Below are 144,179 nucleotides of genomic sequence, written 5' to 3' on the forward strand. Positions count from 1 at the left end.
AAAGGTAGATGCTTAACTGACTGAAGCCATCCAACCCTGCCCATTTTTAATGAAAGGGTGGAATCTGAAAACAAAAACAAAAACATGAAACTACATTTATCCAAAGCCAAAAATCTACTTACAAACTGGGCATTTGTGCAAAAAAAATTTTTAAACTGCTCTATGTAGTTAAAACACCACTGTTTGTTTTATTTTCAACCCATAACATATCCCGAATTCCTTGTGTTCGTTATTTGTTCCTATAAGATGCATTTTATTCATTTAAGAGAACCACCTGTTCAAATTATGAACTGACAAGCCATATCAATTCCAGTCTGTGTGATTTTCAGAAGATAAGACCATGCTGCTTCTACAAATCAGTGTGTATCAGCAACGGCTTCCAGAACTTTATTCTGGAACTTTATTCTGGAGTGCATGTGAAGGCATTTTTACACTCGTCCCTCACATTGTCAGCACCACTGTTCAGTAGTGGCTGAAATTCCTCTGGCCTATTTGGATAGTGGCAATATCTAATAAAGATAGGATCTAAAAATGCATGTGTCTAAAATTCATGCCTATTCACAGAAGCAGGAAATGAGAGATGTCTTGGAAAAAGACAAAAGGAGCAAAGAACCATTCTTTAAAAGCACCAGGAATAGGGAGAGGGCAGAGGAAAATATTTCTGTTTTTTTGGATGAGAATAATGACAGCTCTTGAAAAATCACTCTTCTTCAATAAGCCATGTGAAATTCAGGCAAACAGGCCGGATACCAGCCTGAGCCACCCACCTGTTGCGAGAGACCCTCCCGATAACTAACAGTTAAATGATATAACTATATCCTGTGGTTAAGGGTACTAAAGATGCCGGCAAAATTCCACCCGCTCCCATTGCAAAAATGGTTTATGGAATCAGGTCATGCCATCTACTGCCTCTGTTATCTTGAACCAGATACTCAAGTTTTCTATGCTTCAGTGTCCTCCTCTGTAAATGGAGAGAACAATGGTACCTACCTCACACTTGTTAGGATGATTAAGTTAAAAAAAAATGCATATAAAGTGTTTAACCAGAACATGTTAAATGTTCAATAAATGGTAGGCCACTGTGCGAATAATATTATTTAGTTACTATCATGAACTTGTTGAAAAGAGCAGGGAAGCAGAGGACAAGGCAGCTTGGTGGCACTGTCTTGAAAAGCTCCTACCCACCACCCTGGAATTTTCCATTAGGTATTTAGCTTCAGTCGTAGTTCTCTCTAGATGTCAGCAGTCTTTCGAGAAATGACTTACAAGGATTAGCAAAGAGACTCAGAAAGGGCAGAAAGGTAGAGAAAGAAGCACAGTGGAGGGCTGGGGCCGAGGGGGGCACCTACAAGATCCCCCTCTTCTGGTTGGAGAGGGCTGCCTCCCAGAGATGGGCAGTCAGCTCCCCTGTCCCATGGGGGGCACACTAGGAAGCAGAGATTTCAGCATCGAGCAGAAGGCAAGAGCTCATTAAACTTGGTGTTGCCAATGTGAAGGACCATTGAACATTGAAATAGCTATTGGGTGTTTTAGAAACAGAATTTAGGGGCGCCTGGGTGGCTCAGTGGGTTAAACCCTCTGCCTTCGGCTCAGGTCATGATCCCAGGGTCCTGGGATTGAGCCCAGCAGGGAGCCTGCTTCCCTTCCTCTCTCTCTGCCTACTTGTGATCTCTGTCTGTCAAATAAATAAATAAAATCTTTAGAAAAAACAAACAAACAAACATAATTTAACTCCCTCTTCTTCTCATCGAGGACTTTCTTGAGTTTCATATGTGGATATGCATCTCGCCTGAGCTTTGTATCCCTCTTTTCTGCTTTTTCTTCTTAGCAATTAGCACACTGTGACATACTCTTATTACTAGATTATCATGTTCATTGCATAGCTCTCCAGCAGACACAAACTCACAGGAGAGAGCAGGCTGTTTTACTTTCGTGGTTGTGATTGTTCACTGCCATCTCTCCAAGGCCTAGCACAGTGCTTGATAAATATCACAGCAGAAGTTCAATAAATATTTGCTGGATGAGAAGAGAAAGGACAAATTCCACTTATCTTAAGGTGTTTATCGTGTATGAACAGATGACCTCAGGAAGCATGTTGGAAGATTCTGTGATTGCCTGATTATGCATAAGAAAGAAAGTGCCATTAAGAACTCGATTTTAGGGACACCCCGGTGGCTCAGTCGGTTAAGTGTCTGTTTTCGGCTCAGGTCATGTTCCCAGGGTCCAGGATCAAATCCTGTATCAGGCTCCCTGTTGAGTGGGGAGCCCGCTTCTCGCTCTGCCTTCTGCTTCCCCTGCTCATGCTCTCTCTCTCTCTTTCTCTCTGACAAATAAAGAAATAAAATCTTAAAAAAAAAAAGGAGGAAATTGATTTTAAAATTTCTATATCTTTGGGATGACTGGCTGGTTCAGTTGGTAGAGCATGTGACTCTCGGATCTCAGGGTTGTGGGTTGGAGCCCATGGTGGGGGTAGAGATTACTTTTAAGAAATTTTAGAACTTTTAAAACTGTTGAGACAATAAACACATGACATTAGAATCCTACGTATGATGTATAAGCTTGTATGACTTTATTCAGTCAGAATTTGGGCAATGACAGATCTTCTCAAATTATGAAATTTAACACTTGTTATTCAAAGAGACAATAGTGGTGGAGGAAAAAAACTCCAGAAGGCAAAAGTCCAAAAGAGGTCTGACTATTAATAGCCACTATGTAATGAGCCATCTACTATATTTCAAGGACTTTACAGCTTTTTTTTTTTTAAACAAAATCCTTCCAAGATAGATATTATTATACCTATCTTCCAGAAGGGACGATCAGGGCCACATCCTTGCAATTAAATGGAGATAAGATTTCAATCTTTCTTTGTCTTAGTTCAAATTGACACTTTCTCCAAAATTTCAGATTGCCTTTGGGTAGAGGCCTCAACCCATTCCCTCCAGAACTGGGCAGGAGATCTGTTATTTTGGAGAGAGGGCAAGTTAGCACTCTCCGTTCTCTGCTTTATAACTGAAACGTTTGCAACCCCCGCGCTGGGCAGGTGTGCTGAGCTGCAGTTAGACGCTGTGATGTTTGCGCCCGAACTGAAGATCCCTATCAAGGCAACGAGTCAAATATGAATGTGAGAAGAAGCCGTGATGGCCTTCTTCTTCTTCTTCCTCTTTTCTCAACAACCCAGCGTTTCTGCATCAGAGTGAAGGTTGCACCTTTCACAGGGGTCCCCTGGGAGTTTAATGCACTTGACCCCAACACGCTGCTCTGACCTCATGTCTCATGCTCTTCTGGCTTTACTTTGAGCCCGAGGCACATTCTTTGACCTCTCTTCAAGGAGATAGCCCATCTTTGTCGTTTTCGGGAGGATGTGATTTGGAGAGACAGCCCTTCGGAACTTCATCCAGTGACCAAGGTGGGTGACCAAGCCAGATGATGTTTGGAGTCAAGAACACGTTGCAAACAGAGTGTAGTGATTCTGGGTTTCTTCTGTGGTTTACTAAACCGGGTCAGAGGGATATTATACAAAGGTTCTCGAAGCGCTGTGCTAATGCCTGCAGGGGCGGAAAAATGGTCCAGCTGCTAAGGGACTGCTTTGAAAGGGCAATGGTCATCTGACCAAATGAGCTCTATTCTGATGGTTAAAAAAAGAAAAAAAACCATAACTTTCGAGCCACCGCTTGTAGGACGACTTTGGGTGCTCTCATCTTCTGCTAGGAGGGCCTGCGTTGCTGTGAACGATGGTTCTGCAATAAAAAGAACCAGGATGTCAATGTTTGCTAGAGACACACAATTGACACAGAGCACACAAACCCGGATAAAAATGGCAGTTGAGAATTCTGAGAACCTCCCAGTCGCTCAAACAAAAGGCAGCGTGTTGCATTAAAACAGTCAAAGAGAAGATAGAGGAGCGGAGCGGCGGGGGAAGCGATGGTTCTGACAGCAAGCGGGAGGCAAGGAGATGTTTGAAATGATATTCTTATCGGCTGAGGGCGGCTGTTGTTTATAATGAGTTAAAACGCGTCAGGAAGAAATTGGGCATGTGATGTCTAGCCCTACGGCCTTTCTAAGATAGCTTAATATTCAGAATTTTAAATGGCGTTTTACATGAATGTATTTTGCACCGACGTATCATACAGTAGGATTAAGCTCTTTCTCTTACAAAGGGCTAACATTTTGCAATCCCCATCATGAAATCTCTTGATCAGAAGGAATGTGTGTTTTGGCTTAATACAGTTATCACGCAGCAGGGAGCTGGGTAAGCATAATTACAGTATGACTAATGCCCTGGGTTTTGAAGCATTCAGACAAGGTTTTAGTACATATTTTCCATCTTCAGAACCCACTGCGATATTTTATCTTATTAGGTGGTATATCACAGATGGGGGTCTGTGTAAACTTTAAAAGTTACCCGCTAAATCTAAATCATTTCAGTTAATATGTTAATAGTACGAAGAAGGGGGAGGCATCTTACTAACCCAGGGGAGAAATAATTTAGCAAATGATTGATATTAATCGCAAGGTTCCCAAGACCTTACTGTTGGTTATGATTACCATAGTTATTAAGAGTTCTCTTTGGAATAAATGGCAAGATGTTTTTACAATGGGCGAGAATACCACTTCTGCATGAGTCCCGGGTGCACAGACAGTTTTCTTATTATTTACATAAAAATCCTCAGTACGGAAGGTCCTTGTTCTTAGGAGACTGTTAAAGAGAAAATAAACCGCATTTCTGCCATAGCAAAGGGCATTTCAAACGAAGGTGTTTTTAGAAAGCAAATCCTGGCTTTGTGTTTGGATTGTGTTTGCCTGGGAATCTCAGAGGAGGGGCACCCTGGACACAGAAAATAGACTGGTGGCCCCAGGGGGGCTCTGGCCGCGCCCTCCCTCCCCACCGTGGCCCAGCTCGCCCCATTGGGAGACAGTGGCATGAAGAACCAGGACAGCCGGATGGGGTAAATCTTAGTTCTGCTTTTCATAGGTCATAGAGTTTCAGTCAACCCACTGAGGTCTCTTTGGTCGTAGAGCATGTTTTAAAATGTTTACCACATAGAGCTATGGCCAGCCTTAGACGAGAGAACCAATCTGTCGTTCAGCAAATGGTTCTCGTGTGACTGACTAGTCAATGCCAAGAGACGCCAGTGAGCAGGGCTAGGCCTGGGGCTCATGGGCCTTGTAACTGGGCTTCACGAGGCTGTTTGGGGGTGTGTGTCTGTGGCAGGGTCAACATGGCTAGTGTGGGAGCTCATGGAAGATGAGTTCCCAGAATGTGGCTTTTAACAAGGGTCAGTTCCCTATTAGGAACCCCATACCCATAGCTTCCTTCCCGCCTGTCACTCTGAATTCCCCAGGATTTCCCCCCACCTCGGTCTCAAGGCCAGATTATGTGGCCTAAGAACGACACCCCGAGAGGTTTGGGTGTGTGTGTGTGTCTGTGAGCATGTGATGTATACATGTATTTTAAAGCATTTGCTTTTGTCCCTCAGCACGACCCCTGTCTATTAACAGAATGAGGGGGCAAAAGCAAGAGAGATAGAGATGGCAACAGAGAGAGAGAGAGAGAGAGAGCAGGAGAGAGAGAGATTGGTAGAGAACCAAAAAGAGAGATTTCCAGAAAAGGAAGGAAGTTAGGTTGCTGTCCCCAACCTGCTCCCACCCCCAGCAAGAAAACCCCCTCTGGGATTGAACTGTGTGTGAAAGGTAGTTGTGTGGAAGAGGCAATAGGAGAGACAGTCTCAAGTCAGGAGCAGGAGGAAGCACGAGGTCTACAGGAGAACACCCGAAACGATAATCACGTACGCAGAATGAGCCAGGCCACCAGAAGAAGAGGGGTCAGCCAGGAGCCATGAGGCAAAGGGGAATGTTGGGAGTGCTTAGACCTCTGGACACACCCCACCTAGCCTGACCCAAGGAGTACGTGTGCCTTTTTGTGGAGACAAGGCACAAGGCCTGAGGCCTCCTCCTTGTAGCCCCTCTTGCTTTGTGTCACAAAGGACAGAGCCTTGCCTCACCTTCTACAGCAGGTGGAGGGGTCTGTCCACACAGGCCGCTGTCCCTGATGCCTCCCCTGCTCTCTCAAGAGATGCTGGGACACAGAAAACCCCTGAGTCTTTTGCTGGAAGTATGACCAATTTTGAACCCTTTGCCGCCCCCAATCTTTCAGAAGCATGGATGAGAAAACTCTTCCAGCCCCCATTTTCTGAAGAAAATCTGAACTTGATCTTCATCTCTGCATTAAATTGGTCCCTCACAGCAGCATGAAGGGTAACATTCCTTGTATTAACTACCACCTCCGGCACACAGTCCCCTACTTGCCCCCCGCCCCCCCCACCCCCCGGGTTGCTTTTAGTCAACTCTTTCGGGAGATGAAATCAGCCTACACTGAGAAACAAGGCAACGGACCACTGCACAAAACTTGTCGCTGGCTGGGTAAAGACAGTGTTTCATTTCAGCCATGATGTCCTCTCTTTGAGAAGCCAGGGGCCAAGTTCCTTTCTAGTCTCAGCATCTGGAACAATGATACAGTTATTTTACTGAGGGGGCATTCAACTTTTGATGTTTCATATGGTGGCTTAAAGGCTTAGCACCACATGACACATCTTTTCTGTATCAACCTCACCCCTGGTTTTAGAACTTCTGTCTTCATTTCTCTAGATGTCATCTTTTCATTTCGCATTTTTAATTGGTTTGCTCTCGCTAAGGTGTGTATATTTTTACAAGCCACCCTAAATCTTTTGATGAACAAAGCCAGAAGTAAATAACTAAAGGATCCACAAGCCCTGTGTTCAGCTTATCTAATAATATCATGATGGTGATCTGGCTTTCCACAGGGAATTTTCTAGAAGGAGATAATGTACTAGTCTGAGAGCTCAAGGATCTCACCTGGCAGTTTGAATTCTTCCTGCCCATTAACAATTTGACACTTGGGTTCCTGTAAGAGTCTCTTGTGGGCTTAGTGAGTGTGTGCCCCTCCCTGAGAAGGCTGTTCTTCCGCCCTTTAGGCCCGCCATAGCTGCACTCTAGACATAGTAATCCTCTTCCAATCCCTTGAGTATGGCAAACTCCTTTCTGACTCAGGGACTTTGCATATACAACTGCCTCTGCTTGGAGGGCCCTTCTTCCTGCTCTCTCCAGGCCTCTCTTTCTCGTTAGTAGAGCAGTAGCTGTAGGGGCACATTAGAATGATTGGGTTGGGGGGTTGGGGGGAGGAGAGTGTATTAATACCCAGGCTCCAACCCAGACAGATTAAACTAGGGGCAGAGCCTTGGTACTGGTATTTTTTTTTTTTTTTAAAGCTTCTCAAATGATTCTAATTTTTAGCCAGGGCTGAGAATCACAGATCTCAGCTTAAATGTTAGCTTCTTAAGAGGCCTCCTTGGGCTACCTCCAGGACACAGATACCCTCTTGCTGTCCACCTCAGCTTCTTCTCTGGTTCCTTTGTCATAATCACTACCATTTGTAATTAGTGCATTCATTTGAATGGTTCTGTTTGTTCCCCCCTCCCTCCACCCAACTAGGACATAGGTGAGGTGACGACAGGAAATCTCTCTGTCTCAGTCTTTGTGCTTCTCTTCAGTACACAGTGTGAGGTGCATAACAGGATTCTAAGTCTACAATGATGAGGATGGTCCTCAAATGATGCTACTGCTCTGAGGGGCTTCTGGGAAGCCACTGAGTCTCCCTGAAATATTCCAAGAGAATCCATGTCAAGGCTCAGTGGCTATTTTAACTGGTAAAATGGTTGTGCACACTTTCCTTTTACCTGACTCCTGTGTCCCAGGATTTTTCCAGTGAGATCTGTAATGAATCCTGATTTGGAGTATCTCCTTTATGTGCATGTCCTTCTCCTTCACTTGATTTTAACCATTCTGAGTGAGGGAGTCCATCTTGTTTATCTTTGTGTTCCCGCCCTACTCCAGCACCCCGCACAGAATCTTACACAGAGTACGGGCTCTAGAGATGATTGTTGACTTGATTGGAGTTTCTTTTGTCTCTATGACACATAGATATTTTGACAAAGATTTCACCCTGGACAGTAGCATTTGTCATTATTCAGGGCTTGGAGGCACGGGGAACAGTGAACATGTCATAAAAGTTCAATTTGTTGGTCTAGGCAACCTCACCATAACCTAGATACAGATGGTCTCTACACCTGGAATGCACAGAAGGAAAAAAAAAGAGTAATTTGTGTTTGGAGGCAAATAATGAAACTGTGAGGAGTCTGAAAACAACTCAGTCACCTACCTCACAACACAGGTGTTGGTCCAAAAAAGGGTGAATTCATGGTGGGGCTGCTTGAGCTCTCGCTCTGGCTGAGTCAGTTCTTTCTAAATTATTATGTGAGAGTTATTAATAAATCAAAGAAAAACAAACCACCGACCTACTGTTTTCCTTCCACAGTTAGTATGTTCACCAAGTTGACGTGTATGTTCTAAGGTGTTTTTTTCCCCCTAAACTTAAATTAACTAAGACCAGTTAGAGGAGTGGACATGTTTTCTTTCTTTCTTTTCTTTTCTTTTCTTTTTTTTTTCTGTTTTATTTCACTTCCTTAAGGAATCATCCGTGTTTTTCACTCTTCCTTTCCTCAGTTTTACACAGGTTATTTGTTGGTGGGAAATGGAGAGGCCTCTTCTCTGGGGAAGTTTTCATATTGTCACGGAGAGAAATGCACGTGCGCGTGCACACACACACACACACACACACACATGGGTAAACCCACACAAATGAGATCCCCTCTTCAGAGAAGCCAGCTACAGGAAATTGACTTATACACAGGAACTTGCTAATCTCTATCGTCACATTCCGATTGTTCCTGCCACCTCAGTCACAGCGCACATGAAACCCGACTGTCTGGGGTTGGATTCTCTACCAGCTCAACTTTTACATTTTTGTTCTTCCAATGCGAATCAGTTATATTCTTGGGGAGGAAGGAAACGATGATCCCAGAAGGAAATCGGAACGGTGAAAGGGCTCGGGCAGATTTTTTTTCTGCTTACCTGCCCTGAACAGATTAACTTCCGGAGTCAGTCATTTTGGTGTCAAGAAATTTCTTCGGCATCTACAACAGGTAAGACTCTGGCTTCTTTAAAAATATTTCCTCGGTGTCACAAGAAATCTCTCCAATTTAAGTAGCTTTTACTTTAGGCTAGACACAATAATGATCTTGCTCTACCTGTTGTAAAGTGTGAAACCATTTTATGAGGGAAAGGGCAGTTGCTCTGGTACCCAACTCCACCTCCCACGCCCCCCACCATCCTGACAAGATGCTTGTAGTTTTTGAAATGTTACAAGTTATAATAGTTGGCTTTTGTTTTTTCAGATATTTTCCTAGAGAATTCAAGCCCTTGTGATTGACTGTGACTGAGTTCAAATATTGGGTAGTTTAAATATCACCCTATGTTTGATAAGTAAATATAAAGATCCTCTCAGTTGTACAAATAAGAATTTTTTTAAAGATTTATTTATTTGTCAGAGAGAGAGAGAGAGAGAACACGAACAGGGGGAGCGGCAGCGGGCAGAGGGAGAAGCAGGCTCTCTGTTGAGCAGGGAGCCCGACATGGGACTTGACCCCAGGACCCCGGGATCATGAGCTGAGCTGAAGGCAGATGTTTAACTGACTGAGCCACCCAGGTGTCCCTGTACAAATAAGAGTTTTAAACTTTTCTAAATTAGAAAAGAAACCAACCAAGATCCTGATGATAAGGATTTGGATCTGGAATTCCCAGCTTGTTGGTTTCACCTATTGTCAATGCTCAAGTCCTCTTTCTACAAGTGGCATATGATGTCCAGGTATTTATTTTTAAATTGAATTAAATTAAATTTAGTTTTTGAGGTGGTTGGATTTGGAGACGTGCTGTGAGGTACCATCAATAGCCTGGGTTGTAGCTAAATAAAACTAGGAAAATCGCTAGTTTTAGGTGTTTCCCTAAACTAGAACTGCCATTAAAATATTCAGGCAAGGAATAAATAGTCAATAATCACTTAATGATTCCAAGCTGGTGTGGAGGACATAAGACACATATAAGGAATCCTCCACCCTAAGGAACTTATAATCTAGTAGTCGTGATGAGATGTGAAATTCAGGAAGCAGTACAAGGTGGGAATTGTGTGAATCCTGGGGTGATGTGGGCTGTAAGTTAGAGGAGTTCCAAGAAGGGGGTCTGAGGGTAAGCTAAAGCGGGTCTGGAAGACATGGCCTTGGAAAGATGTGAGATTTGAGTAGGTGGGAAAGGGGAGGTTAATTAGCATGGGAGCACCGTGTGAACAAAGACCCACAGGTGAGACTGATGAGATGAGCGGTTCAGTGGAGGAGACTGGCCCCCCAAAAGAAGAAAAGATTGTTTTATACATTGTCAGGAAATAAGCTTGGAAAACTCGGGTGTAGACAGGTTGCAGAGGACCCTGAGAGGCTGCTGGGTAGAACAGATGCCTTTCAATAGTGTTCTGGTCTTCTTAGGCCATCAGGCTCCTCTTCTCAGGTCTCACAGCTCTCACAGAATTCCAGGTGACAGGGAGCCCAAAGATCCTGGGCTCCTCATGTTGGGGCTGCTTTATGTGTCTCCACGTGTGTGACCTTCCACTTGCCTTCCTTCTGCTGGCTTCCCTTACTACACCATTGATGCTGAGAAAGGCTTGTATGGCTGGGGGTTCCTGTAAGACTTCCATCTCTGGGCCTTACATGTCCAGCATCCAGTATTAAAGTGGCATTCCTCTTGGAAGGATGACTTGTTTGACTGAGTGAGCCTCTAGTCTTCAACAACCAGTCCAAAAATTCCATGAAATCTGTGTTGCTTCCTTTGCATATCTGAATGAGATGTTATTGATGAGCTGGTACTTTTCCCCCAGTGATTCAGAGCACTTTTCTTTTTTCTGAACTGTGAAAAATTTGCATCCACCTAATAACAAAAATACAGTATGGTAAACAGTATGGTGAAGAATCCGGAGTTTGGAGCCAGATTACCTTGTGTTGAATCTTGTGCTTTGGCTTCCGAGCTGTAGCATCCTCAGACACACATTCTTTAATCCTCAGATTAAGAACAAGTATCTGTAAAGTAGCTCTAATAACTGAAAATACCTATTGAGATAAAAAATATGTAAAGCATTTAGCCTAGTGCTTGATATAAAATAAACTGTCAAGAAATGTAGCTATTACGGTTGTTATTAAGGACTTGGTGGGGACACGAGAATGAAGCCGATATGGTCCCCGGTTGGGAACAAAGTATCTGTAAGTAACTCTCTTAATGCCAGGGTTCCTTTCAAAGGAAAAGGGGGCTACTGGGTGAAAAACAGTAGTTTTTTTTTTGAGCACCAAGTATGGGATAGGCACAGGGTTAGGTATTTTATAGCAATAATATATGTGAAAAAAGGAAAACAAGATTAGAAATGGATTTTTTTGAGCCTCTCCATATCTGATTGTCAGACTTAGCAAAGAACTCTCCGAGGGACTGCTGTGTTATATATCATGTTATTGTTATTTATCTGGGGCTGATGTTGCCCTCTGAATGCTTCGGGTAGAATTTTAGAGGTGTTTTTGGCATTAGAGGAAGAGGCAGAGGCTGACTCTTTTTCCCCAGCCAGCTGAAATCAAATTATTTAATTTTATGGTATTTTAATATTAGTAATATTAGTAGCGAGGCATAGCCAAAAATCCATTTCTATTCATTGACCGTGTTGATGAGGAGCGCCCAAAGTGCCTATCTGGGTTCTAGATGCTGGGGTCTTGGGTGAGCCAAAATTGAAAAGCGTTCTGTTTTCCTGTTCCATTCTCCAAACTAGAGATTTTTGTGTGTGGGTGGGTGGGGGGGAGGGATAGTAAGCACCTTTTGGAAAAAAATGTAAATATGGCCATTATGTTCATTATACAGGGATGGCTCAATTATATGTGCAGATCACCTTAGTCAAATAGTAATATCGTTTTTCTTCTAGAACCCCACTCATAACAGAAGGGAGGCAAGAAGTGTGGGGCTTTGTGTATGCGAAGGGGTGAGTCCACGTCAGGATAGGGTGCCAAACTGGGGCATAACAGAAGGCAGCACGACAGTAGTGGGTGCTAGGGTGGGTAGTGCAGGCAAGGAGGGTATCCAAGATGGAGAGGGTGGATGGAGGCAGGGGGCTGGGCACTGGAAACAGTCGCCTTCTCTGTGGCTGTTTGGTCCTTTGACTCAAGCAGCTGCTTGAGGCCCCAAACAACCTCTTGGTGCTTTGTGTAAGAAGACATACTGTTCCCTGGATGTGGACAGTTGCTCAAAGATGATTTGATTTGTTCAGTTTTGGCCTGGAATCATAATTCCTAAAGTTGGCTGGACATCAAGACCACTTGGGGAATTTTTAAAAACTAGCATTTCTCATGTATCGCCTCGCAGCCCTGGGGTTTGATCCAGGAATCTGTGTGATCATCAGTGCAAACCCTGGCCCCCAGGTGACTTGGAGGCGGTTGATCTATAGATGAGCATCTGAGAGCCATTAATCCAGAACTATTCGAACGGGGCCCCAAGCACCAAGATGGTAAGTTGAGTTAAGCGCTGAAATGAGGCCAAATGGTCTTCTCTTTGTTGTGATTCATATCGACATACAAAAGTATTTTCCTTTGTTTTCAATTGATTTCTTAGGTGAATTCCTGGGGGTGGGATGACTTGAGTTAAAGGTGGGAACGTGTTTAGAGTTTTCATCAACCACATTTACATTTTAACACTCGAGTGGTAAGGCGCCGCTTTAAAAAGACCGTGTATACACGGAGAGGCTGTTTGTTATTACTCAGGGAAAGCCCAGAGAACGGAATTTGCTTTCAAGGGAGAAAGTGCCAAATCACCCTTCCATTTCTCTTTTCCAGTAAAACAGAATACTAATGAATTACCTTTGGAAGAAAATTTCAAAACATTGTAGAACATTCAACTGCTTCTTAGAGCCCAAGTTGGAGCCTTATCTCCACGCTTAGATTCTTGTAATACTGTAGTCAGCAGTGACCTCTTCCCCATTTCGTAGAAAAGAAAACCAAAGAAGAGAGTGGTTAAGTAACAGGCAGTATGGTTCTAATCACATTTGCTGTGAGAACTGCGCGCGAACTGGCACTCAGTCATTGCTTGAGTTAATTAATAATTGGGTGGTTGTTATAGGTGACCCCATGAAAAAGACACTAGTGGGTAAGTGCATGAAGAGACTACTGTCCAAATTGGGAGAGGGTGGGTGGAATTAATTGGCCCAGATAGACCTCCTGCTCTATTTTTTTTCATTATTCCTTATTCATTATATATTTGCATAACTTGCTAACCTAAAAGCATGGTTATTGTTTGTGACAGCAGATGGGAATAGGGTGACTTTTCAATGGCTTCAGTTAAAAAAAAAAAAAGACGTGCTCTTGCAAAATATTCATGTGAGATATTTGTAGTGGGTGACGGAGCCTGCCTGTGCTTGTTTGCAAAAGCCAATTGTAATATTTTCAGAAATTTTGCAATTTTGTTAAGCACAGCTGCCGTTAAAGATGAAATTCTATAACTTACAGTTCAATAAGTTCTGTTATAAATAAAGGTAGGAAATGCTCAGAACACATTACTTCCTAGTTATTTACTACATTTTACTATTATCGATGCTCTTGAACTTATTTCAACTTAGCTGTTTGATAAAAACATCATATAATAATATGTTACTGAGTGTCTCTTTCCAACTCTGTATTCAAGTTTGTAGCTCGATCCTGGACATGGTAGGAGCGTTTACACCATGGAAATTGGCAAACACCATAAATCAGGCTCCCCGCACTTGTTTTGAGGGGAGGCGGTTAAACATCTTATCAGCATACCATCAATGAACTCTGGAAAGTACAAATATGGCAACTTGGCAATATGTGTTAAGAACTGTTAAAATGCTCAGACATTTTGATCCTTAATTCTATCCCTGGGAATTTATTCGAAATAAATAATTCAAAGAAGGAAGCGATAACATGCAGGAACGTAGTCACTCATAACCTGACTAAGGAATAATGATTCTGAGCATTAATTCCATGGAATACTTTGTAGTCATTCAAGGTAATGACTTTGTGGTAGTTATGAAAATATATTTGGTATGGTGTTAGATTAGAAAAACAGGTTTAGGGGCACCTGGGTGGCTCAGTGGGTTAAAGCCTCTGCCTTCGGCTCGAGTCATGATCCCAGGGTCCTGGGATTGAGCCCCGCATCGGGCTCTCTGCTCAGCGGGGAGCCTGCTTCCTGCTCTCTCTCTCTGCCTGCCTCTCCGCCTACTGTGATCTCTGTCTGTCAAATAAACAAATAAAATCTTAAAAAAAAAAAAAGAAAAACAGCTTTAAAATTTTAACTTATATTCTGATTTTGTTATGAAGGAAGATTAAATGTGGGGTGAAACTATATAAGCATTTAGTGGGTTAGTATGGTGAAATGAGAGAATTTTGTTTTTATTTCATTTATTGGAGTAGTATGTGTGCATTTAAAAAATATGGAGAGGGCCTGTAAATAAGTGATCTTAAGCAGTTTTAACATTTGACTGGGAAGACTGTGAGTTTTGTGGTCCAGATGTGGTTTGCCTTTGACATACAGGTATGTGACTCTCTGGGCTAAGTGTTATAAAGGGAGTTTATACCCAGGCAGTCTGGAGTGGTGGATAATAAGAGGGTCCCTTTCTTTCTTTTCTTTTCCTTCCTTCCCTCCTTCCTTTCTTCCTTCTGAGATCATGACCTGAGCTGAAACCAAAGAGTCCGAAGTTTAACCGACTAAACCACCCAGGTGCCCCATAAGGGGGTTTCTTTAGGGCAGCTCAGGAAGGAGAAAGGAGTGACTGGCTGGGTATTGAAGATTTGCTAATGTAGACTGCAGAGGCTGGGAAAGAGCCCAGAGAAAATCAACTGGCAAGGCCCAGAGAGAGGAGAGAACATTTCTTCGGAAAAGACAGGGAAATGCTCACCTCAGAGATGAGTAAAATGGATGTGAAAGAAGTTGAATCTAGATCTGAAAACAATAGGTCTCAAACAAGAGGGGAAACGATTCTTCCAAATCAGGGGTTCTCAAATTTTAGTGCATTTAAGGGTCATCTGGTTGGATGGGGGTCATGTTAACAAATGCAGACTTCTAGGCTCATCTTCGTGGATTCTGTTTCAGTTGTTGGGGGTGGGGGGCGTTGTTTGGCTGGAATATGCATTTTTAACAAGTCTTCCCACTCCATAAAGTTTTTTGATACAAATGGTCTGCAGATCATACTTTGAGAAACACTGCCAGATTAAGGGTAATGGTTTGGATGGGCTGAGGGCATGTATATCAGTGTGTGTGTGTGTGTGTGTGTGTGTGTGTGTGTTGGGGGTGAGGCTGTTACCTCAAGGCTTAGGATCTAAGGGCTTATGATGTAAAGGGGTATGACAACAGAGAAGCCCAGAAGGGACAAGTCACTGTGTGGAGTCTATTGAGACCAACTAAAAACAGGAGGCCGTCCTTATGCCACTCCTTAACTAAATAGAGTTTGTACCACCAAATTCCCTTCCACCAGGAAGCGACTTTTGTGAGGCATTTGGACCAACTGGAAGCAGCTGTGAAGGAGGGAACTACAAGGAGGTAGCACAGAGAGGAGGTCAGAGGAGGAGTCTAGGACCCATCAACATTCTATCTCTGACCACTGGGAGGTGGTCATTGAGAAGAAACGTGAATAGAATAAGGGGTGCTATGTCCAGAAAACTCTTTGGGCCTCTGTGTGTGATAACATTACATTAAAGAAGCAAACAAAGTCAATTTTTCAGTGAAATACAGTACTTTCTATATAGAATTGTAGCACTCAAAATAGTAATAACACCAGAAATATGCCATAACAGCAGCATATCACAATACGAACATATGAAAGTAAATGATCTTGCGGTAACAAGAACCATGGCATTGAAATTCTTTGCTTCACCTGGCTTTAGAGGAAATTTGGTGATTGTAATAAGTTCTCAAATAGCCTTTCATATCTTGGGTTCTTCCAGCTTCATCCTGAAGATGAATCTTGGACTTTAAAACAGTTTCCCATTCGCTATCATCAGGGTCACTAGTCTCTTGGGACATGGTGTGAGAAATCAAGAAGAAATCACAACCCTTAGCACCAGAGGCACCACTCAGGGTCTGGTGGGTGTGTAAGGATACACCTCTTGACTATCCTACTTATGAAATACCCACTTAAAAGGGTTTTTCGTGTACTGATTGGCTTATACTTCAGAGCAGTGTTACCTAATCACTTTTTTTTTGGGGGGGGGGCTCATAAATTCCTTTAAGAATCTGTTGAGAACCAAAAATATTCTTGAGAAAAAGCCACAGGATTGTAGGAACATGCACCATGCACATACAACTTTAGGGGGCCTGGGGGCCCTCTGAAGCCCATCCATGACTTCCCACGAGTCCAGAGTCTTTATATTAAAAACCCCTGCTCAGAGGCTGTCTGCACAAAAAAGTTCTGATTTTTTGCTGAGGCTGGATTTAGCTGCCAAAGAGAAATGCTGACTTTCCAGGGAATGGTTAAAATGAAGACAAGATGGCAGATGCACATATAGTTTTCTTGTACTGGATCCTTAACTTGAGTAAACACAAAAGTGGACGTGTGGGGCGGAGTTGGTTTTTAGAGTATCTGTGACTCATGCTCTAAGTCCTTGATTCTGAATTCTCTTCTGTGAAGCCAGAGTTAGTTCCCATCTGGGAATGCAATTTTTCAAAATTCTACTTCAATGTCTGATTTATGGACATTTTGTATGTTCGTTTTGGAAATGCAGGCAGGTTGTAAATACTGATACGGCCAACTCCAGAGTATAGTGACGGGTGTGGGGCCAACTGTCACCCCTCAGTGAATACTGGATACTCATTCAGGCTGCTTTTGGGGGTAAAAGGCCATAGCTTCTGCATAACGTGCTTGGGTCTGCGTGTAAAACGTAGGTTTTCCTATCTGAAGCTGAACATCTGTTTAGGCCCTGATAACTCTAGAGATAAGTCCTTTTCCTCTGTAGCCTTAAACCACAGAAGCCCAGTTGGGTCATCTTTTGTGAGTGGGTACCTGACTTGCAGTTTGGAGAACTTGGTGTTTTTGGGGTAGGAAGGTCACGTCTTTGTTAATCTCCTATCTGCTTGGACTGTGATAGGGGCTTGGGCAGGGTCTGGAGATTTACCCGAAACCCAACTGTTTAAATTAGCCAATTCTGTTAAAAGTGATAAGACCATGTTATCGTGTCATGTTAGCAGAGCAGGCAGATAGGTACAGGATGGGGACTGAAAATGCACTGCATCTTCAACCTTCCAGAGAAAAAAATATGTGCATTTGGCTAAATGAATTATGAAATAAGAGTCAGGTTTTCCTTGGTCTTGAATAGCATAAGGGTTATACATCTTTTTCTTTTTTGTTTTTTTTTTTGTTTTGTTTTGTTTTGTTTTTTTAAAGATTTTATTTATTTATTTGAGAGAGAGAGAGACAGTGAGAGAGAGCATGAGCGAGGAGAAGGTCAGAGAGAGAAGCAGACTCCCCGTGGAGCTGGGAGCCCGATGCGGGACTCGATCCCAGCACTCCGGGATCATGACCTGAGCCAAAGGCAGTCGTCCAACCAACTGAGCCACCCAGGCGTCCCCATCTTTTTCTTTTTTAAAGATCTGTTTATTTATTTGAGAGAGAGAGGAACGCACAGAGGGAGAGGGGGAGGCAGACTCTCCGCTGAGCAGAGAGCCTGAAGCAGGGCTTGATCGCATGACTGAGATCATGACCTGAGCCAAAGGTGGAGGCTTAACTGACTGAGCCACTGGGGCGCCCCAGGATTATACATCTTTTTCAAGGTAGAAAAAGAAAATCTATGACAAATATATTCAAGTAATTAGTGCAGCTCAACTTCTACAACCAGTTTCATTATGGTACGCCCAAGATTGGGTCTCCTGCCAATTTCAGTTCCATGTATTCAATACAGTCAATTTGTTTTAATATGTTCAATGCATTTTAAGAATAATACTGCATCATAGAATTCTCAGTTACAGCCCACAAAACAGAAATAGTCCATGTATACTAAAGGCCAATAGCGAAGGGTCCACCCCTCTTGTTTCCTAGACATTGCCCTCCCTGCTGTGTCCTTAACTCTGGGCCACCTACTTGCCAATGGGGGGAACTGACTGCATGTATCTCTTCCTTAATGCTTTTGCATTCTTTCAGAAGATCCTTTCTTTGAGACACGACCCTACTTTTCCTTTCCTTTCCCCACTGCCCTTCCAGCTGATGCTTTCTTAAGCTCTTCTGAACACACAAATCTGAACCTGAACCTTCTTCTCAGTTGCTACAAAATTGTTTTCCTGTTGTTCCAACTGAAATGTTCCAACTTGTTCCAATTGAAAATGATCTCAGCCATGATTGAGAAGTGTGAGAATGCCTGTGACGATTCCTTCCAACAAGGAAAAAGAAAGCCATATATTTCAATTCAAATTTAAATGATGTAAAGCCACTGCCATCAACTACAAAAACCCTTAAAGGATTTAGACATCCCCTTTGGTATACTTTCTTAGGATAAAACTAGGTTTTCCTTAAGCTCCAATAACTTTGGGCAGTAACTTGCCAAAATTTGTATCAGTAGTCTCTCTCTCTCTCCTTCTGGTTGTGATAAGGAAGGGAGTAGTGGAGGGTGTTGGACATACATACAGGAAATAGGAGGGGAAAGGCAGAAAAATCTCACTTCTTGACAATACCACAATTTCCTACATCTGCTGAAATAATATTGTCACTATATTCTTCTACACAGATGATCTGGTAATATCAGAGAAATATCTGTAATAATGTGGACTTTCACAATGTAATAGTAATACATGTTCACCATAGCAAATGTGACACATAATTTTTAATTTAAATATAGGTGTATATATTTTATTTGTAAGTATTTAATGAAGTTTTTACATATTTAAAGCATCATTGTGCTAGTGCTTTCCCTCCAAAATGCCCAGAATATATAGAAAGAAGCTCAGAGGAAACATTGCTTACTAATGGAATTGGGGGGTGGGTATAGGTGATGTTTTAATGGATCACTTGAATTAATGAAGGGCTGGAAACTATGGTGTCTTTGTTGAGTCCTATCGCTACCTTTTCTTTCTTTTCATCCTCTCTGTGTCAGGAAGAGCAGCTTCTAAACGTGGATGGAAGCAATGTTTCTACTCAATTCTAGAGCCCTAAGAACACATGGACATCAGGGGAGAGAGTTCTATGGGAGACCTGGATCAAAATTTCAAAAATCTAAACCAGTAGTTCTGGATTTCCCCCAGGGCAACCCATTTGACATGTCATCCAGGAAAGACCCGACACCCAGATATGTGGAAAGAAAAATAAAAGTTTCTCTTCCAACAGGGCTAGACCCTTGGGGTTTTCAGCATAGAAACTAGATTGTGCAATTGTACTCATGAGAAAAAATCATCAGCACTTTCAGCTTTAGCTTATGCTCAATTTTGTTTTCGACCTGGGACCAGCTGAACGTACAAAGTTATATGATTTTAAAGCTTCCTCTGCCTAGCTGGTCCTTCCTTTAGAGCTTGTAATGATCATAATTTAAAATTTTCCTACATTCATTTACAGTCCTTGGAATTTAAATGTTAGTGTTCCCCCCATTACATATCTGGTGATGACTGGTTTTGTTTCTCAACAGGTATGTAGCTCATTATTTTAATCTGTCAATCGTAATTACTTTTCTTTTTCCCACCAATTTTGAGAGTGCTTAACAATTCTTAAATACTAGGTATTTAACAAATTAATTACTAGGATTAAAGTGCAGGATAAATAACAAAATGAATCCAATTGCCTTCACAGTCTTTCAGAGTTTGATCAGGAACTTTTAAATTATTATCAAGTTTTTCCTTTTCCTATAAAATATTGGCCAAAGTATGATTTATAAACAATATCACCAGCCAGTCAGGGAAAAAGAGTCGAATGATCCTTTCTTCTCACTACTTAGTAGGCTGTTCTAAATTATGATTTTGAGTTATTTGAGATGGCTGTAGAAAGGCCTCTTTTTAGAAAAAAATGCAAGGAGCTGGGCAGTAGGAATGAATAACCTTAAGATGTTTATAGCCTTTGACTCTTTCTAACAGTTTTTCATAAGAAAACAGAAGTATTTTATTGTAATATAAAGCTTTTAGCACAAAATTTTTTTATAATAAAGAAACCTAAAAATCAACTAAAATGTCCAACAAAAAGTATGATTAAATAAATGATCTTTAAGCCTATTAAATATTTATTAAAATATTTTTTGAGGGATGTTTAATGACAAGTAAAAAGTTACAGTGTAAAATTATATATTTTTGCTTAAAAAGGCCTACTTAGGTTTTTTATATATGACTTCAGAATGTGAAAGTAAATGAATATATTAAAAATTATCATCTAGTGTGTGGTAAGATTACATATAATTTTAAAATGTTTTTGATTTTTCTTGTAGTTCCTGTAATTAGCATGTATTATTTATAAAAAGGCCAAAACTCCTTATTTTTTTTAAAGATTTTTATTTATTTAGCCAAAATCCTTATTAAAATTAAGTCAGTTTGTGGTGTTATGCTAACAATGAAACTAGTAAAATGATTTTGATATGAGAATTATTTTGACATTTTGAAGGCAGCCCTTTGAGAGGTTGCTTTGAGAGCCCTGAACCTATAATTAAATTTTATCTTTCAAGATTTAAAGAGATCTCAAGTCTCTTATATTTTGAAACCTGATAAGCCTTCAAAAATCACTTCTAATGGGAGATGTTGAAGTTATTAAATAGGTTTGTGAGTAGTGTATGTTTTTAAAATAAGGGAGAATTAGCTTTAGTTGTAATAAGAATTTAAGCAAAGTATAGAACACGCAACTGATGAATATAGATGACAATTTAAAAATTTTTATGTGAAGAGTTTCCCAAAGGTATCTGTTAAGAGGCACATTTTCCTGATGCATCTAAATATTTAACTCAGAAATAATTGACTTTTAAATATTTTGAAAGACAATACCTACTAGGCAAATCCTAAGTGAATTCATTCTGGCGTAATGTAAGAAAATTACCTTGTAGCCTTCCACGGCCATTTTTCTACACAATAATAAATACAAAAGTCTATTAGTTTTAAATGCCGAATATTAGTTGGAATCTTTTAAAATCATTTCAAAGTTGGTTAGTTTAGCAAAGCAGAGAGTTTTCCTTTTAAGCATAAGTGCGATTTCGTGTTTGACTTGTGTAGTATTCTTGATTACATGTTTTGTTTTTGTGTGTGATTGTCTCTGGCTTTGGTTTAACAATAGCTCACGATCTCATCAGGACAGCTCTGATCTGTGAGACATATCATCTAGGTTCGTAATGATTTCAGCTGCAAGTTATACCATACTTGACTAACAGTAACTTACAAAAATCCTGATTAATTTCTCCCATCTAACAAGAGGTCTCTGTCTCTGTCACTGGTTCAATGGCTCATTGGCTCAGTGATACTGTCTGTGCAGTTCTCTGGTCTTTCATCGTGGTGGCAAGATGGTGGTTGCAGCCTTGAGGCCTGTGGATTCATCATCTATCCAGAGGCATAGGGCTGGGTGGTTACGGAGGGAGGCGAAGTTGGCTGGGGCTCTCTCTTTTCCTAGGAAAGCAGAACGTTCCCCAGACACCTCTCGAACAGGCAGCAGCTTCGATGTTGCTGCAAGATCTGGATTACATGGCAGCCCAGCTTCGAGGCCCATGGAGAAATAGAAGATAGAGTTGTTATAATTGCCTTGGATTAGGCGTTCATGATGGGGAGGGAGGGACAGGGCTGGGGTGGGTCAGGGATAGTGTGGTGCTTTGATATCATCCCTAAGGGAAGCTAGAGTTTTTTAGTGGAGAAAAGAGGCAGAAAAAAAATCTTACTCTTTTTATGTACGAAGATACACAGATACATACAGATATACATATTATATATAAATGGACATATATACTGTATTAAAATTTCATGGGTGGGGCAATTAGGGAAAAAAATGTCTAAAAATGCCCTTGGGGATGATCATGAAAAAAGGTTGAGGGGCACCTGGGTGGCTCTGTTGGTGAAGTGTCTGACTTTGGTGCAGGTCATGATGCCAGGGTTCTTGGACTGAACTCCACAGTGGACTCCTTGCTCAGAGGGAAGCCTGCTTCTCTTTCCTCCTCTGCCCCTCCACCCTGCTTATGTGCTCTCGCTCTCTCTCTCTCAAATAAATAAATAAAATCTTAAAAAAAATTTTTTTTTCTGAGAAATACTTGCCTATGCCTCGTGTGATCCTTTCCTGAGGCTTTGCACATAGACTTACAAGTAAAATTGGATTTTATTACTAATGACAAAGGGAGGCATAGATACTGAATAGGAAACTAACAGTGCCTGCCACAATGTCATAAATTAAATTAATGAGCAGCTTACATGATCTTGTAATAGGCGATCTTCTCTTATTGAACTATGAATTTCTTAAGCATAGGAACTGTGTCTGAGTCATCTTTGTATCTTAGTACACCAGGCCCTCTCTCTATATATGTATATAATATATGCGTATTATATATATTTTTTGTAGATTGAATGGAGCCTAATGTATGTTTCACAGCTGGATCAGTTACCCCCAAACATTAATTTGAACTTATCTCCCCGTCCAAAAGCCTTCGGCAGCTCCCTGTTCCCTCCAGGAACAAGGTCCACCTTGTCGTTCTTGTTTCCTGCCACTTCTGTGCCTGAGAGCTGGGGTCCCCGCACACTGATCTGCTTGGTCCCTAAACATGTCCTTGGTCTGGGTCATTGGTGCTTTTGCCCGTGCACTTCACTCCCTTGTTAATCAGACTCCTTTTCCCTCGAGAGTCTATTCGAAGTCCTTCCTCTGGGAGTCCTGAGGTGGTTCCGCTTGCCTGGGAGTCCTTTTCCTTCCTCTCCAGCTCTTTCAAACGCTTCCCTGCACGGTCTGGTTTAAGTCCGGCTTCCTCCTGGAGTTCTTGACAGCGCTCCAGCCTGCAGGCGTCCCCCTCCTCTTTAAACCCTACTGTGTTTCTACTCTGTGTCATTCTTGGATGTGCCTCATTAGATAACCCAGTGTAGGTAAAGTCTTGTGGCCCGACTCAGGCATCTGTATCTAGTCTCCACAATAGGCTAAATTCCAAGAGAACAAAGCAGCCCCTACGGCCCCCGGTGTTGTGCTGCATGTCCCGGAAACAGTCAGTCAGACTTGGTTAAATGATAGATATGATGGATAAATAACAATAAATAAAATGAAAGCCAATGAGTACTTGGTGATTCTGTTTTCTCCAGTTCCAAACCCCACTGTATTTGTGTTTCAACATGAACACATCTGGCATCATCAGGATGCATTTGCAAGAGAAAAATCTCTAACGGTCTTACTGAGGAGCTAGAAGCTGGCGCTCGCTCTGTTCTGCCTACCCATTCCAGATGCTCTCTGCATAAGAGAATCAGAGGTGTGGAAATGTGGGGTAAAGCTCAGGGCTTTGAAGTTAACCAGACACAAGTTATTTAATTTCTCTGGACCTCAGTCATCATATCTATGAAATGGGGCTAATATGATTTCCCATATGGGATTGTTGTGAGGATAAAACGAGGTCATACATGAATGCGCGTGGCTTCAGGAACTGATCCCCGTAGGCACTGAACGACTGGTGCTGTGGATAGTTTGGCTTGGCAGCCCGTTTTTTTGGGGGGAGAGCAATGTGTTTTTGCTTCACTGAATTTCCCTCTCGATAGTCCCTTGAAAAGAGGTGTACTTTTTAAAACGGTATTTCTATCTGAGGAATGGGCATAAGAGTAGTAGCCACATTTCATAGCATTTTGAGCCGGAACAAAACCCTCTTGTGTTATGGATGATGAAAGAAACACTTCAAGACAGTGAGCAGCTTGCTTCTCCTTACAAGGCCAAGTGGCAGAGATGAAATCGAACCCAGATATCCTGATCATGTTTGGAGCTTTTTCTCCTTATCTAGGGTTTCCAATCTGGCAAACAAAAAAGACTGGAATGCCAGTTAGATTTTGAATGTCAGATAAAGAACTTTTTCGGATAAGTTATATTCCATGAGTTTTATTCTCATGGAATGGAATGGAATGGAATGGATAAGTTATATTCCATCAGTTAAAGTTAAAAAAAAAAAAAAAAAACCAGACCAACAAACCACACCTATTTGGAGAACAAATGAGAAAAGAATAGTTGTGCAGCGGGTATCTGGTACATAGTTATGCTTCTTGCCAAGATTTTTAAAAGGCAGGGAGGCTTTGCCTTTGCAAGGGAAAAATGGCACTTTGGGGAAGTGAGAGTGTTGGTCTTTTTAAAAAGTTGTTTTATTAAAAAAATTCAAATACATCTGGGGCACCTGGGTGGCTCAGTTGGTTAAGCATCTGCCTCCGGTCATGATCTCGGGGTCCTGGATGGAGGCCCATGTTGGGCTCCCTGCTCAGGGGGCAGTCTGCTTCTCCCTCTCCCTCTGCTGCTGCCTCTGCTTGTGTCTGCTCTCTCAAATAGATAAATAATATCTTTAAAAAAATTAAATATATCTAAAAGTCCCCATGCCAATCACCCATATTCAGCAATTATCATGATATTGCCGTATTTGTTTCATCCTCTTTTATCCTTTTGCTGAAGTAGTTTAAAGTAAACCCCCAGACATCATGTCATTTTACCCTCCATGCTCTACATCTCTAAAATCAAGAATATTTCTTACACTACCATGCTGTCATTATCCCACCCAATAAAATTAGCAGTGATCCTTTCGAATTTTCAAATACCCATTCTATAATCATATTTCACTGACTGTCTCAAAAATGTCTTCTCACAATTGGTGTATTTAATTTGATATCCAAGCAGAGTCCATCCATTATGTAGGTGTTATGTCTCTTAAGTATCTTTGATATTTCTTATTTTTAGTGACAAAATGAACCGATGAAGAGAGACCCTGGTTGATGTGTTGGGGTAATTTTCTTAGGCTCAGAACAAGTTGCTCGATTGCTCTTCTACAGATGGCAAAACCGAAAGAGGTTTTGCAAACAGGGATGTTACAAATGATTGTGTATAAGGTGATCAATTCTGATGGTTCTATTATTTTGTTTAGAGTAGATGAAAAAGGAAGAAAAAGGAGAGAGATTTCATTTTGTCTTGTCTTTTGGGTTAATTGCTTTTTGTGTGTTGAAGCTGATTCACATGTAGTATGGGGAGAATAACATGATAACTCTTCCTTCCTAGACCGTAAGTTCAGATGAGAAGCCAGGTGTCTGGGGAAGCTGAGCTGGGCTGTGGAGCAGTGTTTCTCCAATCTGACTGCTTCTGTGTCATGTAACTCATTACAAATCATTTCTCTGGTTCTTCCCAGACCTACTGAGTGCAAATGTCCCCAAGATGGAAAACATTGAAAACAGCCTCTTAGGGTAATTGTGATGATGATCAAATATGGGGATCACTGACTTTGCCCTCCTTGCACCTTGATCGCTTTATTGGTAAATTGTGAATAGTGATACCTCTCGGGGCTAATGCCTCCTTAACACCTTGGTTATGATCAGGATTATGAGTCCAGGTGACTCTTGTCCAGATGCTGGACACTTGACTTTGGGATGGATTAGAATCCTTCAGCTTACATTTTCCCCTGTGTACCATCTAATATGGTACCCAGCACGTAGCTGGAGTGTAGTATGTACTAGAGAAATGAATACATGAATGATATTACTGAGAATTCAGATCAGCGACACTTCGAATTATCCATCCACAGACAATACGAAGAACTGGCAGGCCACCAGGGCTAATCTGACTTAGGAGGGGTCCAGACTTAGTTGGGAATGGCCTAGAGAATGGGATTGATGCCTAATAATATGCATCTTCCCATGTCCCACCTCTCTTTATATACATTTTGTGTTTTGTAAAACTTCCTCCTCATCCAATCAAAACGGGCTTTGAGGAAATAATAAGACAGGAAGCACATTCATATAAATGTGGCAATGGTAACAAGGCCTTTACCTTTCAAGGAGACTCACATTTGAAAAAAGCACCAAACCTCTAGGAATGCCTGGGTGGCTCAGTTGGTTAAATGTCCAAGTCTTGATTTCGGCTCCGGTCATGATCTCAGGGTTATGGGATCAAGCCCCATATCGGGCTTCCCGATCACTGGGGAGTTCTGCTTGAGATTCTTTCTGTCTGCCCTTTCCCTTCTCCCTATGTGCATCTCTCTCTCTCTCTCTCTCTAAATAAATTAATCTTAAAAAGCAAAGCAAAGCAAAGCAAAGCACCGAGCCTCTGGAGAAAGAGCTGCTTCAATGGTGGGAGAAATGTTCAGTAAGAAGAAAATTCTCATCACCCTTGATGTCACGCCATATAGATGGGTACATTTGGGTAAGACTGTTCCCTGAAGGAAACATGCTGGATGCCTCCTGTGCCAGCTGGTTGGAAACCTTGAGGTTCAAGACTTTCTTGCAGGGGATTCTTACCAGTAGGGATGACAGCTGCTGCTGGTAGATTAGGAAGCTACTTTCTTTACCATCTTCTTGTGGGAAAGATTCCCCAGAACTGGGTTTCTTGATTCTCCCAAATCAAGAATGGTGCTGTGGGATCCTACCTGATGCTTCTGAACTATAGTCCTTCTTCAAAATAGGGCGTCTAGAATACTCAGTTCTGTGCATGCATTAGCAGTGACACTGGAATTCAGTCAGGAGAATATCATTAAAGAGAGAAGATAGTATAACAGACTTTTCATGTGATTAGGAGATTATCTTCTGGGGCATTTCAGTTCACTTTGGGATTGTGGATTTAAGAAGGTTGACCAATGGTAATGTTCAGAATGGTTCTTTTCAGAGTCTTAACTATTGTCTTTTGAAAGTAATTTCAGGTGGGTTTGCACCACTAAGACAAGACCAGCATCCCCTAGTACATTAAGGTGACTAGAGAATCATCTCCAAAGAAGTTGAATTTATATGAAGAGATATTGATCAGAAAGAATGGCCGATCATCCATGGAAACATAACAAGTCTGAGAATTGTACTTCGGCAGTGACCATGCATACATTGTCAATAGAGAATCCCGGCTAATGGACTTACCGTATTTTGATCCCATTCACAAGACTACAGGAAGGAAGTGAACCTTAGGCTAAGCCTGTTCTTGACCATTCTGGTACTCTGTGATAAAAGGAAAGAAATTCCCGTAAATCCTAACAGTGGTACCCATCTCTATGACGCAAGAAACTTCTTTTCTTAGGATCTTAGTTTCCTTAGGAATTTTTCTAGCATATTGAGCAGGCTGGTCTAGGCACAGTTCAAATCCCTAGATTACTTCAGGCTTGTTTGTTTTAACCTGAGTGATGTTCTAGACTGAGTAAGAAAAGGACTTACAGACCCAGAGAGACTTGCTCATCTGACAAGTAAGGTGACAGGGTAGGGATGGTGGGGAGGGGAGTCTGAGAGTTTTCAGGGTCATTTCTTTTGTCCAAGGTTGATCCTGACCCAGGATGCAGGCCTCCTGTGTCACACTTTCTTAACTATCCAGGGGTACTAACAAATGCTACTTCTTCCCAGGAAGGAACTATAGGACACATTAATATTTTCTTTTACACAGGATCATGAGCTATTTTCGCACTTTTCTTTTCTTTCTTTTTTGGTTATAGAGGCAGAATATGCTTATGAAGGAAATTTGGAAACTGTAGATAAGCACATAAAAGAAAAAAAATCTATAATTGTACCAATAAGAATATTGTTAACATCTTGATATACTTACTCCTCTTTCTATTTTTATTGTAAAATAAGGGTCATGTTGCAAATAGTGTTTTGAAGTTGCTTTCTTTGTTTAATGTAACAATGTTGTTATATGCCGTTTTCCAGATTATTAAGTATTTTTCTAAACTAATAAGGAATTTGGGGTGCCTGGGGGCACAGTTGGTTAAGCGTCTGTCTTCAGCTCAGGTCATGATCCTAGGGTCCTGGGATCGAGCCCCCCATCAGACTTGCTCTTTGGCGGGAAGCCTGCTTCTCCCTCTCCTGCTTCCCCTGCTTGTGTTCTCTCTCTTGCTATGTCTCTCTCTGTCAAATAAATAAAATCTTAAAAAAAAAAAAACAACTAGTAAGGAATTCAACGATAAGAAGATGTGCCTTTTTACCCCTTTGACAAGTGATCCTGTGTGGCAAGTTGTCTTATATTTAAAGAGTAGAGACAAATGAGGGCAAAAATGAATAAAAATGGCAAGTCAATTCACAGGGAGTGTGTTTTCTGAAAGTCCCTGCTGCTAGGAAAAGATTCGGGATTATGCCTTATGGTTCAAACACACTGATGACAGCTGTGTGAAGATACGAGAGTTGGCATCAAGGGTGAACATCGAAGTCCAGGTAGGAGCTGTGGATAATGTAAAGAGAGCTCCCAGGCCCTTGCCAAGAGCGGTTGGTTTTCCAGCGTCTCTCCCCCTGCTCTAGGACCTGTACTAGTTGCTCCTCTGTGGATATCTGGTCCTCAATTTGTAGTTGTTTTAAGGTTGAGGGGAATGTTCTTAAAAGACTTGAGAACTTTTGCCCTTGATGTGAACATTTGGGAGGGAGAGTGATGTGTTTTTGTTTTGTTCAGGAAAGCCCCAAGGATAACTTAGAGAACTGCCGGGGCCTCCCTGATAATCACCTTTGGGCCCTTGGCCATGTAGTTGCTCTGCTTCCAAGGTCTGTAAATGGGCTCGGTGTTTTCTCCTATCAGTCTCTGAAAACTCTCTAAGGCACTAATTTTACAAGTTCTCTCTGTCACAAATTATTAGGCCAGTTAACTCCCCATTGTACTGGGACATGTTTCCAGGAAAAGAGGTCTAAATTTTGTTTGTATTTTGTGACAATCTAAGACAGCTACTGCTGAACACAGTCCTGAAATCAGAGGCCTGGGGCCCTTTATGCTTAGCTTGGCTCATGTGCCCTTGCTCAGGCCTTTTCAACATGCATGCCTCTGAGTCAAGTTTGGAGGGTGGAAGGGGAAGGACAAGCAAGGCAAGGCAAAAAGGAAAATCCTGGGAGTAGGGAAAGATCATCATGGCAGGAACTTTGAGCTATGCTTCTTACTTTCTTCTCTGTTAACATCTGCTCTCAAAGTCAAGTGTGTTATCAGTGTTTTTGTAGAAACATGAAATATCAGTACTGGAGAGGCCCATTGGAGTTCAGTGCCTAATTTTAGAGATGAGGCAGCTGAAGTCTGGAGAAGCCAACTGCTGTGAGCAAGGTCCTGTGATTAGTGGTAGAGCCAGGATTTGAGTCTGACTCACAGTCCGGGGCTCTGTACCCTGTACACTGCCTCTCCTTACAATATGGTAAGAAAAAGCCTAAAGTACCACATTGAGCCTCCATTTATATTTAGTCTTATATTCTCAGATTTATCCATAACTGAGAAGGAACTCCTTAGTCCTCTACTAAAGGAATTCGGAGTCAGGCAACTCAAAAATCTATTGATAAGGAAAAAATTTCATGATATATTATTGGGTAAGAAAAGCAGCTGAGAATATAGCAGGCTGTAATTTGCATATAAAAAAGAATGTGTGTGTGTATAGGATAATTACAAATACACGCTCATTCATGTACACAGGTGAATACCTATCGTAATGTAATAACTTCGGAAAAATGCATGAGGAACTTAATACATTGGTTGCCTCCAGGAAAATGGCCAGGAACCATGGACGGCAGGCATAACAGGGAGACATATTTTTCACTCTTATACTCTTTGTTTTATTTTTTAAATAAATTTATTTATTTATTTGAGAAAGAGAGAGAGAGACTGAGAGAGTGTGTGAGCAGGAGGAGAGGGACAAGCAGACTCCACACCCAGTGTGGACCCTGACGCTGGGTTTGATCTCATGACAGTGAGATCATGACCTGAGCTGAAATCAAGAGTTGGACACTCAGTTGACAGAGCCACCCAGGCAACCCACTCTTGTACTCCTTGAATCTTACTATAGGTATGTATTAGCTGTTTTTTAAAAAAGTAAATATATACACATTTCAAGATGACATGTGAGCTCAAATGAAGGGTAAAACTAATGCTTTCTGGAAGTTTCTCGAAGGCCTCATGGAGACGTGGCATTTGAGCTGGCCTCTGGGTCAGGCAGAATTTTGCCAGGAAAAGTCAGAGCAGGAAAGATCATATTTCAGGAGACGAGAACAGGATGCTTAATGTTATCGAAGCAGGAAATGCAGACAGAGTTTGGGGGATGCTGCGTAGTCTGGAGAAATTGCCGCAATGGCCAGGGACCTGGGGACAGTGAGAAAGGTAATGAGAGAGATGGCTGGATGGAGGTCATTTTATATTTAACGTGGAGTAAATTGGCCCCAGTGTTCCTTTCCCACCTCATCCTTCCTCCCCTGCTGTACTTCGGCCACAAAAGCCAGCCCTCTCTGCTTCAAATGCGCAGACCTTTCCCACTAGTGTACCTGGGCACTGGCCACTTCCTCTGTGTGGTTGCGGTCTTCCAATCCTATTTTCTTTGCCTCCTTCAAGACCATTTCAAATGTCACTCTTCTCCACTCTCTCCACCCCCAGCACCCCAGAGGATGTAAGCGCTCTGTCCTCAGTGTTCTCTTGGCATTTGGAATTTACCATTACTACAGCACTTGTCCACTTAAATTTTAATTTTTCTGGGGGCTGAAGCCGAGCACGAGGTCATTGGTGTGCAGAACATTGTTTCTTTTCTCTCTAATTTAGGATTTTATTCTCTAAGGTCCCAGCTTTATGGAACCTTATTATGATGAAGCGGAGTCATAGCTTTTTGTTTTCACATGGCTATCCCATTACCTCTCCATGAAGTCATTTCTCCTATAGAGGAAAAAAAAGTGAGGGCCAGAGACATTATTAACTAAGTAAGAAAAATGGTTTTTTTTTTAAAAACCTCTAGGCCTCGTCTAAACTATATTAACATTTTCTTTATTATCTTTGTCCCCAATAGGCTCTTTTAAAATAGCCTAGTTTAAAGCCAATTAAAGGCAGATAGCCTGTCGTTTTTTTTCAGACTTCTATGAATTTAGAACTTAATGTTAATAGAACATTTTATATGCATACATGATGAATTAAACAGTTAAAAACGAAAAGAATTTTGTTCTGGAGTATCCTGACAGGTTCAGGGTCATTATAGGCTTTTTTCTCCCAGTGTCTATAAGTCCTTGATGAGAACTTGAGCATCGAGGGAGATATTGTCCTTACTAGTATGTATTTTGTCTGCAATATAATCCATATAAAAGTACAGACATCTGTATTCCAAAAGGGGATTTCAACCCCTTAGGAAAAGCTGTACAAATGTGTGTTCTTAGGTTATTCCTCTCTCTTCATCTTTCTTTTAGACATTGAGGGAATAGCTGTGGTCCCCCCCATGACAGCTTTATCTACAGAGGGACGTGTAGAAGACACAGAACCTTGTCTCTGCCCAGACCAAGGCCCTTCTGAGCCTTCTGGGTATTCAGGAGCCCCAGAACAAGCTTGTACCTTTATTTCCCGGCATAAATGGGACCCTTGACCAAATTGTTCAACTGCTTATTTTTTTTTCAGTTGCTAATATATCATGGGCATCCTTCTTAGGAAGTACACTCCTTCTTGGGCCGTCTTACATAGGGGCTGACCGAATTCTTTTCAATGTTGTATTGGGTCACGCTGCATGGATATGGCAGAATTACTTTAACCACTGCCTTTTGATGGACCGTGCAGTTATTCCCAGTTCTTTTCTTGCTGTTATGGATAACGCAGCAATGCAAGTTCTTGCATATATATCTCGACTATGGGTGTAGGTACAGCAGGATAATGTGTTTAAAGAATTGGAATTGCCAGGTGGAAAGGTAGATGTATTTACAGTTTTGAAAGCTAGTGGGGGGGGGCATACCAAAGGTAAGAACTCTGTATTCCCGAGTTTAAATAGTAGCTTAGAAATAAAGAGCAATCGCCCATGATCATGGAGACTATGAAACAGCACTTGATTTGCTTCAGTAGTGTCATTTGATGTGGCCTCTCAGAGTTTTGTGTTGAAGTTTAAAGCAGTGCAGCAGAGTATAATGTTTTTGATCAATGAATCCAAGTATAAGTTCTTACATGAGACCTTTTGCGACATTTGAATAATTTGAAAATTGCAACATGTTTTTCTTTGCATTGTTATGTGTTTTAAAGCTAAACAATGGGCTGAGAAAATGCTGGTTCCTAACCCCTGATTACTGAAACTAATGTTGTCAGGCAGACTGGAGCGGTTACCAAGCGCCTAGCGCCAGGTGTCACATACAGGAAGTAGGCACTGGATTCTGGCATGTTGCCCTCTACAAAGATGTCACTCTTTGGCACATGTCCCAAGGGCGAGAGCGCCTGCTTCAGGGAGAAAACTTTCAAAGGTTGTTAGAAATCAGGAATGTCCTAAGAAAGAAGTCACCTACCTTCTGAAAAATGTCTTTCCAACAATTCTTCCTCCTCGCCCACCTTTATCTTCATCTGTTTAATTGGCTGTAATGATATACCATCGTATTTTATTTCTCTCAGTTTTGGAAAGTCTAAGATCCTAGTGGTAGCAAGTGTCTGGGGAGGTCCGGCTTCCTGGCTCACAGATGGCGCCTCCTCATTGTGTCCTCACGTGGCGGAAGGGGTGAGGGAGCTCTCTGGGGTCTCTTTTGTAAGGACACGAATCTCACTTGTGAAGGCCCCACCCTCATGACCTATTACCCTCAAAGTCCCTACTTCCTAAAACCGTCACTTTGGGGGTTAGATTTCAATGTATGAATTTTAGGGGGACAGAATATTCAGATCATAGCAGATTGCTTTGTTTCATCAAAGTTGCAAAGCTAGATAGGCTTTCCTACATGAGACAGTGGGAGGGGAGGTCGACACAGAACTATGAATGGGCTCAGAGGCCAGACTGCTGGGTTCAAACCCCTGCAGCTCTCCTGACTAGCTTGTCATCTTGGGAAAGTTCCTTTATTTCTCTGTGCCTTAGTTTCCCCAGCTGTAAAATATGACAGCAGTGGTATTGACCATATACTATCATTTAATGATTGTTGGGCTAATTTTCATAAAACACATCAAACAGCATCTGGCTTAGTAAGTACCACAGTGAGTGTTTATTTGTATGCTTTTCTACAAAGGGTCAGACACCCTACTAAGCATGGGAGATAGATTCTTTTTCATTGCCTTAAAAATCCTACGAACTATGCATCATTACCCACATTTTGTTGTTCTGGTTATATGACTGGCCCAAGGTTATACTGCTAATCAGCGATGGGCATGAGAATCTGAGACCCTGACTCCACAGTCTCACCTCTCTGTAAACAATCAAAAATTTGCCATTTCTTCTGTTGAACCTGAAACTACATCCTCTCACTTCATTCTGTGCTCTCAGTTATATATCCAGAACAAACTACCTTGACTTCTTTGATAATCGGAGCAATTTGTATGGTAAGAGTTTATCCTAATTCTAGAGGATGTCGAAAAGCTTAAGGATTGCCCCTAAAGAGACAGGATCTATCTCGAAGGAAGTTATGAGAAAGGGAACATCTGTTTGAAAAGTATTTTTATATTAAAACTGGGAGCTCAAAATGTTGAGTAAAAACTCACCAGTTCGGAACATCTATCTATAAGCTATCTATATGCATTTTGTACTTAAAATATTAAGGAAATTAAGTATGGGATGTAGAATGTAGACATCATAGATATTTGAAAAACTCCTGGGTAGATGGAAAGAGTGCTGACTCAGCTGATCCAGTTTCTGGGCCTCAAGTCAGCCCCCAGTAGCTAAACCACTGTTCTGAGCCTTGGCTTCCTTGTGGGGGAAATGAGTAGGTTGAACTAGGTGACCTTTCAGGGCATCAAATCATGCTAAGTTTCTTTACCCATCAGGGAACAAGCTGTTTTACATTTTGTTTAGTGGTTGCTCAATGGTGGGGGAGTACCTGGAATTTGGGGGAATTCCCAGAATACATGGGCAAAAAATAGATTTTTAAAAGTTTACAACACATTTATTTAAACAAAAAGGATTAGTATTTTAATCTCTAAAGAGATTTTAAGAAATGAAGAAATAATGCTAGAGAAGTTGATAAAACAGATGACTTACAGAAGAAGAATATAACTGGTTAGAAACAGATGAGAGAATGTTAATTTTCATCAGTTATCAATGAAATGCAAATGAGAACAAATCAAACTGGCAAATACTAAACCCAGTGACTGCTGGTAGTGTGATAAAGTAAATACTCTCATACACAGCTCATGGAGTAGAAGTTGGTCTAATTTTATATCTCTTTTGTTCCAGTAATCATGCTCATATCTATTTATACTAAAGAAATAATTGTATGTTTATACAAATTTATTTTTAGAATATTCACCCACTGTTATTACAGTAAAAATCAAATATCCAATAATAGGCAATTAATTAAATAAATAATGTTACAGTTACATAATAAAACATTATGAATTATTAAAACTATATTTGAAGAATCTTAATGATACAGGAAATATTAATGATGTAGGTGTTAAAAAAGGCAAGAAATCAAACTACATATAAAATATGGTATTAGTTTCAGAAAAAAAAAGATGTACTGAAAAAAAGAAACAGGAAAGGTACACTAATATCTTATAGCTTTTGGTTCAAGGTGGCAGTTAGCTTTCTCCTTTAGGTCCTTTAGATCATTTGGTATTTTGAAATGTTGTAGAACATGCATATACTACTTTTATAATCTGAAAAAAAAAAAAGGATATATAAAAAATGATCCAGAGAAAATGAGAAGTCAGCCAACGCGGGGTGGGGGGCATCTCTAGTCTGATTGGATCAGCAAAGAAAAAGGGAACTACTGGGGTGCCTGGGTGTCTCAGTCACTGAGAGTCAGTCTCTTGATTTTGGCTCAGGTCATGATCTCAGGGTTGTGAGATTGAGCCCTGCCCTGTGTAGGCTCCCTGCTCAGTGGGGAGTCAGCTTCCCCCTCTCTGTTTGCCCCTCTCCCCTCTTGCGGGCAGTCTCTCTCCCTCTCAAATAAATAAATAAATCTTAAAAAAAAAAAAAAGGGAACTGCTGTTCACCACCCATGGCTTGGGTATGTGTGTTGAATGTTGGTGGTGGTGGTATGGGCATGGGGGGCTGGGGAAACCCTGGGGTGTGATGGTGCTTTAGAACTAGGAGCTGGGCTTGGTGGAGGTCTATGCAGATGTCGGGCAGATACAGTTTCACAGTAAATAAACATCATCAGGTAGGGGGCTACTTTAGGTCAGAGGGGAAAACATAAAATCCTAAAGCAAACTTCCCATTGCTCCCTCACCTTTGCAGACAAAAAAGACCCCTAGGGTGGAACGTCTCCCTTATTCTCAGAGTTGCTTTGATTTGGGATCTGGTTTTGTTGGCGTAATACAGTTTCACTCTTGAGTTTCTTCTTTCTTTCTTTCTTTCTATTTTCATTATGACTTTTTTTGCTCTTTTGCAAAAAGCTAATTCTGCAGAATTGGGGCAGAGGGAGAAGGAAAGTCAGTGAATGTAATTATACTGGTAAAGTGCTCAGATAATCTCAAAGTACCTTCGAGTATCCTTTGACTGGAGTATTTTCTAGAAGTTTCCCTTACTTTCCCGGGACAGATGATGATGTCCTGTTGAGATGCAGGTAAAGATTGTACTTGAAGCTCATGTTTCTCTTTTTACGACTTGGCTGGGAATCCTAACCCAGAACCATGACTTTTCTTTCCCCAGATCCAACTCAAAGGGAGGTAGGCTCCAAGCCTTTGAACTGTCTACCCTATGTCACTTATTCCATACACCAGCATTCTTTCAAATACTTGAAAAAATCATCGTAGCATGAACTATACTTATCTTTTGGTGATCCTTTTTTGCATTTTCTGTATAACTAAAGATGAGGATAAAAACCACAGCTTGCCCAAAATGCTATAGAAAACCAAAGACCCACACCTTTTAAAACTTTCATCATAAAAGAATTTTGAACCTACAAAAAGCAGAGAGATCAGACTAACATACCCCTCATGGAACTGTCATTCAACATGACAGCAGCAGTTCTCAACATTTTCCCACTTTTCTTTTGTTATTATCCTTACTTCTTGTTTTTGCTGTCTTCTCTGGAATAATCTAAAATCCCAGGCAACATATTCAATTCTCCTGTCAGGACTTAAAAAAATATGTATGACCCAATATGATTATTGCCTAACAAAATTGGCAACAGTTTCTTAATGTCATCTAATATCCAGCCCATATGCAAACTCTCTTGAATATCTAAAAAACACACACACACACACACACGCAGAAAAAAAGACTTAAAAAACTCTCATGAGCAAGAAGAGAGATGAGCTTGAGACATTTATGGGAGGCGGCCGAATTATTCAGTTTTGCTTGTCTTCTTTCCTCAAAGGAATGGGAAGCCAGAGAGGGTGCTTCTAGGAATTTTCAACAATTTTAGCTGTCTAGATCTAGAAAAGTTTTGTCTTTGGACACTATTGGCGACTCACAGAAATCCTCTATAGCCTCAAAGGAACTCAGATCAGCCTTTTCTTTCCTTTCCGTGCAAACTTAAAAAAACAAAATGACACCTGGGTAGCTCAGTCGGTTGAACATCTGATTTTGACTCCGGTCATGATCTCAGGGTCATGAGATGGAGCGCCATGTTGGGCTCTGTGCTCAGTGGGGAGCCTTCCTGAGATTCTCTCTCCCTCCTCCTCTGCCCCTTTGCCCCCTGAGCTCTCTCTCTCTAAATACATCTTAAAACAACGACAACACATACAAAGCACTTAAAAATGGCTCAGTGCATGCACAGAAATATTTTAAAGAGCATGTAAACAAGGAGCAGAAAATGAGAATCACCTACAATCATAGGGACCGTAGACAATACAGGTTACTGTTGGTATGTAGTGCTCTGGGCTTTTTCAATCCTGTGGAATCATACTGTACCTATCCCTTTGAAACCTGCTTTTGCCCCAATGCAGCTTGTCGAGACTTGCCCCTGGTCAGTTAACATCCTTGTGCACTGTTACTTTAAAAGGATATTGATCATTAGAATAAACTAATGAATTTAACCAAGAACCACCTGTTCTTACATAATTCTCTCCCCGTTATAAACAACGTAGATAGAACATGTGTGTAAATAAAGATTTCAAGTCAAAGTTCGTGGAAGTGTAAGAACTATCCTTCTGCCAGCACTTCTTCCCTTCCCTCCTGTTCTTATCCCTCGTGCTGTGGCCACAGCCCCTCCCGGCTCATCAAGCGGGCAGCCCAATCTGAAACACCAAACTCTGCCTGGTCTCCTTCAGCATTTCCTGTTTGCCAATGGCTTCCTCCCAGGCCACTGGGGCCTCAGAATCGTCTCACGGAAGGGCTGGGTGTTAGTTCTACTTGAGGGTTGTTGCTGGGTCCGTCTGCTCCTTTCTAGCCCTGTCGCGCGCACTCCAGATAAAGCCCTCCTTGTTCCCACCTCTGTATTACTCCAGGAGCTCCCAAACGCACCCCTCTGGGCTTTCCCACTTGTGATCCCTCCGCACATACCACAGGAATGAACTTGCTGGAGCCCCGCCTGGTCTCCCACTCTGGACTCTCCCCGCCAGCCCAGCGGAGCTGCTTGCCAGCCTGGTGACACGTGCCCCAAGTTTCTCTTTCCCTTTCATCTCTGTGCTTCTCAACAATGTCCCGCACTCTACAAAGCCTTTCTTGGTTCCTGCCCACTGCAAGCAGCACTTCTTCCTTCGTTAGCCCTTTGCTTGTTCCTTCTTCAGACATGGTTGAGATTGACGGTTTGTGTTGCCTTTGGATTCTAAGTGTCCTGAGGGCGGGGGCTGTGTCTTCTTGAACCTGGACTCTGCTCCGTTTTATGGCATGATGCTTGGCACATAGTAGGTGCTCAAAACGTCTAGTGAATAGGAACTATTTGAGTAAAAAGAGAACGGACTTGTAGGAGTCTACGTGCAAAAGGCCCGAGGATTTGAGTTGGCCGTGGTGCTCATAGTATACGCTGTCGAAGCTGACAGCCCAGAAGCCATTTTGGATTATAAGAAAACAAGTACAGGGAGGCCTGGGTGGCTCAGTTGGTTGGACGACTGCCTTCGGCTCAGGTCATGATCCCGGGGTCCGGGGATCGAGTCCCGCATCGGGCTCCCGGCTCCATGGGGAGTCTGCTTCTCCCTCTGACCTTCTCCTCGCTCATGCTCTCTCTCACTGTCTCTCTCTCAAATAAATAAATAAAATCTTTGAAAAAAAAAAAAAAAAGAAAACAAGTACAGGCGCATTTCCCACAATTCCCTTTGCAGTCCTCTTCTCTCTCCCCACCCAGCAACCCCGCTGCAGACTCCCGGAACCACTTTCCACTTCCCAAACCAAACCTGTACTTTTATTTATTTATTTATTTGACACAGAGAGAGAGAGACAGCAAGAGAGGGAACACAAGCAGGGGCAGTGGGGGAGGGAGAAGCAGTCTTTCCGCTGAGCAGGGAGCCCAATGTGGGGCCCGATCCCAGGACCCGGAGATCATGACCCCAGCGGAAGGCAGACGCGCTTAACGACTGAACAACCCAGGCGCCCCCCCCAAACCTGTACTTTTATGCTGCTGGGCCTTTGCACATGCTTCCCTCCCTCCTTTGTTTGTCAAAATGTTGTTCATCCTACACACCCAATGTCACCTTTTGAATGTAGCAGTTTCCTCATCACCAGAGAATTAATTGCTCCCTTTCCCGGGGTTTAGAGGACTGTTTCATATCAACATCATCACAGCAGTAGCTCTTTGTCAAACATATAACTAGTTTATAATAATCTCACATCCACTCTCTAGGTAAATAATAATAACAGGAGATACCTCTGTAATAGTCACTCTGTGCCCCATACATTTTATGTACTTTACATTCACTATCCCATTAAATTCCATACCATAACCTTTGCAAGGAAAGCATGATCACTGTTTATTTAATTTGAAGAAACGAAGGCTTAGAGGAGTTAAAAGACCTTTCATGAGGTCACACAGCCAGTCGTTAGTAGAGTCAGAAGGCACTACAATTCCGGAATCCATATTCTTAACCATTAGGCTATATTGCCTCTATTGACAACGGAACTGAAGCTCAGAGAGGTTAGGTACTCTGCCCCAGGCCACACAGTAAGTGCCAGACGTTGGAGCCCAGCCCAAGCTTGTCCGAGCCCAGAGTCTGTCCTCTCTTTTCTTACTCTGAACTGTCTTTCTTTGTAGAAGGGGTTGTCAAACTTTTTCTGTAAAGGGCAGAATAGTAAATATTTTAGGTCTGGTGAACTCTAAGACCTCTGTTGCAACTTCACGTTGTAGCAAGAAAGCAGCCATAGCCAATACTAAACAAAAGAGCATGGCTTTGTTCCAATAAAGTGTTATTAATGGGCACTGAAATTTGAACTTTTTCCCATGTCATGAAATAAACTTTTGTTTTTTTTTCAGTCAGGAGGAAATGTAAAATGCTTAATTCATGGTCATACAAAAACATATGGTGGGTGTGGGCCTGTGGGTGAGCCATGGTTTGACAATCTTGTTTTACAGCAACACTATATCATAGAATGGTTAGATACGCGTGCCTCTTTGCTCTGTCTTTCCTGGAACAATTCAGCTTGGTGCCCAACTGAGAAAATAGGAGTCCCTTGGTAATATGGGTGCCCTACTAAGAAAATAGGAGTCCCTTGGTAAATGAAATTTACATTCCTTAAGAAGACGTTCAGAGAGCACGTGACCTTCTTTGAGCATGGCTCACATAGACCGCACCCCAGCTCCAAACAGTTTTTCAGAATATGCCTTCTATTACTCTGGGAAACACTATGGTAGCTACATTTGCCAGCCACCTTAGTTCTGAGATGAGGTTCTAGAGTTCCTTCATGGTGTTCTGGGCTGGCTGGCTGGCCTTGTTCCTTTCTTGCAGCAAGCTGGGAACTCTAGACCCCTCCTGATGATCTGATTATTGTTCTCCTGGGAATGGAAGGGACCAGTCTGGGCAGGGTGGCTGGAACAGAGGAGAGGAACCGTGCCATGCTCTCTGTTTGGCCTGTGGGTCAGAGGAACAGGGCTCCTGGCTCAGAGGCTTCAAGGCTCATGGCACTGAGATAACCGGAAGTCTCAATCTTTGGTGGTGCTCCATTTTAACTCCGTTATGACAGGATGAAATAGGGTTTATAATTAGGAATGCAAATATTGTTTAGAAACTTGACTCTGGAGAACACATATTAAAAGTTGTTATATGCAACTAATGAATCCTTGAACACTACATCAAAAACTAATGATGTACTATATGCTGGCTAAATTAATATAAGAAAAAATGTAAAATAGGGGCGCCTGGGTGGCTCAGTGGGTTAAGCCTCTGCATTCAGCTCAGGTCATGATCTCAGGGTCCTGGGATCGAGCCCTGCATCGGGCTCTCTGCTCAGCGGGGAGCCTGCTTCCCCTTCTCTCTCTGCCTGCCTATCTGCCTACTTGTGATCTTTCTCTCTGTCAAATAAATAGATAAAATCTTGAAAAAAAAAAAAGAAAGAAAAAAAGAAAGAAAAAATGTAAAATAAATAAATAAATAAAATCTTTATAGAAAATAAAATAAAAGTTGCAAACCAGCATCTTGGAAGCAAAGTTTCAGAACAAAAGCCATTTGAAACAGAAATTATCTTTCTATAAAATAAACTGGGGGGGGAATTGGGTGATGGGTATTAAGGAGGGCGTGTGATGTGATGAGCACTGGGTGTTATATGCCATTGATGAACCACTAAATTCTACCCTTGAAACTAATAATACAGTATATGTTAACTAAATTGAATTTGAATTAAAAAAAAAAAAAGAAAAGGAACTCAGGGGTCCCTGGTTGTTTTTGTTGGTGGAGCATGCGATTCTTGATCTCAGGGTTGTATGCTCGAGCTCCACGTTACGTGTAGGGAACACTTAAATACAAAATCTTAAAAAAAAAAAAAAGAATGAATTTCCTTCTTTGATTTTGAAGAGGGAATTTAATCATTATTTGTAGCAATGAGAAACACATTAAGGGGAATTACTAAAGCAGGGCTGAAAATTAGTGAAATGAACTCTCTTAAAATGAAACTCAAGATAAAATACTACTTGAAAAGGTGGCAACTGCCAAGGCAGTCACCCCAATTAAAGTGTCTTGAAACTGGGTATGCATAGGAAGCGTGGTTGTTTTTGAGATGTGAGGCCAGTGCCAGTGAGAGTTACAGGCTGAGGGGGACATGCGGGGCTGCTGGGGCTCTGGAGTCGGACAGGGGTAGGGCTCACTTTGCCTCTGCCATTTGCTTGCTGTATGGCTGCAGGCAAGACTTGCCACAGCCTCCAGTCTCTACGGCTGTGAAACAGTGATATCTCTACGCGTTTCTAGTATGCTCTCAGGACACGTTATGGTGCCCACCACACAGGAAGGCCTAAACAAATGTTTTTTTAAAATGAATAAAACAACTAATGAGTAATACAAAGCACTTGGTACAGACCCTGAAAGATGCTGAAAAATGTAAATAAAGATCGCAAAACAACCATGGACCCAGTAATGCCACATTTGTGACTATATCCCCCAAGAAATCATCATCCCATATAAAAGTAACTTACATATATAGACATACATATATATATATTTGCATAGGTATTTTTTATATGTAAAATAGCACAGTTGCTAATGATGGAGAAATCCTAGGGGATGAACTCAAAGACTTGGCTAACCATGGAGAACAGCTGGGCTCTTATGGATTGTTGAAGCAATGGAAAGCTATTTAGCTAAAACCTGGCAAGTGTGTAGACTGTTGAAAATCGACATTTTAAAAAAATTTGAGAAAATGTTGAGAAGATCTGTAGATGTGTATATTTATTAGAGAATAAAACTGAATTGTAATCTGGAGTGATAACATTTGGAGATAATGACATTTTTCTCTATTAAGTTGCTTAAGAGTTTTTGAATTGGGCCTCACTGGCCCCCCCCTCCCCAGCCAAAGAAAAGAAAGGAAAGGAAGCCCTCAACCCCGTTGCCAGATGGGGAGGTCTCCGTGGGCTCATCCATGCGGGGCAAGGCCTGGTCTCGCTGTGGTGTCCCTGCTAGGCTGTGGAGGGGGTCACTGAGGGAAGGTCCTGTTGGGAGATGGGGTCACTGAAGTACATGATGCTTTCTTAATCATCTAAGTGTGTTATATTCGTGGTAGAATCCATTTCTTAATGAATGAATTGGCTGCTGCTAGTGCAGGACCTCTGCCCAAAGCCCATTTGAGGAGGGTGCCTTCCAGATGTATCCTCTGTAATCGAGAGGCCATCCTTGGTTCATATTTTTTGAGAAAGATAGCTTAGGATTCCATTAGCATTTAGAAATAGGCCACCTCAATCAAAGGCCAGATAACCTAGAACTCGCAATAATAATTAGTGAATAATGATCATAATTGTTGCTTTGTTGGTATGATTGCTACCTGATCCTTACGTACTTCCTGCAAGGAAGGTGAGGCAATTCTTATTCCAGGTTTATAAAGGAGGGATAAGCCCAAGAGGGCAAACTATTCTATCAGGGCGTGATGATGGCTCCAGGATGGGTCTCTGGGAACAGATTATGACAACACAAGTTGGGTGACTGATCCAGACATGGCTCAGGTCATTAGAAAACATTCTCAAGAATGGGAGGTGGGGGGTTGGGGTGGGGCGGTGAGCGAAGGGAAAGGTCTTTGCAGGCAAATAAGGAAGCACAGAGTATATCCAAAGAAAGATCAGTAGGGAAGAACGGGGATCTGTTAGTTGGCATGGGACCCGAGGCCAGAATGAATCCTGGACTTCCTATTAGATGGCCCTCAGCTTTCCAGGAGATGAAATGGATGAGGGCGACTCATCCCTATGCCCTCCCTCTTGTCCGCCTCTGTCCTTCTGCTGCAGTGGAAGGAGGCTCCCGCCTCACCCTGTTGCCTTTGTGGGGATGAAGACTCGCTCCCATCTTCTCTCCATGTGCAACACATCTGGCCCCATTGAAGGTGTACTTTCCATGAAAACAGTGAAAAAAGGAATAAAGGGAGACAGAACTCAAGTTTCTGAGAACTGAGAGCTTCTGAGATTGAAGGTGCATTGATTCCAGTGTGACTGAAGCCCTCACAGGGTCATTTTAGTGGCCTCCCTCATGATTCCACTTGAATTCACTCTCAGTAACTCTTTTCTGCATTGAGAGACATATAATAGGGGCCCTCCTGCTGGTTACCCATTTGTGCAGTACCACGGAAAAACCGCGCCTGTTTTTCACCGACAGTCCCTTTTAGGGAGAATTTCTCATTGTAGGAGAAATTCCACTGAAAGCAAGCCCATCAGCCTTCCAGACTGACGATGGGACCCATAACGGCTCTTTTGTGGGTACATGTGACACACCAGCTGGAGATGATCTGTCATGTCTATATAGGGTAGTGCTCTAACCTGGACCGGAGGTTCCTTCCCCCACCTCCCAGCTCCATATTTAGCCATCTGCTGAAGGCTACGTGTGTCATCAAGGTTTATCATCTGTCTTTGCTGCTACAGAACAATACAGGGGTTTAGCTTCTTGTATTCATTGAGGCAGGTAATGAAGTTTTCTCCTTTGGCCTCAGTTTTAATAGAACCACAGAGAAAGTTAATATTGTCTAACTGCTTTACAATTTGAGAAACTGAGACCCTGAGAGCTGACCTGATGTGACTCTTAGTGCTAGAGCTGGCTGGGAATGAAGGTCATTGACTTTTGGAAGCTTGGTAGGTGGCAAGGCTCAAAATAGGAATTTCTTTGTTCACATTATATTTTCGTTTTCATGCTACAAGAAGAAATCCCCCTTTTCTGGTCATCATGGCTGGGTGTAAGACTTACAAGGCAGTCTTTGGCAGAGAGAACTCTATAGGGCTACTTCTAATTCCCCACTTACAATTAATCATTGTTTAGCATTGCATTTAGTGACTATTCTCTAACAATGACATTAATAATAAGGACTACTTACTTGTGTAAGTAGGACTTATTTATATTTGCTATGTGTTGACTGTGCACATATAGTATGTTTACATTACGCACTATGCTAGGGACTTTTTACATCTAAACATAGTTAATTGTCTCAGCAACCCGGTGATGTTGATGTTATTACACTGATATACAGAGGAGGAAACAGACTTAGGGAGGATAAGAAACTCTGCTAAGGTTGTTGCATAAGGGGTTGGTTCCGAGCCAAGATTCAGTTCCAGATCCACCCAGATTTAAAGTTGGTGTTCTTCTTGTTGCAGGTACCTACTCAGGAAATTTGGCCTTTGCTCAATCAATCTATTAGAAAGATTTTATTTAATAACCAAAAGTCTGACACATGCACATTTTCCCCTAGTTCCTGTCCTGCTCCATTAACATCAAACTGAAACTCAAAAGTGTCTTAAAATGTCTTGGCTCTGGACCAAGTAATGAGGGGGTCACAAACACATATATTTAAGCCATGTGTAGATCTAAAGAGCTAAAATCAGAGACCTGACAGAACCCCCCAAGGAGACCTCGCTCAAAGGTCTGGTGACAAAGAGGTAGGTATCTAGGACCATGGTGCGTGAAAGTAAACCATTGTGAGTCTCAAGACAGAGACTAGTCAAACATTTGACATCCTAGCCCCCATGCCATCAGCATTCAATATTTGGCATTTTATTTTATAGTTTTTTAGATAGAGAGAGAGTGCACACATGAGTGAGAGAGTGATGGGGGGAGGGACAGAGGGAGAACAAGAGAGAGAACCTTACTCCCTGCTGAGCACGGAGTCCTGCAGGGCTCTATCCCAGGACCCTGAGATCATGACCTGAGCTGAAATAGAGAGTCTGATGCTTAACTGACTCAGCCACCAGTTAAATTTTTATTTAAAATTTAGCATTTCATTTATTTATTTTTTAAAAGATTTTATTTATTTATTTGACAGAGAGAGACACAGCGAGAGAGGGAACATAAGCAGGGGGAGAGGGAGAGGGAGAAGTAGGCTTCTCACCAAGCATGGAGCCCGATGTGGGGCTCGATCCCGGGACCTTGGGACCAGGACCCGAGCCGAAGGCAGATGCTTACCAACTGAGCCACACAGCTGTCCCCTAAAATTTAGCATTTTAAATAAACAGTAGTGGAAATACATAACATGATGGTTCCCTGTAGGTCCCATGCACCAAGTTCTGTACTAAGACAGACTCTCCACATGCTGAATACTTAAAATAACTGCATGAAGAAACCAGAGCTCCCCAAGGTTAAGTAACTTGGCCAAAGCCACCAGCTCATGGGTCATTAAAAAATGAATCCGTGAAATTAGTGTGAATTATCTATTTGATTAACTCATTTGCAAAGCCTACTATTTAAAATTAAACAAACAGAAACTATAAGTTGGTAAGAATAAAGATTTCTTGGAAACGAATGGCAGGATTTAGAGGAGTCATTTTTAAAAGTGTTTTTTAAATATTTAAAAATTTAAAAAATATTTTAAATTTTTAAAAATTAAAAAAATTAAACTATTTTTTAATTTAAAATAATATTTTAAAAATTATGTTTTGAGGGATGCCTGGGTGGCTCAGTCAATTAAGCGGCCAGCTCTTGGTTTTGTCTCAGGTCATGATCTCAGGATCCTGGAATCGAGCCCTGCATGGGGCTCCATGCTCAGTGGGGAATCTGCTTGAGGATTCTCTCCTTCTCCCTCTGCCCCTACCTGCCCCCCCCCCTAAAATAAATAAATAAATCTTTTAAAAAATTGTTTTTCGAGGCAGACCTATACATTGCTTTACACGCGAGAAGTCGGAATATCACCAATCAGGGAGGTTATAAGCCCAGATTGTCCTAATAACCTTCATTCTGAATTTTGGTCTGAAAGACCTTTCCTTTGTCTGAGGCTGGGCTGGCCTGAGATGACGTCCTTCGGCACACGGGACACTGTCTTCAAGGCTGATCTCATTGTCTGGAGCTCTCACACCAGCAGTGAATGAGAATTTATTTGACCCTCTCAGGAATTTCAGATGCTATCATTTATCCAGCCCTATTTAAGGACACACACTGAGTAGCGTTGCTTTTAAGCAAGTGCTCAAACCGAGGTCATTGTCTCGGTTATAGAGCTTGATTTCAGAGGCAGAAAATGCCAAGGACAGTGCCGTTTATATTACATATATAGCCAGTTTTTGGCGAAACATCAAGAGAAAAACCACAGCCAATTTTTAGAGTTCCGGTGATTTCTTTTCTCTGACCTTAGCGCAAATTCCCACATAAACCGAGGACTGGCTGATTAATCAATACATTACGGGACATGCTTATATGGTCACTCATTATTCTTCTCTTTGTCACAGTTCCCAAAGTGGCTGGGATCCATTAGAAACTGAAGCTACTGTCTGAGCCTTCCCCACCTCGTGGACCAGAAGCCAACAGAGAGCTGTTTGAAAGCGAGCATTCACACATCAGGTTGCTACTGAGGTCTTTTTCATGTTGATATCAGAGCAGTTGCTGGTGTTTTTTTTTTAAATCACTGGGCTGATTTAGAGATAAAAACCAGCTTCTGCTTCTTGACTGGGTGGAGTTGTGGGTGTCTGGGCTGGGGTATGTGCACAGCTTTCCTGACCAAAGGGGAGAGTGATTGGACAGTGGGTTGGAGGGCTACACCGAGGGGAGCCCTGTGTTTAATTAGCATGCCAATGAGGAAGCTCCCCATCTTTAAAAAGGGAAAGGGGCTCCTGAGTGGCTCAGTCGGCTGAGCAACCCACTCGTGACTTTGGTTCAGGTCATGATCTCAGAGTTCTGGGATCAGACCCTGCATCAGGCTGTGCTGAGCATGGTTCCTCTTGGGATTCTCTCTCTTCCTCTGCTTCTCCGCGCTCCTCCTCCACTTGCAGGAGCTTTCTCTTTCTCTAAAAAAAAAAAAAAAAAAAAAAAAAAATGAAGAAGAATAAAGACTCAATCCTCTCCTCCCCTCTTTCTGTTGCAGCTGGTTGCAGTTGAAGGCTGGCCTTTGGAGGTTTTCCATGTAGAGCATACATCTCCCTCGGATGGACGGGGAGAATTGCTGTCCGAGGTCCTGAGAACACGACCCACTCCACACCCCTGGATTTCATTCGCTGCCTTGAATGGCCTTTGCTTCAGCAGCCCACTGAGGGCCCTTTCCCTTGGGGTTCTGAACTTGTAACTAGGACTCCAGGCTGGGAAGATGCTGAGTTCCATCAAGTGTGTGTTGGTGGGAGATTCAGCTGTGGGGAAAACCTCTCTCCTGGTGCGCTTCACTTCAGAGACCTTCCCTGAGGCCTACAAGCCCACAGTTTATGAGAACACAGGTGTGGACGTCTTCATGGATGGCATCCAGATCAGCCTGGGCCTCTGGGACACAGCGGGTAATGATGCCTTCCGAAGCATCCGCCCCTGTCCTACCAGCAGGCCGATGTGGTGCTAATGTGCTACTCTGTGGCCAACCACAACTCTTTCTTGAACCTCAAGAACAAGTGGATTGCTGAAATCAGGAGCAACTTGCCCTGTACCCCCGTGCTGGTGGTGGCCACCCAGACGGACCAGCGGGAGATGGGACCGCACAGGGCCTCCTGCATCAATGCCATAGATGGAAAAAAACTGGCCCAGGAAGTGAGAGCAAAGGGCTACCTGGAGTGCTCAGCCCTCAGCAACCGGGGGGTTCAGCAGGTATTCGAGTGCGCTGTCCGGACTGCTGTCAACCAAGCCAGGAGACGCAACAGAAGGAGGTTCTTCTCCATTAACGAGTGCAAGATTTTCTAGCCTCCCAGAGACTCTGTCCACACTCATTTGCTCCCTGCAAAGACTCACAGGGACAGGGAGAGCAGGCAAGCCAACAAGGACTGATGCTCTTTCTAGGTACGTCTGTCACAGCACTTCCCTTAGGATGCTGTCACTGATGGGACTTGGCCACTAGCTGTTTTTATGAAATATACTCTACAAATGAAAACCTCTTGCCCCGTCCGATTGGAAGGTTCTATAATGAAGATTTCCACCTTCGATTTAAAAAACAAAGTAGTCTCCATCATTTTGGACGATGAAGTGAGTTTTTCCAAGAATTCCATATTTAAAGACGCATTTTATTTAAATGATAACATAGTGTATAGCTCTTATATACAATTAGTTTTTACATTTGGGAAGTCTTTCCCTAGACGGTCCCAAACATGGACTGCTCTATGAGGGATACAACTTTCTGGGGTTCTGCCAAAGGTTTGTAGTGTTTTCCCCTAAAGTAGTGATTTTCTGGAGACCACTTGCCCGCTAGGTATTACCAGGTAATCAGATTTTAAAATGACCATGGCTGGATCCTTGCATTTACTCTCTCATCTACCTGTTATTCAGAGTTGTATATAAGATACAGTTCAAGAACATAAGATTCTTCAATGCTACCTGATTAAAAATTGAAATTTTAAACATCTGTCACTAGATTGCTCTATGATTATATATTTTTTTTAAAAAAGCATTTCTTATTTATGATCCTACCTTTTACCCAGAGAAGTCCAATTGTGCACTAAGTCTTCTTCCCTCTTTCACCAAAATAGACAGAAGGGAAACCTTCCAGGTAGGGAATCAGACTGCTCCAATGCAACCAATGCAACAAAAGAGAGGAAGTCTCATTTTCACTTCAGGAACCAGTGCCCTTTGCCTGCTTCTTCCAACACCATGGTTCCTAGCTGGTTGTAGGTCTTCTGACGACGAGCCGGCTCAAATCTCTGTATGATGGTAATTTAGAAAGTTTACTGATTGAGCGCTAAACTTAGCTGGCATGGCAGCATAATTTATTAAGGTTAGGATTGAATCCAGATCACTGGGAAGGCATCTACTTATATATATGTGTGTATGTGTAAGGGAAAAAAAGGTGGGAACTTATCATTTTTACTTATCATGATTATGAGACACCTGAGTGAAAAAAAGAATTCATGAATTCCAAGCACAGGGAACAGGCACACTGTATAACAATTGTTCAGATAATAAAAGTTATCAGGAGAAATACTGAATACAAAAGGACTCATCTCTACCTCCTCCAACCTCTTTCTGTCTAATAGCCTAAAAGCAACGATATTGCTCAGCTGTTAAAGTTGAGAATAGAGGACTGTGTAATGGGAGGGAGACATTGTGAAGGTGGGCATCTGGGTGTATCATTTGCTCATCTAAATTGAATAAAACTTAGAACTACTCTGAACCACATTTGTTGAAGTCCTTCATTGTTCTAGCACAACATGGCCATCGTGCACAAATGGTAAGAGAGTGGGCATGAATGACTATGAATAACGTATTTCGACATAACCAACACGATTTTTTAGTTTACTTATGTGCCCAGTCCTTTACAGCTATAATCAGTGTTAAGATTAGCTCCGTGCTTGTCCTCAGACTCCTTTCTCCTTCTCCTCTCCTCTCATGCACATCTAGGAAAGGGTGCGGGACCTGGGTCTTAGTCTCTCCCTGGGGCCGGGATTCCCTTAGTTCCCTGGGACTGACCTCTCTGCCTTCACCCAGACATTTCCAGCCCTCCTGTCCTGTGGCTTGTCCTCACCTCTGTGTCACCCGTGTGCCTGGCTTGAGAGCAGCCATAATTCAGCTCTCTTCACCGCGCCTCCAGAGGCTCGGAGGGCTTGAAAACCAACCGGGCAGGGGAGGTGAGGACAGCTCATCTCCTCTGATTTCCCTGTTGATCCCAATCCTCTCCTCCAATGTAGGAACAGTCTTAAATCACTCAGGTAGGTTTTCCTTCAGGGGCCTAGTCTTTAGGGTAGAGGGCTATTTAACGTGTTAGCAGGAATGAATTTCTCCTTACTAAAACTGGCTGTTGTGGACATTGGGGAAGGTATGTGCTATGGTGAGTGCTGTGAAGTGTGTAAACCTGGAGATTCACAGACCTGTACTCCTGGGGATAAAAATATATGTTTATAAAAAATAATAAAAAAATAAATTAAAAAAAATAAATAAAACTGGCTATCCCCAGGCTTTTCATTCTTTCTTACTGAAGGGAGAAAGGAAATGTCTGAGCATGGGAGGGCCCAGGTGCCTGATTCTAAGTGAGGGAGGATGAGGTGATTCCATGGTGGAAGGGGAAGAAGAAGGGCAAGCCAGAGAGGGCAAAATCAGACGGATTTGCCCTCACTCAGGCAGACACACAGACAAGCGCTCTGCCAGGAGCCAAGCTTACAGGCTCCCCCGGGTCCCCTCACACGTGAGAGCAGGAATCCATGTATAAGTCCTCCCCAGGGACCTGACAGACTGGTGTCTGTCTCCTTTGCTAGACCCTGGGTTCTCGAAGGCAGAGGCACCCCCCCTATGCATCTTAGTGTCCCCAGGGCTCGGCACAGGGAAGGAACCTTAATTAAAGTTGTGTTGAACTGACTCGGAAAGAGAGAGGGGATTAGGGCTGTTATGCCACAGTGTGGCTACGAGGAGGAAGGAGACCCTCGTCAGCCCAGTGGGGTAGGAAGTGAAAAGAAGTCGTTTTGTTGGGGTCCACGCGAGGTATGCTCTGCCTAGACTCAGGCCTCTTGAACTTCAAACTCACTGTACCATGTCGTAGACTCTTCTATGCGGATCATTAACAACCAAGTAATGATGTTAAATATGCTCGTTTCCGTTAAAGAATTGATTAGAGTGTTCTAATAATGCATCCTATTTCGTTTCTCCTATACTGACTATCTGAATGGGGCAGCAGAGGGACACCCGGGTGGCCCTGTTGGTCGAGCATCTGACTCTTGATTTCAGCTCGGGTCATGATCTTGGGGTTGTGAGATCAAGACCTGTGTTGGGCTCTGCCTGCTAAGCCTGGAGCCTGGTTAAGATTTTCTCTCTCCTCCTTCTCTCTCTGCCCCCCCCCCCATTTGTGCTCTCTCAGTACATAAATAAATAAATGGGGCAGCAGAATCGAGTGTGATGAGATTGGGCTGAGCCATAACAAAGCCAAAGGCATCCTAATGGATCAAGTTCATTGAGCACTTTGGATGTGCCAGGCTCTATGCTAAGCCCTTGAGTGTGCATTCCCTTATCATATGGTGTCTAGGTGGCCGCGCTAATAAATACCATCTTACACAAGGAAACTGAGGCTCGGCATGTTGATGTGACAAGACTGAGGCTGGGGAGCAGAGGAGTGACAGCACCTGAGTCTTGAGCAGGTCCGTATGACTACAAAGCTCTGCTCCAAGCCACTGTGCCCCACTTCCTCCTTGAGCAGCCCGACTATATGTATGGCTTGGCCACATCCGATCTCAGGTCGCCTTGTAGAGCCCATCCCCACCAGTCACGTGGCTTAGCATTTGAACATCATTTTTAATAGAAATAGTCCAAATCTGATCTTAGTCCTCTCTTTTTATTTTTCATTCTGGGAATGAGAACAAGATCTTCTTTATTTTTTTTCTAAGATTTTATTTATTTATTTGACAGAGAGAGAGATCACAAGTAGGCAGAGAGGCAGGCAGAGAGAGAGAGGGGGAAGCAGGCTCCCCACTGAGCAGAAAGCCAGATGCAGGGCTTGGTCCTGGGACCCTGAGACCATGACCTGAGCCAAAGGCAGAGGCTTAACCCACTGAGCCACCCAGGTGCCCCCAAGATCTTCCTTATTAACAGAATACTATCTTTTGCAAAATGTCTCTGCTGTAATCCTTGGCTTTTAAGTATCATTTCATAGGTTGATTGTATGTGAAATGGCAGAGATGAAATAAATACATTGTGATATGATGCTATAAAGCTTGGAAAATACTCTCTTTTTCTTACTTCACTTTTCTGTCTCTCAGGTTTCACGTATTTCCTCTGAATGAGGGAGTGACAAGGGAGAGAAGAACCTGGCTCTGTTCCTTTAAGGATTTGGTAGCAAAGAGGGGCACTGACCCAGCATGAGATCTGTAGGGTTATGATAGGCAGGGGACGGGGCATCTGTGAGTGTTCATTCCCGATGTGCGGAGAAGGCAATCCTATGAATTGAGTAGGATCAGAGCGGCTCAAGGATAGGGCTTTATTTTTGCTCAGGTTGTATTTCTTCTGCTAAAGCAAAACATAATCACTGGCCAAGATCTTGGGCAGTTTCTCACCAGAAAAGATAAAATGAACCCTAGAATTTACTTGTGATGTAGTTCATAAAGTGTACTGGATTCAGCCTGAAGTTCACATTAACTTTTTTTGGTTGATTCTAAAATATACCCTCACATGGAACTTAATACCTAATGGTAGAAGAAGTAAGAGGCCAGACAATTGTGGTTTATTTTGGAGTTCAGAAAGTCTGGATCATATGCCCTTAGTCTCAGTCTCCCTGTCTTAAAAAAGATAAGCATTCCTGGGCTACTTTAAGTATAATTAGTACAATAAGTTGTACTAGTTGTGGAAGTGCTTTATGTTTGTAAACTATTGTTCAAATGGTGGTGGCATTTTGTTTTTGGTGGCTTCCTGTGTGGGAAGGAAGAGTATGTTGATTAATCTGAATAAGCAAAAGAATAGTTTTGGGATAGCGATGTTCAAGAATTGTGTGTCTTCTAATGACATGTTTACATATAAGAAGCTCTGCTCTTATCCACAATATATAAACAACTACTATGAATCAATAAGAAAAAAAACAGCCTATCTAAAAATGGACAAGTGTCAGAAGAGGAAATATGCATGGCCTGACCGATAAACAATAGAAAAGGCCCTCAATTTCATGAGTAGTCAGGAAATGAAAACAAAATCCACACCGAGATATCATTTCCACACCACTATATTGGCAAATAATTAAAAAGTATCACTCTTAAGGCTTGGCAAGGATATGAAACAATTGGAAATCTTATATGATGTTCGTGGGGGTGTCAACTGGTATAACATTTGGCAACACTTAGTAGTGCTGTCTAGCTTATATCCTTGACCCAGAAATTCCACGCCCTAGAAATACACTTGCGCAGATTTCCTGGGAAGCACGTATGAGAATGTTCTTAGCATCATTGTAGGTAATAACAAAAACTAGAAACAGCCCAATGTCATCAGCAGAAAGTGGCTGAATAAATATTGGTATATCACACACAGAATACTACACAACAATACAAATGATGAGCTGTAGCTGTATATATCGATATTGGTGAATGTAGACAATGTTGGGGAAAAAACCCCAAGTAGTGAAATAATATATCCAATATGATTCCATTGGCTGAAATTCGAATGCAAGCAAAGCTTTATTTATTTATGTATTTATGCATTTATTTATTTATTTTAAAGATGTTATTTATTTATTTAACAGAGAGACACACAGCGAGAGGGGGAACACGAGGAGGGGGAGTGGGAGAGAGAGAAGCGGGTTTCCCGCTGAGCAGGGAGCCCGATTTGGGTCTCGATGCCAGGACCCGGGGACCATGACTAGAGCCGAAGGCAGATGGCTAACTGACTGAGCCACCCAGGAGCCTCCGAAAATATAATATTTAAAGTAAAAAAAAAAAAAAAGAGTTTTAAAGCATGGGAATGATGAACACAGCATTGAAATAAGTGGTTACCTTTTCTGGGCAGTGAAGGGAATACGCCTGAACAGGTCACCCAGGGATGTCACAGGCATTAGTAATGTCTCATTTCTTGATTTGAGAAGTGGGCACATGGGCGATCATTTTAATTTTTTCTGTTAGTCTTCAAAAACTTTCTTATGTGCATTATATACTCTTTTGTGTGTCTGATATCATTCATCATTTAAAAAGTTTTCTGAAAGTTCAGAGTCTACAGTCAAATTTGGATTTGAATTCCAAAACTGGATTCTAAAGTTGGATTTGAATGCCAAAGCTGAATTTGAATTCCAGCCCTGCTCTCACCAGCTTTGCAGCCTTGTGCAAGCTATCTAACCTGTCTGTGCTTCAGTTTCCTCATCTGTAAAATGGAAACAAAAACAGAGGGCAGGGAGGATTAAAGGAATTCATACAGGTAAAAACTGCACAATGTCTGGCACATAGTAAAGTGCTCAGTAAATGGCAGCTGTATCATTGACCTCTCACATTATCTCCCTCAGCAGGGAGGAGGCTCCTGCTTTATGAATGAAGACACTAAGATCTTGGAACTGTTTTGTACTTGCCCAAAGCTCCATGAGTTGGTGGCACACCCAGACCAACCTCACTCTTCCTGCCTCCTTGTTGGGTACCCTTTTCTCTAAGCTTCACCAGTAGAGATATTTTCTTTCACTTATTCACTTCTCATAAATCTGCTTCTCAATCCAGATTTCCTGTTCATTTATTTATTCATTCAGCATGGACTAAATGTGCTAACTTCTCCATGGGCAGGGGGTGGATCAGAGAAGGGGAGACTCAGTCACCGTAAGAGGTAATGACCGAGCATGTCTCCATCACTGAATTTACCATGTTGTTTCCTAATTATGTGTTCTTTCCCCCATTGGACTATGACCTTCTTAAGATCACACCGCAAACAGCCAAAGTTTCTGCTTCTGGGGAGTTTAGAATCCAGTTGGGTAGGGGTAAGTGTGTATGTGTAGATAATTACTACGTAAGCAAATCAGATGAATGTGGGGGTGGGTGATCAGTGCTATAAAGCAAATAAATTAGGGAAAGGGAGAGAATATTCAGTAGATTTTTTTTTTTTAATTGAGAAGAACCCTAGATGGTGTAGACATACCGCATCATTTAAAAATAAACCACGCCTCTGAAAAAGAAAGCAGGCTTAGCCTTTTCACTGCTGTCCCTGAGAGAGGGATGCCCATGTTTTCACAATGATCCGAGTTCAGTACCCAGTTCCCTTCAGAAGCGACTGACTTCGCAGGGGATTCCAGCCCCTCTGTCTGTCCGGTTAGGACAGTTCCGCAGGCTGAATTGGCAAACAGGCCCTTGCAGAAAGTGACATGATTTACGGAAGGAGGGTAGTGCTGGGTCTGACACAGGCAAGTGGTTTCCCCCAGATTCTGAAAACAAGGAAGGAAATGACTAGAACACAGGGTCTAGAGAGGAGTCAAAGCAGAGCCCAGAGCTTGTCTGCTGGGCCTGACGGTTCTAAGAATCTGCATGGAACTGGCCTTGTGGGCCTGAGAGGCAGGAGGGTTACAGCGTCTGGGAGCCCATCTGCTGACCCTGTTGGACCTGCTGGCCCCCCCCCTTTTTTTAAAAAGATTTTAAAAATTTATTTGACACAGAGAAAGAGAGCACAAGTAGGGGGAGCAGCAGGCAGAGGGAGAAGGAGACTCCCCGTTGAGCAAGGAGCCCAGTGCGAGACTGGATCCCAGGACCCTGGGCTTATGACCTAAGCGGAAGGCAGAAGCTTAAACGACTGAGCCACCCAGGCGCCCCTGTACTGGCCTTTTTGGATCGACCATAATAAGGTGCCCCAACCTGTCTGTGGAGTTTTTACACTGAGGGAAACAGGCAAAGGTACAATTGACCAGAGTTAACCCAAGGCAGGGCTGTGGTCTCAGGGAACTAGGAGATTTCCTGAGGATTTTGACTGAACATATTAAAAAAAAAAAAAAAAAGCTTTAGGAAAGCCCCAGTAATCACTGCACAGATGTCCTTCTCAAAGCAATCCCCCCTCTCTCTTCCTCTTCCTCGTCATCATTTTCTCTCTGCAGCTGGGGTCCCCCTCACCCCCGATTCCTCTGGCATCTGGATAGATGTTGAACTCCGTTCCTTCCTCACTGTCGTCCTCTCACGTGTTCATTCATGTAGCTCTTCAGAAACGTCCAGGCGCATCTCCGTGTCTCATGTGTGATGGCCAGTATGTACTTAGCGTTGGGTGCATGATCAAGGACACTGTGGTCCTTGTCTCCAGCGACCTCGCGACAATGCTGTGGGTGATTATTGGGCTCACCTTACAGGCAAGGAAGCCAAGGCTCGGGAAGGCTGATGCCTCATCTACACGCACAAGAACACAGAAGTGAGAGAGCTGGGGCCCAGGAAGGCTGAGGTGACTCGACTGGGCCGCACACCCAGGTACTGACCGGAAGTGAAGTCTCCATCTCCAAGGCCTGGCTGTCATTGTGAGCCTCCTTATTAGCAGAACACATCTTAAAAAAAAAAAAAAAAAAAAAAAAAAATTGGACCCACCACTGTGTAATTGTCTGCCAAACACTTGTGATGTGAGCCAGACATAGATTATATCTTTGTTCGACAAATGGAAAAGTCTGAAAGAAGGAAACTATCGGTTAATCCAGGCCCAAACCCTATTTGCATTAATTTTCTGAATACTGCACGCAAACACAGTAATTTCTGTCTCCCTTCTGTTAGTATATGTTTCCACTGAGGGTCTGATACTTAAATCAACAGGGCTGGAACATTTTCTTCTGCTTCTCTATTATTTTTATTATAACTATCATTATACTATATAGTATTACTATTTATGTGATATTTGTAACATACTATGTTATATGTTATTACTATTCTTCTGTTACCAGACTCACACTTTGGGACATCAGGAAGAACTGAGCCCGGCTTCCTCACTTTACAGATAAGGGGACTAATCTCCTGGTTGCCCACGGACACACAGCTGGTTTTAGGCAAAGCTGGGACTTGAGTACTCAGTCCTGGGTGCCCTTCCCTCTTCTCTCAGGCCCCCGGCCTTCTAGCTTCTACCTTTGAGCTATGGACTCTCTGTCTGTTTCAGGTTGCAGTGACGGACATTTAAAGGTTTGCCCTTTACTTAAAATGTCAGGGTCATTGGCGGGTGATTAAAAAAAAAAAAAAAAAAGAAAATGTCAGAGACAAAGGCCCCCACATGAAACCAGCAACAGCAGAGAAGCAGGAAGACACAGGACACACGGCCAGATAGCATCTCTGCCTTGCCTGTTACTAACGAGCTCAACAGCCAGAGCTACGGGCCCAGAACAGCTTGGAGCTGGGGCTTGAAGTGTCCAAGGGGATCCTGAAGGATGCTGTCCCATCTTCCACCCACATGCTCAGAGGGGAAATCTGTAAGCCAGCCTGGCTGGGACAGGTTAAAGGAATCATAAAGGAAATAAATTCTTTGGATAAACATATCGATCTCTCTATGTATCTGTTTCCCTGAATTATACAAATGTATGCTTTGTTGAAAAGCATGTATACTGTTGAAAAGATTAGAAAAAAAACAGCAAAGCAAAAAGACAATAGTGAAAATCACTCTGATAATCAGGGTTAGATCATTTTTTCTATTTATCCTTCCAGAATTTTCTTATACACATGTGTGTGTATTTTTGCAAAAATAGGATTGCCTGGTATAATCTGATTTCCAATCTGCCTTTTTTTTTTTTCACTTACTGTATTGTGAACAGCTTTGAATGTCAGCACATTAGTGAATACATCTACCTCCTATACCATCGTGTATAAAGGAAGGACAGTAACTACCCCAGATTTTTCCAAGGAACCTATAACCACATGCTTGTTCATTGCATCTATGGCTGGCTATTGAAACTTGTACTGGAAATCTCAGGGTGTGAGTGCGTGCACGCGCGCGCGTGTGTGTGTGTTTGCGTGTGTGGCCTTGCTCAGTGCTGTGGTAATGACCACAGATATATCCCGCCCGATATGCTTTACATACATTGATTCATTGATTTGTAAGCACCCAAGATAAAGGTGCTGACTGTTATGATCTCTATTTTGCAGGTAAGGAAACTTCCACACACATGTGAGCCAGGGCTCAGTCCAGACAGTCTGGCGCAAGCCCTTGCTCCTGACCATGACATTTCCAACAGTGGTTCCTCGTATTGGCTTCCCCACTCTAGTTCCTTGGTTATCTAACTGGGAGGGCCTATGGGAACATCCAGACCCAAAAAGAAACGTATGACAGATGTGAAGTCCAAGATTTCTTTACTTTCTTAATGAGCCGCCTGTAAGTTCATCATAGGCTTTGACAGCCATCCCTCCAGTTCTTCTCTCTCTGGTCTTTCCTGCCTATACTTCCCCCTCTGCCCCTCCCCCACCTCCATTTCCTCTGCTCTTCCTGCAAGGTTGGTCTCCATGTAGAAATTCCCTGGAGGAAGTGTAAGCTATTCAGAGAAAAACAGCTGTGAGACAAACATTCCTTTTGTTCCTGTCAACACCTGTCAGACAGAACTTGTGCCCATCGTTAGGCTGTCATGGTCACGTTCCTCCATTTTACCAGACTTCCTCCCAGGAAGGGCTGGGAGGGGGCCTGGGGAGAAAGCTAAGGGGGGGGAGGGGGAGAAGAAAACCCCCATCCCGCCACAACACAGAGCCTCGGATTTTGCTCTGCCTTGATGCTATCGTCTCTGATTCTCCCTGGTTCGTTCTGAAGTTTGCGGGGAGGCGAGGGAGGAGACCGTGAGAGCGCCGAGACTCCAAGCTACCGTACAGCTCTAGGAAACTGCAGATGAAGAGGTGGGATGGACACTTCTATTTCTCTCCCCTCCAAAAAATGACTAGTCCTCTCAGGTGTGGCTGCTGTTAGAGCTCACTGGCTGGGGGTTGGAGTAGGGTAGACTCAGGATCTCTTTCTCTGCCAGGGTATTTTTTTTTCTTTTTCAGAATGGAACTTCTCATGTGATAGAGTCATCTGGCCTTTCCAATGTGTCTGTGATCATCTGATTAAACTGTTGTAGTAAAAGAATTTCTTTTTTAAAAATTTCCAACATTGCAGACCAATACTGTTTAAAAGCATGTGGAGGGGTGTCTGGGCGGCTCAGTCAGTTAAGCATCTGCCTTCGGCTCAGGTCATGAACTCAGGGTCCTGGGATCGAGCCCCGCATCAGGCTCCCTTCTCCTGCCTGCAACTCCCTCTGCTTGTGCTCTCTCTCACTCTCAAAAAATGAAGCAAAAACAAAATGAAACTGAAAAATAAAAGCATATCGAATTCCTAGAAGAAAATACACAGAATTAATACAAAAAATGAAAGAAAAAGGGACCTAGACAATGTAAGTCCCATTGTTTTATTACTAGATTCAATAGACATTATCCAATTGCTAAACAATTTTGAATATGTCCTCTTGATTTCTGTGCTTATGTTGCGGTGGCCTGGTAGAAGTCTTTAGACCTACCCTGCCTGGTCTTTGGATGACACTTGGAGCAATGTTGATCTAATTCACTCATTTCTCTTCTGTTTGGGAAAGTTTGTGCATTTGCTTATTCATCCTTTGATTAAACATTTAGGAAGCACCTGTCATGAGCCAGACATACAGGTTGGTGCTGCCTGAGGATGACTGTGACACCATGATTATGTGTTCTTACTGCATAATTAGATTGCACAGGTCATGGACTATACCAGTATAATGTGATGATCACCATAACAGCATTGAGAGAAAAATTGTCCCAGAGATGGTCTGGGACAGACCTTTTCTGTGCATGATGTAATTCAAAACCTTCTCTTGGGAAGAAAATCTGTACTTCTGATAAAACACTCATGCAATTTTCTGATGGGACTGTAATGGAATTGACTTGTTCTGAGAAACCAGTCACCCTCACCGCCCCCCCAACGCCATCCCCAGTTGATTGTCAGACAATGTCTAGTTGACTTTTTTTTTTTTTTGAGATTTCACTTATTTATTTGAGAGAGAGAGAGAGAGAGACAGTGAGAGAGGGAACGGGGGAGTGGGAGAGGGAGAAGTAGGCTTCCTGATGAGCAGAGAGCCCTGTGTGGGGCTCGATCCCAAGACTCTGGGATCATGACCTGAGCCGAAGGCAGACACCTAACCACTGAGCCACTAAGGCGCTCTGTCTAGTTAACTTCTACTCAGACATTCTTTCCTTTTTGTCTAGTCTAACAATGGCTATCTGTTCATTTTTATCAAGGTGGATCTTTGAAATGGACTCCTAGAGGCTGCTTTCCTTGAAGAAAGGAATAGAGTTTGACAGATGTCCGTATCTAAAGAGGAAGGAGGAGATCCTTTTGACTTGGTTCACGGAATGTGCGGGAGCTGGTGACCTTGCTCGAACTTAACAATATTTCTGAGTCTCAATTTTTCTCTTCTCTGAAATGGAGGAAATAGCTCCACAGGAGGTGGCCTTAAATTTGGTGAGATGTGAAATAGAAAGGGCTTGGTACCTAGTAAGTGCACCATAAAGGCTTGCCATTATTCTGATGCCGACTGTGGGCCCCTGGTCACAGCTTGGAGGAAAAAGCCTCGTAACACCAGGTTACTGCTTGGTTCAGAATCGAGCTCTGGGCCTTAACTAGCTCTTGCAGGAATGGGACTAGCAGGAGCAGACCCACATGGGCCGGGGGTGGGGGTGGGGGGCGGACCATCTATGGCAGCTGGAACCTAGTGCCCCGGAGGGGGAGGGGGCTGCCTGAAGCGAGGGAAGTCAACTGGACTTGCCTGTGGGGTAACACTCGCATTTCCCACACTTTCAAAGCTTCTCTTAAGGTGGAGGGGGAGGGCATTTGGCAAGATTGAATTTGGGGCTCATTCCAGCCCAAAGACTTAGCCCGGAGCCTGGGCCCAAGCAGGTGTGTGATCTGGAACCCAGCCAAGCCTGTTCACACCCACAGCAGTTGTGGGGGGTGGGGCGCACTGCTCTCCTGTGGTTTCGATTCTGTGGCTGTTAGGTACCATTTATGGGCTGCCCTTTTTCACAACTTTTCTCTTAGCTCGAGGCTTGGGCCAAGGAGAGGAGTGAGGCTGCTATATTCCATCTGGGTTGATTTTCTTCTTTCTGCTCTTGGTAGAAGAAGCACACTTGTCTAGTAGTGAGTCTTTTCCCCCCCTTCCACCTCAATCTCCTTTGTTGAGCTAGAGAGGTCCATGTGTAAGAGGCTCTGGGAGGAGGGTAAGGGTGGGATGGAGGAGCAGAGTAAGGAGAAGGAGGAGGGGAGATGGGAGTCTGGTCCATGTTTCCAGCCCACATTATATTGTAGAGACTTACAAACTGATAGGTGTCTAACAAGGCCCTTGCAGTAAAGAGAAGGGGAGGAGGCAGGTGAACAGAAAGGGTGTAGATGTCCCCAGGACATCTTTGTTGGAATTTGAACATGGCTCCTGCTCTGGGTGCACACGGCCCCAGGCCAGCCCACAGAGCTCAGGCAAGCCTAGCACAGGCTGGGTTTCAGTCTCCCCTGTGCCCTGGGCTGAGAGTCTTGTTCAGTGAACAGCCTTCACAACTGTGACAAGCAGTCCTAATTGGAGGAAGACCAGTCCCGAACGCTGTGGAAGGCTTCAGAGTGGAATTTCTAACCCCAACCTCTCTGCTGCTGCTATTTACTACCTCTTAGAAGAAAACTCTGGTGCATTATTCTGCTAAAAACCATTCTTTTTTCTTTCTTTCCTCTTACCAAATGACAGCTATTTTTAGAAAGAAAGAGAAAACAAGATAAGAGGGTAAAGAAACATGAGAGTGAAGAAAATCCTGCCTTGTTACACACAATGTTTTGCTTTATTTCATTCCACTCTCCCTCCCCCGGAGAAAATATCTAAGATTTTCATCAGATTTGCAAAAAAAGTCCATGACCCTAAAATTTCAAGAGCTGCTATTATGCAATGATTCATGAAATCCAGACAAAAAGGGCAGAGGATGTTCGGGGAGCATTTATTGAACTTATTCTACCCACTGTCTGATGCCCAGCGAATTATCTAATTTCTGATAGACCATTGTCATGAACACTGTCACTTATTTTCCTGCCTGGTTTGGATGCCGACTAGCAAGCGTCCCATTCTCCAGCTCCCTATCCTCCATCATGACACCAACATTGTAATCCTAAAGCCTGCCTTGCATCATCTCCCCACCAGACTCCAAGCAGCAAACTGGGGTTAACCTTCTCCATGGTCTGGCCCAGCCAACTCCCCTGACCTTATCTTGCTCTGCTCTTTAGCCAGCCCCTCCCTGCACAGGCCAGCCAGGCTGGTCAACATACTGTCTACCCCCTGGGCATCACCACCTGCCTCCAGATCATCACTCTTCATCTAGGTCCTTGGTACCCTTGCCCTTCAGTTTTCTAGAACTTTCCCATTACGTAAGGCCAGCTCTCTGAAGTGGGGGGCCCTGTCTCTGTGTTCCCCTCTGTGTTTCCCCCATCACAACCCTCTTGTCTGCCCTGTGTGTCTCTCCCACTGGTTGGCGAGCTTCTTCAGGACAGGACCTGTCTGGCCAATTCCCAGCATTGCCTGGAACTCGGTGCGTGCTGGATAAGTGTTTGTTGGGTAACTGAAGCCTTTTCTGACAACTGTGGTGCAGACTCACCAATGGGCCGTATTTCCCCAGACTTCTATTAGGTGTATATTTCTACTACTGACTGACTATCCCAATTACAGGCAGAGTTCTTACAAAATACAGATTCTTAGAACTCTATCCCAGCTCAGCTGAATCAGAATTGGGGTGGGGGGGGGGATGCCAAATCTGTATTTTCACAAAGTTCCCAAGAGATTCTGATCATTTAATTTGTTTCATTTCTGCAGTTCTCAAACTTTCTGGTCTTGGGACCACCTTACACTCCTAAAAAATCATTAAAAAAACCTAAGGAGTTTTTGTTGATATGAGTGGTAGCTATTAATATTAACCAAATTAAAATTACAGTGGGTAAATGACAAAAATATTTATCTAGGATTTCATTTGAAGTAACAATATTGAAGTAATATTATTGAAGTAACAATAATCATACATTAAGGGTTAACATAAATGATACATTCATAAATGAAAGAAATCACTGTACTTTCCTAAATGCAAAATTGTAATGAGGAGAGAACCATTGTTTTAGGTTTTTGAAAATTGCTTTAACGTCTAACTTACCTGGATCTCCCATCTGCTTCTGCATTCCGTCTGCTGTAATCTGTAATGTGCAGCTTTGGATGCAATCTGGGGAGAAAATTCAGCTTCAAAAACAAAGAGGAGTACTCTCATAGCCTTTCCAGATAATTGTAGATAGTTTTCTTTGGTAGTACTCTAAAAATGGAAAAGTTACAGTCTCTTCAAGGTTAGTCGCAATGTGGAATCTGAAACCATAAATATCAGTGAACTCTGTACATTGTAGAGAATGAATGAAATAGACAAGGAAGGTTTTAGTATGATTATAAGAATAGTTTTGACCTTCTGGTTTCCTGAGAGAGCCTTGGAAAGCTCCAGGCTCCTGGATCAATGTTTTGAGAAATACTGCTCTCTTCCACAATGTTCAGCCTTACGTCTCGTTCTCAGACTCATTCTCTACTCATTCACTCAACAAATATTTATCGAGTGCTGTGTTCCAGGTGGCATTCTAGGCATTGGGATTCTGCCTCTAACTGATCTCACAGCCACATTATATTGAAGACAAAGGCCCAATTTCAGAGCTGCTGCTGGGGAACCCCGTTTCAAGGCTGCTGCTAGGCCATTTGGCAACTTTGTGCAAATTAGAAAAAAGTCACTTCCTCTGAAAAGACACGTCTCTTGGGCACACACCTATGCAGGCAGAGTCCCTTCCTTCAGGTGGATATAACCCTGCACTAGACACTGGACTCGGTGAGAGGAACCTGGACAGAGCATGATTTCTCCTCCCTCGGCCTGGCACCTTAATGCAGAGAGAATCTTATGCAACTGCTCCTGACAGCCTTGAATGTTTTCTGTTTCTCTTGTTCTCTAAGCCTGTAAAGCCTCAGGCCAGCATCTGAACCTGGACAATGAGGTTTCAGAAGGTTCCAGTAAAATCTGTGACCTCAACCACAAAACGATACAATTCCTGATGCATTCAGCATCATTCCTGGCTCACCAAGTGGCAGGGGTATGGAGAGCGATTGATGATGTTATATCCTTTTAGGGTTAAAGGATTTCTAACAGATTTATGCAACTTGATGGATTTGGTACTTCCTAAAGACCATAAAAAAGCTCAGTTGAGAGGCACCCAGCTGGCTCAGTTGGTAGAGCATGTGACTCTCGATCCCGGGGTTGTGAGTTCGAGGCCCACTTTGGGCACAGAGATTACTTAAAAATAAAAGCTTAAAAAAAAAAAGTTGAGAAGAACTCTATGTTAAGAAGAACTGAACTTATTTCATAGAGGAACCTATACACAGTTAACTTGAACATAAATATATATTCAACAGCTCCCGAAAATGCTAGTCTACTTTGGTGTTAACCACCAAAACATGGTCAGCTGGGCATTGATGAATCGCTCAGAAAAGTGACAATATTTTCTGGGCACCAATCCGTCTTCGGTTGTGTCCAGTGCTACCGAGATGCAAATGAAGGAGAACTGAGACTTGCCCAGCGACGTGGTAAGTACAGTAGTGACCTTGGCAACAGCAGCTCCATCCAAAAGGGGTTGGCCAAAGCTTGACTGGAGTCAAGCAATGGAGGATTTTCCATTTGGGTCTCGCTGAGACGTGTCAAGAGTGGGGCTCTAACCTGCTATATTTGCCTAGATCTCGCTCTTCTCTTCGGTTATCTTTCGGGTCTTTGCTCCTGCGTGAGTCTATGCAAAGGCTAGAGAGGCATTCTGAGGACCTCGGCTGCCCTTGTCTTCCGATGTGGGCAGCCGTTCTGCAGCAGAGTGCTAAGACTACCTGGAGTGTGGCGAGCTGAGAATAGCTGGGGTCTGGGCGGGTGTCTCTCACGATTTAATTAAAGCTCACACCTGCAGGTCTTCCTGCACCTGCCTGCAGAGCTCTGTGAAGCAGACGGCCCAGCAGGAACACGCAGCTTGAGATGACCGAGGGCCCAAGGATGTGGTTGATGGGGGCAAGGGGAAAGGGGAGGGAGACTGGGAGGGAGGGGGGGACAGGTACGTTTTTCAAGGCTTCCAAGGACCACCTGAAAAGAGATTAGATTAAAGTTCTGTGGAAGGGTGCAGGGGTGAACTAGGTGAGGCCTGGCAAAATTGGGCTTGGACTGGAGCCTCTGTGGACTTGCCATGACCCCCTGCTCTCCCCGTGGCAGTGTCTTCAATTTTAAAAGGGGGTGACTCGTCGCTGTGACCGCAAAGGTCCCTTCTGGGGCTCGGAGCTAGTATCACAGGACTGCAAGATCCCTGGGTTGAGAACTATTCTTTTAAAGAAGGCTTTTTTTGTTTTGCTTCTCCACAAGTAGGAAATAATGTTTCAGAAATGAAGTTTATTTTGGAGCCCAATACTACATCCAAAGGACAATAACATGAAACTGTGTTTTCATTACTCTACTTTTTTTTTTTAAAGATTTTTATTTGAAGAAAGAAACACAGTAGAGAGGGAACACAAGCAGGGGGAGTGGGAGAGGGAGAAGCTGGCTTCCCATTGAGCAGGGAGCCCATGCGGGGCTTGAACCCAGGACCCTGGGATCATGCCCTGAGCCGAAGGCAGATGCTTAAACAACTGAGCCACCCACGTGGCCTTCATGACTCTTCTAATATGTCTCTTCCAGGCTTTTTGAGCATTTCACATGATTTCCTATGATTTTTAAACATTTATTATCGAAGTATAGTTGACATACCATGTTCTATTAGTTTCAGGTGTACAAGGTGTACAAGTCTAGTCTGACAATTCCATACATGACTCAAAGCTCACCATGACAAGTGTCGTCACCTTCTGTCACCCCATACGATGTTATTACAATATTATTGCCTATATTCTTTGTGCTGGAATTTCCATGCCTGTGATGGATGTATTTTATGTTTGTCCCTCTTAATTCCCCCTCACCAACATGTTGCCCACCCCCCACCTCCACTACCGCTCTGGTAATCACCAGTTTGTTCTCTGAGTTTATGAGTCTGATGTTTTACAAATGGACATCAAGGAGATCTATGGGACAGAGGGTAAACCCAGGTTTTAGCATTAGCAGATGGAGCTGAGCCCTAGTTCGTTCATGGCCATTTGTTAGTGGTGTGACCAAAGGCCAATTATGTAGCTTCTCTGAATCCTTGTTTTTTCAAATATAAATTGGGGGGTAGTGCAAATACCTTTCATAAGGGTTTTTGTGGGGATTAAGTGAGATAAAGGCATGTGAAGAGCTTAGCCGAGGGTCTGAGACATGGTAGGCATTCATTAGCCTCTCCACACCCCATCACCACCCCCTGAGAAGTAGGAAAGGACAAAAGAATCAACCTATTTTATAGGTAAGGAAATCAGAGTCCACATGCAACTGGCAAGATATGGGAGGAGAATGGAGTTCCACCTTGCTCCTCAATGAAGCTGTCTTTGGTCAGTAGCTCCTTTCCTCCATTGTTAATGTAAACCACAGAAGCATTCTAGCCCTCCTCATCCTTGGATGCCCTCAGCATCCAGAAAGAGGGAGCTCTTCCTTTCCACATGAGCCAGAGTGGGGTGGGTATGCTGGAAGCTGGGTGTGACCGAGACACGCTGTCCGGGAATATTCTATCAGACAACTCAGAACCAGGAGAACAGGGGTCATCCTGTCCTGCCTGGTTGGCTGAACACCCTGTCCTGCCCTCACTGCAGGGTGAGCGATGAGGATGACATCTGTGCTCATTTCTCTTCATACAGTTTGATAGGGGGCTAGAAGTATTGGAATTGTGTTTTGTTCCCTTCGGATTTTAACGAAAGGACGGATGAATGTGGGTTTGGGAGTGGGAGTGAGGGAAAGACCCTGTGTATAAGCATTCAGATTGCAAGTTTTAAGAAAACAAAATTGGGGTGCCTGGGTAGCTCAGTTGGTTAAGTGTCTGCCTTGGGCTCAAGTCATGATCTCCGGGTCCTGGGATCAAGCCCCGCATTGGGCTCCTTGCTCAGTGAGGAGTCTGCTTCTCCCTCTGCCACTCCTCCCGCTCACACTTTCTCTCTTGCTCTCTCTCACTCTCTCTTTTATCTCAAATAAAGAAAGAAAATCTTAAAAAACAAACAAACAAACAAAAAAAAAATGAGGGCGCCTGGGTGGCTCAGTGGGTTAAAGCCTCTGCCGTCGGCTCAGGTCATGATTTCAGGGCCCTGGGATCGAACCCCACATTGGGCTCTCTGCTCGGCAGGGAGTCTGCTTCCCCCTCTCTCTCTGCCTGCCTCTCTGCCTACTTGTGATCTCTGTCTGTCAAATAAATAAATAAATAAATAAATCTTTAAAAAAAATTATTTGCTTATATAATAGCTTGTTCTTATGTCCACCAATAATCATCTAAATTTATTGCTAAATACTAATATAATATTGTGCTTAATCTTGAGTAATGGCTTACACTTACACTTTTTATGATAGTGTAGTATAATGACCTATATTTCCCCAAATTTAAAATTATAGTATAGTTGCTAATTTTTAACCAGTAATTAAAATTAAAATTATTAACTATTATTAAAATCTGATGAACTTAAGATGGCACTTGTATGATCCAATATTCTTTCCCAGTCATTTTCAATATGTCATTTTAATTTGGTAAAATTGTAATTAATGTGTGTATGCTATTTTATGTACATGTGTTTTTTTACCTAACATTTTTTTCTGCACAGATTTCCATGTTTTTTATTTATTTAATGGTGATATTTATTCTGTGGCTAAATATTCCACTGGCTAAGTGGATGCTGTAAATATCTAAGTGTTTTTGCCTTTACATTATTTCTCTGGGATATTTTCAGAAGGCATTTATACTTTGATCAAAAGGCATGCATATTTCATAATTCTTATAAAAGTTATCTAATACTCAGCAAACTGACGTTGTTTTGGTCCCTATCAGTTCTCAGAGTAGTTCTAAAGTAATAATCTTTACAGTTGGCTTTGATTGATAGGGACATACTGGAACAATGTACATATTAGAAATAATTTTTACAGGGGGGCACCTGGGTAGCTCAGTGGGTAAAGCTTCTGCCTTCTGCTCAGGTAGTGATCTCAGGGTCCTGAGATCGAGCCCTACATCGGGCTCTCTGCTCAACAGGGAGCCTGCTTCCCCCCCCCCCCGCCTGCCTCTCTGCCTCTTTGTGATCTCTCTCTCTCTCTGTCAAATAAATAAATAAATAAATAAATCTTTAAAAAAATAATTTTTACAGGGGAAAGGGACAAAAGTATCTTTATTATACATCTATCAGAAGTAGTTTGCATCCCTCCGGGCACTATGCAAAGATTAAGTTAGGAAGTAGAACCTGTACCCCTGGGGCTAATAATACATTATATGTTAATAAAAAATTTTAAAAAATTATAAATTAAAAAAAAGTTAGGAAGTGGGAAATCTGGGATTTAAACCCTGGCAATCTAGTTTTAGAGTTTATGCACTAAACCACTAAACTGTTCTGCTAAACTGAACTCAATTCTTAAAGAGTCCTCTGAGGTGTGTGTCCTTCCCTTCATTTTACGGAGAATGCTGAGGCCGAGGGGGTGAAGTCAAGGGCTCACACTGAGAGGTTCATAAATGGAGTTGATGTAAGAAGATATTTTGTCTTCCGTTCTCTCATTTTGATTAGAATATATAGCCCTCTTAATCCCTATCGATAGTCATGATTTTAAGAACTATTTTAGTTCATTCTTAACACAATGTTGAGAAAAACCACCACTCAGGATTGATAATTACTGTCATCTATCATTCAGCTACTGGGTCAAAGAGACAACAGAGAAAGGCAGCAGAACAGTGGGGGGCTGCAAAACTCATGCCCCACTTAAGGGGTTGCTCACCCCAGCTAAGTATTACCATGAGGCACAGCAGGCGCGACCTGACCAGGTATACCAGTTAGCTGTTCCTACGTAACAAGTTACCCCAAAACTCAGTGGCTTAAAACAATAAGTGTTTATGATTGTCTATAGTCTATGGATCAGGTGGGTGATTCTTCTAGTCTTGGCTGGAGACGCCCACCCATGTGCAGGCAGCTGGTGGGTTAGCTGTGGGCTCATTAGCTGATCTTGGATAGTCCCTCGCGCACGTTTCCCGCCTTGGCTGGGACAACTGAGATGACTTGTCTTTGTTCAATATGATCTCTTATAGGCCAGTGGGCTGGTCCAAACTTGCTCACATGGGGTCATAGCAGGTTTCCAAGAAAAAGAGAGAAGTAAACAAGTCCTTTTAAGTCTAAACTCAGAACTGATTCACTGTCATATTCTACGACCAAGGTAAGTCACAAGGCTAATCCAGAGAAAAAACGTGGGGATATAGACTCAGCTCCTTTATGGGAAGAACTATAAAGGGACATCACAAAGGGTAGGCAAGAGGAGGAGTGAAGAATGGAGGCTGTCTTGGCAATCAAGCTACCACGTCAAGTCTTCCACGTTTCAGAAGCCAGAAATCCAGGTCTTTATATGAAATCTCCCAAGTTTTAAGTATTTTTAACTGATTTTAAGACCCCGGTGGATCAACACTCTGTGGACCAAACAGATCATGTCTGAGCTGGATGTAGTTTGTGGGCTGTCTGTTTGCAACTTCTGAGTAAAAAATTTGCTCCATTTTCATAGGAACTGACCAAGAAGGAGATTCAAACACAGGACATTTGGACTCCAGGTCCATATCCATTCAACAAACATTTGCATGCCTTCTAAGAACAAGGCTTCCACAAGGGAAGATATATAAAACATAATCCCTAACCTCAAGGGGCTTATGGTCATAGTTGGGGGACAATATGTAAACAGACATTTAATTCATGTCATTGAAGGCTACAGATGTGTCTTAGTGACACATTTCTTTCCCACTCTTGATGCTCCCTTTCTATGAAGGAAGCTTGATTACTTTAACTCTGGGTCTCTCTCTTTCTTATCAGTAACTTTGGGGAAAACAACTGGGTATATTCAGCTCGGTTCTTCTCTTTATTCTTTTGGGGCCAGGCCTTATCAAGGATGGCGTGTATTCTCCTCTGAGATTTCATGCTAGAAGTCCTCCCAGAGCAGGTCTCCTTGGGCTGCCCTCTCTCTGGTGAGCACTATTGAGAATGGTGGGGAAACCTACCTGATTCTGGGGATCGGGAAGCAAGATCATTTAGCTCTTATATCAACTTATGTCTCACTATCTAGCTTTATCAGTGATAAAAGTGACATCTTGGACTCTGACTTTCTCTTCTATTTTATTTCTTAACTTGCTCAGAACCCGGATAGGGAAGAGAAATGTTATTTATTGTGGGGCACCTGAAAGGCCTCAACAGGGCCGTGATTATGATTATAGTGTACATATATGGATATCTACAGGCTTATACACACATGTACACACACACATATACAGCGCTGTGAGCACCTGACTCCTTATACTCCTCAAATGCTGCCTTCCAGAACTCAACCCCATGTCTGAGTGTCCCTAAGTGGGGACATAATCTCATATTCAAGCAAAGGAAACAGCAATGTTCTTAACCCAAATAAAAGCTAGAGTTGACGTGGAACAACTCTTCCTATCACGTTGCAAAATTACCTGCTATATTTTGACACATACGTTTCCTTTTAGGAGTCTCTCTAGAGAGCCCCTGCTCTGATCCCAAAGTAGCTTCTGTTCCCACATTGTGGCACCTGTACTTTCCTAAGCGGAGGGCCTGTGCTCTCCTGAAGAAAACGGGTTTGATTTCAAAGGACTCCTTTGGCTGCCTTCTGGGTCTCAGAATTTCACCAATGTGTTCACCAAAAGGGTCCTGAGCACCCATTATGTGGGGAAGGGAGGGGGGTTGGGCTGGCTGCCAGGAAGGTGGGTGATGTGTTGGGTGCTGGGGGAGCAAGCATGCCTGCCCTCAGGAGTGGAGGAGGGGAAGCGGCCATCTCTGAGGGAGATGGGAAGCCAAGAGAGGGAAGTGAGCAGCCTAGGCCCCAAGGCTGAGAAGAAGGTCCTTCTCGAGAGGCTGAGAAGGCAAACTCAAGTCAGTGGTCCTCTCATTTCCTCTGACAAATTTCTTATTTCACAGTGTTATTGTTTTCTTTTTTCCTGGTAGGGCTCAGGCTCTGTTGTGTTGTGAAGACAGCTTGAGGGGAACCATTCACCTCATGACAGAGTTTCCATCTGTTGAGTGTGAGAGGCAGATTGTGAGGTTGTGAGGGTTGGGGGAAGCCCAGCTTCCTTGCGAGCTACGGCTACAAGCTCACCCACTCACTCTTTTTAATTTCCTTTGCTTTCCCACCTCCCTCTGTGCCACAGCCAAGATGAGTAGGAATTTAGTCCCGTGGAAGGAATTTTATTTGTCTCTAGCAGTTTGGCAAGATAAGTTTGAGAGGGAAGCCACATCAAAAAAGGAGGCTGCCGCCACCGGTCGGCATCCTCAGTACGGATGAGTCAGTCAGAGCCCTTGTTTCCATGAGGTGCGGTGGCAAGCTAAGGGGCACTTAATACTTTCCATTCACAAAAATCTGTGACCATTTTACAGTATATGCGTAAGAGTCCCCATGACACAACATTACCCGTGTCGTCTCATGTTGACAAAACAATTCTAGGCCCACAGTAAACTTTGGTCTAATCACCATGTCACCATCTAGCCCCGTCCTTTGACCAGGGGACATCGTCTGGGGGATGTAAGAAGTGTGGAGTCAGATGACCTCAGACCTGCGTTTGAAACCTGGAGTAACCTCGGGCAAGTGATTAAACTTGCTAAAGATCAGTTTCCTGTCCGGAATGAGGTCATGATAGTGTCCATCTCAGAATGTAATTCAGTTTAAATGAGGTGATGAGGTGATGAGGTAATGGGCTTAGCCCCTGGGTGGGCCTTATGGAGACTCAGTAATAAGGTCACCTCTGTCCTTTCTGGGGCACCCTCTGGCTTGCTGGTGATGGTGAAATAAAAGGGGTGGGAAGAGGTTCCTGTAAAATAGGTTGCCCAATGGTGTACAGTGGGCACTTTGCCCCCCACAGGGCACTGGAATGTTCCCCAATCCATCAAGGTCTTCATGAATTGGATGGAGGGCACAGAGCTACTGATGCCTTTTCTCATTCCAGAGGCAGCAGGTAGAGGCAAGTCCCTTCTGCCCAGATACACCTGGATGAAGCAGGAAAAATGTGTATTCCAAACACTTGAGGCCAAAGGGCCACCCAGAAAGAGATCTCCAGAGGCATCGTGCGAGGAAGGCTCTGAGGTCAAGCTGTTGGAGAAATGGTAGAAGACAGAAAAAAGAAAAAGAGAGTGAAAACAGAGAAGGTTTGACCCAATCCTCACCCTCTGCCTGATTCTCTCTCTCTCTCTCTCACCTCTGGAAACTAGACAGGAGATGTTCCCTGGCTGCATTTGGGCCTTTTCAGGAAGGAGAATGAATACAGCACAAGCCTGACCCCTTCTGTGGACACTTATCTATTTTGGGAGAGACTCTTCTCTCAGGAAGGGCTCGTTGGAGCTTCTGCTCTTACAAAAGGATGGGTTGGCGGCCCCTCAGTGGGGAGGATGGTTTTAGTCCCTCAGGACGCTGAGGCTGATGGGAACCAGCGTGGGTGAGAGAATGGAGCACTTCTCCTCCTTACGTTGATTTAGGCTGATTTTCACCGTTAGACTCTTTAATAAAAGCTCTGGAGTGGGTTGCCATGGTTATGCTGGTTTTAACAGTTGGGAAATTAGGGCTAAGTGGCTTCCCTCGGGCCTGGCAGCTTTTAGCTGCTGCATTTGGATTTTTAAATCTCTCCTCCAGGGAGACACTGCTCTGCAAGGGGGGGAGGATCACAGACAAATGTGTCCCAGGAGCCACTGGAGAGGTGGGTGAGCTTGCTATGGAATAACTCGGGCTTTCTCCGTAGCTAAGAGATAGGAAAGGGTCAGACAGCTTCATCTGAAGCCCAGCCTCATCATAAACCAGCTATGTGACCGTAAGCAAATGATTCAGCCAACCTCTCAGAGAAATGAGGACCCCAACTGTATGCACTCAAAGGTTAAATGAGACCATGTGGGACCCATGAGAAACTTTCAGGTTGTGCTAGTCCACCAGTTCCTTTCACTCATGTGATCACAGGGGCTTCTAGAATCACCTCCAGACACTGATCTCAGTGCCATCCTGCTTTTTTCTTTCTTTCTTTCTTTCTTTCTTTCTTTCTTTCTTTCTTTCTTTCTTTCTTTCTTTCTTTCTTTTTCTTTCTTTTTAGCTTTTGTTTATTTATTTATTTGACACAGAGAGAGATCACAAGTAGGCAGAGAGGCAGGCAGAGAGAGAGGGGGAAGCGGGCTCCCTGCTGGGCAGAGAGCCCGATGCGGGGCTTGATACCAGGACCCTGAGATCATGACCTGAGCTGAAGGCAGAGGCTCAACCCACTGAGCCACCCAGGCGCCCCGTGCCATCCTGCTTTTCAAGAGGAGGGAACTGAAGCAGGAGCTCGAGGGCGTCTGATTAAGACTGACTTGCATACGTGTTTCTGCTTCTCCACAGGGTGGAAGGTGGGGGCTGCCGTGGGGGTTGGGGGGGCAAGGATCTCCCTCTCCACTATCTTTGTGATGCTTCTCGCTGCCTTCTCCTCAAGACCAGCTCCTTCTCTTCCTTTGGGGTTCAGCTGAAAACAAAGCCCTTTTCCAGTCACCCTCATCGACCACCCTAATTGCTGGTTGATCTCTAACACTTTATTGATTTTCTTTAAAGAATTCATTATAATCTGAAATTATTCTGTTGTCTTTAAAAAACTCATCACAATCTGAAGTTATTGTGTTGATTACAGCCTCCCCCGACTTGAACGTAAACCCCTGGGTTTCCGACTATAATCCCCAGATTTAACCTCAACTTAGGGACCCTCCGGCGTCTATGGCTAGAATTTGGGCTCTATGATTTGGATAGGGGAAAAAAATGACATCTTTATTTTCACCAACACCTAACTGAAAGTTAGCCTTTCTTTCCATTGTGAATGTAGCCAACAAACCACAGTGGTATGAACGGTACTTGAGTCTTTGTCACACACTACGGATATCTTGAAATACCATTTACACTCATTACTAATAGGAAGTTATTCAGACCCACTGCTAGATTTTGTTATTTAATGCAATAGTAAAGTAACAGATATGTTACTATATCACAATTTTAAAAGATTTTGGTAACTATTTCAGCAGATTTGGTTTCTTTCAGAATCCTCCATATTTACTTTATGCATTTAAAAAACATTGGCCTGGGACACAATTCAACCGTAACAGCTGTCTCTCCATCATCACCGCCAGCAACAGTGGGTCAGTCCTCTGTAGAAGATCTCTTCTACCTCTTCTTCCATCTTGCCTCTTGGACTAACTCCTATGCCTTCCTTCCTCTTCCACCTTTAAGGGCCCATGTGATGACATTGGGTCTACCTGAAAAATCCAGGATAATCTTCCCATAGGGATAGTCTCCGTATATTAAAGTCCTTAATTCTGTTTGTGAAGAAATTTTGCCATATACCACAGCATATTCACAGGCTCTAGGGGTTAAAGAATGGGGGAGCGTTATTCTGCCTATCTTACCAGTGTCCACTGTAATATTCTTTTCAATGTTGTTTGTAACGCGTTGGGGAAAAGAGGGGTACAATAATATCTACCTTATCTAACCATAGGCTTGTGGTGAGGTACAAGTGAAATAAGGAACCAATGATATGAAGTGATATTTAAATAAAATATCATCATCCTTAGCAAACAAACAAAACAGAAAACCATTAGCCTAAGAAAGGGGTCCATAGTTTTCACCAGATTGCCAATAGAGTTCACAATACAAAAAAGGTTATTTACCTCTATGGCCTATGACAGGGTTTGGCACAAAGTAGGAGCTTGATAAAAAGGAAGGTTTTTGGATAAATGAGTTACTTAGAGGTGGAGAAGGAAACTGTTTAGGTAGAGGAGACAGCATTCAAAGATTGGGAGCTCTGATCTAGAAACAGAAAACCTGTCTTGGTCTAAGCTTTGAGAGAGCTTGGGGGGCTGCATATTATGTGCTGACATGAACAAGTTAGGCTGCTTGAACTTCCTCCTGGGGCAATGGGAAGCCAATGGGAAGCAGGGACAGGAGTCATTATATTTGGCTCTAGGGCTGCTGAGAGGAGAGGAAAATGAAAAAAGCAAGTGGGGACAGCAATGAAGAAGTCATGGTGGGTGGTTTGAAGGAGGCTGGGGGCGGAGGCAGTAGGAAGAAGTGGATGGATTAGAGATCAATTCCGGAGATGAAATAGACACCCTGTGAGGACTGATTAGAAGTAGGGGGTGAGGGAAAACAGGAAGTACAGAACGACTGTGGATTTCCTGACTGAGTGGCTGAGTGGCAGTAGGTGACTTGCTGAAGGGGGGATGCAGCAGGAAGGAAGAGGGGGTATAGGGCAGGCTTTGGGGCAAAACTGCAGGAAAAAATGTTCTTATTTTCTCAGACTGACTTTGTTAAAATGGCTTTGAACTCAAATGAGGCACCTTTCTCAACTTCTCTGTTTTCTCATCCGCACAATGAAACTACTGATACTCAGTCCCGCACACCTTGAATGCTGGAGTGACACCCTTCACCCACCCACTTTCCTCAGGTCACATCAGAAACATCTGAACCTCTGATTTTGCCAAAGGAGTCTCAAAGTTAACGATTTTCCTATCAGGCTTGAATAATAGGGTCTCATATTAATATTATAAAAATATTAATGACCATTAATAATAAATCTAGTATGAATTGACCTTTCATCATATGTCACACAATACAATATTCCTTCCAATGCTCTATGATAACACTGTGAGGTAGCTATTATGATACCCAATTTACAGATAAGGAAACTGAGACTTATGTTGTAAGTAACATCCTTGAAGTCACATAGTTGTAGGCAGTAGAATACAAATTAGAACACATGCCATCTGACTCTAGAGTCCATATTCTTCATCACTACATATTCCTGCCATCTTGGATTAATTACTGTTTTGGTCCCAGTGTTCACTGGAGTTATCCTGACCCCTTAGATCTAGACTGCATTGAGACATCCTTCCATTCCATATCCAGACCTTCCTTGAGATGTCTGTGAATTCAGATGACCTCACATTTTCACATTGACCTTTGGCTCGGAACTCCTACTTCTATGGGGTTATTTTGGTCTATGGACCAACTTGCACCCATTCTCACTCTTGGCTGTGCTCTGTGGGACTTATTCTCTTTGATTTCTACCAAGACTCTTACACGGCCTTTATGTATGTAACACATTTTGCCAAAAGTCAAAAAATGGAGGTTTTAGAACACAGAAAAATGCAAATTAAAAAAACCTGAATAATTATTATCTCTATTTTTCAAAAGTCTCCTAGTGATTTTGCCATTGTATTAGTTAAGATTTAGGCTAAGCTGCTGAAACAATGAGATTCTTCCTTGGGCCCAAAGGAAGAGTGGTCTAGGATGAAGGGCATCTTTACTCTCTACTGTCACTCCACCAGAGCACCTTCTAGCTTGTTGCTTTGCAATCCCCTGGGTGGCTGTGTCCTCATCTACATGGCCAAAGCTGTGTCAAACCATGTCCACAAATAGCCCATTGGAAATAGAGAAGAAGAGGAAATGCAGGCAAAGATTCCCTTCTAAACAGGTGGTGACATACATCATTTCCATTCTCATTCCACTGGCAACACGTAGTCATGTGATCACACTGGTTGCAATGGAGCCTGGGAACTGTAGTCTTTAGCAGGCAGTCAACTCTATTACTCTATTACTGGAACTCTATTACTATGCAAGAAATAGGGAACAGATTCTTGGAGGCTGCAGGTCTATGCTTCAACCAATCTGGGTTCCAGCCCTTTTTGCTTAATCTCCTTCTCTCTCTTATTTCTCTCTTTCCACTCTCCTTCAATCTCTACTTTCTCTCTCTGCCTCCCACTTTCATTCCCATTCTTATTTATTTCTAAAGCAGAACAGTTTTGCCATCTCATTTTTCCCGCACCTGTTCTCCCATGTCTCAGGTTCTTACTTTCCATCCTAAATGACCCATAAAACTATTGTCCTAAATAAAGACATTTTTTAAAGTTTCTTTTTTTTATTATTTATTTATTTGACAGGGAAAGAGACACAAGCAGGGGGAGTTGGAGTGGGAGAAGCAGGCTTCCTGCTGAGCAGAGAGCCTGATGCAGGGCCTGATCCCCGGACCCAGGGATCCTGCCCTGAGCTGAAGGCAGATGCTTAACGACTGAGCCACCCAGGTGCCCCCTAAATAAAGACATTTTATATTCAAATTAAGAGTTGATGTCCACTGTTGAGATTTTTTTTTCCTACCCTGCTACACAGTAAAAATAAAACAAAGCATTGTTTTAAGAGATTTTTTTCCCTCTGAAACACTGAGTTAAGATTCAAAGAAATCTGTTGGCTTATAATGTAAATATCCCAAATCATAAGTATCAAGAAACACAGCTTCTCATTGCTTAAAGTGAAACAATTTCACACTACATCAGAGTATAAAATCTGGACTTCCAAGAAAGTTTTAGAAGGGGCAGCTGTTATTCTTACTTGAAAAGCAGAACAATCTTCATGAGATAGTTCTGCACTCTTTTTCAACTTCCTAGGGTCCTACTGCCTTTAGTTCAGCTGAATCACACATGCATTTAAGGTTCCCACTCAGATGGGTATTTGCTATGTTTATTACATTTCATTGGGCAAATTTATGAGTTATGTGGACAAGCCCAAAATTAGTGGAGCAGGAATCTATATACTTCTCCTGTGGGGGACCACAAGTCATAAGGCAAAGAATGTGGACATACAATCTTATTAGGGGGAAATGTGTGAATTCTGGTGCACAATCATCAATTTATCAGTAGTGAGAGGCAAGACAGGGAATGGAAATTGAATCCAGGGCACAGAGACCCCTGACCATTAGACCACATAATTGGGACTTTATTGGAAGGCTACAGAGAACCACTGAATATTTTAAGCAGGCTGGTGATTTAATCAGAGCTCTGCTTTAGGAATGCTGAGTAAGAGCACAACCTGCCCCACCTTCTGGACTCATTGTGGAAGGAAGGGTGGTAAGCTGAATTAATACATTATTTCAAATCAGCATTTTATTCCTGCCTCTGTCTGGACAATGGGGTAAGTCACTGTATTTTTCAGGGTTTTCCAGAGAAACAGAACCAGTAGGTATAGGTAGATGATAGATACACAGATAGATAGATAGATAGATAGATGATAGATAGATAGATAGATAGATAGATGAATATGGATATGAAAGAGATCTGTTTTAAGGAATTGGGTCATACAATTGTGGAGTCTGGCATGTCCAAAATCTGCAGCATGGGCAGACAGATTGGGGACCCAGGAGAGAGTGGCAGACTGAAGGCAGATTTCCCTCTTCCTTGGGGTGGTCATTCTTTTTTTGCTGAGGCCTTCAACTGATTGCATGAGGTCCACCACATTATGAAGGGTAATCTGCTTTCCTTAGGTCCACTGACTTAAAAGTTAATAGCATCTAAAATATACCTGACAACAACATCCAGACTAGAGTTTGACTAAATATTTGGATGACCCTATATATTGGCCTGGCCAGGTTGACACATAAAATTAACTATCACAGCTACATAACCTCTTTGCCCTTACGTTTAACACAGGCATCTTGAAGTGCCTGGGTGGCTCAAATGGTTAAGCACCCAACTCTTGATTTCAGCTCAGGTCATGATCTCAGAGTCATGAGATCAGGACCTGTGATGGGCTCTGTGCTGAACGTGGAACCTGTGGGAGATTCTCTCCCTCCCTCCCTTGTTCCTTCTGTCCCTTTCTCACTTACTGATGTGCGCTCTCTCAATCTCTCTCTCTAAACACACACACACACACATACACACACACACACACACACAAACAGGCATCTTTTCATCTGGGCTATTGGGATTGCATGGGCAAATGGCTGCTGGAAAGAGGTTGGTATGAATGATGAGCCAAGAGATTGCCGATAGGGGCAGACATCCACATAGGCAGCCAGACCTCCTTCTGTGAAACATCCTAGTGGAAAATAACCTTCTGAAAAACAGTGTTAGTGAAGTCCTCCAATGACCTACCCTCTTCTTGCCTTAACCTCTGCCCTTGTTCAAACCTTTATGATTTTCCCCAGATTAAGGCACTTCCCTCACATACCACCACTTCCTTTTCCAAAGTACAACTCTGAGTACACACTCCTCAGAGGAAAACCCTTCAGTGGTGCCCCACTGCATTTCTACAAAGGTTGAAGAAATCAGGCCATCCAAGACCTAGCCCCAACCAGTTGCCATAGCAGAGTCATCGTGTCTGTCTGTCCTCTGCTACAGGATCTCCAGCCCTACTTGCCACCTCTCTTGGAATCTTGGATCTTATGAGGACATGCTTCATGGGCTACCTCTAGGGAGAGGTATCCATTAGGGCCCTTACACAGCCAACCTAATTTTATCTATTTTAGCTTTTAGGCTCCCACATGTGAATTTTTTGTTTGAAGAAAGGACTCTGTGTGTGTGAGGTGGGGCAGGGAGAGTTTGAAGAGTACCCTTCTTGTAGTTTATTGTGCTCACTATTGTCCTTTCACTCTTCTGTTCCTTTGTTTATGCTGTTCCTGCCTCTGGGAACACCCATCTTTTTTTTTTTTTTAAAGATTTTATTTATTTATTTGACAGAGAGAAATCACAAGTAGGCAGAGAGGGAGGCAGAGAGAGAGAGGAGGAAGCAGACTCCCTGCCAAGCAGAGAACCCGATGTGGGACTTGATCCCAGGACCCCGAGATCATGACCCAAGCCGAAGGCAGAGGCTCAACCCACTGAGCCACCCAGGCACCCAACACCCATATTTTTATCCCTGGGATTGACTCTTCCCCTGTGATGGACAAAATGTTGTGTTCTCCCTCCCCCACCCCATATTCATGTATTCAAGCTATAATCCTCTATGCATTTGAAAGTGGGGCCTTTGGGAATCAATTAGGTTTAGATGAGGTCATGAAGGTGGAACCCCCATGATGGGATTAGTGCTCTTGTAAGAAGAGAAGCAGAGCAGAGCCCTCTCTGTCTCCTTTGTGTGAGGACATAACAAGAGGGCAGCTGTGCACATGCCAGGAAGAGAGGCACTCATGGGACATTGAATCTGCTGGCACCTTCACACGTTTCTACCTTGAGCTTCACCACCTCTGAGAAGCCAACCGTGACTGCAGATATCCTTAGTAATCTCCATCTAACAAGCTAATGAAACTCTGTGACATCTTGAAACTGTATCACATGGCTGAGCCTGCATTCATCCTCCATCTTCACTTTCCTAGACCTAAAATTCCACGAGGTCAGTTTGAGAAAATTCAAACACTAAACGTAATTTAAAACATTAAAAAAACATAACATAAAAAAACATAAAAAAATATACTCCTATCATCTAGTAACCACCTTCATTTAAAAAAAATAGTTTCTATTGAGATGGTGTTTTAAAAGAAATTAATGAAAAAAATTAATGAAACTTTATAGGATGTTTTCAAAATACATAATACTATAAGAAAGAAAATAAAAAGCCTCCATAGTCCTACAACACAGTGATAACTACAGTAGCTCTTTTGGTGCAATTGTCCCCATCTCTCTTTTATATGTGTTATGCATATGTGTAGATTATTATAATAATTGATATGCATTGAACTTGGTCTGCTCTAGTTGTTTACTTCAATAATCCTATGAGGAAAGTATTATCTCCATTTTAGAAACAAAAAACTGAGATGGTGAAGTCAAGTAATTTGTCCAAGACACACAATGGGTAAGATAGTGGGGCTTTGGAGCACCTGGGTGGCTCAGTGGGTTAGAGCCTCTGCCTTCGGCTCACGTCATGATCTCAGGGTCCTGGGATCAAGCCCCACATCGAGCTCTCTGCTCAGCAGGGAGCCTGCTTCCTCCTCTCTCTCTCTCTGCCTGCTTCTCTGCCTACTTGTGATCTCCGTCTGTTAAATAAATAAATAAATAAATAAATAAAATCTTAAAAAAAAAAAAAAGATAGTGGGGCCTTGAGTGTATGTGCACTTGTATGTGTATATATGTATTAACATTTATATAAATACCCATTTTTATTGTAGGGGCTGAAGGTTGGAAGTGGACTCCACAAGTGTTGACAATAAAACGTACTTAGAAAACACCTGACAGTTGGCTGATAGTTTGCAGAAAACTTCTTCATTATTGTTTCACAGCCCAAGATGCTGGGGCTGGCAGGGATCAGGGCTCTGTTTCTCTGTTGGTTTCAGTCCTCCTTCAAAGAGGGCTTCAAGAGTCAATGCGTTCTAAAACTTCCCCACTTTTGTGGGCTTAGGAAGCCAAAAATCTCTTCTCGGGTTTATTCCAAGGAAAGGTTACCTATCTGCTTCTCCCTCGGGGGAACACAGAAAGTGACTCACATTTCTAGTTCCTATTGCAGAATTATTTTGAAATAAGTTGATAAAAGTGGGGGTGCCTGGGTGGCTCAGTCAGTTAAGCATCTGCCTTCAGCTCGGGTCATGTTCCCCTGGTTCTGAGATGAAGCCCTGCATCGGGCTCCACGTTCAGCGGGGAGTCTGCTTCTGCCTCTGCCTCTGCCTCTCCCCCTGCTCATGCTCTCTCTCTCTCATTCTCTGTCAAATAAATAAATAAATAAATAAAATCTTTTAAAAAATCGATATAAATGATTGCCATGGATTGTGAAACTAAGCACCTAACAAAAAGTACTATGCATCATGAAAGAAAGTGCTAAACTAATAGTTTCTAAGAAACTAAATCGATAGTAACACAAAGCTCCCAGTAGCTAACGGTGACCCAGAGGCAGAGTTTTGTGAAATATATTGTCGTATCCAGTTATTTATTGCCGTGTAACGACTTCCTCCAAACTCAGTGGCCTAACACAACAATCATTCATTCCCATGCCTGGGCTTGGGAAACGGTGCTCACTTAGAGTCTCTCACCAGTTGGCAGACAGACTGATCTCAGAGGCTGTCCGTTCTCTGGGACATCACCTGGAGCTGAGGACCAGAACAGCCATACTTGTCCTCTCCATTGTCACCGGCCTCCTCCTGTCATGGCCGCTGGGTTTGAAGACCAAGCGTCCCCACAGAGAGCCAGGCCAAAACCACCCTTTATAATCCAGCCTAGAAGTCACACAGGGTCACTAAGTCCAGCCTATCTTCAAGGGTAAGGGGACTAGACGCCATCTCTTGAGGTGACAGGCATCAAAGAATTCACAGACATGTTTTAAAACCCTTATATGTAGAGATTCTGCAAATTCGATGTTCCTCATCACAGGATGGTCCTTCTTCAGTTCACTCCTCACACAGAGCTCATTCTCTGAAACGCCCCTGGGACGCACATAGGTCATGGGTGTCTTGTTTTCAGTGGCCCCCATTGGGGTGCATTACCCCTTGTGACCAAGAGCTCTACGATGCCATCTCTCTCCTGCATTTTGTCACTGCATTCAAAAATCCTGGATGGTTCTGGAAGTGCTTGGTGGGCCTGCCCTGGTCTCCTGCATGTGGCTCCATAGGGGAGAAGCTGTGTGAGGAGGTTGGATGAGCTCTCTGTCTCGTGAGCTTCCCCTCCCCAGATCAGCCTTGCTGAGTGACTGAGACAAAAGGGAAGGCTCTGCTTATGTAAACAGCAGGTGGAAACTGGAAAGAGGACAGCCTTACAGAGGGAAAGAGGAAGTGGATTGCCTGAGGGCCACGATTCTGTTGCTAATACTACTCGGCCCTTATTGAGCTCCTCCTGTATACTAGGCACTATGCAAAGCACATCTGAACGAAAAACCTCATTTAGTGCTTTATTTACCAGCCTTAAATGATAATCAGCATTTTTATCCTTACTCTACAGATAAGAAAGAAAACAGTGGTCAGAGCGGTCAAGTAACTTGCCCCAAATAACAAAGAAGATAGAGTCTGGGTTTGGACTCACGTGCGTCAGTCTGAAAAGACAGCGTGGTGGTTATGGGTTTGGTCACTGGGGTCAGACCGTTTGGGCTTGAATTCTCACTTTGGGTGACCTTTGGCAATTAGCCTCTTGTATTTCAAAATATTCTTTTTGGCAGAGAGGGGAACTCACACACCCATAGGGGTTTTAGCATTAAATGGGATGAGGCGTTTAAAGTGTTTTGCATTCCATAAATGTTACTTATTCCTCCCTTCCTTCTCCACTTCTTATGTCTTCTAAGATGGGGATTAATTCAAAAGAATAATATACTGAAGATTCAGAGGTCTAGAGCGGTACAGAATGAGGAATCTGTCGTAGACCCATGGTCCCGCCTCAGCCTTCAAGCCACTCATTTCAGTTTCTCCTGACTCTGTGTTCCCATCTGCAGAGTGGGCACAAGGCAGGGGTTCTAGGCACAGAAGGCCCGAGACACTTCTCCGCTGTAGCATCCCAGTCTTGTCTCCGCTCCCAGGTCCAACTACATCTGCCAACCAGTTACAAAACAAATGCAAGTGATCCTAATGAAAATTGATTCAGGAACTCTGAGTCAGAAAGGACGGCTGGTGATAAGCCCTGGCAACCTCCTTGCTGGGTTCAAAGCTCTCTCCCATTCACAGTGTGGCCAGAGCTGGCTTGCGCCATAGCAACAGCGCGTGACCCTGGGGCAGGAGGACCCCAGCCCTGAGTGACACAGGGGCTGTGGCAGGAAGGCCCAACTCAGAGGTGGCAGGAGCTGTGGGCTGCCCTTTGCTCAGCTCCGGGTCAGTGCTGTCGTCTATACCCAGAGAGGCTGGGAGGGTTTTACACAGGGGCCACGTCCTCAAGGTGTGGGCTTCAGCAACCCCCCCAGGCAGGCTGATTTGTGAATGTGCTGAACTCTAGTGCACCAGGCGGCCTAACCACAGAGCAGTGTTTTGTTTCTCTACCGGATACACCTGCCCCGAGAGCGGGGTTCACTCACACTGCAGGCTCCGGTGTTGTTCTACTTTTTGAAAAATTGTACCCTCTAGATAAACCAAGGGGACAATTGTGAGCGCTGAGAACATGCAGAGGCTGAAAAGTGATGAGATTGAGTTTTCTCTTCTTTTGGGGGCCAGGGACCAAGTTATAAAGTTGTTTTTCCATCCAAATGAGCATTCTTTCCTTTCCATCAGTCATCATTTCCCAAATTCTACCCCTGCAAGAGGATTTTAGGGATACGTGGACGTAACGTTGAAGAGCATGGAGACACCTACTGGGAAAGTTAGTCCCTTCTTAGTTTTTTTGATCTTTCTGGTTTTGTCAAGAAAAAAAAAATCTTCATGTGATGCTAGTGCTTCCTTACAGTCTAACACTTATTACTCTACCCTTGAAAAAACCAACAAAATGAGTGCAGACCTCAGATTTTGAGCCTTTAGTTAGATACAATATCTTCTTAAATGTTATTATATTGCCTAGCTAAAATTTGATGCTGTTGTTCTGTTTTTATGGTAATTATTTTTTTCCCTTTTTAAAAAAAAGATTTATTTATTTATTTATTTATTTGACAGAGATCACAAGTAGGCAGAGAGGCAGGCAGAGAGACAGGGGAAGCCGGCTCCCTGCTGAGCAGAGAGCCCCATGCGGAGTTCGATCCCAAGACCCCGAGATCACCACCCAAGCCAAAGGCAGAGGCTTAACCCACTGAGCCACCCAGGTGCCCCATATGGTGATTATTTTTTTGTCGGGTTTGGCAGATGACCATTTATTTTAGGGATACGAAGTTCCTCTTTCTAAATAAACAGAGTCAAGTTTTAAAAATCATAAAGAAAAATATTAAGTAAATAATCGTGCAGGCGCCATTCATCGATCATGGAAGTCATGGTGATATTTGGAGATGGGAGAATTTGGGAGGGGTACGCAAGTATCTGACGGATGAACAACTGGGCTTTGGAGTCAGACCAGCGTGGGTTTCAATCACCATCTCCCTCTGCTGGATACATGATCTCAAGCAAGTTCTCGAAACTGGTGGTACATCCCTACAATCAAGGGAATGGCCGTCCACTACCCACCTCAGGATTTTTGTGAAGACAATGCTTGTGAGGCTGTAATGTATGGTCCTAGAACATACGTGGTAAAGTCAGCCATCATCATTATTTTTTTCTGGAAGTTTGTACTTCTTACTCCCCTCCCTACTTTGCCCATCCGCCCCCCCGCCCCCCACCCCGCCACCAGCCCCCTGGCCTCTGACACCCTGTGTAAGTAAGCCCCATGCTGGGCACCCAGCACACGGTCTCGTAATTACTCCTGTAATTTCTGCTGCTGTCATTAGCCTCCTGGGGTAGTTTACGTCTTCTCTGAAGCAGATGTCAAGGTGGGATTAGATATGCAAGGGATTTCTGAGGGGGGGAAGCCTGCGAAGGATAAAGGAGGGGGGGCAGGGGAAAGTGGGGAGAGTTCTGACACCTGTGAAAGGAAGGAGGGTACGGTTGGAGGAGTCTCAGACTGCAGTACAGTTATAAGAAAGCTTTGGCCCGGGGGTGTTTAGCGGCAAAGTGTCCCTTTCTTGATTTCTGCTCAGGTCATGATCTCAGGGTAGTGAGATTGAGCCCCACATGGAGGAGCTTGCTTGAGACTCTCTCCCTCTGCCCTTTCCTCCCACAACCATGCATTTGCACATGCTCTCTCTCTCTCTCAAAAAAAAAAAAAAAAAAAAAAAAAACCAAATTAAAAAATTAGAGAAGTTTGGTTAGGCCGCTGGGGAGTCTGGGAGCCAAAGTCCACCATTGGAGAAGGCCCCCTTCTGTGCTCGGTCATTGGTTGGAAGAAGCTCACAGGAAGCGGGTCTTCATGTGAACATGGTGGCAGATCCAGATGGGCCGGCAGCTTTGGGGGCGACAGTGATGCTTCCACAACAGAAGCTCTGAGTGGAACATTCACGGCTGCTGTACCTACTATCATTTCTACCTTGTGCTGAAAAATGGAGCCTGGGTGTTTCTTCTAATTCATTTATTCAGTTAAGTAACTACCAGATCATTGCAAACCAGAGAGATAGTAAAGTTCTTTTACACCTAAAAGTGAAATAGGATGTTTGAAGGATGAAGGAAATCCATGGCCAACTCATGATTTTCATGTTTCAATGCCTGACTCACAAGCCAAGAAATGATTTACTTTGAAGAGTTTGTCTTGATCAACTTTTTTTTAAACTACATATATTTGCCTTTTAGCTTTGATTTTGGATTTCTAAAGTTTAGCATTTCAAGCTGAGAGGTAAACACAGTCGAAATTTTCATGCAAATGGAACCTAACACGGGGGCCCAAATGTCAGTCTACAGATACATGCAGCCCGTACAGTGTTAAAATATTTTTGAGCCAACAATTTAAAATTGGTAGATAGAATATTTAAAAAAAATCTTTTCTGGTTTCTCTTGAAAACCAGCAGATCTGGAACACTGAGCCTGAATTTTAGCATGACTGTATTAAGTAGGGCTCTCCTCTTTTCTCCACCTATAGGCTTCACTACCCACATAAAATATGCAGATGTCCTTATACCCAGCAGGTTTCAGTGCTTTATAAATCTGTTGGGTCCTTTGGGCAGAGTGCTAACTGCAACCATCCCCCAATATCACAGTCTACCCTTCTTCTGTGGTAATGTTTTAGCTCCATGCATGTGTGCCCCTTTAGGACTACATTTCCCAGCCTCCCTTGCAACTAGTATGGCCATGTGGCTAAGTTCTGGCCAATGGTATGAAAGTGGAATTGATATTTGGGATTTTCAGACTTACTTTCTCTCCCTCTTTCTTTCTTTCTTTCTTTCTCCCTTCCTTCCTTCCTTTTTCTTTCTTTCTTTCTTCTTCCCTTCCCTTTTCTTTCTTTCTTTCTTTCTTTCTTTCTTTCTTTCTTTCTTTCTTTCTTTCTTTCTTTCTTTCTTTCTTCTTCCCTTCCCTTTTCTTTCTTTCTTTCTCTTTCTTTCTTTCTTTCTTTCTTTCTTTCTTTCTTTCTTTCTTCCTTCCTTCCTTCCTTCCTTTCCTTCTTTTCTTCCTTCCTTCCTTCCTCCCTCCCTTCCCTTCTTTCTTCTTTCCTTCCCTCCCTCCCTCTCCCTCCCTCCCTTCCTTCCTTCCACCCTTCCTTTTTTCTTTCATATTTCTTTTCCTTTCTTTCAGAGAGAGGGTGCATGTGTGTATATGATCAGGGGGAGAAGCAGAAGAAGAAAGAGAGAGAGAGAGAGAGGGAATCTCAAGCAGAGTCCCTGCTGAGTGTTGAGCCCTGTGGGAACTCCATCCCACCACTGAGATCAGGACCTGAGCCAAAATCAAGAGTCCCACACTCAATCGACTGAGCCACCCAGGTGACCCTGAACTTCCAGCCTTCTTGTGAAGGAAAGCAAGATGCCCTCCCTTTTTTCTTTTCTTCTTCTTACCAGCTGGAATGTTGATGAGATGGTAGGAGCCAGAGCAGCCATCTGACATCACTAGATGGAAGTTATGTATTGAGAATAACAGAGCAAAAAGATGGGAAACTGGGTCTCCAACACCCAGTTTCATGTTCATGTTCAGAACATGAACCAGCTCTGGAAAACTAATGTGCACTGTTACATCAGAAAAATAAAATTCCATTTTTATGTCTCTTTTACACGCAGCCTCAGCTGTATCTTAATCCCTATTTGCTATTGAGTCTGGCCTCTGACTTCATGGGAACGGAAATGTAAAGGAAAAGAAAATGAATGATTTTGCAATTTTTTCCTCATCAAAGAAACCTGTGTGAGCAGCATCCAATCAATTGCCCTGAGAGCTGAGATGAGGTGTGATCTTCTCTACAGTGAAAGCCATACTGGAAAACCCTGTCCCTGTCTTCCAGGCGGTGATGGCAGGTGGTTCCATTTTCCGGTTGTGAACTGGTTTATGCAAATGACTCCTTACAGGCCGTGGTTCCCCACAGCTACGTGTCTCGGGTTCATAGGCTACTGCACCCATTCTCATCTCTCTTTCATTTCCACCTTGTCTTTGAAGGCCACACTTGAGCAGGCAGCCCTCCCACCTTTTCTCGGCAGTGCCCTCTGTGTGGAAGAGAAGTAGAAACTTCTCGGTTGGTACTCTTCTGGCTCCCCAGGGGCTGAGACGGGCTTCCGGGAAACCACTGAGGATCCTCACAGTTTCAAACTGAGCAGACCCTGCTGTATTCTGTGAAGGTAAAGAGCCGGTTATGAAAATGATCTATGACTAAAAAAAGATGTCACTACCTCCCCAGAGGCAGGCACCAAAAATGACATGTTATTGTGTTCCTTAGAATAATGAATGAAAACACTGAATGAAATCTGAGTAATAAGGACGCCACCCTATTTAGTGTAACTGGTGACAAAGAATCCTTTAAACCAAGACTACCTGAGGGAACAGACAGGGCAAGAAAATAACCTTGCTCTTTAATACGTACTTTATGTGCCCTAAACATTATGTACCTTTTCTCATTGAATTGCCTCAAAATTCCTCTGAGGTACTATTAGAGCTACTTCTTCCTGAGGCAGAAATGTTCAGTAGCTTGCCAGAGATCACACAGCCAGGCAGTAAAAAGCCAGGATTTTGACATTTTGGTGACCTCTGTTCGTTCCATGTCGTGCAGCCTCGTGGATGCTTACAGACTCGCCGATCAGATGGAGGAGGCAAGAGAGATCACAGACAAAACTGCCGGGGATGGAAGTATCCAAGTGAGGAGGGTAGTCTGTAATGGGTGCAGGGAAGCAAGAAAAGAAAGTGGAAGAGAGAGGCACATTGAGAAGACTGTGTATCTGCTTCAGATCATTCTAGGTCCCTGAGGCTTATGGGAAAAATCAAGAGGAGTGCAACTCTCTGGTCCCTGAGGGAGAAGGGGTGGTGGAAGGGGCAGGGGACAGGTACGCATGGGGAGGGCTGACCTGGCAGTAAAGTGAGCTAAATCTGAAAAATTGGTTTTACCATACTCTTTACATTGAAGTGTATTGCTGAGTAATTAGTTGATATGATATGGAGTGGAGAAATTATAACTTAATAAACAAGAGTTAATATTTCTGCTTATTTATATATGTGTGTTTTCCCCTTTCCTGGCAAATTCTTTTTTCGGCCTTGTGTACCCAGGTTATTCTTTTATATACATGGTCTTTGTGTCTGTTCATACTGCAAGGTCAAAAGGGAAAATTATTCCCAAAGTACTGTTCTGAGATACTGAATGTCATCAAACATCAAACGGAATTGTATCAAATTTCCTTTCTTTCTTTCTTTTTTTATTATCTCTTACCTTTTGCTTCTTTGGAGAGGCAGTTCATCTTTATTTTCATTTAGAGGTAAAATATTTCTAACAGCATCAATGAGACCACAATCAAAGTCAATGACCAGCTTTCTAGACAGAAGACGAATGTGAGTTTGGTACACAGTGATTACTGACAAATCTTTTTCTGTATTTCTTTCTCTTTCAGCCATTGACGAGTGTCTGACAGCTCTAAACTCCCTCAACACTAAGCTGATTGGACAGATAAAGCCCTCAGGAATAGACAAGTTGTTGTAGACGTAGCTGTTTACTTATCGGTGGTGGCGGCGGGGGACAGGTTGGGGGGGGTCCCAGATATCTACATTTAGGCTGTAATAGGAATGATGTTCTCTCTCCTTGGTCAATCAGCCTCTACGGAGTGAGTCACCATTCTCCAGAATAATCAAGATAGACCGTGACAAAGAAACATTGGCGAGACAGAGAGCGATTCTCCCAAGGCTATCTGTCATTCCACAGAGCTTGAATTTATGCTGGCGATAGAGTAGAGCGGGGTAAAGACGGGGCTCACAGAGAGCTATGGGGGATGGTAGTAGTTGTGAGGGGGATAGGGATTTCATCACGCATAAGCTTTCCAGAGCTGGGATGTGGTTCCAGGATGTTGGGGACCCAGTTTCCCTCCATCTTTGTTTCTCTGTGACTTGCAGTACATAGCTTCCATCTGGTGAGGTCAGATGGTAGCTAAGTAGTAGACAAAGGTTGCTTCACTCATCCTAAGTGGTAACAGGTGGCTTTGTTACTGAGAACATGAATGCTTGCTCCATTTGGGGTTAGAGAGGAAGATAAAAAGATGTGATGAGGTACTAGTGTCACTGGCAGCTGGAAAACTCATTGCATCACCAAGCTCTCTGACTTCAGCCTTGCCTGTCTTGTGCTGAGAAAAACAGAAATGCCCTCAGCACCATGGAAAACAGTTCTCCGTGGCTGTGACCGAGGCCTGGTGGGGAGAAAGTGAAAGTAATTTGGGCAAAGTCATGTCCTGTCAGTCCTGCCCCTACTCTCTGTGGGGCCCTGGGGCAGAGGCAAAAGGTCATGTGTACTGGGCTAGAATATTCAGGAAAGAGGAAATAATGTCTGAAGTGAGACTTTGGTGTCAGGGGTACTTCAAAATTTAACAATTTCTTTTTTGCTTTAGGAAATGTTCTTTCAGCTCATCTTTTCCTTTCCTTTTCTTCCCTGCCCTTCCTTTTCCCTTCCCTTCCCTTTCTCTCTCTCTTTTTTTTTTTTTTTTTAAGATTTTATTTGTTTATTTGACAGGGAGGCACACAGCAAGAGAGGGAACACAAGCAGGGGCAGAGGGAGAGGGAGAAGCAGGCTTCCCGCCGAATAGGGAGCTCGAGGAGGGGCTCCACCCCAGGACCCTGGGATTAGGACCCAAGCTGAAGGCAGGTGCTCAACGACTGAGCCACCCAAGTGCCCCCTTTCTTTTCTTTTTTATTTTTTTTAAATTAAATTAAAATTTAATTAAAATAAAAATTTAATTAAAAATACATTTAAATTAAATTAAAATTTGGGGCGTCTGGGTGGCTCAGTGGGTTAATCCTCTGCCTTCGGCTTGGGTCATGGTCTTGGGGTCCTGGGATCGAACCCCGAGTTGGGCTCTCTGCTCGGTGGGGAGCCTGCTTCCCCCTCCCCTCTGTGTCTGCCTCTCTGCCTACCTGTGATCTCTCTCTCTCTGTGTCAAATAAATAAAATCTTCAAAATAAATAAATAAATAAATAAATAAAATTATTTATTTTTCTTATTTTCGGAAATTGCCGTTCTGTTCTCCTGTTGCAAGTCACTGATGCGAACAACCCCAGCACACTCTGGAGTGTTAACTGGGCGACTAGATAAATTGAAGGCAAATTTTTATGAAGAGCATCTTGTAGTGGGCCCAGATTTCAGGGTTGCTTTTGTTCTGTCTACTTCTGCACGCGGTGCTTCCACGTGGCTAACATCTGTAACCTTTCACCACAAACGACAGGCCTGTGAGTGTCAGACCCCCCCCCCCCCCCCACGAGAAGTGCCACATCTCCACGACAGGGCAACAAGTGGTGTTCATTCCCATATTCTACGGAAATGAAAGGGGGACTGGATTCTAGAATTTTCTTCCCACCTACAGTCTTTTGACTAAAAACTCCCCTCCTTCAAAATACTGGTTCTAAGTTTTGAAGCTTTAACCCTTGGAGTTCAAATCTATAACAGTGCTCTTGGCAAAAAGTTAATGCACTCTTCAATATTTAAGAATAACAAGATCTTGGGATCTCTGGTGGCTCAGTGAAGTGTCTGACTCTTGATTTCCACCCAGGTGGTGATCTCGGGGAGGTGAGATTGAGCCCTGCGTGGGGATCCATGCTCAGGAGGAAGTCCGCTCGCGATTCTCTCTCTCTCTGCCCATCCCCCACCAAAATAACAAAATAAATCTTTTTTTTAAAATATGGCTATTAGAAAATTTAAAATGACACCTGTGGCTCACATTATCTTTCTACTGGACAGTGCCAGTGGAAAATAGTCAGGAGAAAGGCAGCGGTGGCAAGGGACCTCCCCACCCCCGCCCCAAGAGGAAATTGCCCTTTCAAGGAAAAGACTCCACCCAGTTCTAGGCTTTACAGAAAGGAAGGGAATGGCCTTGGGCATCCTAACCCAGGCCCAGGGGGCCGACTCAACAGTCAGTGGGATATTTAAACAAAGAGCCTCTTTTCTTTTTTAAAGTGAAGTTTCCAAGAAAACAAGGCAATATTTCCCAAGTGCTACAATTTACTTTAAGCTAACTGTGCTCTGAACATGAAAGCCCTTTTTTACTTTCGCAGTAATTCAAAATAGTAACCATAATAGTAGCATGTTTTAATACTAACTTATAGGCTCCCCATTTAATAGTATAATAACCCGCTGAGACAGGGATCGTTCTCCTCTCTGATCAAGGGCGAAATTGAAGCTCAGAGAGAATAGTGGCTTGTCCAAGGTCACATAGCTGGTAAGGGGCAGAGTCTGGGGTTTTCTTTCTTTCTTTCTTTCTTTTTTAAAGATTTTATTTATTTATTTGACAGACGGAGATCACAAGTAGGCTGAGAGACAGGCAGAGAGAGAGAGGTGGAAGCAGGCTCCCCACTGAGCAGAGAGCCCGATGCGGGGCTCGATCGCAGGACCCTGGGATCATAACCTGAGCCGAAGGCAGAGGCTTTAACCCACTGAGCCACCCAGGCGCCCCTGGGGTTTTCTTTTCCACCACGCCTGTCACCATAATTCTCTGGTATGAGCAGTTGTTTTAGGTAAATGTGAAGGTTTCTCCTCTCCGCAGTCCTCTGGGCTCCTTGTGACAAGTACACGCTCTGCAGCCTCCCACGGGTATGTCGTGAGACTCTTCCAGAAACTTCAGTTCTTCCCCATCGCTATGTTCAGAATTATAAGCAGCCACATTTCTTTATCATCGTTTTAGAAATGATAGAAAATTCCAAAGGACATTTTATTCCTGATGAGGAGTTGGCAGCCTTTATTTACGAGGGAATGCATTCTGGAATGTTCTGTTTTTGTGAGAAGGAGGCATTCTTAGGAACTGAGGGCAAAGAAGAAATGGAGCAAGTGAGGGAGAGTTGAAGGAAGGATTTCACACGGGATTGGAAGTCTTAACCCTTATTCCTCCTCTTCTTCAGCTTTAGAGGTCACTGCCTTCCTGCTCCTGGGAGAAAGCAAGGACAAGCCCTTTTAAGTCATACAGACCTTGGCTCAAATCCCAGCTCTGGTGAAAACTCTTGAGGAAGCTATTTAATCTCACTGAGCCTCAGTTTCCTCATCCGTAAAATGGGGATGACAATATTACCTTCTTTTGTTGGGTCATTGGGGGGACTGGCAAAATAATGCAGTGTTTCTCTAAGTGTACCACTGGCAATAGCAAGAGGATTTTCTAGTGATACAGACATTTTAGTTTTTAAGATTTTATTTATTTCTTTGACAGAGAGACCACGAGTAGACAGAGAGGCAGGCAGAGGGGGAGGGGGAAGCAAGCCCCCTGCTGAGCAGAGAGCCTGATGTGGGGCTGGATCCCAGGACCCTGAGATCATGACCTGAGCAGAAGGCAGAGGCTTAACCCACTGAGCCACCCGGATGCCCCACATTTTTTGATGTAATAATTATGCCACATCAAACTCGCTATTTCACAGGTCTTATTGCTTAGGGCAAGGCTAACTAAAAAAAAAAAAATTACAGTCCAGTGTAAAGTCTATTTTAGTAAAATGTTGAGTGTGTGATGTAGAGGGAAGGAAAGATTATTGTCAGGGAATCTTGAACTGATGACTATGAAAGATGCTGGTTCAGCCTCCTCTGCTCAGGGAAGCGACTCGTTTCCCACTCCTCCTGGTAAGGAGGGTAGCTTTGGACAAAGAGAAGCAGAGAGACCCAGGTTGGAAGGGCAAGCCGGTTCCACTGGGGAACTGTGGTTCGCCGCCCTATGTGGAGGCCGCTGGAATTTCACCTCCCGCTGCTGCCCTCTGGTGGTCATGTGCTGTCCCAGCATCCCAAAGACCAGTACAAGTAGACCCACTACCAGAGAGCAATCAGAACCTGTGCACCTCCCTCCCTTTTCACCTCTTCACCATCCTGTCTCCTGCCCTCCCATCCCATCAGTCCCACATGGCCTACTCCCCCACCCCTGCAATGTGTCATGTGTCCTCCGGAAGCCTAGACACAACTACACCTGTTCCCCAAGCCTCTTACCAATCAGTACAGGATGCCTGATTTGCAGGTGTGAACCGTTGAGTTAGCTTTTCCAGGGAATGTTTGTTTTAAAGGAAGAACTGACCTAAAAAACAAATGAAGTCAAATCAGCAGAGAGTGGCTATATTTTGTGATGGGCTCTTTCCTTGGCTCCCGTCTTTCTCTATGAAATAGGTGCTTCTCTTTATGTAGGCACTAGGTACAGGAAATGAAATTCTTATTTCCAGGAAATTCTGCAAGAAATTGTCAAAATAGTTTTATGGCTGGCGTTAGAGTTACATTATTTTTCTTGAGACTGAAACTCCCAAATGGCAGTGGTTTTAAAACGATTAAAAAATGTTTCTCTCTCATATAAGAAGAGGCAAACTAGGGATGGTATGGTGGTGTCCTGATCACCTTCTCTCCTGTTGTTCCATCCTCTTCAACACACGCCTTCTGCCTCATGGCCCAAGATGACTGCTCCAGCTCCAGACCTCGGGTCAGCATTCCAGTCATTGGTCTGGAGGAAAGTGTACACGTCTGTCCTTTAAAACACTCACTACTTCCCTTTACATCCTGCTGACCAGGACTCAGACATGAGTTCATTGTTAGGCATACTAGGAAGTATAACATTTTTTTTTTCCCTGAGCAGCCCTGTGCCATGCTAACCTTTGGCATTTTATTACTGAAGAATGGGAGAATGGATCTGGACACAGTTAGCATCTCCTCTACAAGTCTGTTGCTGGGCTTGTGAGAAATGCTCGGACCCGAGCCTATCTCAGGACTAAAATCAGCCCCTTGTATATTTCTCCTGCTGCTGTGAAAACGTCACTGGTGCGAGGACTAATACTTTCCACCTGCAGCTAGGATATTGTGGTTCTGATTTTGGCTCTACTGTTGGCCACTGTGATGGTCTTGAGAGAGAAGTCTAATGTTCCGGGGCCTCAGTTTCCCTAAAATAGGTTACTTTATTTGATCTCCAGGGTCCTTTCCTGCTCTAACTTCTTATAACGCGATCTTGGCCTCTATAATCAAGCCGTTAAATAGAAAATGAACATATCGCTTTTCCTTTCCACTGTGACTACTAAATGCTATAGATGATCAGAATAGATCACCAATGACTGGCCCCCCGTGTCCATTCAACCTTGTCATCCTTCAGTAAGACTCCTTCCTCCAGGAACTGGCTAGAAATGGAGCTGTGAACCAGGAGATCTACTTTATTTTCCTACTGAACTTTGGAAGTAGAAAGGCTGCAGCAACAGACGAGGAAGCTTGTGGTTGCAAAGTCCCTGTTTATATCCGGTCCTCGCAGCTGCAATTACCCATGTCAAACCCCGGGGACAGGAAGCACACGCAGCTAATTGATAAAGAGGGTGCCTGCTGTGAGCACTCTAATCTCGAGGAAATGGGGATCCCAAAGTCCCCTGGATTAGCCACAGACCAGAAGGGAGCCTTTTCAGAGTTCCTGTCAGTTGCTAAGGCACACTGTGCTTGACAAACCCCTCCTACTACGGGCCAGAGGTGGAAAACATAAGTCGCCATTGCCTAACTTCCTTATGAATAGCCAAAGAACGCTAGCATCAGTGCCTTAATAAATGACTAAGCTGCAAACAAAACAAAACAAAACAACAACAACAACAACAGACGCAGCCTTGTCTGCTTCTTGGGGCCATTTAGCAAACAGTTTGCGGGTTAACCACCAGGGCTGTGAGATAATACTTGTCGAGCTCTAGGTGACAGAGCAGATGAGCTGTGTGGTGGCAGGAAGAGGTCAACATTGGACATTCAACCAGGAAATGAGGCAGTGGTCCATATGCCTGTCGGGCCCTCTGCCCCAGCTGAGCGTTGCTTCTGACTTGAGAGCGACTCCCCAGAGATTGGCAGAGACAGTGAATGAGGACAGGCACCCCCAAGTGCAGCACCCGGGGTAACATCTTCCTTTTTACCAGGATGACTCCTGAGGGTCAGGAAGACCAAGCCTAGAATCAAAGAGGGAAGGATCTAGAAAGTTCTAGAGCATAGCAGAGTATATCGGAAACTCTAGGAAATGTATCTGGCTTCAGCTTAATAACAACAAGTCCTTTCCTGGGGCTGGCCAACATTTATTTGACTGCCTGGCAGGTGATTGAGATCCTTTATGTCACCTTTAATGGCCTCCCACTTTGGCCTGAGTCCTCCCACACACCTCTTTCTTGAATGCTAGCTAACCGATATCGGTAACAAATACTTGTTGGGTTCTTACTGTGTGCTAGGTGCTGCTCAAACCTGTTTTTTTCTTATTTAATCTCACAACTACTATTATCCCCACTTTACAGATAAGGCGACTGAAACACAGAGTTTAAGTAACTTGCTCAAGACCACATAGCCATTTCACAGGATAGCCAAGGTTCTAGCCCAATGCTCTCTAGTTCAGAAGTCCGTGCTTCTAACCATGCTGCTGCTTCATTCAAGAAATATTTATAGAGCACCTACTATGTGCAGATACTGTGCTTGGTGCCACATATGATCACAGGTTGGACACCTGGCTTACCTACTCTGACTGGACCAGGGCACATGTGCAACTTGGATACTTGCTGGGTAGATCCGGAGTCTGGACTATGGACACGCTTCTTTTGAACAGAGCATAGGACACAGTGAAAACAGGTACGAATATGGGTCTTTTGTAAAGGCCTAGCATGAACTTCCAAAATATGGGGGATACCTATATGTGATCTCATTTTAAAAGAAGGGCACAGGGACCCAGGCAGCCTACACTGTGTAAACCGAGGACGGTTTGAACATCAGAGGAATTAAAGACGGCAATGGGTCATCAAATATTGAAAAACTCAATCCACTCATCCATGCTACTAAATGGATGAGGGGGAAGAAAGGGCTCTTGCTGGGAGCAGAATGGTGTGTGCTGGCCAGCATGCTGCATGTGCTGGGGGCTGGCAAGTTACCACTTACTGTCATCCGGTCAAAGACCAGCCGAGGCAAGAACCCTCAGTGGTTGCTAACTGGAAGTGGAAATTTTGATGAGCAACAGGATATCTGCATGGTCTTAATGCACCTACCCAAAGATTGCTTATTCATTGCCAGGGGAAAAGTAGTCACTGTCCCGTGGAGAAGTAAGACTACATCTTGACCGGTGATGACCGTTTATGCTGCCAACAAGGGGCAGATGAACTTTTGGGGGCTTCCAGACGTGGTACCCTGCCAAGGACCCAGCTTCACGGTCAAGTTCTGGCCATGAATTCAAACCTGAATTTAATGATGAGGAAACATCCAGAAACCCCGAATGAGAAAATTCTTTTAAACATAGGGGAGAGAGAACAAGTATTCTTCAAAAACATCAGTAGCATAAAAGACAAAGACTATATAAGATGTTCCATATTGAAGGAGACTCCTGAATCCCAGCAACTGACTTTTACACCTGACCCTAATCTCAGCCTCAGTCCTGTTCTACAGAAAATAAAGTGTCATATAGAGCATCAGTGGGTCAATTGACAAGCTAGGAAGACAGATGGTAGGTTAGATAAAATTACTGTATCAATGTTGTATTTACTAAGGTCGGTAATTATCCCATGGTTGTGCAAGACAATATTACACACTGAAGTGTTTTGGAGCAAATGGTCTACCATACACGCCCTTTAGATGGATGCATGGGTAAACGGATGGGCAAATACTCTCTATAGAGGACTGTGGGGTAAGGGAATGTGCTCTTTGCACTAGTTATCTTCTTGCTTTTCTGTAAGTTTGACATTGCGTCCAAAACAAAATGAAACAAGATCAAAAAAACTTTAAAGATTTTATTCATTTATTTGACACATAGAGAGAGATCACAAGCAGGCAGAGAGGCAGGTAGAGAGAGGGGGAGGAAGCAGGTTCCCCACCGAGCAGAGAGCCTGATACGGGGCTCGATCCCAAGACCCTGAGATCATGACCTGAGCCGAAGGCAGAGGCTCAACTCACTGAGCCACCCAGGCACCCCCCAGAAAAACTTTAGAAGGCTCATCCATGCTGCTATGAAGCAGAGATCGTGGAGGGAAAGGACAGAAGTAGGGCAGACAACCAGGGCGCCGGTGTAAGAGCTGTAGGGGAGAGAAGGGCGTGACTTAGACCAGGACAGTAACTGGAGAAGGGACAAGAAGGGCTCAGGTTCTGGAAATGTCTGGAAGGTAGAGCTAATAGGATTTGCTAAGGCATTCCACCTGGCCTTGAGAGAAGGAAAGGAAGCTGATGAAGAGACACAAGGATTCAGGCCTGACCAGCTGGGGGGCTGGAGTTGTCAGGAGCTGAGACGTGGAAGAGGAGGGAGAGCAGGTTTGAAGCAGAAGATCAAGCCTGGGTTTAGACAGTTGTCTGGGTAAGTGGATTTGTGGAAGATAGTACCTAATTTTAGGTAAGCTAAAGCGTATAAAATGGGTAACTTGTTTTAAAAAAAGATTCTTCCCAAGTAGCCATGAATCAAAGCTAAACTTACTAATGTGAGCACAAAGCAAATTTTCAAAACAAGTTTGCATTTTTGGTGGGCAGGACTCCGAGTGGGGCCAGGAATGACAACACTTAAAATCAATTATTGAAATAAGCTGAACTTAGAACGAGACCCCAGAATAACAGCAATACAGGATGGCAAGTGGATATGTATATTTTTTTAAGATTTTATTTATTCATTTGACAGAGAGAAATCACAAGTAGACAGAGAGGCAGACAGAGAGAGAGAGAGAGGGAAGCAGGCTCCCGGCTGAGCAGAGAGCCCGATGCAGGACTCGATCCCAGGACCCTGAGATCATGACCTGAGCCAAAGGCAGTGGCTTAACCCACTGAGCCACCCAGGCGCCCCGGTAAGTGGATATTTTTAAGTTTAACGAAGCATGTGAAATCACACTGCTCTTATCAAAAAGAGTAAAATGGGGGCACCTGGGTGACTCAGTTGTTAAGCATCTTCCTTCGGCTCAGGTCATGATCCCAGGGTCCTGGGATCGAGCCTCGCATCGGGCTCCCTGCTCAGCGGGAAGCCTGCTTCTCCCTCTTCCATTCCCCCTGCTTGTGTTCTTTCTCTCGCTGTGTCTCACTCTGTCAAATAAATAAAAAAAATCTTTCTTTTAAAAAAAAGAGTAAAATTGTTTTATTATATAATTTAAATATAATAAAAATATAATTTATTATTAGACAAATAAATTTATATCATCTTTAATCCAACCCCATAAAATGCCCATTGTTAATATCTGTTCTAGCATGTAAACAGTAATATATTCATAAAGTAGTATATGTATATAACTTATAAATAAAGATACATAAATGGCAGGGGGAACATGCTCGAAAAAATCACCAGGTGTGGAGATCAGAGAAGTTTGCAGTTGCAAAACAACAAAAGCAAAAAATACACCAGCGGGACCACATCAAACTAAAAAGCTGCTCAGCAAAGGAAACCATCAACAAAATGAAAGGGCGACTATGGAATGAGAGAAAATAGTAGCACACCACAAATCTGATAAGGGTTTATATCTAAAATGTACAAGGAACTCACACAGTAAGAAACCAAATATGCCAATTAAAAAAGGATCCAAAGAGACTTTTTCCCCAAAGAAGACATACAAATGGCCAACAGGCATGTGAGAGGGTGCTCGACGTGACTAACCAGCAGCGGAATGCAGACAAAAACCGCAAAGAGCTATCACTTCACACCTGTTAGGATGGTTATAATTAAAAAGACAAGAGACGATAAAGGCTGGTGAGGACGTGGAGGAGAGGGAAGCCCTGTGCACTGCTGGTGGGAATGCCAGCTGGTGCAGCCCCTCTGGAGAACAGTATGGAGGTTCCTCAAGAAATTAAAAATAAAGCTACCCTGGGATCCAGCAATCCCACTTCTGGGTTTTTATCCAAAGGAAATGAACTCACTATCTTGAAGAGATATCTACACTGCATGGTCATTGCGGTCTTATTCACATAGTCAAGTCATGGAAACAACCTAAGTGTCTGTTGATGGATGAGTGGAAAAAGAAAATATGATTGGGGCACCTGGGTGGCTCAGTGGGTTAAAGCCTCTGCCTTCGGCTCAGGTCATGATCCCAGGGTCCTGGGATGGAGCCCCGTGTCGGGTTCTCTGCTCAGCAGGGAGCCTGCTTCCCTTCCTCTTTCTCTGCCTGCCTCTCTGCCTACTTGTGATCTCTGTCTGTCAAATGAATAAATAAAATATTAAAAAAAAAGAAAATATGATTGTGTGTGTGTATATATATATAATTATATTGTATATATATTATACTTATATTGTATGTATATATGTATATGTGTGTATATATACACATACAAATTGGGGAGATATATATGTATATATATGTATGCATTATATATATAAATATAAGTATAATATATATTATATATTAAGTGAATGCATTATATGTAATAATTGAATGATATTATTCAGCCTTAAAAAATAAGGAACTCCCTGCCATTTCCAGATTCATAGGGATGAATGTGGAGGGCGTGATGCTCGATGAAATAAGCCAGATGGAGAAAGGCAGATACTGCCTGGGATCACTTACGTAGAGAATCTAGAAAGAAAGAAAGAAAGAAAGAAAGAAAGAAAGAAAGAAAGAAAGAAAGAAAGAAAGAAAGAAAGTAAGTCGAACTCACAGAAGCAGAGGTAGAACGGTGGTTCCTTGGGGCTGGGTAGAGATAGGGGAAAGTGAGGTGGGGGGAGATTAGCAAAAGGTTTGTGATAACAAAAGAACCAAAAAAGGAAAAATTTGGAGGCCTCTATAGACTACAAAGCTAATTGCAGCGGAAAAGCCCTTGCCTGTGCTACCATCTGCTCCCTTTTCCAACCAAGGGGTGGTGTGGACGGAGCAGTGGAGGTTCAGACACTCTGCTGGGTACCCAGCTCACCCAGTGTGGATCAAGCGCACCCAGAAACTTCGTCCAGGACGTATAAGTGATAGCGTGTCACCTAATAGACCATCTCGCAGCTTCTAAAAAGAGATCAATTTGGATTGAGGTAGAAAGATGTCCAAGGTGCAGTTAGTGGAAAAAGCAAATGGTAGGGGGGCCTGGGTGGCTCAGCCAATTAAGTGTCTGCCTTCTGCTCAGGTCATGATCTCAAGATCTGGGATCGAGCCCCACATCAGGCTTCCTGCTGAGTGGGGAGTCTGCTTCTCCCACTCCTTCTCCCCCTCCTTGTGCTCTCTCTTCCTCTCTGTCAAGTAAACAAATAAAAAATAAGTGAATGGTAGAAGAGTGTGCAGTATCAAATAAACATAGATACGTGGTTCTATATTCATAGAAAACTTCTGGTAGCAGTGTTTACCTCTAGGAAGTGCTCCTGGACAAAGCAACCCTCTTTTAATTTACTTTTTAATGTAGTAGTCTAAATTTTTTAAAATTATAAACATGTTCAATTTTTTGAACTAATTCTAAAACATTCTAAAATTTTTGAACTAATTCTAAAACATTCAGGCTTTTTGAAATTCCTTCTTTGATTTTTTTAATGAGGAAATACATAGCATTTTGTATTGAGACGGCCATGACAATGTTGATTCAAACGGTGTAAGGCTGGAAATAGATGTGCAGCATTAAGGGAATGGTTAAGTAAATAATGGAAAATTGACTGTAATATAATGCAGTCTTTTAAAAAATCAATATTCTGAGAATTTTAGCCAGATGGGAAAGGCTGGCAATATATGAAGTGAAAAAAAAAAAAAAAGAAAAAACACAAGATCTATGAAATTCAGTATTAATATCAACAATGTTAAAAATATGTAGAAAAAAAAAAAACCTGGAAGAAAATATCCCCAACTGGCTACAGTGATTGCCTCTGATAGTGAGTGAGATGATGGGGGATTTTTCTCTTTCTGGACCTGTGTATTTTCATCTTCTTTTCCATTTTTGTGCAACGAGCATGCATAATTTTGTAATGTGAACAAAAAGAAAGTAAAATACTGCGAAAACCATTATATGCCTTCCTGGCATGAGTCAGGAGCTGAATTTTCATGTTTAAATTAGTTTCAGAAACACAGGAGTGGTTTCTAGGCAACCTGCTTGGGAAATCGCGCTCCTTTCCATTGTTGCTGGAGTGTGCGTGAGCGTCTCAAAGAAAATGTAAGAGATGAACCCTTGCGAAAGCGGACTCCTGCTAAGGAAAAACAAGCTTTGCCACTCCGTTTTGGTCACAGAGACTTGAGTTATCGTGACCCCAGAGGCACAGAGGGACCCGAGTTTTGTGGGCTTGTGTGGGTGCACGTGTGCGTGTTGGCAAATGAGTGATTGATTTGGATGAGAACTGCCATAGGTGGTAGAGCACATTAGTTATTCAAGTCTCTGCCTGTGGTGTGAGAAACTGGGATAGGGGGTGGGTTTGTGGGGGAGACACTGGAAGCCAAACCAGTAACCCCAGGTGGATGGCTTTCCTGAGAATCCGGGGCTGAGAATTCAGACAGGGACAAGGCTTTACAAGACGGATGGCAGCTCAGGATGTGAAAAGATTGCCTCATCATCGTGTGAACCATTTACTATCATTATAGACAATCCTGCTGAGCCAAAGGGCTTTAATCAGAGGAAACACTGAAAAATGGAATCGGGGCTAAGAAACCCTTGGCCCAGCCTGATGGGCCGTGGAGGATGGGATGAGTTAAGAATGCTTTTTAGCCTCAAGGGAGCCATGTTCTTTACCAAGAGACTGGAGAAGGTACAGAAGGTACTCTTTCCAGCTCGCAGTGTGTGTTTTGTGGACCCTGGCTTCGCTTTTCGGCAGGATTGGCAGATAGAAAGGGTCCGAGCTCAGCTTCTTGCTCCTGGGCCCCCTCGTGGTTGTCTCTGCAATTACAAAAGTTAAGCAAGCAGGTAAATGGCAGGCATTTGGGATAATGATAGCCTTTGACGAAGGGTTACTGCCTTTGACCTTGGCAACCCTGAGACTTTGTCAAAGCACAAGGGTGGGGGGAGGGGATGGCTGCAAATCAGGCCTCAGGAAGCAAAGCCCCGGCTCATCATAGAGGGTGGGGCAGGAGGGCAGGAATCTTCCCAAGTGGATGGTAATGAGCTGCTTCGGTCTCCACACCTTTTTTTTTTTTCCCCCTGTCTCCACCCTTCTGTACCCATATCCTGCATTCCACTTAGTAATAGTCCACTGGGTCTGGTCAACCCTCCTTTAAGGGACAGACACCTGAAGGGGAACAGAAGACGGAGACTAATACTTACCGACCCTCCTCTTGTGGTAGCTCTTGAAGCAAAACTCGTCTCTTTTCATCTTCCTACCTAGGCCTTAGCACACATGTTTGTGCTAAACATTTGCAGTCTCGAATGGTGTATGGAGGCCACGAGAAGACTGAGGTGCAGAGAGGTTAAGGAATGCCTGAGATCGCTAGCTTGTAAGTAGCAAAACAGAAACTTAAACCCCAAATTGGAAGAATCTATTCTTTCTACCAAGATGCTCCCCACTCCCATCCCATGCTCTCTAGCTCCAGGGGCTTGCCGGCCCAACCTGTCTGGGGAGATCCTCTCTCTGCCCTTTGAGTCAGTCTGCCCTGGGGGCCAACGTCTTCTCCCTTCTCTGAACTTCTCCTTTGGCAGTGAGTCAGCCCTCTGAGGCATATTCTTCTTGTATTACTTGTTTAACTCTTGTTTATTTATTTATTATTCAGCTTTTCTTAGTAATTTGTCTTTTTTTTTCCTCCATAGACACCTTGAAGAAAGGAACAATGAATTAATTTTCCCATAAACTCTTTACCCAGCATTTTAGTAAATATTTGCAGGAAGACTAAATTAAGTAGCAGAGTCCGGGTCCGAGTTTTCCTCCCCCGGTCTGTTTGTATTAGGAAAATAGCAAACGGTTTTTATTTTAATGATTTCATTTATTTATTAGAGACCGAGAGAAAGAGAGAGAGAGAGAGAAACCCCGCTCACGAGTGCCGGGGTGGGGGTGGTGGGGGTGGAGGTGGGGGGGTTGGGAGAGGGAGACGCAGACTCCCTGCCCAGCACAGGGCTGGATCCCATGACCTTGAGATCATGACCTGAGCCAAAGGCAGACACTTCACCAACTGAGCCACGCAGGCACCCGAGTAGCAAACGATTTTAGTTTTTTATCCAAAAATATTTATAATCATCAAAAATAGTTGTGACTTTTCCCCTTTGCCAAAGGGCTTGCTGCCCAAGATAAGTTAAATCTGGATCTCTCTCCGGGAGTGAAGGGTCTTGAGCACTCGCGTGGCTTTGCTGCAACTGCACTGCATCGGGGTCGAAGGTGGAGTCTAAGCCCACTTGGCTCCTTCCCTTCTCCCTGGAATCTGCAGGCTCCCAGGCCAAACCCAGCTCACCCCTTCGGAAACAGGGTTCCGTTCTGACAAGCCGGAACACTGCTGGAGCTGGGAACGAATAGAAGCTTCTCTGCCAGGTGTATTTACATCCGGGTTTCATCTTCCTCTTAAGAGAGCCTCGCTGGCGCAGGTACCTGCGTGGGAAGGTGAAGACGCAAAGCGCTCAGCTCCTGCCATCCTTTCACAGAGGACATGGGGCCGGGCTGTTCCTCCAGGGAAGCGGACCACCGCTGCCTGGGGAAGTGCAGCATGGGGGCAGGAGGTGAGCAGGGCCCTCAGAAGAACTCCTGACAGGCTCTTGCCACTACGATCATGTATTTCATGAGCAATTATTGGACACCTCTTGTATGCCAGGCACTCGGAATGCCAAGACCAGTAGAGCTTTGGGGAGGTATTCAGTCTGGTTGGGGGGAACAACCACGTAAGCAGTTAAAGAATAGGATAGGCGCTGTAATAGAAGCATGTAGGAGAGACCTCAAGAACACAGAGGAGGAGGTCCAGACGTCTGCCCCAGGGGTGGAAAAAAGCTTCATGGATTAGGCAACTCTCAAAAGCAGTCTTGAAAAAGAAGCAATTGTTCCCTGGTTGGGCAAGGCAGGTTGAGTACTCTAGGCTGAGGGAATAAGGTATAAAACAGGAGGGGGGGCGGTGCTGCCAGTCCTCTGGGGGTAAAGCTCCAAGAGGAAGGCGGGTCTGAGAATATGAAGGGCTGTGTCTCAGAGTGGAGCTCCAGCCTCTGGAGGATGAGGTAACATGGAAGGATTTCAGATGGGCTGGAGATTGTGTCACAGTCAGATGTCAAAAGATCTATGTAATTACAATGTGGAGGAGGGACTGGAAGAGGAAGTGGTTGAGGAGTAGGGCCATATGGCCTTAGGAGGTGAGTTCCCATGAAGCCTGGTGATAGATGGGGGGCGGGGGTGGTTTGTGAGGGCAGTCTAGGCCAGATCCCAGTTTGGGCATGGGGAGATGGGAATGTTGGTTCCATTCACCCAAATCAGGAACACGTGGGAGAGCTGGGGAAGGTCAGGGAGCAGGTAGGTTAAATTGTGACCATGTCTAAAGGGCATGTGGGACATCCCAGCAGAACAGTCTAGCAAGTGCTTGGTATGTGGGAGTCTGTGCTCAGGAAAGATGTTGGATTCTGATGGAAGAAGGCTGGATCAGGCTTCTCTCTCTGTAGACATTCAATAAACATTGTTTTGAGTAGCTAATTAATGATTACAGGGCCTTGGGAAAACAGAATGATGTTGCAGTGTAAATGTGCATGCTCTTACAGTAATGGACTGATGGTTCCAGAAAAGCTCAAGCTAAATAACACTAATTTTTTCCTGCTATAAATAAATCTTCAGCAGTCGGGGTTTTCAATTACACAGTGAAAAGCAAGGCAGCAGGGGAAATGAGGAAGGGGAGTATATGGAAAGCGTAGCCTGCCTGCAGAGTGAAAACGTGAGCAAGTTGCAGCCCAAATGGATAAGGTACTAATCTGATCCAGTGGAAAGGAGATGAAAGTCTAATATTCTGGGTTCGAGTCCTGGTTCCTCAACTGACTCGTTATGTATCTATTGTATTAATAGATGCGTAGTAAATGTTCACTGCCTCCTTTTAGAGGTACACTCGTGTTTTAAACTCAGAACGACCTCCTGGTAGGTCCTTTTTGATGCTTTCTTTGCAAATGAATCAACCAAGCACAGGGAATTTAAGTGACTTACCCAAGTCCACTCAGCTGAAAAATGGCAGCTCTAAGATTCGAACCCAGACAGTCTGGGCCCAGAATCCTTTTAGAAGCAATTAACTGCTATACTCTTCTTCCTCTCCGGGTAAAAAAGTTAGGAAATTTCACTGTGCTGAGCCTTTGATTTCTTATTAGTGCATGGATTTTTGTGAAGGGCACGTAGCATAATTTATATTAGGCCTTAATTATACGTATGTACATTCATTGTGTTCTCCCCTAATTAGCCCTTCAAGGAAGCAGTGTTTAAAGATTTGTCCCAAATCCCCCTTTTAGGGAAAGCTTTGGGAGTTCCTGTAATTATGTGACTTTGTGTTTGCAGATCACAGCAGACTATCTGAACAGAATTATTACTTAGCATTAGAGATCCCTGTTTATGGAATTCTGCATAATACTACTAATCATGGGCTCATGAGGAAGAGAGTCCTTACTTCTATCCCAGATCTGCCACTTGGATATGTTGCTTAAAACTCTCCATGCTGGGACGGCTGGGTGGCTCAGTTGGTTGAGGGTATGACTCTTGATTTGAGCTCAAGTCATGATCTCAGGGTTGTCAGATCGAGCTCCACATCGGGCTCTGCTCTCAGTTTGGAGTCTGCCTGAGATCCTCTCTCCCTTTGCCTCTGCCGCCCCCCTGCCTTCATGCTCTCTCTTTAAAATGAATAAATAGGGGTGCCTGGGTGGCTCAGTGGGTTAAAGCCTCTGCCTTCGGCTCAGGTCATGATCCCAGGGTCCTGGGATCGAGCCCTGCATCGGGCTCTCTGCTCAGCGGGGAGCCTGCTTCCTCCTCTCTCTCTGCCTGCCTCTCTGTCTACTTGTGATCTCTGTCTGTCAAATGAATAAATAAAATCTTTAAATAAAAAAATGAAAAAATAAAATCTTAAAAACAACAACAACAACCAAAAACCTTTCCATGCCTGCCTCCTCATCTGTACACGAGATGATAGTAATAACTTTGTGAGGCTATAAGGGTACAGTGGTAAGGAGTTCATAATCCAGGGTAAGAGTCACTGAGTTTAATACAAACAGGCGTATGAAAATTGGGGGAGGTGCATTCTAGGAAAAAGGAACTGTGGAAGGCTTGCTGGCAGGGAACTTGGAGCATGTGATAGATGACAAAAAGGTCAATGAGACCATCTCATAAACTTATTAAGCAACTAGCATTTTTTCACACCTTCAAAGTCAGCATTTCTCTCTTTATGTAGTGCATATATAACTAATAAAGCAAAACTTGGGGGCGCCTCGGTGGTTCAGTGGGTTAAGTGTCTGACTCTTGGTTTCAGCTCGGGTCACAATCCCAGGGCCCTGAGATTGAGTCCCGCGTTGGGCTCCCTGCTCAGCAAGGAGTCTGCTTCTCCTTGTCCTTCTGCCCCTCCTCCCACTTGTACTCTCTCTCTCTTGCTCACTCTCTCTCAAATAAATAAAATTAAAATAACTAACTAACTAAATAAATAAGGAGCAAAACTTATGTTTTTAAGGAAATAATTTTCTCCAAATATTTAAGTGTTGATCACAAGCCTAAATCAAGTTCTTCTATCCATTTAACTAAAATCACAACAGGAACACACTAGATATTCTTAAATGAATCCAGTGTCTTAAAAACCTGATAAAACACACATGAGTTTTGCAATGATTACAGCAATTACTGGGCAAAATTTATTTTTACACAGTAAAAATCCATTTACATGGATTTAAGGTTGTTTGTTCATCATCTCCATTGTTATCCATATTTTATTTTACTATTTTTTTTAAAGATTTTATTTCTTTATTTGACAGAGAGAGAGATATCACAAGTAGGCAGAGAGGCAGGCAGAGAGGGAGAGAGGAGGAAGCAGGCTCCCTGCCGAGCAGAGAGCCAATGCGAGGCTCGATCCCAGGACCCCGGGATCATGACCTGAGCTGAAGGCAGAGGCTTAACCCACTGAGCCACCCAGGCGCCCTGTTATCCATATTTTAATTCTTGTTTTATTTTGTACTTTCCCGGGATCCCTATTTCTATAATTTATGGTCACAATAATCATACACGTCATACACACACACACACACACACACACACACACACACACGGGCGCATGCCCCTTGCCCCCCGCCAAAATTCAGACTAGCTAAAGTTGCAGATTCTGCTATTAAATGATTGATTCTTGGTGGGGAAACCCAACCTAGCAATTCAAGCCTGCACAATTGTCTCTAGGTTGAGCCTTTTAAAAAATAATCAAGTCTCATTTCTGATGTCACAGGGATTTTAAGTTCCTTTTACATTCAAATAGATTTTGAGTTTTAGAAACCAGAAACATATATTCCTTTAAAGTTCCCACAATCTCTACTCACCATCCCACCATTCAGCCGTTACTATACACTGATCTGGTCTGTCAGTTTAACTGGCCATACTTTATCTGTATCTCATTTTCATTATAGAATCATCTAGAGCCTTGCTACTCAAAGTGTGGTTCAGGAACCAAAGCGTATCAACACCTCTTGGTATGAAGATCTCAGCTTCACTTCAGACAAGCTAACTCAGAACCTGCATTTTAACAAGAGATCCACCCACCCGTGATTTGACTGCACTTTAAAGGTAAGAAGCACTAATATGAAGATTTCATTGCCCTGAGGCTGTCAATCCCTTTTCAGTGAGTGTAATTAATTTATCATCTCAGAACCCACTTTTTCTTCTTCTTTCCTTACAGGTTTTTACTTACAGTATTTTAGCTGCAAGGATTTTTCTGCTACACTGACCAAGAGAAGAGGGCCTGGGACTGAATCTGAGAAATCCAACATGGAAGAAGGGGATAGATGAGGACGAGCTGCCCAGAAAGCTAGGAGAAAACCGGGTGGGCTTGACTCACGGAAGCCCAGAGCAATGACCTTTTAAGGACATAATATTTGTCAGTTTCTCTTATCACGCTGACAAGCATGTAACGAGAGCCCTCCATAAAGATTAGCCATTGTTCCTGCCGTGGGTAGTAGTAGTAATTTAAGTTTTTTTTTTCTTTAAAGGTTTTTTGTTTATTTACTTGAGAGAGAAAGAGAACGAGCAGGGGAGGGGCAGAGAGAGAGGGAGAAGCAGACTCCCTGCAGAGCAAGGAGCCCGATGGGGGTCTTGATCCCTGGACCCTGAGATCATGACCTGAGCTGAAGGCAGACCCTTAACCCATGGAGCCACCCTGGTACCCCTAGGAGTAGCAGTAATTTACAAATGAAGAACGGATGCTGTCTTGGATAAGCTGGAACAACTCAAGGAATATCATTGCAGAGTTTTCCACAAGAGCCATTTTCCTGATCTCTCTTGGGTATTGAATGAAGAAGGGCTAATTTGGAGGATGACCTCAGTAAAAAATAAGGTCAGAGGAAACAGTCTGTTTGCTGGAGTGTTTATGTTTCCTTTGGAGGGTAGGGTGGGTGATAACATGCATAAGCAAACTTACTTTTTAAAGAATGCCAAACTTTTCTTCCACTCTGTTTACTGGACTTTGACCACAGCACCCTATGCATTTACTAATTTTTTTTTTTAATGTAAGCAAATGGTTTGAATGCGGTTTTCAAATTCCCCTGCCCTATAGGAGTGAGAGGTCTAGTCCTAAAACCCCAGAAGAATTGATTTCTCTGAGACCTTCCTGAAATACTGTTTTGCTCTTGCAGACTTGTGCTCTGTTAGACATTAATCTGGCTAAGGGATGAGGAAAGAATAATGCAGGGACATTCTAGAAAGTACATTGATCAGGACAAACTGAATGTAATAATCGGCTTCATAGCTTGAGTACGTTAGTAGACTGTATTACATGAGCATTTAGCTATTAGCCAGCAGTCCTGTAGACTCAGTCTTTGAGCTGTTCTATTTCCAGCTGTTCTCTGTGTGTCTGCGCCATCGCTTTAGAGCTGGTTAAAAACCACAGATTTTACTTATGACGTTATTCGGAGTGTCTCGTGTGGGGCCCTGCGGGGAGTGTACAGAGACACCTGGTGGCCGGTAAGGCGAATTCCCCTGGCTTTGTTAGGAAAGAAAGGATCTGAATTGTGTCTAAAATTTGGGTCATTTTTGTGGTTGAGAATTTCATTCTTTCTTCCTAATTTTTTAGTGGGATCGCAGCCACACATTTACAAAATGGACTTGGATTCTTACCGATGATTTTTATGGCCTCCGGCCTCTCTTTCCTTAAGGAAACAATCCACCCCATGAACTGACCAGCACCATCAGGGGGACTAAAATCTCGCCGAGGCTAGAATGAGGGCAAGGCAAGAGTGCTGAAGGCGGTGCTATTCAGTGACGAATATGCACCGCGTTTTAATGCCATATTCTAGAAAAATCAAAATCGATCCAAAAAAAGTCATTATCAACAAAAAAATGTCAAAATTATAAGTAGCAGGGCCAGTATTGCTGATTTTCTCTTTGAGCTCAGGCTCCCATATGGCTCTGAAAGGCTCTGAGAGGAGTGAAGGTTCTGGTGGCTTTCCCTGATGGCCTATCCCCAGCCCGGCTCATTCATGGTCAGTGGATCCATGTCCACCCCCTCCCCCCACCCAGGGTTTCCCTTGTCCTTCCAGTGGCTCTTCAGGTCTCCTCCCATTCATGTGAAGGGTGGGGACCCTGGGTCAATGGCACTGATACGCAAGAAGAAGGAACGAAGAATAGAAAATTCACAAGCGGCCTGGAGGGAGAACAACTGGGAATTCTCTCTTCCAGTTCTCCTGTTTTATTTGTCAGGACCCTCTTTCCTCTACCTTCCTCCCAAAGACGCTTCTCAGAGGCAGAGACCTAAACCATTCATTCCCACTGAGGGGCTTTTTGCGAGGCTTCTGAGCCCAGGAGACCCGGGCACTGAGGGCAGGTGCCTGATGTCACTGGAATGACGTTTGCTGTGGTGAGAAAGTCCCTCATCACACCTTTTCTGTTTTTAAGCTGGCCAAGACAAGGGTGGGGGTGGGGTGGGGTGAGTGAGGACCTGGGCCCATGGAGACATGCTGCTTCTCAGGGGGTGCACACTGGTGTGAGATGTTGGCAGCCAGAAGCTCCCAGGATAGCCTGGGAAGAGTGTGAGAGCTTGGTCTGCATGGTGCTGCCTCTGCCCTGCCCCTTCCCCTTCGTGAGAACCGACTACTGGAACTGACCGGCTACAGTTAACAGAAGAAGTGACCCCTCCCGCCTCCTCCCTGCTTGTCTCTCCCCTAACCCTTGCCTGGTCACTAGAGACATGGTCACTGGAAATAGTAGGAAAATATGGTGTAATGGTGGCCACACGAGCTGCTGTGAAAGGGGAAGGAAAGCCGGGGTAGGGGGTGGGTAAGAACATACTGAGGCAGGAAAGGATCAGAAACTCAAGAAAAAGGAAAATTTCAGAAAGCCCCGAGAAGCAAGTGGCCTAACAGGGAAACCCAAAGGGTCTCATAGATATGGGCTCCTCAGCATGTGGCGAAAAAGGACTCCAGCAATAAGAGGAAGCCAAGGGGTACTCACTCTAAATGACCATGTCAAGTCTTACTGCTTTCAAATATATTCCCTTGGAGGGTTGCAGGGAGAACAGTGTGTGCCCTTCCACAAAGCACTGACACCAGAGCCCGCTGTGGTCTCTGGATCACTCACCTGGACACATCGGATACCCTGTCTTGTGTATCAGCTGATCTCCTGACCCAGAAAACTGCATATCCCTTATCACCGGCTCATGTCTCTCCATGGCTCATGGCCCTTCTGTTGGCAACGCAATGGGTTCCACTGACCACTGGAGCCCATGTGGTTCAGCAGGGGAATCATGCTGGCATTTATAGAGAGCCTCTTCTTAAATTTTTATTTATTTATTTTTATTTGGGAGAGAGAATGAGGGAGAAAGAGAGCACAAGCAGGGGAGGGTCAGAGGGAGAAGCAGACTCCCTGGTGAGCAGGGAGCTTGAGGCAGGATTTGATGATCCCAGGACTCCAGGATCATGCCCTAAGCCGAAGGCAGTTGCTTAACCAACTGAGACCAATTGAGAGCCTCTTCTATGCCCACTTTGTGCTTGCACTTTACCTCTTTCCTCTTTAATCCCCCAAGTACATTTTCAAGTAAATATTATAATGATCATTTTTAACAAATGAGAAAATGGAGACTCAAGAAATTACGTGACTTGCTCAAGCTCCTATGATCAGGAAGTGGTGGTCCCGGGACTTGAACTGGGGCCACAAGACTCCTTCTATGTCTTCATATTTTTTCTGTTGAGTTAGGTCAGCAGAGACATGGGAGAGATGCCTTTGCTCCCGCCTCCGGCATCCATCACAGGCACTGCTAACCGATCTTGGTGGTAGCTTCCCTTGGGTACCACCCTGTATAAGACACAGAGTGCATATAAAGAAGTAGAAATTATGACCCACATTATCTCAAGAAATTTTGCTTTGACCTAGGTTAAAATATTACGCAGCACTAGAGTAGTAACGTAAGGTTGAAATAATCCCCCAGCCATGAGTGCTAACGAGATTCTGGGAAGCTTATGAATCATAGGATCCACCATCCTTTGTCTGAGAGCTGGCCTTCTCCCCACTTTTTAATTCCTTGGATTTCTTTTCTCATTTAGGTATTACTCATTCAGTCAAAAAATATCTTCTCTGAGTAGGAGAGTACAGCCCAGAACTGGGCCACGTCCCCACTCTCCTGGAACTTAACTTCTGGTTGGGAGACATACCATGAACAAGCAAGTGCACATACACACACACCTGCCGTAGGGGCTCGTACATGCCATGAGGCAGCAAAGCAAGGAAGAGATAGAGAGAAGTTTGAAGTGTTACTGTGGGGAGGGTGCTCAGGGAAGGACTTTCTGATAAGGTGGCATTTGAGCTGAACCAAGAGGGAGGAGAGAGGAAGAGTTGAGAGACTATGTCCAAGGGTGCCCCATGCAGAGGGAGTCAAGAGAGTGAAGGCCCCGAGCAAGAGTGGCTGTGTTCATGGAATAGCAAGGGGACCGGTGTGGCTGGGGTGGAGGAAGCGAGGAGAGCAGGTGTTGGAGATGGGAAATCAGAGACCTTACAGTCACTGGTAAGAACTTTTGACTTTCACTCTGGGCACAATGAGAATCCGCCAGGAGGGCTGAGCAGAGAGGTAACGTGGTCAGACTTACACTGGCCTTACATGGAGAATCGAATGTGGGGCAAGGCTTGCTGTCAGGAGGTAAGTCCAGTGGAACCAGTGGGATTCATGGATGGCTTGACCCAGGACCCCAGTGGTGAGTGGAAGACAGATGGCTGGCTTCCAGAAATGCTGCGAAGATGGAGCAGCCCGGATTTGTTGACAGATTGGATGTGGAGTGTTAGGGTCTGATTTGTGTCTCCCCCACATTTGTATGTTGAAGCCCTAACCCCTGGCACTTCAGAACTTGGAGATAAGATCTCAAAAGGGGTGATTAATATGAAGTGTGAAGTGAGGTCATTGGGGTGGTGCCTAATCCAGTATGATTGGTGTGTTTATAAGAAGTAGAGATTAGGGGATGCCTGGGTGGCTCAGTGGGTTGAGCAGATGCTTTTGGCTTGTGTCATGATCCCAGCGTCCTGGGATTGAGTACCACATCGGGCTCCCTGCTTGGCGGGGAGCCTGCTTCTCCCTTTGCCTCTGCCTGCCTGTGCTCTCTCTCTCTCTCTGACAAATAAATAAATAAAATCTTAAAAAAAAAAAAAGAAAGAAGTGGAGATTAGGACACAGGTACATTCACAGGGAGAAGGTAGCCATCTAGAAGCCAAGGAGAGAGGATTAAGAAGAAACCAACCCTGTTGGCACCCTGATCTGGGACTTCCACCCTCTAGAACTGTGAGAAAATAAATGTGGTATTTTGTTATCACCGCCCTAGTTCACTAACATGTGGGACATGAGAGAGTGACAGGAATCACTGATGGTGCCCAGTATGGGGTCTGTTTTATGTCGTGGTTACGAAAGTTTGGGAGCTGGTCATTTTCTTTACAACTCTCAGAAGCACGAAGAGAAGTTGTCCCGCAGGTTTTTGCTATGAGGGGTTTCTCAGTCTACTATACTCCTCCAGCAGTGCCAGAAGGCCACGGGGAAGGAGGGAGACACAAACATGTGCATTTTACGAAGAGGGGAATGGCCCCACAAGAGCGTGAACACATTCTGATGCTAGCACCCCATGAGATACAGAGCCCACTGTTCCTGTTTTCTAAGAGGTCCTCCTTCCTTCCTTTCCAGAATCTTTTTTTGTCGTGATTTCACCTGCATTTCCCCAAGCCAGATGGAGCTGGGCGCACTTGAGGGATAGGGGTCACCATCCTAGAAACAGAACAGTGCTCTGGGACTCTGTGACGTTGCTACAGCCTTACCCCCAGACTCCATCTGTCTTGTTCATGGGCACCTGAGAGGGACTCACACGTACTTCTGAAAAATTCCCCCGCTCTCAGCCTCTAGCCTGGCTATAGCCAGTTTCCATCATCATGGTATGTCACCCATATTTGGGGATTCTGATTTCCTGCCCCTGACACCCTGGTGGCCATCATGTAGACGCCTCCCCAGTGTCCGGACGTCAAACAGGACTGCTGTGTGCTCTCTAGCTCCCAACTATTTCTGCCTCTTTGGTGGAAAGGCTCATTTTAGGCAAGAGTTCCCTCTCTCTAGGAATTTATATGGGAGCCCTTGGGAGCCTGCTCTGGAAGACAGCTTGCACGTCACTGGAGAAGCACCATTCATGCCAGCCCAGGCCTCACCACACACCCGCCCACAGCAAGCTTGGGCCTTACGATGCCATTTTCCTTTCAGGCTGTGCTCCTTCCGGGGTGCTGACCGGCTTGCGGTTTGCTTGAGCCTGGGTCTGCGGATTTAAGGATTTGGTGATGTGTATCCGAGGTCAGCAAGCGAGGGCCGGCCATCTATTTTTGTAAATAAAGTTTTATTGGCATGCAGCCGTGCTCATTAATTTACACCTTGCCTATGGCTGCTTTCACAGCGTGACTGCAAAGAAGAGTAGTTGCCGCAGAGACCATCTGGCCTGCAAAGCTGAAAATATTTACTCTCTGGCCCTTTACTGAGAGCGTTTGCCAGCCTCTGTGATAGATTTAGATTGGCTAACTTTCCCACAGTGGATAAGAGAATTAAAATGACTACTACAAAAAAAAGTAGGAAAGTAAACAAACCCACCACACGTTGACAATAATATTAACATTGCAATAAAAAAGGGCAACAAGAATATGGCAGGGCTGTTTTTTCCCCACCTAGCGTAAGGTGAGAATCCTCTAATGAAGTCTGTCAAGAAGTTGGGGGTGGGGGGAACAAAGAAATGGATGGAAAGAAAGATCGATGAGAGAGAGAGAGGAATTGTGGCTACAAGTTACAAGCCCAATTAAAAAAAAAAATGCTGGAATGCATTTCCCCCCTTTCATTATCAGGTACGTAGCCCTTTTTATGGCCAAGCACTGTTCTTAGGGAGCAGGCAGTATTATAATCATCTCCATTTTATAGAAGAGGAATCTAAGGCTCAGAGAAGTTAAGTAATCTGCGCAAAGTTACACAGCTAGTAGGTGGTGGGCAGGACTTGAATCCTAGCAGTTCGACTCCAGAGTGGATTGTCTTAAACTCTCCATGCAATTGTGTTTCTGAATTATGAAAACATAGACAGAAACGAACCCCAGAATGTTTGGAAAGCCCTGCCTGAGTGGGTAGCTCCTTGGGAAGACGTGGCATCCCTGGTGGCAGCCCTTTTCCCAAACTCTGGTGCGCAGTGGAAGAATTTGGATACTACTCCTTTAGAGGAACTTCGAGTTTTTAATTTGGAGTCTCATGTCCAGGATGAATCCCCAAACATAGAAAGTAGCTGTGAAATAGGAGGTCGGGCGTGGGGGCCCACAGGGCATCTCCTGAGAATTCAATGAGTTGAGAAGAATCTGTTAGCAGGTGTCCCAGCTCCGAGCACCCAAGACAGCTAAGAGCTTGGGCCCCTAGGGAAAGCTGACGGCCACTGGCTTGGCTCTTGGTGGAGATTTGGTCTCCTTTCTTGTCTACACCCTCCTTTGGTCTCAGCTTTTTCATCCGTAAAATGAGAGTGCTCAGCTAGGTGGTCTATAGGCATCTTCATGGGTTAAAACTATTCTGATTTCAGGACGCCTGGGTGGCTCAGTTGGTTAAGCATCTGCCTTTGGCTCAGGTCATGATCCCAGGGGTATGGGATGGAGTCCCGCATCAGGCTCCTTGCTCAGCGGGGAGCCTGCTTCTCCCTCTGCCTGCCGCTCCCCCTGCTTCCTGCTTGTGTGCATGCACACTCTTCTCGCTCTCTCTGACAAATAAATAAATAAAATCTTAAACAACAACAACAACAACTGTTCTGGGGTGCCTGGGTGGCTCAGTTGGTTAAGCAACAGCCTTCAGCTCAGGTCATGATCCTGGAGTCTTGGAATCAAGCCCCACATTGGGGTCCCTGCTTGGCAGGGAGTCTGCTTCTCCTGCTGACCTCTCTCTCAAATAAATAAAATCTAAAAAAAAAAAAAAAAAAAGGATTCTGATTTCATATTTATTTAAAGATTTTATTTTATTTATTTGACAGAGAGAGAGAGAGAGATCACAAGTAGGCTGAGAGGCAGGCAGAGAGAGGGGGGAAGCAGGCTCCCTGCCGAACAGAGAGCCCGATGTGGGACTCCGTCCTGGGACCCTGAGATCGTGATCTGAGCCAAAGGCAGTGGCTTAACCCACTGAGCCACCCAAGAGCCCCCGATTTCATATTTAATAAAACAGAGAAAATATTCATGTCATATTAATTTATGGGGGAGAAACCCTTTATAAGACATTATTTTTGACTTTTACAATTTAAAAAATGTAGCAGGAGGAAGGTATTTGTCTTTCCCCTTCCTTCCTCTGCTACTGGAAAGAAGGTCTTTAAACAAAAGAATTCACTAGGGTTCTCTGTAAGGCAGGAGCTCTGTTCCAAGGCATGGAAACACTGCCATCATTCTTCTGGAACGGAGCCAGGGATACCTCCAGGGGGCTTGACCACAATGGGCAAAGGATTCTCCCCAGCTTCAACCAGAAAGGGTTGTGTAAGGACCCTGAGAGTGGGGAGAGAGGCAGGAAAGGACGGGAGACCATTCAAGGTAGCCTGTGAGGGAACTACATCGCAACCCCAAGAGAACAGAAAAAGAGCCTTTAGAAGCATCCTCTGCACATAGAAATGTGTTTATGAGCAAGACAGAGTTCTGCTAATGGCCCGCGTCCTTCTGGGTCTCAAAGATATGACAACATGTTCTCTGAGCATTTAAAAAAGATGGCCGCCACATGAGCCCTGTGGATCTCTGCCTGGCTGGATTCCTCCGGGTGACCTTTCTTTTCCTTCATTGTGCTTTTCTATACTTTCTAATTTTTCTGCAATAGGTATGCATCACTTACGAAATAAATTATGTTAAGAATATTATGATCTTATGGAATGTCACTAATATTTTACTATCATATTTTTGTTATAACTAAGTGCCTCAAAATCGGTCCACTGAGGAAGGTTGGGCTCCCAGAAACTCTGAAATGTCTGGAATACTTTGTCTGTGAACTTGTGACAAGCGACAGCCACTTCTCAAAGGGAGCAGAGGTTGAAAAGATGACTGTGCTCTCTAGAAATACTTTGAATTTGGGTGGCGTTTGCTTTTAGTCTTTAGCATCTTTGCCCTAAAAGGCAGAATTGCCCCCCTGAAAGTATCGATTTCGTTTGGATGGTGTTAACATTGGTAGGATAGCATCAACTATTAACTATTAAAAAAAAAACAAAACTGTAAGTGACCCATGTGAATGAACTGAGTTAGTCAGAAGCAATCAAAGATCACCAGGAATGACAACCTTCCAAGCTGCTGCTGAAGTAGCCAGCAGCAAGCGTTCAGAGCACCTGTCACCAGGGGCTGCTCAGAGTGTCCCGAGGAACCAAAGAGACATAGGTAGAGAGTCTCTAACCACGAGAAGGTATCACCCAGCGGCCTTCAAGTGCCATGTGGCTGAACGACAAGGAAGAGGGATGGTGTTAGCGTGGGGGGCACACGAGGTTGGGGCAGGTGGCTTGGATTCTGTCTCTGGCCCAGCGCTGCTAGAGGTGAGCCCCACACATCCCTATATCTCAGTTTCCTCATATAAAAACAAGGTGCTCAACTCAATTTCAGAAGGACTTTCAGCCTCTGAGATGCCAGAGCAGATGGTTTGTTGAAGGAAGGCCTGAGGTTTTGCAGCTGGAACTGGGTCATCTGACGGGTGAATCAGACTGGGGACTTCAGGAAAATAATGTCTTCCCAATCAACACCGGGGCACAGGCGATTAGGAAACACACTTAGCTGTCAGCTTGAGTGTCTGTTCCATTTGGAGGATAGATTCCTGAAGAGGGACAGGGTGACTCATCAGACTCTGTAACTTGATGAAATAGAACGATCCAATTTCCTTGCTCCGATTCCAGGCAATCAAATGATCTTAATTTGCTTTTCTGAGGCAGGTTCCCCAGGCAAGAAGAGGGATACGTTATGGCAATTGGAAATTGACATGCTTTCATGGGAGCAAAATTAGATCATGTGAGAGAAATGAGTGTGAAATAAATAAAGTGGTATTCAAATGCAAAGAAACAACATCCCAGTAATGTCACCATTAGTTATGAACCATTTTCATGCTGATTTGGTTAACCTTTGAACAATTTTTTAAAAATTTTTTTTAGGGCTAGTAAATCCTGGGTGACTTGGTGATTCTAGACATTCTAGATCTGCAAAATCAGAGGCAAAATTTACTGACATTTATATGGCGCTCTCGCATGAAATACCGCAATAGAACCTAGGTTCCTGGTCTCCAGCTCAGGAAGGCTCAGTGCTGTAGGGCTAGGAAGGGTTCAGGCTTGCAGTTAAACCTAGGTCTTGACTCCAAATCCTAATGGCAGCACTGCTTCCAAAGGGAGTGAATGCCCCTCCCCCAGTCCCTCCCCCCATGCTCACACATTACCATACAAGATCTGTGACCGACTTGAAGGAGTTGAAGCAGAAGCATGTTCTGGAGATCATGGAATTGCCTCTCTTTCCCTCTTCACATGCCCCTTGAAGCGCATTCATAGAGCCTTTCCAGAGGATGCCCCGCAGTGGGGTCTACTTGTCTTCCTTTAGTTCTTAGACTCTGGCTGGATCTGCTTGCCGCAGGTGTAGAAAGCACCTAGCTTCTTCTGCAGAGTCTCAGGGGGTGTTGGGCTCCTACCTCACCTCCTCCAAAAGTTTGGTCTGGATGCTCCTGCTGAATGTGGCTAGGGACCCTCGGCTGGGACAGCTTCCCCAGATCAGCACTGCCTGCCTAGCCCACCCAGGCTCCTGCATCTCAGTGGCCAGAGCTGCCGGTCTCGGATTACCGGAGGGGAGGAGGGAGAGCCGGTCTGGATTTCAGGACCTGGGGCCCTCCGTGCACTGCATGCCTGCGCTCTCCATCTGCTTTGGTGAGACTCTGGCAGAGTGCGATCTTTGTACCCAGACCCTTCCCATTCAGAGGGAAGTGGAAGACCGCTCGCTGTCTGCGTGAGAATTTCTAGAAGCTCAGGAGAAAGATGAACTGGCCCCATTCCTGCATCTCCTTTTGCTGGATTTACTTTGCTGTCTCCAGACTGAGAGGTAAGAGTCTGATGGGTGTGTAATCATTTGGGGCCATTTCTTTGGTGCGACTGGGCCAGCAAACAGAACAGATGCTCTCACTGCGAGGAAATGTTCATGCCTCTTATTGACTGGCCAGAAGACTAACTCTCGTGTACCCAAAGCTTGTCCCTAGCTGATACTGTGTCAGGCCCAGTTCTAGCCCTCGGTTTGCTGTTCTTTGCCTTGAAATATACATGACATCGAATGTTGATCTCGGTCCCTCTTTTTGAGCAGCTGTAGAAACAGCAGATGGAAAATATGCTCAGAAGTTGTTTAATGACCTTTTTGAAGATTATTCCAATGCTCTTCGTCCAGTAGAAGATACAGATAAAGTCCTGAATGTCACCCTCCAAATTACACTTTCTCAGATTAAGGACATGGTGAGTAAAATAAAGTGGTGACTCTATGAAATTGTGCTTAGGATGAAACTCGCCATGCTTTCCAAAGAGATGCATTACCTGGAGTTTGAGAGGAAATGAGACCAGACAGGAACGTGTACAAGCTGGTGGGGGAAGGGAATACCAAGGAAGGAAGCTCTCTACAAAAGTCATTTCGCTAGCTGTTACATAATCCTAGCCATTAACAGTAACAGTCTCGATTGTCTAAACAGAGATGGTGTCACAGATCACTTGGTTCCCTTTCTATGAAATGTCCAAAACACGCAGAACCCTGGAGACAGAAAACAGAGTGGTGGTTGCCAGTGACTGTGGGAAGAATGGGGGAATAGTGGGTGATGGCTTGATGGTCATAGGGTTTCTTTTTTGAGCTGACAAAAATGCTCTGGAATTGGACAGTGGTGATGGTTGCGCAATATCATGAATCTACCGTAAGCCACTGAACCATCCACTTAAAAATGGCTAAATGGGGCGCCTGGGTGGCTCAGTGGGTTAAGCCGCTGCCTTCGGCTCAGGTCATGATCTTAGGGTCCTGGGATTGAGTCCCACATCAGGCTCTCTGCTCAGCAAGAAGCCTGCTTCCCTCTCTCTCTCTCTGCCTGCCTCTCTGTCTACTTGTGATCTCTCTCTGTCAAATAAATAAATAAAATATTAAAAAAAATGGCTAAATGGTGAGTCTTCTATGAATTTTATTTGTTTCTTTTTTTAAAGAAATGTGGTGTTTTAAGATGGCATATCTTGTTTTGTGCTTGTATGTGTTTAATTGCACAAAATTATGAAACTTGAAAGACTTTCTTCTGTACAGTGTAGATATTTCCTGACTTTCTCATTTAAGTGAGTCATCGGTTGACCAATTTCCAGAGAAATGTGGGCTGTTGACCTATGAAAAGATCTGACGCCTTGAACGTCTGTTCACTTTACATTCAGAGCACTAAATCAAGCAGAAGAAAAAATATGGCTTTTGCAGTCCGTCAAAGGGAGAGACTAGAAAAGCTCTCATTTATTTAGTGAAAGTAGATTTGTGCTCTTGGAATTTCTGTTGCAAAGAACAAATGCTCTAGAGATGGAAAGCATTTGGTTGAGGTGTCTACTGGACAGAGTTATAACATGGTTGCTTGTACAGGACGAAAGAAACCAGATTCTGACTGCCTATTTATGGATCCGCCAAATCTGGCATGACGCATATCTCACGTGGGATCGAGACCAGTACGATGGACTGGACTCCATCAGGATCCCCAGTGACCTGGTGTGGAGGCCTGATATTGTCCTATATAACAAGTAAGTACAAGTCAGTCATTTCTCAGGAATGAACTTATTGATTTAACAGAATTTAAACACAATGAGAAAGGACTGTTTTATACACGCTTGAAGTTAAGTTCCAATTCATTTACCTAGGCCCTAGAATGATGATCATAAGATCTTAGATAATAAAATAATAGGTCATAAAAGCTTAGAGCTCCTTCCCCCTGTTGGATGAGAAACTCTATTATAGGCTCTACTAGTCTCCTAGGGCTGTGGGAACACAGGACCACAGACTGGGGGGCTCAAATGGCAGAAATGTATTCTCTCCCAGTTCTGGAGGCTAGATGTCCAAGGTTGGTTCCTTCTGATGCTGTAAGGGAGAATGGGCTCCACACATCTCCTCTAGGTTCTGGTGGTTGCTGGCTGCCTTTGTTGTCCCTGGACTTGTAGAAACATCACCTTGATCTTTGCTTTCCTCTTCACCTGGTGTTCTCCCTGTGTTGTCTGTGTCCATTTTGCCCCTTTTATAAAAACAAAAGTCATGTTGGATTAAGGGCCCTCCCTACTCCAGTATGGTCTTGTCTTAACTAATTACATCTACAATGGCCCTATTCCAAATAAGTTTACCTTCTGAGGTGCCGGGGGCTAGGATTTCAACATATAAATTTTGAGGGGGGGACATAATTCAATCCATAATAGTGGTGCTCCCTTCCCCAAGATCATGTATCAATAACAGTGATATTACTAAGATTAAATCAGAATGGACCAGCTATCGGCTGACCTGTGGATTTTGGACATTGGAGTGGAGGATAAACTAGATCGTAAGATCATCAGTTACCCTTTCTTGGTTTCAGGGCAAGGGGCTTTGTGTGAAGGGATAGAAGGGATATGTTTCTCAAATTGTAAAGTGCACATGAAGAGTTTTGTTAAAATACAGATTTGGATTCAGTAGGTTGGGGTAGAGTTTGATGTTCTGCTTGTCTAGAATCGCCAGAGGTCAGTGCTGCTGGTCCTTGGACCAGACTTCGAGAAGGAACCACATTGGTCTATCACAGTTCAGTTTCATTTGTTCCACCTGTTGTCAAAGGAGCTTCTCTCTTCTTATTCTGGAACCCAAGCTCTTGTGGGTTGGGAATGGTTCCTCTTTGACTCAGAACAGGGTGAAGGAGGGGCAGTTCAGGGAGGCTCTCCTGAGAGCTCAGCCTTCTAGTGGGCGTGAGTTTCTCTTCAGGAAGAGACAGGGGTGGGTTGCAGCCTGGATTTTAGTCTTGTTCCTTATTCAGATAGCTCAGCCAAGGGTCATGACCAATTATTCATAGCCCTGATCCTGCTGCCAGTTCACCCCCCCCTCACACACACACACACACACACACACACAGCAAGAGAATGAATCATGTCGTCCATTAGCTCCTCTCACTCACAGGGTGAGGTAGTCAGAGAATAGAGTTGATACAGAACACTAACAGCATTCTATCAGTTCTAACAGTTCTTCCTGGGAAACAAACAGAATGCTGGTTCTCCTCTTCCTTCTGCTTTGGTTGGCTGAAGAAGTGACTAACTCTTACTGACATGCTTCTTTGCAAGCTTGCATGGTCACCTAAGTTAAGCCTGCCCCAGTCCCTGCTTATTCCAGAAACCAGTTGTGTGCTCATGGGCTCATGCAGACCTGCTGTGACTTTGGTAAATTCTTTTCCTTTGGGCCTTGAGGTGTGTGAGTTCAGTTCCCTGTCCCTTTTACACACAGAATCTTTTCATCGCACTGATTAATCACCTCTCTTTTTGTTCCTCTGGGTTGACTCTTTAGTGATCTCCTCCCTCCTGCTGCACACAGATCCTTTATTCTGCTTTGCATTCTCCTTCTTGGTAATGTCAGAGTTTTATTACTTAGAAGAAACTCTAAATGTGGCTATGGTTGGACATCATTTGCATTCCTATAACTAGCTAAAATTAGACCACGAGAGAGTTATAGGATCAGGCAAAGAAGGGACCTCAGTCATAACCATTTCTCTGACCCTGGTCCTTCTAGCTGAATCCCTGGACCTTTAGACTCTTCTGATCCCAGATATAATATTCTCATTATTTCTCAGAAGCTGGCATAGAACCTCATAGACCACAAAATGGGCTTTTTGAGTGATGGTGAGGAGAGGAAAGAGGGCTATGTGGTAGTGATCCAGTCAGGTGTGATAAAGATAGTTTGGGCGGGAAGAAGCTTCACATCTACATTCACCACTGGAGCCTGAGTCAATGGGGCTGGACTTGCTAGGGTGTGATTAGCTTCGAGATGGGTCTGGGAGCTACTTCATGGGAGGGGCAGTTGAATTTGTTGATGCTAGTTTGGAAGCCAGAAGTTCTTGGGAAGACTTAATGGAGATGTTAAGCAATCAAGGAGAAAATAAGGTAGAGAAAAGAGAAATTTTCTGTAAAGGACAAAAATCAAGACAATGAAAAAAGTTAAAGGGAAGATAAACAATTAAAAATAATCATAATGCTTAACTTGAGCAATCACTATTCCGAAGAATTAGTGAGCTCTTTAGCAATATAGTTATTCAAGCAGGTACTGGCTCTGCTATCAAATCAGTAAAGAGATAAATAAATCAGGGCCCAAAGTTCTGGTGAAGTTGTTTAGTCTAAGTGAATGGCCGATATAATGGTTAGTGCAAGAGTCTGCAAGGATTCCTGACATTAGATTGGGTAGAGACTGGGTTATAGAAATTCCAAATGTGCATTTGTTATGACAGAGTTCTAATGGCTGGCTTTTCATGGGCCATCTTAACACTTGGATTTTAGAGCTAGTGAGGAATTGGATACCCTGTCATATTCAGAAAGATCTGTCTAGAATTTGGCATTAAGGTTTGCTTAAGTCATCTCGTGGTTGAGAAAATGGCAAACCTGTTAGATGAGATTGGATGTAAAGGAGGGGAAGAAGAACAGGTTTGAGGAAAACGATGATGAGTTTGGTGTGGGACTTGTTCAGTTTGGGAGACCAAAGGAACATCCACTTGGAGACAACCAAGAAGGGACTGAAAAGGCAATCCTCAAGCCTGGAAAGAAGGTCGGGGAAGAGATATCAAAAGCCCCATGAGCCCTTATAGAACTACTCAAGGAAGGAGAGAAAATGGCTGCAGATAAAGTTAGTGAAACTCTTCACAGCAGACGTTTACAGAAGACACTTAAAAGAAATGGTTAAAGGTGTAGAAGGAGAAATAAGACAGAGAGTTGTGTCATAGAAACCACTGGAAGAAAGGATGTCCAGGAACAACCTACAGCGTGAAATGCTTGGAAAGAGTTGAATAGGATAGGTACCTAGAACAGGTTTTTAGATTTGTGTGTTTGCAAGTCATGAATGACCTTTGAAAGAGCACATGTTGGGAAGAAGCCAAATTGCAAGAAAAAAACAAAATGGGGAAGTGACAGCAGTGTGTATCACTTCCAGTGTGTGGAAGGAGAGGCGGGACGTGGGAAGTCCTGAGAAGAAGGGAAGTTGGTAGGAGAGACTGGGGAACGCATTGGGAAGGGTTTCGATGAGCCAGAGAAAATAAGAGCAACCAAGAGAAGCAAAATCATGAAGGAGATGTGGGAGGAAATGAATCACAGTACCAGGAGGGAAGTTAGCCTTGGAAAGAAAGAGGGGGACTTCTTTTTGATATGGAATTCTCCAAATAGATTCTTCTGATCCTGAGATCTCTCCTTTTGCACCGAGGAAGGTAGGATGGGTGAGTGATATTCTCAGTTCATCACAGTGCTCACTTCTCATTCCACTAACTATATCCACTTCTCATCTCTACAGAGGTTAGGTTCAGGGATTTTCAAAAAACTTCATCTTATTATCTTCACGAAGACCTGTGTTAAAGATCCTTCTCTTTAAACACTCCTTATTAAAGGCCCTCATTAAAAATTGAGCTCCACACGTTAACTGTAATGGTCTAATTTTGTCCACTTCAATCAGACCATTACAGTTAGTGTTGTGGTGCCCAATTTCCAGTAAGTGGGAAAAAATAATTTAAAAACATGCCAGTTCTTTGATCCAGCAAATCCTCTTCTGGCAATTTAATGTAAGAAAAGAGTCAGTGGATAAATGCAAAGATTTGACTATAGCATCACTTGTAAATGCAAAACCTGGAAAAGACAATGTTGAACATCGATGGATTGGTTAAATAAGTATGGCATAGCTATATAATGGAATATATAGGAAAACTATTTGCCATGAAAATAGTGTTGCAGGAGAATATGAATGAATAACCACATTTTAAATTTTGTATCATATTTTTTTGGGGGGGTAATTAACTTTTTAAATTCTGGGGTAATTTTAGATATCCAGAAAAGTTGCAAAGATGGTACAGAGAATTCCCATACACCCTTCACCTAGTTTCCCCTAATGTTACATCTAGCATTACATCAAAATAACATAGTACATTTGTCAAAACTAATACAATATTATTAATTCAACTGTAGACTTTACTTGGATTTCATTAGTTTTTCCACTAATGTGGACTTTTTCTGTTCCAGAATCCAATCTAGGATACCTTACATATGATATTTAGCCATAATACATTAAGTAGGGAAAAAATTATAAGGAAGACAGGGAAACATGCATTAAATGTTAATAAAAACCTATCATTTAGGGTTGTAAGCATTGGAAACTGACTTTGGCTACCTTCTGAAAAAAGGAATTTATAGGAAGGGTATGGTACAGCTCACTGAATTAAAGGGAAAAAAAAAATCAATGACCAGTTCTTAGAAAGGACAGACTGTATAGACTGGAACTGCTCTAGGGTTTGAGAGAGCAGGGACTACTGAGCTGGTTTATTGATTTGTTTTATAAGGAGGCATCACCAGAGTGACTGTTTTTGGTCTTTGGATCATTCTGCTTAAGATCTAAACTCTGAAGAAAGTGAATCATTTGGATGTAGCTCAGGTCACACAGCCAGCCCCTGGCCAAGGAAGGCTGGGGGACCTTGATCAGCATTTCATCTGCCTTACAATGGTGGTGGAGAAAGTCATTCTCTAAAGAAAAATAGAAATTCTGTACCCAGGCATAAATGTTGATAAAGTAAAAAGAAGATATATCTAGAATAAATTACTATCTCTTAATATGGGTTGATGATTAAAAAAAAAAAGATTTTATTTATTTGCTTGAGAGAGAGTAAGCAGGAGGGAGAGGGAGAAAGAATCTGAAGTAGACTCCACACTGAGTGCAGAGCCCGATGTGGGGCTGGATCCCAAGACCGCGAGATCATGACCTGAGCTGAAACCAAGAGTTGGACGCCTAACCAACTGAGCCACCCAGGTGCCCCTGGCTAAATGAATTTTTGTCTGCATTCTCAAATAAATACTTAACAGCTCTTCCAGCAGCAACAAAAGCCTATTTTAATATTCTTGTGTCCAAAGTTAACAAAATCAGGTAAACAGAGCTTTCCTTCCTAGATCTTTTTATCTAGATGTTTGAATCATTATGCCTGGACTAGGAGAGCGGCTTTGGAAATGAAGAGGAAGGGACATAGAGCAGAGATGCTTTAAAGGAAGAATCCAAGAAAAGTTGGCCCTGAGTAGTTACGGGAGAGAGAGGTAGGGGCAAATTGGAGTTGATTCCAGCTTTCAGTCAGGGTGATGGGGACAATGGTGATCCATTGCCAGAGACACTGAAGGGATGGGCACAGGTTGGTGAACTGTTCAGAGTAAGGAAGTTGATGAGTTGTCTTGACAAGCAGCTTTCATTTCCCTCTTCTGACCTCCAGGGCTGATGATGAGTCTTCTGAGCCGGTGAATACCAATGTGGTCCTGCGGTATGACGGGCTGATCACCTGGGATACGCCAGCTATCACCAAGAGCTCCTGTGTGGTGGATGTCACCTATTTCCCCTTTGATAACCAGCAGTGCAACCTGACCTTTGGTTCCTGGACTTACAACGGCAACCAGGTGGACATATTCAATGCCCTAGACACTGGAGATCTCTCCGACTTCATCGAAGATGTGGAGTGGGAGGTTCATGGCATGCCTGCTGTAAAGAATGTGATCTCCTATGGCTGCTGCTCAGAGCCTTATCCGGATGTGACATTCACTCTCCTTCTGAAGAGGAGGTCCTCGTTCTATATCGTCAACCTCCTCATCCCATGCGTCCTCATCTCTTTTCTGGCTCCCTTGAGTTTTTATCTCCCAGCAGCCTCTGGGGAAAAGGTCTCCTTGGGAGTGACCATCCTGTTGGCCATGACTGTATTTCAGCTCATGGTGGCAGAGATCATGCCAGCCTCAGAAAATGTCCCTCTGATAGGTGAGTTCAAGGGCCTTACAGTTTGAGCCTAGCTTCGTAGTGAGAGGGCTAACATCTGTCCCTTTAAACTCATAACCGTTAGGTCAACTTCAGACGCAACACAAGCGGCTGCATGATTCGTGTGGTGTCTTCAGTTGTCATCTTTCAATACAGAGATGGCTGTTTTCCAGAACTGGGCTTATTGTCTCTGGGTTTACACAAAAGAGGGAGGGGTTCTCAAAGTGTGATCCTTGGATCCACAGGGCAGCCTCGCTTTCGAAATGCAGATTCTCAGGGCCGACCCCAGACTTCCTGAATTAGACACTCTGGGGTGAGTCCTGGCAATCTGTTTTAACAAGACTTCTGGGTGATTTTGATGCACTTTCTGCTCCACTGGTTTAGAAGTTAAGGCTCTGATTTTGAAGTTAAAGAAATCTGCATTTGAACTCTGATTTTACCACTCATTTCTTCATGATCAATCTTAGGTGAGTTACTTAGTCTTTTAGTTTCTGCTTCATCACCTGGCAAGTGTGTGTAATTGCTACTCCTTGTGTGGTTGCTTATCATGGAAGCTGGCATATGGTAAGTACACCTTCAGTAGTAACTATTATTATCTTTTCACAGCATATGGGATGTCTTCTTGGAAAAGAGAGGCAAACAGGATAGAAATGGTTGACTGGATTTTTCAGCCCATCATGTACCCTTCATAGAATAATCTTTAATCTTTATTGGGTATAACAGAGGTGGGAGAGCTTGTTAAAATGCTGGTGCCTACACCCAAAGAGTGTGATTCAGCAATCTTGGCAAGAATTTGGAACCTGAGGTGACTTTAGGATGGACCATATTTTTCAAAGTCTGCTCTAATAGAATGTCCTTATAAAGGGTAGGCTTAGAGACAGAGACTATGACCCCTTCCCACCCCCTCATCTTCTCCCTACCTTGTTTTTTTTTTTTTTTTTTTTTTTAAGGATCTTATTTACTTGTTTGAAAGAGAGAGAGTGAGCACAAGTGGGTGGAGGGGCAGAGGAAGGGGGTGTAGCAGACTCCCCTCTGAGCAGGGAGGCGGGTCTCGATCCCAGGACTCTGGGGTCATGAGCTGAGCCAAAGGCAGATTAATGGACTGAGCTCCCCAGGTGCCCCTCCCTACCTCATTCTGAGACCTCTCCTAATGCTACCAAGCGCCACCAAGGACCTACTCGGCTCCAAGACCTCTGCTTCCATGACTTGCTCTTGTACTAGATGCTTACCAAAATCAGAAGCTAGACATAATTTCTATGAAAATAAACAATGAGGAGGAATTTCAGAACATGCAGACTTAGAGACCGATATGAAAGGGATGTTGTACTGCTCTTTTATCCTCTACTGAATCCAATATTACCTGATACTCAGACAATACCACACTGGTTTCCTTGTTTGGAGATTTCTTCCTTGTTATGTCTCTCCAAGTGAAAAAACACAGACACACCAACACATGGACACAAATACACACAGACCCTCACACGCATTTTTGAGAACTAGACACTGAAATTTCTCTCCATCGCTCCCGCCCACCACTAATAAAGAGGAAGAGGTGTACTGGCATTTCTGTGCCTCTCCTGAGACAGAAATGATTGTGATGATCTGTAATCATAATCCCATTTGAGGCAAGACAATTGGCAGGTCACTCTCTCTTCTTTAGCAGGGACATTCAACAGCAATTGGCTGAAGTTCTAAAGACAGATGTCTTGAGATGCTTCTCAGGAGTTCTGCAAACATTATTTATTCTGTTCCTGTGATAATATAAAATGTATCTTTTTTAAAAGGGTGCACACAGAGCATATCTGTTAACAACAACAACTTGTTATTTGCAGCCCCTACGACATGCACTTCCAATCTTATAGAAATGTGTTTAAGTATTCTGCTAAGTGTAGCATTTGATCTAAGCTTCTGGCCCATAGTCTCTATCGTATTAAAACAGGCCCCATTTATTCTTAGTTTACTTTGAGCTTTTAACAAATAAGTAGATGATGCATAGTATCAAATGCATTGTTTTCATCTGTTGAGATTATCATCTGAGTTTTCTCTTTTGCCTCATCGATATAGTGAATTAGGTTTTCTGATGTTGAACTAAATCCTCCTTCATCATGATGAATTACCATTTTAAGACACTACTGGATTTATTTTTTTTTAAAGATTTTATTTATTTATTTGACAGAGAGAGATCACAAGTAGGCAGAGAGGCAGGCAGAGAGAGAGGAAGGGAAGCAGGCTTCCTGCTGAGCAGCGAGCCCGATGCAGGACTCAATCCCAGGACCCTGGGATCATGACCTGAGCCGAAGGCAGCAGCTTAACCCACTGAACCACCCAGGCGCCCAAGACACTACTGGATTTAATTAGCTAACAAGTTTTATACGACTTTCTAAAATATGTCTATAAGGAAAATGGCCCTAATGTTTCCTTTCCTGTTACTTTTGGAATCAAGGCTAAAGTGACTTCATAAACTAAGCTAGACAGTTTTCTCTCTTTTTCTATTTCTGGAACAACTTGACTTGCATGATATGAGTTATCTGTCTTTTAAAAGTTCGGTAAAACACACCTAAAGACAAACTCTGCAGCTTTTCTATCCTAATTTTCTTTTTTTCTTACACTAAATTTGATGTCTTATGTATTTCTAGAAATTTCATCTAGGTTTTCAAATATATTATCATGCAGCTAAATATTATTTTATTGTATTCTAAATTTCTATTCTGTTATTTCTTCTTTTACATTTTCCCTCCATCTCTATCCCCCACTACCTTGCCTCTATTCTGTGAGAGGTTTTATCAAAGGTTTATCAATCTTACTCCTTTTTTCAAATAGCTTTTGCTTTTCTTCATCTTCTTGGTTTTATGTTCTGTATTTTCTAAGTCTGTGCCCTTACCTTTATTATTTCTTTCCTTAATTTTCCTTTTTCATGAATATTGCTTTTTGCAATCACACTTTAAAGACTAATAGTGACACAATGGCTCCTTCCTTACCCATAGTAATGAGGTCTGAGGACAATTCTGAGAGCTGTGCAGGATCATTGTTTGTTGAGAGTAGAATTTTTTTCACATCATGATCTCTGGCAACATATAGAAACCTTTAACTCAGTGAAGGGACAGTGCTGAGAACTTTACACATACCATCTCAATTAAGCCTAATCCTATTTCCATTAATTAGATCCAATTATTATACCCATTTTACAGAAGAGAAAGCTGAGGCTTAGCGGGATGATCTAACTTGCTCCAGGCCACCAGTTGAGTGAGCGATGGAGCTGGGATTTGAATCTAGGAAGTTTGACTCAAAAGCTTATGCTGGTAACCATTAGTGTCTACAAGTTCTCTAGAAAAGGTGTTTGTGTATTTTTGAGCCAAACATGAGGACAGTTTAGGCTAACTTGGTTGTGGTTATTTTCCAGGCAAATACTACATAGCCACAATGGCCTTGATCACAGCTTCCACTGCCTTGACCATTATGGTGATGAACGTCCACTTCTGTGGGGCTGAGGCCCGGCCAGTGCCACGCTGGGCCAGGGTCGTCATCCTGAAATACATGTCCAGAGTCTTGTGTGTTTATGATGTGGGTGAGAGCTGCCTTAGCCCCCGCCACGACAGGGAACGAACCCACCTCACAAAGGTATATGGCAAGCTTCCAGAGCCAAATCTGCAAACAGACAGAAACAAAGGACTTCCCAGGAAGAAGGAAATAAACAAACTGGTAAAGAATGACTTGGGGTGCCATGGTGAGAACCCACAGGATGCTGACGGTTACTGTGCTAGGTACCAGATGCTGACGAGGAATATTGAGTACATTGCCAAGTGCCTCAAAGACCACAAGGCCACCAACTCCAAGGGGAGTGAGTGGAAGAAGGTTGCAAAAGTTATAGACCGATTCTTCATGTGGGTTTTTTTCATTATGGTGTTCGTGATGACTGTCTTGATCATCGCAAGAGCAGATTAGCGGGCATTTGGTGTGTGGAGACAAATCAGTAAAATTCCCCATGATCTACTCCAATATTTTTCCAAGTCAGATTTACACACACACACACACACACACACACAAATGCATGTAAATACATATGTATAATTTATATACACAAATAAATATATATCTAAAATGTAGGGGTTATGTTGTTCGTTTTTTCTTTCTTTTTTTCTTTCTTTCTTTTTTTTTTTTTTTAAGTAGACTCCATACCCAGTGTGGAGCCCACTGTGGGCCCAAACTCAGGATCCCAAGATCAAGACTGGAGCTGAGGTTAAGAGTTGGCCACCCAACCGACTGAGCCATCCAGACGTCCCTGCTATGTTTACTTTTTATTTTTAATTTCAAATCAATATTATAGCTACCTGTTGAGTTTAGCAGGAAAAAAACAATTGTTAAGCAAGAGGTCCAAAATTTCAAGAGTAGGAAGATGAAGGAAACAAAGAAGGATACCTTTGATAGCCTACCAGAGTGGTAAGTAGTTGGCCTCTAGATCACACAATTATTTAAGGGGAAGAGGGAGACTCTCAAGCAGATTCTCTCAAGCAGATTCACAATCTTGAGGTCCCAACCTGAGCTGAAACCTAGCTGTTGTTTCACCGACTGAGTCACCCAGGTGCTACAGCCCCCCTGGGCCACTTAGCCCCTTGAAAACATGCTTTAAAAAAAGAAAGCATAGGGGTGCCTGGGTGGCTCAGTGGGTTAAAGCCTCTGCCTTCAGCTCAGGTCATGATTCCAGGGTCCTGGGATCGAGCCCCACATCGGGCACTCTGCTCAGCAGGGAGCCTACTTCCCTTCCTCTCTGCCTGTCTCTCTGCCTACTTGTGATCTCTGTCTGTCAAATAAATAAATAAAATCTTAAAAAAATAAAATAAATAAAAATGAAAGAAATAAAAAGGAAAAGGAAAAAAAATAAAAATAAAAAAAAAGAAAAGAAATAAAAATTTTAAAAAAAGAAAGCATGGATTCCTTAGTGCGATTTTAGTTGCCATGTTACCTTTCTCAGGACTCGTGCATTTCAAGTCATTTCTCAAATGATGGAATAAAAAGTTTCATCCCATATGAAGAAAGTCTAAGAGTCAGCAATTCAATGCGGGAAGAGAACTTTCTTCATGATGATGATGTCATGTATAGTGGTTATATTTATATAAACCCTAAAGATGGAGTTGTTCTTGCATTTAGTCTTGGACTTACACAAGATCATCAGCAAACTGGGCTCATCCATTTGTTCATTCAGTTATTCACCATGCATTTTTATTGGGTTTGTCCTACATACAATAAAACTACATGATGTAAATTTGCATTGGGTGTCAGAGAAAATCTTATACACAAGTCTCATCCTTTTCGATCTTCACAATAACTCTATTAGCCAGCCAGGCAGGTACTTCTAGTCCTTTTTCTCAGGGAAGGATACTGTGTCAGAGGAAGGTGGATGGAAGTGACCTACCTTCTCAACATTCGACGAGGTGATAAGAGGAGCTGGGATTCAGACCCTCATCTCTGTGACTCTGAGTTTGGGCCAGGTCTGCTAAAGTCACCATGCTTTTGAGCATGATAGATCATGATTTGAGATAGGAGAGTCTGAGGGATTCTCATTCTGAATTTTGAATTTCTGCCCTAAATTATTTCCTGTGCTTCTCTACCTTTTTTTTTTTTTTAAAGATTTATTTATTTGACAGACAGAGATCACAAGTAGGCAGAGAGGCAGGCAGAGAGAGGGCGAAGCAGGCTCCCCGCTGAGCAGAGAGCCCGATGTGGGGCTCGATCCCAGGACCCTGGGATCATGACCTGAGCTGAAGGCAGAGGCTTTAACCCGCTGAGCCACCCAGGCGCCCCTCCTTCTCTACCTTTTTTCCCACTTTCAGTCAGATGTGTTGTCACATTCCTCCCACTCCCAACTTGATGACAAAGATCCAAGAACTGACAACCATTCCCTAACTTCCATCTCAACTCTTCTTTACCATAGAACAAACAAACAAAATGAACAGAAATGGGGAGAAGACAGGGGTTTACCTAGGAAAGAAAGGAGGATATTTGGTTTAAACATGTGGACATTTTTTTACTCTTACGTTTACTTATTTGAAAAGCATTTAATTTGTTGTGCTCTTACTATATACTGAATGTCATGTCAGCTTTGGAGGGAAAAAATACGAAACATGGTGTTTGGCCCTCCAGTTACTCATGTGTTGCTCACAGTTCAGTAGAGGACACAGTCAAGAAAATAGACAAATACAATATAGTGTCAGTGAAATAAAGTGAGTAGAAGGATTGACAAAATGCCATGGGAACAATGATGTTGAAACTGTTTGAGGGAAAGCTTGGGAAAGACTTTGTAGGGGTGTAACATTTAATATGGGCTTTGAAGGATGAGCAGGAGTTTGCTAAACCAAGAAAGAAGTAGGATAAAGATTAGAAGGCATTAGGGAATCACAGACCTGTACCCCTGAAGCAAATAATACATTATATGTTAATTAAAAAAAAAAAAAGAAGTACTGAACACATGTTTGGAAATTTGGTGAAAAGTGCAAGCTTAAAAAAAAAGACTTTACACTTCAATTAATTGTTAAAATATTTATGAAGTGATTTCAGTGGGCAAGACAGAGCGCCACAAACTGAGAGACTGAAGTGAATAGAAACACATTCTTTGCCACAATTCCAGATGATTATAATCATTTCATGGCATTAAAGCATTTACCCTGTTACACTGTCATTTCTTCATTTGTGCGTCTGCGTCCCCAGGTATGAAGAGATCCTCTTTGGGCCTTGCGCCCAGAAGTTCTGTCATTAGTCTCTTTTTATCCACTGGGATAAGGATATTCTCAATGTATGCAATAAAGGGCTTAATGTCGGGTCATCGGCCGTGAAGTGACTGTTAGTGGATGAGCAAGTGAAAGGAAGAGCTGTACGAGGGTCTGACCAAGTGCTTTAGAAACACAGGTGTGACGGGGCTCCTACCCCAGGCAGTACACCGAAAACAAATCCCAGATGGATGAAAGACTTAGAGGTAAAAGCAAACAAAAGTGAAAATTTTGTAAGAGAATCTAGGAGACTTTCCAAATACAATTCTTCACATTAATACATTAATTTAATTTAATGTAAAGATTTTATTTATCTATTGACAGAGAGAGAAAGAAGGCATAAGCAGGGGAAGTGGCAGGCAGAGGGAGAAGCAGGCTCCCTGCTGAGCAGGGAGCCCAATATGGGACTCTATCCCAGGGCCCTGGGATCATGACCTGAACCAAAGGCAAACACTTTACAACTGAGCCACCCAGGCATCCCACCACCTTAATATGTTTTCCAATGTGGTGACTACACGAAAGCAGAACCCAGGGTTGCTGAAGAAGAGGAACAAAGGGGTCTGGTTCGGACTGGTGGTCAGCCTGTTGAGGAAGTGACATTTAAGATGAAAGGATGAGAAGGAGTTAGCCGGGATAAGAGTTGGGGAAAGTGCCAGGTCGCAGGCAGTGGAAAGGTCAGAATTCAGGCTCAAGGGCAGAACAGGACTTAGTATTATTTGAGAAAGCAAAAGGAGGCCAGTGAGAGCCATACAATCAAATCAGCAACCCGCAAGAGAGCAAGGGAGGAGATTGGCAAGTTGTGGAGGCTGCTTCCTACAGAGCCTCGCAAAGTTTAAAAAAACACCAATGACTTTGTTTATTGTCCCACTGCCTTGCTGTGCTGAGGTGTGTACCTGGGTCTGTTAAGGTCCTGACCTTTGTTCTTTCTCCTTTAGTCTCCGTGTCTACTTTTCCATGAGCTCATTGCTCAGACCAACACGTGCCAACACAGCCATGGGCAAACCTGGTAAATGGGCTGTCTTGGCCAAACTGGAAACACAGGTTCTAGAAGGTCTTAGGAAATAGTGGTGAAGCCACCAATAATGTCATCAGCCAGCATAGAGCTCTCTCTCCATTTCTTCCTTCCTATCAGATCACACCATTGAAACAGGCCTGCCTGTTGAAACTTCATGAGCTGGTCAGTATAGCCAATCCTCTCTAGCTCTTACAAAATAAGGCCCATGACAAAACCTGCTTTGTGTTTGTGTATCTCTCTCTCTTCGCTCTTCCCAGCCAGGCTTCCCCTTTGCAACATTCAGGGCTCCAGCAGGATACAGATGGTGTGCTCAAATCAGGACGATTCGTGGAAGGTTAATAAAGGACTAGTATAGAAGTGTGCGGGCAGGATGTAGAGAAAACTAAGGGTGGTAGAGAACACTAGAACTAGCAAAGCAGAGCTATTACCACTCTGAGTGAGGCCTGAGGGGAGCCAGGAGGAAGTGGTTACCTGAACCCAGCTGGAGAGAGTTGTGACCTTTGGTTGAATGAATGCAGCAGGCTCTGTAAGTGGGGAGTTGGGGGAATATATATCTCCACCCCATTCCTTCTTCCCTCTAGTTTCCTCCTGAGGCTCACAATTGGCCAAACTCAATTGAGTCACTCAACGGTATTCTGTTGATGTTGCCATTGATCTGGGACAGGGAGCAGAGTGGCAAAGGGTAGAGCATGGATCTGGAGGGACAAAGGGGGGACAACTGGAACGTTCCCTCATTCTTTGACTTCCCTCTACATTTAAAACCTGACTTCTTGTCATCCCGATCAACTGAAATTGCTCTAGCAAAGTAAACCATTCGGTAATTGCCAAATCCACGGGACACCTCTGAGGCCTCTCTGCTGCCTTCAACACAACTGACCACTTCCTCCTTCTTACCCCACTTCCCCCTTACCCTCTGTGTTACCACTTTCTGCCTCTTAAATGGCTAATCCTCAGAAACACTGGCTGTCTCCAATTCCTCTCTCCTCTGGTATAAGTTGATGTCCCTCAGCGTTCCATCCTCGGCTCTCCTCCTCCATGGTTTTTACTACCACATATAGCCTGATGGTTCTGAAAACTACATATTCAGTCTTGTACTCTGTTTAGTTCCAAACCGAATATAATCTTCGTGTCAGCTGGGTATCAACACTTCAATGTCTCACAGACCTTCAAATTCAACATGTTCCAAACTAAGCTTATTTATCTATATTTCACCCAAACCTCCTCCTCTTCTGTGCTTCTGTCATTTATCTGTACTACCATCAACTCTATCATCCAGGCTAAAGATCAGGCAGTTATTCTGGTTTCTTACCTAACTCAACATCAAATCAATCATGGATCCTGTCAATTCTACCTGCTAAGTGATTTCAAAACTGTCCTCTTTTCTCCATACCTTTGGCGGTTGCCTTATTTAAGATCTTTGTCATCTTTGCTTGGACATTGCAGTAGTACCTTCAGTGAACCTCCTGTCTCCAGTTTCTTCCCCCTCTAATTCATCTTCGTTGCCACTGCCAAACTGATCTTGTGACTCTTTCACCTAAAACTTTTAAATGGCTAACCAAATACCTACAAGTTGGGTAAAGTCCAAATTCCTTAATATGATATAGCAGCAATTAAAAAATGTGTGCATATGTGCTTTCTTTTCTGCTGTTCTCGTAAGAGGTGTTCCTTTGTTCACCCTGGGAATATAAATTATCTTCTTGGCATAGGGAGTAACGAATCTACTATGTCTTGGAAGAGAAGTAATCAGACCTTTTTTGTTTTGAGAGTCTGAGACCCCAGGAGTGATTAGGGTCTTTATTATGAGAGAGGTTTAGAAATAAGAACTTTGGTGTTTAATGATTAAAAAAGGAGTTGCAAAACTGACTTCCTACCCTGTGCATGTGACTCAGGCTGAGCTGGATATATACCCGTACCTGAGACATTGAATCTTAAAGTTTATATGGGAGAATGAATATTAAATACTGACAGTCAAGAAAAATATGCAAAAGACGACTGTAAGGGGTACTTGCCTAAGGAGATAGTGGAGGTGATGATAAACAAGTGAAATTAGGATTATGCTAGAAATAGACAAATGCAAATAAACAAAATCAGTGGAAATGAATTGCAATTCTAGAAATCGACCTCAGTGTATGTGAGAATTTAATATATGTCAATGAGGGTAGTTCAAATCAGTGGGGAAGGGCTATCATTAAAAAAGATGCACCTCTATCTTAAATACCAATGCTAATTTTTAAAAAGATTTTAAGTTATTTGTCAGAGAGAGAGAGGGAGAGTAAGTGAGAGGGAGAGAGCATGAGTAGGGGAAGGGGCAGAGGGAGAAGAGGCTCCCCGCTGAGCAAGAAGCCTGATGCAGGACTTGACCCCAGGACCCTGGGATTCTGACCAGAGCCTATGGAAGAGGCCCAACCAACTGAGCCACCCAAGTGTCCCTACAAATACTAATTTAAGATGGATTAAACAAAACCAAATAATAGCGATCCTGTAAGAAAATCTAAGAGGACTTCAGCAAGATGGTGGACTAGGAGATCCCCTCATAATGCCCAGTCAGCAACAATTTGGCAGCCTTTCACAGACCAAAGTGCCTTTGTGGGAGCACTGCGAGATCCAGATAGGAGACTGTGAAACCCTAATGGACCTTAAGACTGAGGAGAGCCATTTTGAAAAGGCAGGCACATGTCTAGGTAGCAGACTCATCAACTGTGGTCCTGGCTACAGACCTGGAGACAGTCCCCATGAACTTGGATACAGCCTATTTGACCTTGGCCCTGCACTAGAAACATCTGCCAAGAGACCCAGAAGGTCTCCGCCCATCCATGTCCCCAGAAGTAAACCTGCCAACCTCCGTTTGACTTTATATCCTGAAATAGCCCTGCATCTGGGCTCTAGCTCCTCTTAGCCATGGGCCAAGAGTATCCCTGTCTACCCAAGAACCCACAAGGAGACATACCCAACCATGCTTCCAAAGGTAGATCCACTGACCTCAGTCTGACCATGATCTTAAAGCAGACTTATGACTCAGTTCTAGCCTCTAAGAATTTTGGGGGGGAAAGGTAAATGAAATTGTCAGACTTTTAGCTAGATTAACCAAGAAAAAAAAGAGAGGACTGAAATAAATAAAATTATAAATGAAAGGACATTATAGCTGACACCACAGAAATACAAAGGATGATAAGAGACTATTACAAACAAAGACCCCAACAAATGGGACAACCTAGAAGAAATGGACAAATTCCTAAAAACATATAATCTTCCAACATCAATCTTGAAGAAATAGATAATCTGAAATGATCAATTACAAGTAAGGAGATTGATCAGTAATCAAAATCTTCCCAAGAAAGAAAAGCCTAAGACCAAATGACTTGCCTGGTGAATTTTACCAACATTTAAAGAAGAATTAATTCCAATCCTTCTCAAACTCTTCCAAAAATCAAAGAGGAGAAAACACTTCCAAATACTTACAAGGCCAGCTGTTTCCCTTCATACCAAATCAGATAACGACACAAGAAAACTACAGAACAATATCCCTGATGAACAAAGATGGAAAAATCTGCAACAAAATACTAGCAAACTGTACTCAACAGCACATTAAAAAGACCATGTACTATGACTGGGTGGGATTTATCCCTGGGATACAAATCAATAAACATGATACATCACAACTAACAGAATGAAGGATTAAAATCTCCATCTTTTAAAAAATTAATTAATTAATTTATTTATTTTCAGCATAACAGTATTCATTGTTTTTGCACCACACCCAGTGTTCCATGCAATCCGTGCCCTCTCTAATACCCACCACCTGGTTCCCCCAACCTCCCACCCCTCGCCGCTTCAAACCCCTCAGATTGTTTTTCAGAGTCCATAGTCTCTCATGGTTCACCTCCCCTTCCAATTTCCCCCAACTCCCTTCTCTCTAACTCCCCTTGTCCTCCATGCTATTTGTTATGCTCCACAAATAAGTGAATAAAATCTCCATCTTAAGGGCATCTGGGTGGCTCAGTCATTAAGTGTCTACTTTCGGTTCAGGCCATGATCCTTGGGTTCTGGGATCGAGCCCCACATCAGGCTCCTTGCTCAGCGGGAATTCTGCTTCTTCAATCTCCTGCTCCCCCTGCTTGTATTCCCTCTCTCACTGTGTCTCTCTCTGTCAAATAAATTAATAAATAAAATCTTAAAAAAAACAAATCTCCATCTTAAGTGTTCTCACCACCACACACATGAAAAAATGGCAACTGTGTGAGGTGATAGATATGTTAATTAACTTGATTGTGGCAATCATTTCACAATGTGTACATATATTAAATCAACACTTGTTACACCTTAAAAAATCATGTTGTACTATCTAAATATGTATAATTTTCATTTGTTAATCATACCTCAATAAAACTGGGGGAAAAAAAGAAAGAACATTCAGGAGACTACCTGTAAGCAGCAGAAGAGACTTTCTAAATTGAGGTATAATGATGTATAACATTATATTGATTTCAGGTGTACAACATTATGATTTGCTATTTATATATTGTGAAATGATCACTTCTGTAAGTTTAGTTAACATCCATCTCCCACACAGTTACAAAACTTTTTTTCTTTTGGTGAGAACTTTTAAAACCTACTCTCATAGCAACTTTCAAGTATGCAATACATTATTATTAACTATAGTCACTGTACATTATAGCCCCAAAAGTTATTTGTGGAGATCTTCTTAACATAAAGTAGAAATCAGAAGCTATAAACAAAAAGATAAGCATATTTGATTACATAAAACTAAAAATGTTAAGAGTGCCTGGGTAGCTCAGTTGGTTAAACCTCCAACTTTTGATTTCTGCTCAGGTCATGAACTTAGAGTCATGAGATTGAGCCCCATATTGAGCTCCCCACTCAGTGGGAAGTCTGCTTCTCTCCTTCTCCCTTTTCCTCTGTTCCTCCCTCCCCATTCAAGTGCTCGCACTCTCTCTCTCTCTCTCTCTCTCTCTCAAATAAATAAATAAATATATACATATATAAATAGATATTTAAAAAACAAACAGGGGCACCTGGGCAGCTAGGTTGGTTAAGCATGTGCCTTTGGCTCAGGTCATGATTCCAAGGTCCTGGGGTCAAGCCCTGCATCCTTGCTTACAGAGGAGTCTGCTTCTCCCTCTCCTTCTGTCCCTCCCCTTGCCTGTGCTCTCTCTCAAATAAACAAAATCTTAAAAAAATAAAAAATAAAACAACTAAAAATTTTATATGACAAAAGATATAATGAATATTGTTGATGAAAAAGTCAAACGATTAAATGATAGTCTTAGATATGCCAGTAGTACTGTTAATATTCAAAACACTCATACAAACTGATCAAAAGAGTAAACAACCCAATCAAAAAAATGAACAAATAATATGAAAAGACAATTCACAGAAAAACAAATTGATATGGCTAGAAGGCACATTAAAAGTTGCTAAAATAGGGGTACCTGGGTGGCTTAGTCGGTTAAGTGTCTGACACTTGGTTTTGACTCTGATCATGATCTCAGGTGAGACGGATCCCCATGTAGGTCTCCACGCTCAGTGGGGAGTCTGCTTGAGAGTCTTTCTCCCTCTACCTCTCCCCTGCTCACATGTGAAAGAGTATGTACATGTACACACACACACACACACACACACACACACTCTCTCTCTCTCTCTCTAAAACACATAAATAAATCTTTTTAAAAGGTCGCTAAAATACATTCAGGAAATGCAAATTAATGCTATGTCAGTTTTTACCCAGCTTGTTGGCAAATATTTATAAAGACCATGGTGGCTGGTGGGAATGGGTGGGGGAAGGAAGCGCTACTCTCTCTCTTACACAAGTAAAATGTGAGGTGTTGTAGTATTTTTGAAAAGCAAACTGACAACATTTAAAAACATTAAAAGTATGTGTTTTGCCACAAAAATCCCTCTCCTGGGAATCTAGCCCATAGAAGCAGAAGTAGCTGCAGTTAAGAATATATGTCCAAAGATGTCTATTACAACAGTGCATATAATATTCATCAAATGGTTGGAAAAAATATGGTATATTTACAGGATGGAATATTACACAGTCAATAAAAGGAATAATTTAGAGCTATATTGATTGAAATGTAGGAATTTCTATAAGGTATCACTGAGAAAAGAAAGATACAGTAAATGTCTAAAATATGATCACATTTTTGTAAAATGAATAATGACTACATATACATGTCTATGAGTATGATTGATTACCTAAGCTTGGAGGAAAATATGGAAAAATATATAACATAGAAAATTAGCAAGGTTAGCTGGAGTGAAGTATGCTGATTGATATAAGATGAAAGGGGAGGAGAGAAGGAAGGAAGTCAAACAGAAAAGGGAGAAAGGATTCACCAAAAAAGGTCAGTGCTTTTATACATAACAAAAAAAAATTAAGAAATCAAAAATGTATTCCTTTGTGGTATCTTGATAGTGTGTACAGATTTATATGTTCTCATTTATAACACACAAAATATTTGTAATTTAAAAATGTCCACACCTATGTCCTCTCTTAGATTGTGAGGACCTCTGATGAAAAGATTTGTCTCTTATTTATCTTCGTATCCCATTGTCAAGTTGGGCATTTTATTCATGTCCTGCTATCACAAAATCCTACAAACTGGGTGGCTTAAAACAACTGAAATTTATTGTCCCTCAATTTAGAGGCTAGAAGTCCAAAATCAAGGTGTCTGTAGGGTCATGGTCTCCCAAGTTTCTAGGGGAGAGTCCTTCCTTGTCTATTCCAACTTCTTGTGGTTTCCGGAGTGTTTGGTATTCCTTGACTTGAAATTATAGAACTCCAGTCACCTTCTCTGTCTTCCTATGGTGTTCTTCATGTATGTATCTGTCTCTATACTGAAATTCCTCATAAGAATACCAGTCATCAGATTTAGGGCCCACCCTACTCTAGAGTGACCTCATTTTAACTTGATTATATCTGCAAAGACCCCGTTTCCAAATAAGGTCACATTCACAGGCTTGAGGGTTAGGATTTCAACATGTCTTTTGAGGGGACATGAGTCAACCTATAAGAAGCATGCAGGAGACATGTAATAAAGTGATTTTTCAATTTAGTTGAAGTTACAGAATCTTCATACTGAAAGGAAAACGCACAGAATAAGCAATTATGTTTTAGTGATCTAAGGAGAACTATAATAAAAGCAAAGTGTATCCTGATTTGTAGCCATTAATTGATGCCAATTGGTGGGGAAGTAATAAAAATAAGTAAATATGAGGAAAATAAGAATGAGGATGGGGGTTGTGAGAGATGTAATAAAAGATCTTTCTTTTGTACATGTTTTCTTATCCAGATCACAGAAATTTAATCATAACAAAATTTCTACTTGACAGAGTGTACACTTTAATCACATTTAGAAATAGATGACTCGTGGGGTGCCTGGGTAGTTCAGTCAGTTGAGCGTCGGACTCTGGGTTTTGGCTCAGGTCATGATTGCGGGGTCATGAGATGGAGTCCTGTGTAGGGTTCTGTGCTCAACACAGAGACTGCTGCTTGTCCCTCTCCCTGTGTGCCTTCTCCCGCTCTCTCTCTCCCAAATAAATACATAAAATCTTTAAAAAAAAAACAAAAGGAAGGAAGGAAGGTAGGTAGGTTGGTTTAAAGTACAAGGATTACTTGCACTAATGTGCAAGGCTAGGACACACATTCTCAAATTGGGGAAGACCACTCCAGGAGACCCAGGAGAATGGTGAAGTGTCTTTGGTTCAAAAACAATTTTTCCACAAAGCTGTCATTTTCATTAATCAGACTATGGGAAACAAAACTGACTAAATCTTGGCTGGCAGGGTTATAAAGAATTCAGAGTGAGAAAGCTTTGAAGGGGCCCTAAGTTTAAAAAAAAAAAAAGTTTGAGGAACACTAGGCAAGAAGAGACAAGAAACATAATTCAGAAACGTACACTGTGAAACAATTCAGTATTTTTACAGACACAATGAAAGTCGGTTTCATTTTTGAGTTCGGAGGGAACAGAATTTTGACAAACTCGGGCAGCAAGATCCCTTTTCTGGCAAGAAACAAAGGGGAGGTTTGCCTTGCCCTGTTTCTGTCACCAGGACTGGGGTTGAAGGCTGCTGACTTCAGTCATTTACAGACCAATAAACTGTCCTTGAAGGCCCCAGGTGAGGTGGTTGATAGATACTTACCCAAAGCCAAGTGAATTGCCTTGTTTCAGTGTCTTAGAGATTTGAAGCAGGGCTCTTCCCCCGCCCTTAAGAGTCACGGGCTGGGCTGAAATCAGTCCAAGCCAAAATGGATCCTTGTTTTCTTAATTAATTCAATTGATTGGTGGTGCCGGGCTGTCGTAGCAACAGAACGGTTGCAAAGACCTAGATGGAGCTCACCAGAGTCCCTGAGATCCAGAAAACCAAGCTCTAGGTAAAGATTTGTCTTGTTCAGTACCGGCTACGTTGAATTTTTAGTGGCTGGTTTTGTGGAAGTTATTTAAGCCAGAAAACTGTGTGAGGTTTCCTATGCAATTCAGCTGTTGAACATATAGTGATTGAGATTCTCATATCAGATAACTGGGCCGAGGTCCAGAGACCAGCTAGCAGGCAGAGAGCTGGCTGACGTCCAGGTGTTCTCTGTCCCTAGGAGTGGACTCTGAGCTTTCCAGGTCCTGCCCCATCTTGGGTACCTGCCATAGGGTAAAGGCAACAGAGCTCTGCTCTATCATTTGGTTCAACTCTAAGAGAATCAGTCAGTAACTTAATACTATTCTAAGACACCTTCTGCAAACGGATCAAAGGCTATAAAAAAGATTTATAATGAGAAAGAATTGGAAGTGGAAGAACTTTTACCATGAAACAGAATTTTTCCCAGAGGCCCCAGCAGTGTTCCTTCTCTATCTCGTTGGCTAGAATTTGGTCACATGTACACCCTTAGACCAATCCCTGACAAAGGTTAGTCCACACTTTGCATGACTGGTTTTAAAACAATCAGGTTTATTCTCTGAGGTTGTGGAAGGAGTCAACTTTTCTCACTTCTTTGTTGTGCTCCCCATATCCCAACGCTAGAAGGGCTCTGTTGGCAAGGAAGAATGTGGTTGGATAGCTAACAGGTTGGACCCACAGTAACATTGGGAAAAATAGAAAGTAGAGCACCAACTAGTGAAACTTTCTACCTACTACTCTTTATGTATTGAGACAAATGTATATCTTACCAAAGTAGATGGTCACCTTGAATGAGGAGCAAAAACTCTTCTCTGGGGCCATGTATGTTGCAAGGAGCCCAATTAGAGACCCTACCAACTCTGAGAACAGTCAGCTGATAAGAATAGAAAGTTGATTCCTAGAGCCTTTTGAATGTCTGAAACTTAAATCCTTTACTAGTTTTTCTCAGAATTTGTCTGGTTTGAAAAATTGAAAAACTTTAGAAATGAAAGAAATATTATCCCAGTACAAAAATTGGACAAGAAAAGAGAAATAAACTTAAATATTGAACAAGACTTTAGAATTACATCCATTAAGTCATCCTTAATGACTATAAATGACCAAATACTATCCAGTGATGAGGGACAGAAATAATATAAAATGAAGGACACTGCCACAGAGGTTAAAACAGTAGGAGACCTTCAGGACAGGGAACTAATTCTATTTTTTAACATAAAGATACACATGTGATGTGTATGAATCTATTAATAGAAAATCTATTTCTCCTGCCTCCACTGAATTAAACAAGAGACAAATATTTACTGAACATTACTTTGAAGAGGTGCCCAAGTATCACCCTGTCCAAGCACCCAAGTCCACTTCTGTCAGTG

General features: G+C 43.3%; 2 protein-coding genes and 3 long non-coding RNA genes across 8 annotated transcripts; 3 read left to right on the forward strand and 2 right to left on the reverse strand.

Moving 5' to 3' along the window:
• Positions 1 to 3,097: 3,097 nt before the first annotated feature.
• RHOH (ras homolog family member H) lies at positions 3,098 to 48,980 on the forward strand. The gene is given in 5 exon segments (XM_047719158.1): positions 3,098 to 3,406; positions 12,411 to 12,496; positions 46,135 to 46,246; positions 46,767 to 47,193; positions 47,196 to 48,980. Coding segments are annotated over 2 exon segments (573 nt in total). The 5' UTR covers positions 3,098 to 3,406; positions 12,411 to 12,496; positions 46,135 to 46,246; positions 46,767 to 46,985; the 3' UTR covers positions 47,561 to 48,980.
• LOC125093660 (uncharacterized) lies at positions 29,747 to 33,846 on the reverse strand. Its single transcript, XR_007125306.1, has 3 exons — positions 32,299 to 33,846; positions 30,325 to 30,706; positions 29,747 to 30,145 (listed from the first exon to the last, which is right to left on the reverse strand). It is a non-coding gene; the product is annotated as an uncharacterized LOC125093660 (long non-coding RNA).
• Positions 34,428 to 37,499, reverse strand: LOC125093661 (uncharacterized). Of its 2 annotated transcripts, XR_007125308.1 has the most exons (4): positions 37,380 to 37,499; positions 36,706 to 36,870; positions 35,161 to 35,332; positions 34,428 to 34,585 (listed from the first exon to the last, which is right to left on the reverse strand). It is a non-coding gene; the product is annotated as an uncharacterized LOC125093661 (long non-coding RNA). The 2 variants fall into 2 exon arrangements; XR_007125307.1 differs by lacking the exon at positions 34,428 to 34,585 and having other exon boundaries at positions 34,869 to 35,332.
• Positions 48,981 to 103,565: 54,585 nt separating the features above from the next.
• LOC125094357 (uncharacterized) lies at positions 103,566 to 108,087 on the forward strand. 3 transcript variants are annotated; one of them, XR_007125479.1, is made up of 3 exons: positions 103,566 to 103,679; positions 107,565 to 107,721; positions 107,834 to 108,087. It is a non-coding gene; the product is annotated as an uncharacterized LOC125094357 (long non-coding RNA). The 3 variants fall into 3 exon arrangements; XR_007125478.1 differs by lacking the exon at positions 103,566 to 103,679 and adding an exon at positions 104,058 to 104,165; XR_007125480.1 differs by lacking the exon at positions 103,566 to 103,679 and adding an exon at positions 104,368 to 104,454.
• Positions 108,088 to 118,634: 10,547 nt separating this feature from the next.
• CHRNA9 (cholinergic receptor nicotinic alpha 9 subunit) lies at positions 118,635 to 130,596 on the forward strand. The gene is made up of 5 exons (XM_047719954.1): positions 118,635 to 118,698; positions 118,954 to 119,099; positions 120,238 to 120,392; positions 126,092 to 126,624; positions 130,022 to 130,596. The coding sequence occupies exons 1-5, from the start codon at positions 118,635 to 118,637 to the stop codon at positions 130,561 to 130,563; spliced, it is 1,440 nt and encodes a 479-aa protein (XP_047575910.1). The 3' UTR covers positions 130,564 to 130,596.
• The last annotated feature ends 13,583 nt before the right edge of the window (positions 130,597 to 144,179 follow it).

This window comes from Lutra lutra, chromosome 2 (assembly GCF_902655055.1).
Source record: "Lutra lutra chromosome 2, mLutLut1.2, whole genome shotgun sequence".
In the NCBI taxonomy this organism is placed as follows: Eukaryota; Metazoa; Chordata; class Mammalia; order Carnivora; family Mustelidae; genus Lutra; species Lutra lutra.

What these genes read in the sequence shown, in the direction of transcription:
- CHRNA9 (XM_047719954.1), top strand. Translation starts at nt 118,635, where the DNA reads ATGAACTGGCCCCATTCCTGCATCTCCTTTTGCTGGATTTACTTTGCT. An exon ending in TTTCTCAGATTAAGGACATG is followed by an intron (nt 119,100 to 120,237) that starts GTGAGTAAAATA and finishes TTGCTTGTACAG; the next exon opens with GACGAAAGAAACCAGATTCT. An exon ending in GATATTGTCCTATATAACAA is followed by an intron (nt 120,393 to 126,091) that starts GTAAGTACAAGT and finishes TCTGACCTCCAG; the next exon opens with GGCTGATGATGAGTCTTCTG.